This window comes from Antechinus flavipes, chromosome 2 (genome assembly GCF_016432865.1).
Source record: "Antechinus flavipes isolate AdamAnt ecotype Samford, QLD, Australia chromosome 2, AdamAnt_v2, whole genome shotgun sequence".
Taxonomy (NCBI): Eukaryota; Metazoa; Chordata; class Mammalia; order Dasyuromorphia; family Dasyuridae; genus Antechinus; species Antechinus flavipes.
The window spans coordinates 627,043,842-627,153,700 of record NC_067399.1 but is presented as its reverse complement, the minus strand read 5'-3'; the positions used below and the strand labels follow the sequence as shown (position 1 = coordinate 627,153,700).

Here is a 109,859-nt window from a genome sequence, read left to right as displayed (position 1 = left end):
AAATTTGGAGCCATGGCCAATAAAATTTGCCACTCTGGGATGGTCTCACACAATACATTAATTTGTACATTAGTATAAAAGATGCATATCTTGTCAGGTCTTATCCCAGGTAATTGTACTGCTCACTTAATGGCCTTTAATAAAATTCTAGCCACAAGCACTGGGTAAGGAGTAAGGGTTTGTTCTGGTTGTTCTGGGAGGTTCACCCACTCTATCACACTGTCTCCTTGATGAAGGACTAGTGTGGGTGCCTCTTGTGTAGCAAAAACTGATATTTCCGAGGGTTTTTGAATGACTCTTACTACCACATTGGATAAAGCCAGTTCAATTTTTCTCAAAGCCTCTGGAACTTCTTTTGTAAGCTGGTGTGGTGAGTTTAAAGCACTGTCTCCCCTTAAAATGTCATATAATGGTTGCAATTGATAGGTAGTCAAGCCTAACACTGGACGCATCCATTGGATATTTCCTATCAATTTCTGAAAGGTGTTTAGCTTCTCAGTTCTTAAGGAAAGTTTTTGTACTGTAAGCACCTTAGGGTAAACTTCATATCCTAAATACTGAAAAGGAGTATGTCTTTGAATTTTTTCTGGAGCTATGTGTTTCTATGGTCTTTTGTAGACATGCTTCTAACATTTATTCCTCAGGTGCACATCCCAATATATCATCCATGTAATGTAATAACATAACTTTTGGAAATGCTTTTCTTCCTGGAGTAAGAGCAGCAGCAGCATACATTCGACACATAGTAGGGCTGTTTTTCATTCCCTGTGGCAAAACTGTCCATTCATATCTTTTATAGGGCTCAGCTAAGTTAACGCTGGGCACTGAAAAGGCAAATCTTTTCATATCCTCCTTATCTAGAGGGATAGACTAGAAACAGTCCTTAATGTCTATAACCCAAAGAGGCCATTCTCTAGGCAATTGAGTAGGAGATGGAAGCCCAGGATGAAGAGGTCCCATAGTTTCCATCTGTTCATTTACCTTTCTTAAATCAGTCAACATCCTCCATTTTCCAGATTTCTTTTTTACAACAAATACTGGGGAATTCCAAAGGCAGAGCCTTTCAAAAGCTTAGGAATACCTGACCATTTATGTGGGTAGTTAAGAAGAACCTAATAGAATGGGAGAGATTCAAGATAAGATTTATAGATGAAAAACTCTAGGAGATGGAAAAGAAAATAAGAGCAAGGAGGAACCATTCATCATTCATCTTTCACTAAGATTTGCTACATCTTAGCCACAAGTTGTGGTTTTGCTCTTCAGAAATTTATAGGAAAGAACACAATCTAATTTCTGTGTTTCCAATACTTGTTACAACTGCCAATGATGCATCATTCAATCTAACAGTTATTAAGTGTTTGGTATGAGCAATCCATTGTTAAAGGCTGGAAAGATAAACAAAACAAAACAAAACAGTAAAATAGAAGCAGCTCTCACAGAATTTACAAGTCTCATTCTAGACTCTAGAGTTAGAGAAAACCCTGAGAAGGCTAAAAATCTTAATCAGAGATGAACAATCTGTCCTTTGCTTGTAATGACAAGTCACATCATTACTGAAGTATGCAGAATTTACCTGAGACACCAAACTCTGGCTCTAATGATTAACTGATAAGGAAGTAACAAGAGAATTTCTGACTCAGCTTTTTTACCTCTGTTTATTTAAGCTGAATGTATCAACTAACTAGGTATAACTATAATTGATGTTAATTGTGAATCTACAAATTCCAGGTATATCCCTAGTGTTTACTGGCCAATTTATTATTTTACCTACCATGGACCTTCTCCATCTACTATCTGTTCTTTGATATATAAATTTTTATCTTCCCCTCCATTCTCTGCAATTCTATTGTATTCATCCTCCCTATGAAACTAAGACCTATGGAACATGGCAGAAACTGATGCTCAAGGACTCACTGTTTCGGGGATTTGTTCTTGTTTTGTTTTGGGGTTTGGGGATTGTTTTTTGTTTTGATTTTTATCTTGTGGTATACTATGGGTCTCTGCTCTGAGCACTAGTTTTTAAAAATGTGTCCATGCATTGATAGTTTTGATTGGCAGCAATAGCTATCAACTAATCCTTGGACAATTTGTATGTCAAGCCTTAAAGTGAAAAGGGAGCTTGATAGCTGTCTTCATCTATGCAGAGGATTATTAGCTGGAAACTGGATCAAGCTTATTCTGCTTGACTTTGGAGGGCAGAGCAAGGGGAAGAAGATACAAAACCATAAATTTGGGCCTGAGAATCTTTTTAACAATCAGAGGTATGCTGAAGTCAATTTGGAGTCCCAGGAGACAATGGCTTTCCCATCACTGAAAGTCTCCTAGAATGTCATATAAAAGAATTCCTGTTCAAGCAAAGATTGCACTGGATGACCTCTGAGGAGTCTTCTAACTTTGAAGTTCACAAAATAATATAATTGACAAATACAGGCAAGAATTCTGATAATTAAAATACAAATTAGAATGTGATAAATGCATAGAAAAATTATAGTCAATGTATTGTGAAACCATTGAGAGGCAGTCATTAAATGATTGATTGAATGAAAAATTCTCAAGAAATTTTGCAACCTAAACATGATTTGATTGTAGACACTATTGATTTTAGATAGTTAATTTAAGCTAGTTTCCAAAGGAGAAAATAGAATAGAGAGATTTGGATCACCTATTTGCTGACTTTTGAGCCATTAAACTAGTTTTTAAGGAATCTTTATGTATTTCAAAAAAATGTATTATGCTGAAAGCTTCTCTACACCCTTTGTACTTTGAGAGTCAATAGTTTGGTTCATTCCATTTGTATTATAGGAAAGTATACTAGGATCTCCTGTAATATAATAGTGTAGCAGCACATTAGAGACTGGTGTCCAATGACAAACATCAACTCCCCAGTGATTATCTACTTGTACTTCTGTAGATCTACGACACTGTAATTCAAAGCCTAGTTCTTCCCATTTCTAAGAGGGGGAGGAAGACAACAAAAGCTTCACAAGGAATGGCTTCATTACATAGCATAGGAAGAGTATATTCAGAAGAGTAAGTAGGCTGCTCTACCAGTAGATCTATTGCCACCAAATAAAAAGGAAGTGATCACCACAGAAGAAAACTGTCATGTTACCACGGCCACAATGAGCTGGAGCTGCTGCCAGACGGGCAGTCAGGACAGGATGCTCGGACTGCCGCAGCCTGAGAGAGGCACTTGTCTTCGGAGAAAGGAGAAGAAGGTAAGAAACAACACAAAAATGGTATGAGATATAACTGGGAACTAAGATGGAACTGGTGAGCCTAGCCACCCATTTCCCTTGTACCCTTTTGGTTCTCTCAAAAAAAAAGATGACTCTTTCCCCAATTTTATTCTCGAGTTGCTTTATGTTTAGTTAGTGCTTTGAAAGAAACTGATTTCTCTAAAGCTATGAGGTCATCCATCAGAGTATTCCTTAGTGTGGATACTAGGGGGAAATACACTGCGACAAGAACACAGTTGCTGGCTGGCAGGGAGAAAGATTAATAGATTCTATGGTGGCTGGGAGTCATTCTTTGACATAGAACTGGAAAAACAAAAGAGATTTTTATTGATATATATCCTTATAGTTTCTAAAAAGCAGAAAGAACATATAAATCCCAACTAATTCATAGTCCAGTTAGATTGAGAAAGTAGGGAAGGGATTTATAAATACGTTGGAGTAGTCTTTTGAGGTAATTGTCTCCAACATATTCTATTCCTTTCTTTTTAGAGTATGTTTGAAAAGTAAACCACCCTAGGAATGAAGCTAAAAACATTGGCCAGGGGACAAGTCATTCCTGACCAGAGAAACTAAGGAAGAGGGAATGAGGGAGGTGAGGCGTACAGAAAAGAGGAGTAACTAACTCTTCCATAAATCTTATCCACAACTGGAAGTATGTTGCTGACATTGCTAGAATTTTATTTTCTATAGAACCAAGTACAGTATGAGACAGATGCATCTTGGACTCCATCCAAAGAGATTTCATTAAGGAAATACCGAAAGGACCTTGTTATAAGGTTGTCTCACCAATATTTGTTTCCATGGCCTATACCCTAAGGACATTATTATAGCAAAGTCCCAGTGGATTTTCATGTGTTTTTTTTTCCCTAGTAAACTAAATTATTATTTTGATAGGACCAGTCACAGAGACCAAAAATGATATATCAACGTCTTTTAAAAAGTATTTAATAGTATTATTTTTGAAGTGGTATATAATAAAATTTGGGAATTTTTTTCAGTTATAGGAAAGTTAAATTTTCACTAGACAACATATCTATAAGAGCAGTTGCTCAAAGCATTTTTTATTGCATATTTTTAAACTGGGAGCCAAAATGACTATTATTTCATGCAAGTGCTAATTGTGATGGTTTTGCAAAGTATTCATTTTAGCCCTTTATAGAAATGATTACAATAAAAAAGCAAGAAAGATAATACTAGAAGCTATATGTCAGAATTAGAAAATATTTCAGAGATCATCAAGGCTAACTCATAAAAATTGTGGAAGATCTTGAAGAAAATTCTACTTTGTGTGAACATTTTACTCTCTGTTCATAGCATTTAAGTTATGTTCATATTTATTATTCCCAAAATATTTAGCAAGTACAAACATGTGACATTGTTTGGATATTGTCCAAAGGTGTAAAAGATTCACTAAGAATCTGCGGACAGATAGGTTATCATGAATACTAGTCATGTGGCCAAGTATAAATTATTTAACTCTGTTTGCCTCAGTTTCCTCATCTGTCACAGAAAGACATGGCAAACTAGTATCTTTGCCAAGAAAATCTCAACTAGGGTCACAAAGAATCAGATCCAACTGAACAACGAAAAAGAATTTACAGTTCAAATCAGAAAACCTTCTTGTGGGCTGATAGATAAATGGATATTCATATATAATTTTTAACTACACAAGTAATCCATAAATAGAATAAGGTCATAAATTATATGTTAGAATCTTTAAATTATGAATGATCACTTTTCAACAGCTAACTTTATTCAGGAGAGAATTTCTCAAGAATATTCCCTCCAGTATCAGAAAAGACTTCCTAGGAGTCACATTCTCAATATGAGACATAATAAGATGTTATCAGAGTATTTTGTTTAGGCTTTTTGATGAATTAGAAAACTGACTAGACTATTCCTTCTAATGAATTAAGTAATCCAAGATAACAATAACAGTAACTAGCACTTATATTATCTCATTTTATTCTCACAAGTACCCTGAGAAATAAGTAGTGTTATTATTATCCCCATTTTATAGATGAGAAACTGAGGAAGACAGTTTAATAATTGCACAGGGTCACACAGCTTCCTGATTTCAGGTCCAACACTCCACTGCAGTACTTGGTTATTAATTTTTCTTCCTATTTCATGTATGTAATCATATTTTACATATTTTGTTAAGCATTTCAAAATGTTTGCCAGCTATGGTCTTGCTGGTCTTCCCAGTAACTCTTTATTCAGTTATCTACAATGTGTCCAACATAATGACAAATGCTGTAGAAACACAAAATAAATATCAGATAGTCCCTAGTCCCAGTCCATTAAGAGCTAGCTTACATTCCTGATTACATGATTTATTTTTATGAAATAAGTAGAGAATAAATACAAGCTAGTAGATCACTCATTCATTACATTTATGTTGATTGGATGTCTACTACTCACAAGGCTAGGTACTATTTCTCTATCAAGATGGCACAGTGGATAAAACAGTGGACTTGGTGTTGGTAAGATCTGTTCAAATCTAACCACAGACAGCAGCTGTATAAAGAGCAAGTCTGGTAATCCCCCTTAGCTTCAGTTTCCTCATCTGAAAATGGGAATGTTAACAACATCTACTTCTCAGAGTTGTTGTAAGGATTCAAGGAGAAATTTATGTAGAGCACTTTGCAAGCTTTAAAGTGATATATAGATGCTAGATATGAAAATGATCTCTTTTTATGTCTATATTTTTATACGATATTAGTATATGAGACTAGAGCCTCTTGGGTTTGGTGCATTTTCCTGTAGCTGAAAGGATTTAGCAAGAATTTAAAGGGTGATCCCATTAGGGGTTTTCTCAGAAAATATACTGGTTTGCCATTTCTTTCTCCAGCTCATTTTACAAATGAAGAAACTCAATTGTCTAGATTTAAAACCCTCCTGAAGTCTTTGAATTCTACAAATTGAACCCACTCTCTTTTTCAATTTATCTTCTTTTACCATAGCCTTCACAGAAATCCTTGAAGCTAGAAATCCAGACCTTGTTTCCTGAAAGATTCATTCTCAGGCCTTGTGATAAATTTCTGGTTTTTATCCTGTTTCTCTCTTCCCTCCAACTTCTGTTGCTTTCCCACTCAAAGACTTCAGTCAAAAGTCTCTAATAAGCATTTAAGTGCTTGATATATACCAGGCATTGTGCTAAATATTTAAGATTAAAAAGAAAATCAAAATCTACTCCCTGCTCTTAAGGAGCTTACCATCAAATTGGGAAGACAGCATGCAGACATTTGTGCATATAAAAGTAGCTACAAGGTTATCTTTAATAACCAAAAGAGGGAAAATTTTGATATTAGAAGAATTGGGAAGACTTCCTAGCAGAAGGTAGCATTTTACCTGGGATCTGTCTGTCTGCTTCTTATTATTGACTTGGTTCACCATGTTCTTGACCTTGATCTCTACCAAAGCTACTCTACTATTCTTTTTATCTTCTAATTTAATCAATTGTTATGTAAATATTTTTTTAAGTCATGTCTGACTTTCCATGACCCCAGTTGGAGTTTTCTTGGCAAAGATACTGGAGTGGTTTTGATTTTCTTTCTCCAGCTCATTTTACAGATGAGGAAACTGAGGCAAATAGGATTAAGTGATTTGCCCAAGATCATACAGCTAGTAAAGATATGAGGCCATATTTGAACTCAGGACTTCTAGACTCCAGACTGAGCACTTTACCCACTGAACCAATTAGTCATCCTTCAATCAGGTAAGAATTCACTCAGCACCATGGACTCTCCCATAATCCTCCCATACTAGAGGCAGATAGAACTTTACAATTCGAATAAAGTATTTATAGTAGTAGAATTTGCAAGAATCTTATACTAAGGTTGTTTCAAAAATAATTAAGGGTTGCTTTATTTTTTTCTTCTTTTAAATAGAAGGCAGGAAGTAAGGAAAGAACTTCCATCTGGACCCCTGAGCATTGTCAAATCAGGAGAATAATTTGAAGTGTCCCAGTTTGGTTCCAGCCCAGTATAATAGAGTAGTGAGGCAGAGTTGGATAGTGACCAAGATTATGTAAGGTCCTAAAAGGCAGGCAGGATTTTGTATTTAATCTGATAGGCAGTAGAGAACCCAAGTTTTTAATAAGCAGCTCAACAATATAAGAAGGATATAATTGATCTAGAAAAAAATAGAACAGAGAATTATAGCCTCTCAATTCTTTTTATCATTCACACAGCTATGTGATTTTTTTCCCTTTGAATATATTCAAAAACTACCAAAATGTAGAAAATATTAAAACATTTCTATACTTAAATATTCCACAGCACCAGAAGCAGAGTAAGACCCAGAGTGATACATAATAGGGAGATAGTATTTATTTTACATACATGTTATTTCTCCCCTTTGCCCCTGAGAGTAGGATGGAAACTTCTTGAGGTCAAGGATTGTTTCTTTTTTTTTTCTTTGTGTCCCTAGCACTTAGCTCTATACTTCACTCAGAATCTGTCTCCTCCTGACTCCCAGTTCCATGATTGATGACATCATCCAGCTCTTCTTCCATTGTATATTGAAGAATCAAGAGAAATAAGGCTGAATAACAATTGCTGCATTTTATTCAGCTCCAAGTTTGGCCACAAAATGATCCTAAATGGAAAGGATTTTTCTTCTATTGTTCAGCTTCGTAAAAAAAAAAAAAAAAAATTGCTCTGTTTTCTCTTCTTAGGATTGAGCAGAGTTTACATCAATAGTATTGAAAAGGGGGTTAACTCCTTACAAAAACCTGGGAAAGTAGGTGCTATCATTATCCCCATTTTACAGAAATAAAAACTGAGGCCAAAGAAAAGATTGTTCTTTGTCAGGGGTCACACAAACATGATACACACAAAATGTGTAATGGATGGAGTGTAGACCTGAAGTCAGAAAGACTCATCCTCCTACATTCAAATCTGGCTTCAGACACCTGAATAAGTTACTTACTAAGTTACCCTGAATAAGTCACTTAGTTTCCTCAGTGTAAAATGAAGAAGGAATAGCAAACCATTCTAGTATCTTTGCCAAGAAAACCCCAAATGGGGTCATGAAGAGTGGGACAAGACTGAAAAATAACAACAATAACACACAACCAGTAAATGTCTGAAACAGGACTCAAATGTTCTTAATTCTAGGCCTTCTAGCACTTACATTAAGACCTCATCAACAAGCTAAATTTGGGGGAAGAATGCAGTATATATTTCAATTAATATGATACATGATTCCATGAAAAAAAACCTTATTCATTGTGTTAATATCAGTTTACTTTTAAAAGAAAAAAAAAGTGCTGGCTGTTCTTACAAAGCTTTTAAAATTCCAAGTCTATTTCACATTAGTAATTATTTTAACCTTCCCAAATCCCCAGCTGCTGGGATTTAATCATTCAAATCCTTTTATAAAAGTGTGAGTGAAATAATCAAGTAACAGAAATGTATGTATATAATTAACTTACATTTTAAACCCAATTTCTAAGGGGGCAAATTTCTTGCCCTTGTATTAGCAGAAGAGACTGTCTTGCATTAAGCGTTACAAAAGAGGAAATGCTCAATTTTAATTCATTTTCAGCTTGTACTTGTTTTAAGTTTCCAGCTCTCCTGAATTATGCAGTGAATAATATAGATTTTTATTTGAAAGACAACACTGGCCCAGAAGTCAGGATACTTGAATTCTGGCCCCAGTTCTGTTGGCTGTCTCCCTGGGCCTCAGTTTCCTTATCTGTAGAATCAGAAGGTTGGGCAAGATGATTTCTGAAATTTCGCGTTCTTTATGACTCCAGTCTTCTCTGTTGTTTTCTTCCTTTGTTCCACCTTCCTAAGCAAAATAAGACTTTGGTTTTAATTTTTCCTGGCCAGAAGGTGTCACCAGTGATCCATTAACTATTAGCAGATGAGGCGCTTTCCCAGCTCCCAATTTAACTGAATTGTTTTCAGAGAATCATTTCAACCTTTGTCCTTCTTTGTGCAATTCTGCTAGGTCTGAACTAGAGGTCAGTCATTTGCACGGGGTTGCCTTGTGATAGGAAACATCAGAGCCGGGTGTGTGTGTGTTTGTGTGTGTGTGTGTGTGTGTGTGTGTGTGTGTGTGTGTAGGGTCTAAGTTACCTATAAAAAGGGTAGGTTTGTCCATAATAGGATCCATATGGACAGCAGACATATTAGCAGTGCTGATCGTAGTTCACTACAAATGGCTTCACTACAAGTCAGCAGTCCCTGACTTTTCAGTCTGTGAAGTGCCTCAGTAGGGATGGGGAGGTATCAGGTGAGAGCCCTGGACCCAGGTTCAGAGGCCTGAGGGTGGAATTCTGGCTCAGCTCTCTATGGCCTGCGCAGAGTTATTCAATGAAGCTCACTGGACCTCAGTTTCCTCATCCATAAAAAATGAGCGAGTTGAGTTAGATGACTTCTGAGATCCCTTTCTACTTTCAATCAGCTGACTTTCTCTTTGGTTTTTTCTCTTTTTTGGACTGGGTAAAATGAAGGAAGTCAAAGAAATGACACCCTAGGCCATTTAGAAATAAATAAAGCACAAGAGGAGGAGGCTGGAGCAGGCTGGCGCATTGCTAGCCTTTGGAGAGATTTAATGTTGTGGTCTTCTAAACCCATTCTTCCCAAAAGAAATGCCTGCTAAAACTCAAGACACGAATTGTTTTTAAAAGAGAGATGCAATGGTTTAGCAAAAAGAATCTAGATTCAAACTGGGCTCAGGAGACTTAGATTCTAGATCTCTGACCACTGGTCAGAAGAGGGGAATTTTGGATAAATCACTCTCTGAACACAGACCCTTCTGTAAAATGCAGCTGTTTATTGCTCTACATTTCAATAGCACCTACTATGTGCCCAAACACTGTATTAAGCTCTTTGACAAATGCTATCTCATTTGATCCTCATGACAACCTTGTGAGACAGGTGATATTATAATTCCCATTTTACAGTTGTTATTCTTGAAGATCATGATATCAGGGAAGTGAAGCAAGTGAATTAGATTTAAGTGAGGGAAGGCTGTGCAAAGTCACCAGCCTCACTTTCTCCTCCAGAGTCATCTGGTACTAGGGACAAGTTATAGATCTGAAGGAGTAGAGATGGCCCTGGATGCAACTGAGAAAGACAGAAGATGGTGATTGGCTTTGGATCACACAGCTAGTCTAAGGTTTGATTTACATTTATCTTTTTTATTCCAGACCCAATGCTCCATCTACTCTGCTGCTAGCTAGCCCCAAATTTTCCCTATTAAAATAAACTTACTTAAATATTGTCTTCTTTTCAATTACCAGAATAATTTTTTTAAGTAAATCTTGAAAACCACCATAGAAAAGAATATAAAAGGAAAGTTTTTGAAATTATAGATGCCTGGTTCTGAACTTATCAACTTTCTTTTGGTAATTGCAGCCAAATATTTTGGGGAACTTCCCTCCACCCTTTCCTGACTCTCAGTCCTCCAGCTGGTGCTTCTGTAAACTCGTTAAAAGGTCATTAGTGTGATATAACCTTCCTACGCAGATGTTCCATCAGTGGGGTCAACCTCAAGTAGAAATGGAGATTACTGAACTGTTTATGATAACCAGTGGGGTCAAACTTAAGTAGAAATGGAGATTACTGAACCCTTTCTGATCACATATTGATTTAGAAACTCAAAAATTAACATTATCTAAATTGTATTTTTTTTATTTATTATGCCAAACATTTCCCAATTATATTTTAGCATGATTCCTGCTGTCCTCACAAGTTTTGCAGGCTATAAACTAGAAGGTTGATTCTTTTGCTCTGGATTTCATTCCTCCTTGGTAGTGCTGAACTTCTCTTCTCTCAAAGTCCTGGGAATTTGCTCCTACTTAGAACCAAAAAAAGCTAGCCACTAGAAAGGATTTCAGAGACCATCTATTTCAATTCTGTCCATTTTACAGAAATTGAAACCTAAGCAGTTTAAATAGCCTGTGCACAGATGTGACAAACATGATATAAGCCCAGGGCATTAAGCTCCAAATCCAATGCTCTTTCTCCCAATTTACAGACACATATACCCAATAATCGTTTGTAACTTAATTAGTGATTTGTAGGTAAAGCCCTCCTTGACCAATCTGCCCCCTCCCCTCTCCTGCTTCAGAGAACATGGAAGGCCATATCTAGGAACAGGCACAGGAAATGATGAGAGACATCTGTGTCGGGCAGATAATGTCTAGCTCAGCAAGGGGGACACTCAAAGGAGAACTAAACTGTTCATTTCTAAGCAGTTTCTGTACTTTTGAGTATGGGAAAAGTAGTTACAAGGTCAAGAGAGTAGAAGTCTCACAGCCATTTGTTACTTATTGCACATTGGTTTTTTTGGTCTATTGTGTACTATTTTATTAGAATGATTTGTGTGGAAGAGACCACCTTTTACATACTCAGAAACTGAAGCTTACAAAGGTTAAGAAATCCATCAATAGCGAATAAGTGTCAGAAATGGGCTTCTAACCTTCCTTCTCTCTGATTTCCACATCCCATACTCTATCCACTAAACTTGCTTATTGATTTTACACTAGGAGAAATGATCAATGACATCCAAGCATTTTGGTTTCCTTTTGGAGAGCACTAATTCTAAAAATGCTAAGTCTACATGACTTCCGGCTCTCAGAATGCCTTCCATCTAATATCTTGTCTGCATGTTATCTTCCCCATTAGAATAGGAGACCCTTGATGGTAGGTACAAGGAGACTGGATTTGTCTCCTTGGGGGCCTGCAATCTCTTGTTTCCATTTGACTTCATCTGTTTCCTGACAATGAGTTGGTCCCTCTCAAAAAGAAGTGGAGCTGGGACTGACTTTCTGAGAAATATCAAGAGCTCAGCATTTGCTCTGAACTTCTGCCCAAAGAGGTGCCAATTGTTGGTGAGTTTGGGATTCCCCCAGATCCAGGCCCTTTTGGTTGAATAAATCAGATGAGTAGCTATCAAAGCTAATTGGTTTTTAAATGTAGTTTATGAGGGTCATTTGCAATAGCTGTTTGTAAACTAAATAAATAATGACATTTTCCAGAGGCATATATTTGATATTCAAACTTTACTCAGTTTCTCCCTGAAGAAAATGAAAGACTACTTGTCTCTTAGTTGGAGATGGAATTGGCCAGATTTGGAACTAGATGAACCCAGAGAATAGATAGATAAGATAAGGCAGGACAAGCCACTAAGCAGGTTGAATCATAAGGAACATGAAACAACAATAGAATGTCTAAACAGGCACTTAGCCTTAGGTAGAGTCAGCAAAAGGCTATAGAGTACATTTTAACAGATAAGTAGAATACCAAGTCAAGTGAATTAGGCAGAAGGAAATAAATGAAGGTTCTGGTTTCCCTGGCTTTCTTCAAGACAGTTTAGACTGAGGGGATGCCCATCAGTTGGAGAATGGCTGAATAAGTTATGATATATGAACATTGTGGAACATTATTGCTCTAAAAGAAATAATCAGGAAGATGATTTCAGAAAGGCCTGGAGAGACTTACATGAACTGATGCTAAGTGAAGTGAGGAGAATCAAGAAAACATTGTACACAGCAACAACAAGATTATGAGATGATCAATTTTGATAGACGTGACTCTTCAACAATGAGGTGATTCAGGTCAATTCCAATAGATCTGTGATGGAGAGAGCCATCTGCACCAGAGAGAGAACATGGGGACTGAGTTTGAATCACAACATAGTATTTTCCCTTTTTTTGTTGTTGTTTGCTTGCTTTTTATTTTCTTTCTCATTTTTTTTTCCTTTCTGAAAGGATTTTTTCTTACCCAGCATGATAATTGTGGAAATATATAATAGAAGATTTGCACATGTTCAACATAAATTGGATTTACTTGCTGTCTAGGGGAGGGAGTGAAGGTAAGGGAGGGAGAAAAAATTTGGAACACAAGGTTTTGCAAAAGCTCAATGTTGAAAAGTATCTTTGCATATATTTTTAAACTAAAAAGCTATTATTAAAAAAAAAATTCAGCTCTCTCCTTCTGCAAGAGTTCTTTCCAGGTTCTTCCTTTCCTCTTCATCCTCCTGATGTGGTTCAAGAAGTCTAGAAGGTGGGAAGTAATCCAGAAAGCATTCACAGGCTCAGATCATCTTCCAGTTAAGGAGCAAAAAACTTTATTAAGATGTCATAACGCAGGCAAAGTTCCTAATGAACTCAAGTTAACAAGGGAAAAAAAAAGGGATCTTTTGTAGGAAAGAACTCCAAACAAGGTATGCTAACTAGGCTAGTTTGCTTACCTCAGAAAGATACACAAAATAACCTGTAGGACTGACATCTATAGCTTGGCCTCCTGATGTATATAGTAACAGTGGGATAAAAATAATATTGCCAATCCCCTCTCTGTGGCCCACCTGAATAAGTTATTAGCAGGGACATAATCTTTTGCTGGGGTCTTATTCATCCCATCAATCACCTTTGTTAGTGCTTTCTCCTTTCTATATATTATGCAAATATTTTGTTATGTATGTAATTGTTTGCATATTATCTTTCCCATTATAATGAGTCTTTTGTTAGCACAGACAATGTTTGCATATCTTTGTAATCCTCCAAACCATGTGTAAAAACTGCAGAAAGCAGAAATAGATTTGATAAAAAGGAAAACTTCCTAACCACTAAAACTATCCCAAAATGGCAAGGACAACTATTTGTCCCCCATAGAGGGGCTTCTTGGTTAGGAGTGGGTTGAACTTGCCTTCTACCACTGAACTTCTGACTCAGTGACTTTGGTACAATAGAAAGAACCCTGGCCTGTATTCAGAGCCTAGGGCTCAAATAGTACCTCTGATGCATACTAGCTGTGTGACTTTAGGCAAGCCATATAAGCTCCCTCAGTTTCAGTTTCCCCATCTGTAAAATGAAGGAGTTAAATTAGATGGTGTCTGAGGTGCCCTAACTCTAGTGTTAGGAGCTAGTTTGCAAAGATCAGAACCATAATACAGGTTTAGAACAATATCAAGGGCAAGGCTGTAAATTCTAAGGTTCTATATACTGGGCTTCAAAAATTCTCCTCTCCAAGCTCATCAACTGCTGAATGCTAAACAAATTGTGGTATGTGATAGTAATAGAATACAATTATGCTAATAAAAAATGACAAGCATGAAGATTTCAGAAAAAATCTGGAAAAACTTACATCAAATGTTGCAAAATGAACAGAACCAGAAGAACATCACATACTATAATAACAATATTGTATAATGATCAACTGTGAATTACTTAACTGTTCTCAATACAATGATCCAAGACAATCCCAAAGGTCTCATGATGAAAAATGCTATTCACTTACACACACACACACACAAAAAAGTGATACAATCTGAATGCAGATCAAAGCATACTATTTGTCACTTTTTTCATGTTTTTTTTTTTTTTTTGTCTGTTCCTTCTTTTACAACATGGCTGATATGGAAATATGTTTTTACATGATTGCCCATATATAAGCTATATCAAATTGCTTATCAGGGAAAAAGAGAGATGAGAAATATAGGGGAAATAATTGGAACTCAAAATTTTAAAAAGTGAATGTTTAGAATTTTTATATGTAATTGGGAGAAGATACTATTTTTTAAAAAGAAGAAGGAAGGAGGGAGGGAAGGAAAGAGGGAAAGAAAAAAGGAAGGAAGGAAGGAAGGAAGGAAGGAAGGAAGGAAGGAAGGAAGGAAGGAAGGAAGGAAGGGAGGGAGGGAGGAGGGAGGAAGGAAGGGAGAAAGGAAGGAAGGAAGGAAGAGGGGAAGGAAGGAAGGAGAAAGGAAGGAAGGAAAAGAAAGAAGGAAAGAGGGAAGGAGGGAAGGAAGGAGGGAAAGAAGGAAGGAAGGAAGGAGGGAGGAAGGGAGGGAGGAAGGGAGGGAGGAAGGGAGGGAGGGAGAAAGAGAGGAAGGAAAGGAAGGAGGAAAGGAGGGAGGAAGGAAGGGAGGAAGGAAGGGAGGAAGGAAGGAAGGGAGGAAGGAAGGGAGAAAGGAAGGAAGGAAGGAGGGAAGGAAGGAAGGAAGGAAGGAAGGGAGGAAGGAAGGGAGGGAGGAAGGGAGGAAGGAAGGAAGAGGGGAAGGAAGGGGTGAAGGAAGGAAGGAAAAGAAAGAAGGAAAGAGGGAAGGAGGGAAGGAAGGAGGGAAGGAAGGAAGGGAGGGAAGGAGGGAGAATGGATTTATTCTCCTGGAATCAAGCAACTGTACATCTATTGCCCTATAGCTAGTGCCCCAATCCCATTTAACCATTTAACATCAATTACCTTTTTACAAAGGAACATTTATTTTGAATATATGTTGCAAAAGCACACCCAGAAACATTTCACTCCCCATCCCTATCACTCTTCCAAACCACCTGCTCTCTGGAGAGAGTAGGCTCACTCACACTCACACGCATTTCCTAGAAATGCGTTGATCCCATCAGATTCACTTCCCAAATGTACAAAGGCTTCATGAGCCCTTGTCTCAACTACCTTGGCTCGGAGTCCCAAAGGTCACTCCTTGTTCCTCTAGCATCTATGCTGGGTTTAGCTGCTAAACACTTCTTATATTCTGACTCTGGGATTCCTATGACTTGCTCTTCTAAACTGTAGATTATTCTCCTTCACCTAAAAGAGAAAAGAGCAAATAAAGCACCTGAGAATTTGTAGTGGAATTACCTAGCTTTGACGCCTCAACAGCACAGTCTAAAGAGTCCAACCAAAAACAGACGAGGTGAAAGGACTGGCAGAGAGAAATGGTCTTAAAGGGTGCAGGTCAAAGCCTCCGTGCCGCCTAACATATTTCCTCTTTACTACATGATTAGCTGGCTGAAAGTACCTGTGGAATGACTGTCCACACATGTGCCCACAGCCTCTCTAAGACAATTCTATTTCAGGTCATTCCAGTTTTCCTGCAGACAACTTTCCTAGTTTCCTCCCTTTGAGGCTGCTGAAGCTGCCCATGACCCAGATACTCATTGTACAAAATCAGTCCCAGCTGCTAAAATGGGGATATATTTACATCTAACTATTAAGTAAGCTCAGCTTAAAGCTAAGAACAGGAGTTCTTAACCCTTTTTGGTGTCATGGACTCCCGTGGAAGATTGGTGAAGCTTGTGGACTCCTTAGAATAATGTTTTTAAATGCATAAAATAAATAAGATTACAAAGTAAGTCATTGGAACACAATTATCAACCTTTTTTTTTTTTTGAAAATCACAGACCCCAGATTAAGAATCCCTGGATTAGAGAAATTCATAGTGAATGGTAAAACCCTACATGCCATTAAACTTAAATTGTAAAGGAGCAGAATGTTCTAAAACCAAAGCACTTTTGTTGGGGATAAAGAGGCAGACTGACTCAGACGTATAATTCAGGCTTGATATTAGGATGAAATGAAGCTCTCATTGGTCATTGAGTAGTTTACAAAAAGAAAATTTGCTTAGTTCTAAAGTAGAAAGGATATTAGATAATAAGACTTAACTATATGTGTATCCCTCTCTCTCTCTGGTCTGTAAACCAGTGTTGTGACTCTCATGGTCTCTGGACATCCACTAATCTGAAGGGTAGGATCCCATGTGGAAAGGCCTTTTTATGTCCTTAGATGACCTACAAGTCACAGCACTATAAGGCTACCAAGAAATTTCTGTCAAAGGAAGCATAGCTTGAATTTGTCCTTTCAAATCCCAGTTTTGCCACCTTTGGGGGAAAATATAGCTTAATCCGGGTGGAAAATTGACAGGAAGTAGATATTTGTCCTGTCACAACTTTACATTTGATCCACACACATTATCCTGTAAGATAGTGCTTTTTGTTATACTTTACAGATGAGAAAGCAGAACTTAAGAGAGTTTAAGTGATTTGCCCGGGGTCACACAGCAAGTAACTGTCTGAGGTAGGATTTGAACTCAGGATGATGGCCTGACTCCAGGCCAAACACTCAATGCACTATGGCACCACTTATCGGCCCAAGGTTTATGTAGATAAGTTATTACTATTCCCTAGGGGCTTTGTGGATATGACAAGAGAATTAAGAGAGGGAGAAAATACAATAGAATAAGCATTATAGAACAAATATTAAAAATCAGTGTTCCACATCACAAGATGATGATGTTCCACATCATCAAGAAATGTCTGATTTCTTGATTTGACTAAAAACAACTTTTTAAGTTTGCATCAAGATCACATTTCTTAATAATTGTGTCAGAGTAGCAGAAGAGCTGATTTCTTTTGCTTAAGAATATTTCCTACAAGCCAATTCAACTGAAAAGTGAGTAACTGTGTACTAATAGCATGACACCGTATTATGCTTTAGAGATACTAATTCAAATCAATAAGGATTTTAATGCTTCATATGTACCCAGCCCCATGCTAGGCTGTGGAATGACAAAGACAAAAGCTTAAGAGTCCCTAGCTTCAGAGTCTACTTTGGGAGTACATTACACAGATAAATAAATAGATGATTGTAGAAGGCTCGTGATGACATGCTACTCACCCCCTGTTAGAGAGCCACGGAATTTAGGAGATGCGGATTGAGAGAGCTGTTTTTTTTCGGTATAGTCAATACAGGCATTAACTTTGCTCGGCTGCATATTTGTTAGTCAATAAAGATTTATTAAAAGTTCTTGATTTTTCTTAGGTGAGGCAGAGGAAATGAGGTTTTCTTTAATCAAATTTAAAAATTAAATGCTAACAAATAACAATTGAACAAACCAAAACAGATGAACAAATGAATGAATGTAAGGAAGAAAGCATTAACACCTAGTTTATATTGTGAAAATTTTCCAGAGTACGGGGCAATGTGAGCCAAGCTGAAGAAATGGTCTAAGAAGGAACTCATATGTTCCAAGCATGAATGATGGCTTGTGAAAATTCATGGAGATTGGAGATGGGAATTTTGCAGGAACAAATGATAGTTCATTTGAGTTAGAATGTAGAATGTCAACTGGGAAGAGGAGTAAGGTAAAATAAGCCTGAGAAAGTAGTTTGAAGCCAAGTTGTGAAAGCCTTCCAATTTCTAAATTCTCACCTAGCTGTAAAATTATGCAATTCTAAATGCAAAGCTAAACTATATCCAGGGCAAAGGACTTTTGGAAGCAGGCTATCGCCTTGAGTCAGAAAGACTCATTTTCCTGATTCAAATATGATTCCAGGCACTTATTAGCTATGTGATCTTAGGCAAGTCTCTTAATTTTATTTGTCTTAGTCTCCTCATCTGTAAAATGAGCTAGAGAAGGAAATGGCAAACTACTCTAATATCTCTGCCTGGAAAACCCCAAATGAGGCTACAAAAAGTCTGACAGGACTGAAAATCACCCAACAACAACAAAAACAAAAACCCCATAAACTTTTGCAAGTACCAGAAACAGAGGTTAATCATGGTGTAAGAATATAAGACAAGCTGAACAGCCTGAGTGAGTTGCTACTCTGTCACCTCTAGGAGAAGAAAACAGAACAAAAGAAAGGCATCCAGTGAATTGTGTAGGTTCTCTTACAAGAGCTTATGGGAAATCATAAACAAAAGTCACACAGGATGAGAAGTCATACGTGAGTAGAAATTGTTCAGTTGTCATGTCTGACTCTTCGTTACTCCGTTTTGCCAAGACACTAGAGTGGTTCGCCATTTCCTTCTCCAGCTCATTTTACAGATTAGGAAACTGAGGCAAACAGGGTTAAGTGACTTCTTGTCCATGTCACATAGCTAGTGACTGGAGCCAGAGTCAAACTCATAAAGATGAGTCTTGCTGATTCCAAGTCCATTGTGCTAACTAGCTGCCCTTGACAAGATATACTCACAACAGAAAAATTTTTCCAAATACAAATACTTTGGATATATATATATATACACAAAAAAAAAATCTTTCCAAATAGAAATACTTTGTATATATATATATATATATATATATATATATATATATATATATATATATACACACAAAAAAAAAAAAAAAACCACTTTCCAAATAGAAATACTTTGGATATATATATATATATATATATATATATATATATATATATATATATAATATATATATACACACACACACACAAAAAAAAAAACTTTCCAAATAGAAATACTTTGGATATATATATATATATACACACACACAAAAAAAAAAAAAAAAAAAAAAAAACTTTCCAAATAGAAATACTTTGGGAATATATATATATATATATATCCCCAACATCTTCCTGACCTCAGCCCTGAATTTCTTATAATCTCAGGCCACAGAAAGCAATTATGAGTTGGTTAACTCATATTGGTTATTAGTTAACTGAGTCCAGAAGCTAAGTAGAGTGTGCAACTTGAAGAACTCTCAAGAGGGTGTGGTAGGAGACAGATTAAACTTTACTGGGTACAGAGAGCAGATTGGAAACTAGAGCTGGACTCTGCAAAATGGAGATTTCATGTTTTGCTTGTATATCTTCTTTTTACTTTAGGAAGGAAATCTATCGGATCTCATAAAGAGTTTAGAATGGCCTCTTTTGTCAGGGTCAGCCTGTTTTGTGGAAGACCACTAGTACATCTAATGACATTTTTGTGTGAGTCAATAATGTCTGAGGAAAGATCTAGTCCATCGTGCCTCTGAATTATCCATAGTAAACTATTAAGAAAAGATTGGTGAAATGGAATGAGCAATGATCTAGGACTCAGAAGACTTGGACAAAATAACTAACCTTTCTAGGAATCAGGTTTGTTTGTTTTTTTTCATTTATTTCTGTAAAATGAAAGAGTAAAAAAAAAAAAAAAATGATCCCTGAAGTGGACAGATCATAATAGAAGGAAATTGAGAGGTCCTCTCTAGCTATAGATATCAATGACTTCTATGTCCTCTAGGTAGAGAGAATCAGGATTATTAAGCCCAACCCATTGCTAAAAAACAAAAAGCAAACAAACAAACAAACAAAAAAAAAAAAACATTCCTTCCATTACATAATCGAAGGCTAGGTGGTGCTACAGTAGATTGAGTGTCAGGCCTGGAGTAAGGAAGATTCAAATTTGTGAGTTCTAATCGGGCCTCAGATAATTATATGTCTGGACAAATAACTTAACCTTGTTTGCCTTTTTCATCATCTATAAAATGATCTGGAAAAGTAAATGGCAAACCACCTTTTATTTTATTTTATTTTTTTTTGCCAAGAAAACTGCAAAGTAGTGTCACAAAGAGTCAGACATAATTGCAAAAAAAGCTAACAGCTGTAAACTATACCTGAGAAGTCACCCAGTCTTTGCTTGAATACTTCTAAAGGAAGGGAACCCACTACCAGAGGCAGGCTGTTCCATTTCAGGGATAGCAATAATTGGGCAAAATTTTGATTTTATTTTCATTTATTTGTTTGTTTGTTTTTTAACAGTAAGCCTACATTAACCTCTCCAACTTCCTCATTGGGTCTAGTTCTTCCCTTTAAGGACAAGTAGAACACGTCTCATACCACTGCCCCAAACCAGCCACCGAAGGAAGACTGAGGAAACAGAATTTTGTGGTATTCTCTAACTGAAGTGTTTCCCAGAATTACCATCACCATCACTACTTAGGTCTGGCAAAGAAAGAAAGCTTCTGGAAGAATCAAACTGTCAGCCAAATTGTGGGGAGGTGGGGAGAAGGAAAGTCAGCAAGTCACAGATTTAGAAAGTATTGAACACTGATGGGTTATGGAGTATAAGAAAAGACTGCCTATTCTCACTGGGGGACCACTCAGAGTCATTTGTTGCTATTATCTCCTTGACACCAGTGTGAAGCTCCTCTAATTTCTGTGGTCTTTTTATATTTGTCTCCAATTCAAGGTCAGCAACTATCTAGAGGAAACCCAATTGTATGATTAGAGTCTGGAAAAGAATAGAAAGAAGATTTATGAGAAAATCACCCTTCAATTGATTGCCTCTAAGATCACTTTTCAAAGCATTTAGGAGTTCCATAGGACTTTTATATTTTCTACCTAGACAGTATTAATCTGCAGCAGCCTGCTATAGAAGAAAGAATTCTAGATTAGGAGTGAGAAAAACTGAGTCTTAATTGGAGATATAAGTAAGGAGCTTTTTCTCTTGGCACACAAAATTTGGGGGGAGGGTGGGCAGAGCACATGAAGTGCAGAAAATGGTCCAAATGATGTTGTTTTGGGAGGGGGGTTGTCTGACTTTCCACCCAACAAGATTGATTTCAGGGGAGGTGCCCCAGAATGTAAGGTGGAGACAAAGTGCCGGAATGAGTCACAGTGTTTGTTCATTGCAAGAGAAAGGGGGCTTTCCAAGAGGAGAAAATTAACTGTACTCCTTATTAATGCCCCAAAGCCATCCCATTTAAGATTTTGCTTGTAATTCTATCACCAATTTTTGAAAAGCCAAAGTTCCCTGTCAGGTCCTGATATTCTTATCTATGCAAAAAAAGGCTGAAATAAGGTGATTTCTAAGGATCCTTACATCTCTATATCTATGATCCCATAGAAATGTACCTTTCTGAGTTACAGTTTCTTCATCTATAAAATTAAGGAGGTAGTCTCGGTGACCTCCAAAGCCATTTTTAGCTCCAACTTTTTCTGAACAACATCACACTGTCCAGAAGTAAAAAATACCATCCCCAATTTGTGGATAGGCAAATCTGAACTCCAAACCAACAAAACATTTTGATGAGGTGATCCAGCATTCAGTTACCATTCTAACACTGTGCCTTCTAAGTTCAGAGTACTTTGTTAATTATAGCAGCTGACAAGTCTATAGCACCAAAAAGTTTGCAAAGTCCTTTGCATATATGGTTTCATTTAAACCTCACAAAAAGGTATTATCATGCCTATTTTTCAAATGAGGAAGCCAAAGTTCATATAGATCTAATGGGGCCATGATCCCACAGCTAGCAAATGTCAAAGGCAGGAAGAGTTGCTCAATACACATACTCTCCAATATTCTGCACCACCTGTTTATGTTAAGCATGGGAAGGAAAGAAAGAGGAAAGTTTTTACTTCTTGCAGCCACATTCTTTGCAGAAATAAAATAAATTGCTTCTATTTACTATACTAATAGATATACCTTGAAAGGGAGCAGCAATAGACACATTCATTAGGACAATACATAGAGAGGCCCAGGAATCCTTGAAACTAATCATAACCTTCCATCACCACATTAGCTGAGAAGCCCTCCCCAGAGAGATCATGAACATCTATTCTATTAATGAAAAGGATTTGCTGGATGGGCCATGCAGCAGCTTGTCAGAAAAGATCGGAGATTACATGCCAGGTGTTCCAAAAAACATCCTTCAAACCAAGTCAAGCATGGGATGCCTCTGGGGAGAAAAATTAAAAATCTATAGAATCGCCTTCAGAACTAAGATTTGGTTTTCCCTCTTTAATAAGGAATTTAAAAGGCCTCAAAACAGACTAAGCTTAGGTATTATAATCTTCCATATGGGGACTCTGTCCATTCAGTCCACAGCTCCACATGGAGGATGATTTATTATATTATTAATTTCTTCCTATGGGAGCATCCTCTGTCGATGTGCAGGGAAACTAAACTAAGTCATTAATCATGGAGGCATACCTCTTTAGAGTCAATTGTTTGGGAAAAAAAATCAGGTGGGTCCATTTAACTTTTTCACTCCAACGCCATTTTGTTGTTGCTCAAGCATGTCTAACTCTTTGTAATTCTATGGACCATACTATCCATGAGGTTTTCTTAGCAAAGATACTGGAGTGGTTTGCCGTTTCTTTCTCCAGGAAATTAAGGCACACAAGGTTAAGTGACTTGCTCAGGGTCACATAGCTAATAAGTATCTGAGGCCAGATTTGAACTCAGGCCTTCCTGACATCAGATACGAAGCTCTATCACCATACCTCCTGGCTGCCCCGTTGTCCATTTAATTTTTTGTGTTATAGAAAAAGAAACTGATTCAAAAGACTTGGATTCTAATTCCAGCTTTGTTTCTAAACCACTGTGTAACAATAGGCAACAGATTTCATTTCTCTGAACCTCAATTTGCTCATTTGTAAAAATGAAGAGGTTGGGTCAGTGACCCAAAATTCACAAAATCATAGATTTAGAACTGGAAGGAATCAGAGAGATTGTCCAGCCCAACCCTCTCATTTTACAGATGAAGAAACAAAGACCCCAAAAAAGTGAGGGGCTTGTTCAGGGTCACACAAGGAGTGAGCAAAACAGTGAGACCTGAACCCAGGTTCTCTTGAGTCCAAATGAATCACTTTTTGCCATTTCATATGAGGCTGAAACAATAACAATAGAGAATAACAATGAATTTCTCTAACAATAGATAAAATCATGAATTCAGTAATAGAACAGACAATAGGTAGAACAATATAGGTAGAACAAATTGGAGGTGAAATTGCAGGGTAAGTAAGAGTATGTAAATAACACACACTTCTGAGCTATTCTTCAATATAGATGAGGAGAGAATACACCTGGTTATTCAGCTGTAATAACTCCTACAATAAACCAGCCAAGTTACCATAGTCTAAACCAGAAGCAAAAGCCCTGGCACCTGGAACAAGGGCAAAGTCTGACTCCCCTGCTTATAGGAAATTCAAGTGGGTTCCTTGTCAACTTCTTCCCTTCCTCCCCCCAGAAATATTGTTTCCCCATCTCTTTAAAGAAGAAAATCTCTTCCCAAGTCTCTATCCACTGCTGACATTAATCACAAAAATAAAGGTTTAAATGGCAGTCGTATTTCCTATTGATTAATCCATTGCTAGCTATAAAAGGGCAAATGAGTACACTCAGAATGTAAAGGACTTGATCTTTGACCACTTTTGTCTAAAGGCCTGAAAGGAATGAATCCTTGTTTGTCCTTACCCAGATTGAACAAGCTTGATATCAAGGGTCTTATTGTTTCACTAAAAATGAGGGGACTTGGAACTAACTCCCTTTGGTAGGCAGAGAAAAATACAGCATCCAGCTGCCCCAGCATTTCAAACCTCACCATTATACTAGTCATCTCCCAATAGTTTCTGACAATCTCCTCCCATTCTTTGTTTTTTGGTTTGAGGCAGTTAGGGTTAAGGGGCTGGCCCAGGATCACAATCTTATCCATTCTGACCATCTTGTAACATCTGAGACCTAGAGAAAGCAGCATTTTTGGATCAGACCTATTACCCTAGAACCACCCCCTGTCCTCCTATTATGTGACACTCGGATTGGATTTTCTCCTACTTTTCATCCCTAGAAGTCTCTTTCAGGTCAGGAAAATCTATGTCAGAAAACTGAGGAATTTTGGAAGAAGTTCTGATCAGTTTTTTACTCGATTGATTGTTATCTCAATGGCAGATCTTACAGTGCAATAAAGGGTCACATGGGTGAAAAAAAAGAAAATGAGCCATAGCTATACGGATATAATGAGTTACTAACAACTGATGTTATCTCCCATAATATCTGTAAAAATCATCAGCAAGAAAACTGGGAACTGATGATCTGGTCTGGTTGATTATCCCTGATTAAGCAAGGCGGGTGATGATTGAAATAAACTGTTTTCCGATGTATATTGCACCTGCTTATAAAAAGAAAATGGAGTGTACAAATACATTTTATTACTCTGGGAACTGGACTCGAAAGTATATGAGAACATGTGAAATAACATTTAAAGTTTTGTTATTAACTAATGATTATAAAACTGAAAACTTAAATTTATTGTACTTGAATGAATGTACTTAGTCTTGTCTTAGTTTCTTTGATTTAAATGTCTAAATTATGTCCCCTTAAAATGTGTTAGACTATAATTCATACTATTGGGCTTTGGGGGCCATTATTATACTATAGAGGTTGATGATTTGTAATTTGTTTTCATTATTTTATAGAATCATTATATCAGTTTTATAATTTAAGCGATATTTAGATAATCCTAATAATTGTATATTTTGCAAACTATTAAAAAAAATCTCAGTGATACTTCAAAAAAGAGAAAGAAAGAGGAAATAAAGAAAGAAAGAGAAAGAAGGAAGGAAGGAAGGAAGGAAGGAAGGAAGGAAGGAAGGAAGGAAGGAAGGAAGGAAGGAAGGAAGGAAGGAAGGAAGGAAATTAGAAAATACTAGATATTTCCTCTGGAGCCCAGATAATTGTGGGGTTCCCCTCTTCCTGTACTTTGTACTTACTTTGTATTTTGTACAATCTTTGTACAATGCCTGAGTTCGGGAATTATAATTGTCCGGGTCCCAAGTTCAACTATGCTGACCTTAATGCAAGCTGTTTAGTCCCATTGGACTTATTGGGGTTAAGAAAATTTTCCTTGCTCTTGAATCAGAAGTGACATGTCCATTAGCTCACATCTTTTCCATCCCATTGAGGTCAATAGTATGTTTATGTAGACTAGATGGAAAATAACAGAAGTTCAGGGAGTGTTCTAGGTCACAATCTTCAAACTACTAGTTACAGAACGGAAATACTTTACTATATAGTCACATTTCCCTGTAACTCTGATTCAGGAAGGTTATCACTTGTGTAGTACATAGTATACTGAGTGAAAAACTTCACTTTTCTGAACCTGTTTCTTTATTTGTAAGAAGATATTTAAGGGATGTTAGAAAAAAATATTAAATAACATTTAAGAAGATTAATGATAGATATGAGAATGTCACAGATAAAAAGTATCACCAATTTTCAGATGAATTCCAACATGAACTTCCTCTATGTTAAATCTGATCATAGGAAAGTTCTCTGGGCAAGGTTTAAGAAGATATTTAAGGGATGTTAGAAAAAAATATTAAATAACATTTAAGAAGATTTATGATAGGTATGAGAATGTCACAGATAAAAAGTATCACCAATTTTCAGATGAATTCCAACATGAACTTCCTCTATGTTAAATCTGACCATAGGAAGGTTCTCTGGGCAAGGTTATATCTTTTATATGTTCTATAAAGAAAACAGCACATAAATAATGCTTAACAAATTTTCTTCTTTCAAGGCCCATTTCAGGTACTATCTATCCTAGCCATTAATTTTTTTTTTTTCCCTGATCTGCCCCTAGCAAAAAATTTCTCCACTCTGGAATCTCTCATGCTACATTTTTAAAGCTTTCCTATGTGCTAAATCATACTCTAACTCATATTATAGTTATTTCTATGTGATTTTACCCTATTAGCTCCTTGAAGAAAAGGACGGTATTTATCATCTATATGTCTGACACATAATAAACACGTTACATTTGTTGAATTGAATAGGGTTAATAATAACCCTAGTCAACAATACTAAAGGTAATAAACTTTATATAGTATTTTGTTGTTGTTTCATTGTTTTAGTCATGCCCAAGTTTCCATGATTCCATTTTGAGATTCTCTTGTCAAAGATACTGGAAGGATTTATCATTTCATTTTCCAGCTCATTTTGCAGATAAGAAAACCGAGGTAAATAGAGTTAAGTGATTTACCCAGTTAATAAGTGCCTGAAGCTGAATTTGAATTTGGGGAGATATGTCTTCTTGATTCCAAGCCCAGTGTTCTACCTACTTCACCACCTAGCTGCTCCTATGGGCTTACTGTATGCCAAATAAGGTGGTAAGCATCTACAATTATTATCTCATTTGATCCTCACAGCAACTCTGTTAGGTAGGTACTATTATTATTCCAATTTTACAGATAAGAGATCTGAAGCAGACTGAGAAATAACTTGCCCAAGATCACACAACTAAGAAATGTCTAAGGCTGGATTTGAACTTGGGCTCCAGGCCTGGTATTCCAACCACTGTACCACAATCACTTCCAAATTTTATACTCCATTAAGCTTTCCATGAGATCTCTCTGCTTCAGATTGAAAGCCATCAGTCCGACTATGTTTGGTGTATTGATTATTTTGAATAGCTTTATTTTACAGAAATTTATCACGACAAGGACTATGTTCTCTTTCTTAATTTCTCTTGCATTGTGTTATTGCCGAGTCATTTTATTCATATCCAACTCTCTATGACTCTTTTTGGGGTTTTCTTGCCAAAACTACTGGAGTGATGGGCCATTTGCTTTCCTAGATCATTTTATAGATGAAAAACTTAAGCAAACGGGGTTAAGTGACTTTTCCAGTCACATAGCTAGTAAGTATCTGAGGTCAAATTTGAATTTGTATTATGAGTGCTTTCTAAATAATAATTGATAACAATCTGGGATGATCCAAAGAACTAATGGGTAGCCCCATATCTCCTATCATCCTACTAAAGAGAAACAACATTGTAGTGGTAGAAATAGTCTGGAAGTCTGAAGGGCTGGGCTCAAGCTTTTTAACTGTACAAATGATTTGAATTCCCAGATTTTGTCAGTCAACAAGCATTTATTAACTATTTCTCTCAGTTTTCTTATCTGTCCAATGCGGTGATGATTGTAAGAAATGGATGGGCATTTATTTAGTTGCCCCAGTTAAGAAAATTAAATTGGAGAAATGAAATTTAAGTTAGAAAACTGAAACCCACAAGGACATCTGATAATAATCAAAGGTGGAGATTATATTCCCCCAAAAGAAGTAAACTCCTTGCGCTCCAGAACTGACTTTTGTATTCAGGAGTAGAGATTTAAAAAGAATCTTTGATTCTTTGCCCCTTGCTCCCTTCAGTTATCTTCCCCCTATCAGAATGGAAATTCCTTCAGGACGGGGACTAGCTCTGCAATGAGGGGTAGAGATTCATATCATGTCATTTCTGTAACTTCCACTTAACAGGGAATCAGGGGAGGGAGTTGTGCTTCAGAATAGGAAATAAGTGCTTCCAGGTGTTTTGACTCACCTAAGCACCCATTCTTGGAAGAAGGAAAATAAAATCTTTCCGGCATTCTTTAATGTAAGTTATTTTGCTTCTTACAACGATTTTAAAAAATTCAAATCAATAGGTATTTATTAAGGGCCTATTCTATGCCAGACACCATACTTAGTTCTGAGGCTACAAAAACCAAAAATGAAAACAGCTTTTAGCTTCAACCTCAAACTACAAAGATTTCTCTAGAAAAGGCTTCTTAAAACTTTCCATTCACAATTCCTTTTCACTTGAGAAATTTTTATATGACCCCAGATAATATGAGTATATGAAATAGTATACAAATCAAGCATTACTGATAATAAATCCTAATTTTGCAACCCTTACATTCAGTTACATGGGGAAGTGACACAATTTAAGAAGCTTTGCTCTAGATGACTTATTGTTTGTTTAGCAATATGTTCAACATGTTGTTGAAATTATTGTTGAAAAAATATATATATTCATATATATATATATATATATATATATATATTTTTTTTTTTACTAGTACTGTCCTCCATTCATCAATAGTGGGATAAAGATATAGGTTTGAAACCAAGATCACCTTGCTTCATATTCTACCTTGGACACATAAGTGACTGTGAGAACCTGGGAAAGTCTTATGCTCTCTCAGTGTTTTAAGCCAGTAGTCAAACTCAAATAGAATATAAAGATCCCTGCAGCCACACACTGACTTAGAAATCTACTTGGTCACAGCATTTTTGTTTTATTGTAGTTTTATTTATTTTAAAAAATATTCCACAATGACATTTTAACATGGTTCTGGCAGCACACTGGGGAATGTCTGTGGCTGATTTGACACTTCTGCTCTAGAAAACTCTCTTAGATACTAGGTTAGAATATGCTGGTCTGCCTTGGTAAGCAGGTTCCTCACTTGGGAGTTCTCAGTAAGTCTAACATTATAGAATCAGCCCTTATCCCGATTAGAGCTACTTAAAAAAAAAAAAAAACTGTAAAATTACTGCTTGAAAGTAAATGCCTTTATTCTTTTTTAAGGGTTAAGCAGAAGTTAATATTTAGGTTTTTCAGTTAGAAGAAGAATGCTTATAAATGATCCAAGCTCACATGTTTTCATGATTCATATAAATTTGTAAGGACCCTAGAACACCAGATTATTTCTGTCATAATAGTTACAAAAAATATTTTTAATTTATGCTTTTATTTATTTTCATTCTTTTCTTCCTCCTCCTTCTCTGTCTCTTTGTTACTCTCTGTCTCTGACTCTCTCTCTCCTTTTCTCTCTCCTCCCAAGAAAGTAACTAGACTTTTCATGTGCCTACTTGCTGATATCTCATCCCTTGGGTCTGGCTGCTGCTTTTTAATGAGCCCAACTTTTAGGTCTCTTATACTTAAAAAAAAAAAAGAAGAAGAAGCTCGGTAAGCTTGCTGTTAATGAACTGTCAAATCTATTCAAGCTTTTGAAGTTCAGAAAGCAGGAATGTTAAGGAAGTGTAATCATGGTTTGATAAGTAATTACATTACTGCCAAACCTGTTGTAGTTGCTAGGAAAAACCATAAGCAACCTTCCTGTAGGAGCAAACTAATTCTTGCTTCCCCAGACACATGAAAGACTCGCTAATTAATTAATATCCTTGGGAAATATTCAGGATGCTGGATGTTATTTCCTGCTTTGCTTCTGAAAGGTCGACTGTCCTCCAAACCCTTACTCTTCGCGGAATCTCCTTTAGGATGGACAATGGATGACTTCTGCCATCCCTTTCCTACAACTACTTAAATCCTTCTCTCCACTTGTTCAAGTAGTTCAGATGTGGGGAAAGGGTGTAAAAGTGGTGAAATCGTGTTCTGGTTCTAGCCGTATCATATCAAACACACCCATTCTCTGATACCTATAACGGGAGCCTTATTTTACCAGACTCCCAGGCCACCTCCACACCATACTGTTGGCCAATCTTTCGTTTCTCCTCATGGGGTTGTCTTCTCCATTGAAATTAAAGTCTTTAAAGGACAAGGATTGTCTTATTTGCTTGAATGTATATGGACAGTTCTTAGCACTGGGGCCTGACACATAATAAACACTTAATAAATGCATTCTCTACCTGTCTAGACGGCTAGGTGGCTCATTGCATAGAAAACTGGGCTTGGACTCAGGAATCCTGTTTCAGACACTGACCAGCTGGGTGATTCCAGGCAAGTTACATAACCGCTGCCTGCCTCAATTTCCTCATGTGGAAAATGGGGATAATAAGATCTATCTCACATGGGTATTGTGAAGATCAAATGAAATTGACAGATGCTTTACAAAACTTGAACACTTAGCACCAGCTAATATTATTATCCACTTATTTGACCATTTTTCAAGTTCTAGATTACATTCAGGAATAATGTTCCATCTATCTATCTATTGTATAATGTCCTATCATTCTATACATCTATCTTTTATTTATCATTTATCTATCTATCTATCCATATTTGAAGGTCTAGATTACATCCTGGAACAAAGCTCTATCTATCTATCTATCAATCAAGGTCTTGCTCATGTCCAGCATTGTACCAGATACATAACAGGATCTTAAAATATGCTTGTCGATTGATTGACATTGCATCTCCAACTTGAAGCCTTTCAAAACTACTCTAGTGCTAATATCCTCCAAATAAGCATAAATCAAGGACTAAAGGTCAGTCTTTTTGCTTTGGTTTTTTTTCTATCTTCAATATTTTTGGAGGATTAACCCTAACAGCCCAATTCTGGAGAATTTCGAAGAAATTCTGGAAGAAATTCGACCGCTCAATATGCATATATATTGTGGAAGTCCCGAATAGAAAATCATTCCGGACTGCTGCTATTTGATGTTGGGAACCCATCCCTAGAACTTTGGGGGGCGTAGGTAGGGGTGCTGCTCAGGACGCCCTAAAGCTGTCTGCAAGGCTATAGATGGAGATCATACCGGTCACCCAGACTCTTGCCTAGGCTGAGGTGGGGAAGTTAGACATTCCCCTAGGGGCTAGATCGTTAAAGAAACACGTTTTCTGGCTTCTGCCAGAGACCCCAGAGCAGTGGTCCTCAAAGTGTAGTCCAAAGAATTGTTGGGGGCTCCGAAACCCTTTCAGAGGGTCTACAAATTCAAAATCATTTTTTTATTTCTAATAAATAGCTATAAATATAACTCTTGTGAACACTCTTTGAACAGATCCTCGATAGTTTTTTTAACAACACGAAGATACTGAGAACAAAAGTTGAGAACCACTGCCCCAGAGCTTGAAAGGCCTTTATTTTGGCCTCCCTTTTAAACCCTCTCTGGCCTTTGAGCTAGCAAACCAAGCCGCAGTGGACGCTCCCGCGCCTGCCAGGCCAAGAAATAGCCTGGAAGGCAGAAGCCACTGTCCGGGTTTTCCTATCCGGGAGCCCAGGGAGGTGAGGGTGGGAGGGAACTGCCTCTGACTCCGCCCTCTCCCGCTCCGCTCTCTTCCCGCCCCCAGTAGCTCGGATGAGGGGAGGAGAGGGGCGGGATTAGGGGCAGGAGATCCCTGGCCCCGCCCCCAGTGGCCCAGGCTCCTCCCCCAGCTCTAGATCCAGAGCGGGGAGGGGCAGCTAGAGGATTTGGGAACCTGGAGGAGGAGGAGGAGAAGGAGGAGGAGGAGGAGGAGCAGTGTGAGTAGCAGCTGCACGAGGGTGGGGGGAAGGGGGGAAGGGAGGGGGCTTACTCCTGGTCCTTGGAACTGCCCGGGAAATGGAGGCTGGGACGCCGGTCTTAGGCTCCAGAGCCCCCTGCCGCGCTCCCTCATCCCCGGGGATCCCGCACCTTCCCGGGGCTTTGCAAAGGTGATGATGCGGTTAGCCCCGGGCCCGAGCAGGAGCTGCTGGAAGGACAGACAGGTGGCTCCCAGCCACCCCTGGGGTCGCTCCCTGGGGCCTCCGTGTGGCTCACCTTCCCCGCCGTGGGCCTCTACGTGCAGTTCTGTAAAACGGAGGGGCTGGCCAGGAGCGCCGGGGCGGCTGCGGCCAGCCCGGGATCTCGGGACTCCCCCCTCCCGCGGAGGTCAGCTGGAGCGGCCCCGGCCCAGAGCCGCGAGCCCTGCCCGGTGGGAAACTTTCCGGGCCCGGGGAAGGCACTGGCCGCGCCTGCTGGACCTGGGCCACCTCCCCCGGACAGGTGTGCGCCGAGGGCGCGTGCATCCCACGAAGCCGTTCCCAGGCTTTGTTTTTGAGCAGCCACTTATTTACCAGTAGTACCACGGCCCCGAGCGCCCGGATCCTGCACGGGTGCTGCGACTTGATAAAGCCCGCGTGGCGTGGACTTAGTTCAGTTTATCAGAAGGCCAGACGGCATGACTAAGCTGTAAGCCCGCTGCTATCAGGTGCGCACCCGCGGAGGAGCTGAATACCGAGAAGGCGGGATGGAGTTCCGGGGGTCCCCCGGCACCCGCTCCCCTCCGTGCTCTCTCTCGTTTAGTTCTGCCCTCCTCGCCTATCCCACCACTCCCTTTCTGCTGCAGTGAGAAAGCCCCAAGATCAGGAGAGAGAGGGAGGTTCTTGGAGCTAGGTGTTCCCTTTCCTGGAACTATTACCTCCCAAAGCAGCCAACTTCCAACGCTACTAGCATTATATTCTGAGCCGTTTTAGGATTTATTTCAATGCTTTCAAAGAATTATTGATATTAATAAAGGGAGTGAGGAGGAAAATAATAGTGTTGCTCTTTCTGGACTGCCCACTAGTCATGGGCAAAAAGTAATTGTTGCTCCCACCCCCTGCAAAGAATAGAGGGTAGTTTTCCTCTCTCCATAACTCTGTGTGATGGAGGTGGGTGATGGTGTCCAGTTCTGTCTCGGCCTTGACCTTGGGGCTGAGAGCCTTCAGGGAAGAACTTGTTAGGAAACTTTCCTTTTCTCCCTTCTAGAATGAACCTGCCCTTGAAATACATGTCTCCCTTGGACAAAGGCTGTTCAGAAGAGCCAGCAATAGACTTCATTCATCCCTTTGATAATTCATTCCGCACACATTGATTGAGATCCTACTGCACTGAGGCACTACCAGTATATAAAAATTAGACACTGAGAGTAGCCATCAGTAAGACGGGCCCTTGTCCTTTAAGAGTGTATTGTCTATATTTAACATATATAGGACTGCTTACCATCTGGGGGAGGGGGTGGAGGGAGGAAGGGGAAAAATCGGAACAGAAGTGAGTGCAAGGGATAATGTTGTAAAAAAAAAATTACCCAGGCATGGGTTCTGTCAATAAAAAGTTATTTTTTAAAAAAAAGAGTGTATTGTCTAGTAGGAGCAATAGGACAGATATGAGGAGCACTGACTACAGCTATAGCTGAATAACCATGCCTGTCAACTTATCTGACAATCAGTTTTAATAACCAGCCTTTATATAGCTTTAAAGTTTGCAAGGGACCCCCATGTAAATTATCCACTTTGAATCCCACGGTTTGTGAGGTAGGTATAACAGGTTTTGCCTCTGATTTTAAGATAAGGAAACTGAGCCTGAAAAAAAGATAATTGATTTGCCTATTATCATACAGCTGATGTGGGTGGGGAGGGGGTGAAGGGTGGGGAGTCTGTCTCCCTGATTCCCCAGTGGAACATGATTCACAAGGCTGGATTGTCTCTATTCCAGCTACCAGAACACTCCTGCTTTAATAAACAATTTTTGCCTCATAAATTCCTCTAAATCAATTTAAAAATAAACTTCAAATAAATTCTTTTAAATTTATTTATAAATAGGAGGTTCTCTTTGAGGAATGAGGACCGAAGACAGTAATTGCTGAGTTATCAGGATACAGATTGGAGTAGAATAGCAGAAATTTTATTTGGTGAATTGCTGCCTTAGGCTTCATCCTTTAGTTTCTCTGGCTTCACAGAAACCAAAAACTTCAAACAGGATCACTGCTTCTAGCTCCGAAGAAGATAGGCACTCCCAAGAAGTTGTGTTGTAAGGTTGGAAACCTCCTGAAATACAAAGCACCAGATATTTTATATACATATAAAATTTTTCACCAACTGTGTTGTATTTGCACTATAAGAAAACATTGTTGGGATACTGGAGATAGATATGTTTGTAGGTAGATTCCAGTACAGTTCTGGTCAATTATATTTGGTGGAGAGGGAAGACTGGAAAAAAAAAAATTGTTATTGCAGAATAATTTATTCTTCTTAACACTCAAGTGACTCAAAATGTAAATAAAAAGTAAGCCCAGAGAATAGAAGCTCAACTAAAATGGGATGAAAACATTCCCAAGAGTGTCTCTGAAAGAATCAAAGGAATAAAAGCTAAAAACTAATTAGAGGGAAAGACTAAATAACTTGGGAAGCAGAATGTTTTTAGGTATTTTCATGATTCTAATTGAATTTTCATTAATATTCATAATGGACCTCGCTTCATTAAAAAGGTGGGGGACTACAGATATAGAATATTATGTCTATTGTCAGACTAAGGTGATATGTTAGTTTGGCTGAACTGTCTCTTCATCCTCCATCTTTTATATTGTGTTACAAAGGATGGCTCAGTGAGTAGGATTGAGGTATTGAATATATTCAGAAATGGAGATGATTATAAACAAAAGATACAATGCAAATTGATTTTTTAAAGGATACATAATATTAACAGAGACTGTATATGATATTTACTGCTATAGAATACATGCCATACACTGAAAGAATGTGTTGGGTTTTAGATTTGTTGGGAGAGAAAAATAATAAAAATTCTAGGGGGGCTAGTTAGTCTGTGTGTTCAGACAGACAGAAGGGGAAATAGGTACTGAAAGTAAACCTTGGTCAACCATTAGAGAGCACCCATAAAAGGATCCTTGTACTATACAATAGGAGATTTAGGGAAGTTCTGTCCCTTCTCATTTTGGAGATTGTTGATTATTGCAATTTTAAAGCCCTGTATTTGTGTGTCAGTGACTCTTCTCTCTTGCCTATTCAAATTTAGAATTTCATCCCCTTTTCTTCTTTTAAGAAAAAAAAAAGTTTAAGTTTATATATGGTACGTTCCTCATTACAAATCTTGGAGGTGGGTGGTATAAGGCTAGCTAAAGATTGCAGTGGATAGAGTGCAGGGCCAGAAGTCAAAGGAATACATCTTCCTGAGTTCAAATCTTGCATCAGACAACTGCCAGCAGATTAAAAAAAGAAAAAGAAAAAAGAAAAGCTCTCTTGATGCTCACTTGAACACACTCTTCTACAAGCTTATACATCACCTAGGAGAGGAGGACATGCACAGAGGAAATAATATTAAGAGACACACTTCTGGAGCCCCTGGGACCTGGCCATTCATACTCTAGTGCTGAAGAGTTGTTGATGTCTTTTGGTGAGGTCATTATACTGTAGTTGTTATATAAATTACCTCAGGTTCTCGTCTCTGCTCTCTTTGGAGAGTCTCTTATGGTGTCTTAGTTGCTGAATTACTCTCTGTTTTTATTTTTGTACTCTGCTGCCATTTGCTAAGGTGCAATGATTAGAAAACCTCTCCCTGACAAGGATGGGCTGACAATTCATTTACTTGGTCCTTAAGTCTATACATCACCACATTTATCTTTATCTTGGGTAACCTACAAAAGCCTGGCACAGTACCTCCAGGCTAGGTTTCCAGGCTAGTACTTCCAGGCTAAGTTTATTTATTCTTATTTCTGCTCCTGAGTTAAAATCTGTGGTGCAGACAACTATCTGATATAAACTTAGAAAATTCTTCATAATTCCAGTTTAACCCCTGATGGGAATCATATGTCCTCAAGGCCTAGGAACTCTGCCAAGAAAAAAAAAATCTTTAAGTCTGTATGGAAGCTGAGACCACATGCCTCCTTCCCTCTCTTCCAGCATCTTCCTAAATTGACATTCAAATGAATAGAAGACAAAAAGACAAGTATAGTATATAGTCATTCCATTTCATCCTCTTAGCCCCTGCTTCTGAGTTTATCATATACACACGTGTATACATATACACATATATGTATGTTTATATATACATATATATGTGCATGCATCAAAAATAAAAATATAGAATATTTTTAAATATATGTTACATACATTTTGTAAGTTTCTTTGTTATTGTTGTTGATTTTAGCAACAAACAAAAAAACTCCCTGATTTTTGTTGTATTCTGATTTGTCACTGTATCCCTATTAGAGAAAGCAGGGTGTAATAAAAGCATCCTTAATTTGAAAGTCTGGGAACCAGGGTTCTGGTCCTGTGAGCCTCTTGGCTTGAGTTTCTTCAAGTTAAGAAGCATTTATTAAGCACCTACCACATTCTAGGCACTGGATTAAATGCTGGGGATACGAAGAAAAAGAAAAGATAGTCCCTTTTCTCAAGAAGCTCATAGTCTAGTGGGGGAAACACCAGGCAAACATCTCTGTACAAACAAGATATTTGTAGGATTATAATCTTAAAGAGAAGGCAGTGATATCTAAGAAAAGGCTTCTTCTGGAAAGCAGGTTTTTACTTAGAAACTGAAGGAAGGGAAGGAAACCAAAAGCCAAAACGAGGAGAGAGAGTTCCAGGCATGGGGGAACAGTCAGAGAAATTGGACAGAGTGTTTACAGAGTCCAGTGATACCGGCCACAATGGTCATAGAGCACATGGGAAACTTGGGAGAGGTCTAAGAAGGTTGGATAGATAGAAGAGAGCCATATTATAAAGGGTGTTAAAAGCTGGAATATTTTAATTTAATTCTGGAAATGACAGAAGGTGCTGGAGAATACTATGTATCTATCCTAGAACAATGAGTGCTTGAATTAGATAATATTTAGAGTTCTTTGCAGGCTTTAACTTTCTAAGATTCAAACAAAGAAATGACCTTAAATTCTTGCAAGGATAAGCTTGAGGGCATTGGACTTGAAATCAGAAAGACCAGAATTTGTATCTTTTTTCACTTTGTCTTTCTGGTTGTATGATCCTGGCAAAATCATTTAATTCCTTTCTGCCTCAGTTCCCTCATCTGTAAAATGACAATAATAACAATTCCTACTTTATAGAGTATTTGTGAAGATGAAATAAAATGAGGATATAGAATACTTGGCAAACCTTTGAGCACTAGATAAATGTGTGCTATTATTTATACTACTTAAAATTTTTGTCTCCTTCACCTTTTGTATTCCAGTCTTGGACTTTAAGAATTAAAAGATTAAAGCCCTGATGGCCTATAAAACCTTCAGACAGCAAAGAAAGATTCTATTTTGTTATTGTGTTCTGTTTACTTAAACCTGAAAGAAAAGTTAAATGTTTTAGGAAGATTTTTTTTTTTAAATAGGTGTTTACATAATAAGATTTAGATGTAATCCCTGTTAGCCAGAAAATTCTCTAAATGAGAACTCTTCGTTTCCAGAGCTTTCCTCTAAATTGAAGTTTTAAAGTATTTTATTGCTTCTGAGAGAAAAAGAGATCATATTAACATTTTTTTTTGATCTGTAGTTCTCAATTCTTAATAATTCATTACTTCCCTGTTATTCCTATTATATACTTGAAGGTGAAGGAAGATCTGAGTGAGTCTCTTCAGCTGAAGTTGGCTGAAAATAGAATATAAAAACCAAATCTTTTATCAGAGGAACAATGCTGGCCTTCTTAGAGTACTTCTCCTACTAGGGCAAAGGACAAGTGTGTTTCCAGCTGGGCATTTGCTACTGGGTACAAAGTCAGACAGTTTCAAGTTTTGTGTCATGACTTGGCATTAACATCTGGCTTTCATCTATAATATCCACATCTAGGGAGTCCCATGTGGAAGTCAGACTGAATTTGGAATATAGTAGATATTCCGGGGTTTTAAAGTTTATTTTTTTTTTCCATTAACAAACATTTATTTTCTCTCTCATTTCTCTCTCTCCTCCCCACCCCCCATTAAAAGATTAAAAAACAAAAAACCCTCATAACAAATAGGAATGAATAGTCAATGGAAACAATTCTCCACATTGGCTATGTCCAGAAAAATGATGTGTTTCATTCTAAATCTTGAATCCATCATTATTCTCTCAGGAGGTTGGTAGCAGGCTTTATCCCTTATCTTTTGGAATGGTAGTTGATTGTTACATTAATCAGAGTTCTAAAGTCTTACAAAGTTGTTGGTCTTAAAAGTATTATTGTTATATAGATTGTTTTCCTGGTTCTGCTCACTTTGTATCAGTTCATACAAGTCTTTCAAAATAAGATTCCCTTTATCATTTCTTATGGCTTAATAATAATATATTATTATTGAATTATTAAGTATTATTAATATTATTATTAATAATAAAATATTGATAATATTTATTATTAATAATAATATTCTATTACCACAAGGGACAAAGAAAGGTGAAAGGGAGCTATATGTACAAAGATATTTATAGCAGCTCTTTTTGTAGTAGCAAAGAATTGGAGTGCATGTTCATCAACTGAGGAATGGATGAACGAACTATAGAATAAGAACATAATGGATGGCCAGTACATTTTAAGAAGGATTGGGATTGATAAACTGTAACACATCCAGAAGAGGACAAAAAACAGGGTGATAGAGAACATTGAGTTCATGCTATTATGGCCATCCATTAAAGAAAATGAGGATGTCTATCCTAGTGAAAAGAAGCCTTAATAGAATAAATGATAATTGTCTTTCATGTAGAAGAAAGAGTTGACTTGTTCCACTTGATGGCAGAGAGCAATCCCAAAGTGATAAATGAACTGGTCGAGGAGGTCATAGATTCCCTTTATTAGCCCATTTCACATAGCAGTGGTTCTCAAAGTATGGTCTAGAGAATCCTGGGGATCTCTGAAACCCTTTTAGAGGGTTTACACAAATTCAAAAATAGTTTTTATTTCCAATATGGTAAATGTCTATAAATATAACCCAGATAAACAAAAAACGCTTTGGAGAGATCCTCAATAATTTTTAATAGGATAAAGATACTGAAAACAAAAGTTTGAGAACCACTGACATAGAGGCTGAGTGAACACTTTTTGAGAATATTGTAAAGTTAATTTTGGGGTATAGACTGGACCAGATGGCCTTTGATGTATCTTTCAAAGTAAGGAGTGAGGTGAGGCAGCTAGGTGGCAAAGTGGATGGAAACCAGCCTCAGATAATTGATCCTTAATAATTGTGTGACCCTGGGAAAGTCATTTAAATCTGATTGCCTCAAAAGAAAAGAGAGAAAAGTGACAGAAGGGAATAAGCATTTATATAACTGTCCCAATGAGATTTATACTATTTATACTTGCCAGCTGCCCCTTGTTGTCTTAGATGAATTCTTGGGGACAGAGTGATAGAGGGGAGGAGAGGAATGAATTGGGTTACTATCTGTGTGATCTTGGGCAAGGCAAATTCAAGTCAACATGTACTTATTAAGAATCTTTGTGTCAGACCTTGTGGTAAACAAAATAAAGACATTCCTGAACTCGGGAAGCTTATGTTCTCTCAAGGTCTCTGCTTTCCTTTGTGCAAAATGAGTTTCACAATAATCGGTCCAAGGGCTTCCATCTCTAGGAAGTGAGTAGTTCTAGAAATAAGTTCTAGTTTCAAATACCATCACTGAAATTTACCAGCACATCCCTCATCCTGCTCTCCTTCATTTTATTCCTTTGTATAATACAGACAATACCTACCTCACAGGGGATTATAAAAATAATGTTTTACTAAACCTTAAGGCAAGTAATGCCTTTTGTTAGAGGAACCTGAATATGAGTCTGTGTCCCTATGTAATCCAATTGTCACAGGGGATCCGGAAGCTTGTCAATTAGGTGGTATTCAGGATATGTCTCTCTCTTCTGGGGAACACAAGTTTCTTCAAACTCTAGATCTCAGAAGTCCTTTTTTTACTCCTAGTCACTCATTATAACTAGAGTTGCCTCAAGGTAAAAGTGGACCTGTCCCAGCTAATCTGGAGAGGAGTCTATCATTGCTGCTTTAACATCCTTGCAGATACCTGCTGTGGGATACCTGTTTGTAAGGTTTATTCAACTAGTTTTCTTCCATGTGCCCTCTGGAGCTAGATAGAACTGGTGTTTATTCTTTTAATTTTTACGTTTGCAAGCTTGTGTGATTCTGTTTGGTTCCTCCCAAGAGGGGACAGGTTATTTTAAGGAATGAATGAAGCTTCTTGCTTTGGGGCTGCAATTGGCTACCTTGAGGTTAGGTTAAAGCCATTCTTATACTAAGGGCACCCAGCCTTCTGCAATGAACACAAGAAGTAGATAGGCAGGGGCAGCTAGGTAGGACAATGGATAGAACACCAGCCCTGGAGTCAGGAAAACCTGAATTGAAATCCAACCTCAGACAGTTGATACTTAATAGTTATGTGATCCTGGGCAAGTCACTTAACCCCACTGCTTCTCCTCAAAATAAAAATCATTAGATGGTCATTTGCTAGGATGAGTAGGGTTTTTGACTCCAGCTTTGGAGTCAGGAAGACCTCAGCATTCAAGTCTTGCCAGTGATACAGACTTGATATGTAAAAATTCTTTAACTTCTCATTGCCCTCTGGCAAACTTTATAATATTATATCTCTTACAACAGTGGCTTGTCATTCTCTTTTGACAAAGGGACAATTACTGCCCTGATAAAATCACAGGTAAAACAAAAATCTAAATAAAATTAAATGAAGGGTATCAAAATACCCTGAAGGTTAAACTCTCTTGCCAGGAGACAGAGGTAGAATGCTTAGTCTAAAAGAGACCCTTTCTCACTACTCAGTGTTTTAATTTCTCTTACAATTTTATAACTGACAGGTATCAATAGCATATTAAAGTTTATAAATGTTTTATAACATACTGTTTCATTAGGCAGCTAGCTGGCACAGAGGATAGAGTGCTAGATTTAGAAACAGGATGCCTGAGTTCAAAACTAGATACAGATACTCATTTTGTAACCCTAAGCAAGTCAGTAAACTTCTCTCAGCTTCCATTTTTTCATCTGTATGATGGGGATAATAATTTCACTCACATTATGACTCCCAGTAAGAAATAAATGGAATAACATAGATAAAGCATTTTTGTAAACCAGAAAGTACTATATGATGGTAGCTATTATCATTATTATTATTACTTACTCAAGCTTCAGATATATAAGAGAAGTCATACAAGTATTATTATCTCCATTGTTAGAGTTGGCTACAACACTAAGATCATAGATTTAGAGCTGTGGAATAGAAATAGAGGTCGAGAAACTTTGTAGGTCAATTTTATTTTATTTTATTTTTTAATCCAGAATAATTAAATATATTGCCCAGGGTCACAGAAGTAATAAATAAGTGGCAAAGCTAGAATTGGAACTCAGATTTTCTAACTCTAAATTCTGCAGTTCTTCCTCCCAAGATTAAGTGATTTGTTCAGTAGGCAACTAGTCTCAGAATTCCTGAGTGCAAATCCAGTATTCTACCTTTTCCTTTCCTTCCATTCTTCAAAACTTCCCTGAAAACATTTGACTATAAGACCAGTAATTGTTCGCTAAATATGCATGCTTATTTTGGTGAGACCCATTTACTTCCTTCCAGTTAGGAAACTGGGAAATGACTTTAAAAAAAAATCCCCAAACTATAACTGGAAGAACAGAGAACAGTGAGGTAGAAGAAAGATTGCTTACCCAGGATAGGAAGCTGCCTAGTGCAGCTCAGGTGGCATGAATTGGCATCCCAAATGGCACCAAGCCCAAAATATATGCATATTTTCTCTTTTTAAGGAAGAGAACTTGTTCATTTTTCTTTTCGGAGAGAACTGAAGATCTTCTACCTTCCCTCAGTATACCAAAGGTTCTTATTCTTAGAGATATCCTTGATTTTCTAATCCTTTGTTCTTATAAAACAGTAACATTTTTTTAAGATGGCAATTAAAAAGCCAGTATTTCTATATGTATGTACATACATGTTTGTGTGTGTGAGTACATATAACATATACATATATGCACGTACACACACACACACACACCCCTATTTACCACTCCTTTATTTATTTTCTTTTCTTAAGACAACATCTAGACCCAGAGCCAGCAAATTCCCATGCCCAGGTATGTGGTTCATTGATTTTGTAATCACAAATTTGCTGGTTAGTGACCAAGACTAATTGTTGGATCCAATGACTGCTTCCACACAATACCTGCCCTGGTCATATGCCTTAGGCCTGTTGGAATGCTCTGGAGTCTCAGCAGGGATTAAGGAAGCAGGAGCTCTTTTTATCAAGGACCTTCTCTATAGGAATTCTTTTGGTTTCACTGAGAGATTATTGCTTTGATACTACAAAAAATTTTGGGTCTCTTTGGTGTAACTATCTTCACTGGAACACATTATAAACCAAGCCATGTGTTTTCTTCTTGTCTGTCATAAATCACTAGTTGGGGATCTACTCCATGTTTCCCTGTGCTTTAAAACAAAGTTTCTTGACCCTACTATCTCCTCTTTCTACAGGAGACATTCTCTTTCCTAGATAAATTCCTAGAAAATGCAAGAGATTCTCATTACCCTTCCACTTATCATCCCTTTATATTCAAACTTCTAAACTTAATATGCAATTGGAGTTGATCTTTCCAAAGATATCAATTATATATAAAATATTTGTGTATGTATAAAATCTTAATCATCAACATGGTGGCTCCTTATCCTTCATGACTTCTCTATAGCATTTGACACTGTTAATTCTTTTCTATGGGTTTGTACACCATTGCTATTTTCTTGGTTCTACTTACCTGATTATTCCTTCTCAATCTCCTTTGCTACTGTACCCTCCATATGTGATACAATAACTGTAGGGATACTTCAAATACACCAACTTCTCTTTTTTCTATATACTCTTTCATTTGGCATCCCCACAAAATCCCATGGGTTTTATTATCGGCCCTTATGATGATTCCAATGTCTATTAATTCAATCCTAATTACTCTACTGGGTTTCCAACTCAAATCATCAACTACCAATTGAACATTTCAAATGGGATGATCTGTAGGCTTCTCAAATTCATCATGTCCAAAGTAGAACTCACATTCTTTCCTCCTAAACTGTCCCTCTTCTGAAATTTCCTATTTCTGCCAAGGGTATCACTTTTTTTTTTTTTTTTATCAAGCATACCTCCTATTCCTTACTCTCCCTCACCTCACAAAAAGCAATCTAATGGCAAGTCTTGTCAGTTCTATCTCTTTGATATCTCTCCTATCTGTCCCCCTATAAACACTAACCACTTATAGTTCAGGCTCTCATAATTTCTTACCTGAATAATGGCAATAGCCTCCTAAATAATCTCTCTCCCTTAAATCTCTCAAATCCATTCTTCACACAAACTGCCAAAGTGATTTTTCCTCAATTAAAGATAAATCTAACTATATCATTCCTCTGCTCAATCAACAATATGTCTCTATTGCATCTAAGATCAAGTACAAATTTTTCCTTTAAAGTACTTACAACCTGGTTCTGACCCCTCTTTCCAGATTTATTATTATCTATACCAGATTTGATGGTCCAATCTGGCCTTGCTGTTTTTCTCAAATAATACTATCCCCCTTTGCTGTGCTCTCCATATGTAGAATCCACTCCCTCTTTTCCCTTTTTCCTTAGAGTACCTAGGAGAAGGGGGATTGGGGAACAGGATGGGTCACAGGACTATGAGTCATAATTTTTGTCTGATTCAACAAAGTGACTTTCATCCATATGTCAAAAGCCACTCAAGATTCTTTGAAAAGGGTGATAGCAATAATTTTGTTTGATTCCTTTAAAATGAAGCAAAGCAGGGAAGCATATTCACTGAAGTCATTTGCTACTGTCATGAAGAATGTCTCCTAGCTGTTTTTGCTTGCATTCCCTCCTACTCATTGCATAGAGTCCAGTCATATTACAGTGACTCCTAAATGAGATCTCTACCCTCTCAAAAGAATTTCAGCACCTTTGTTCAAGAGGAGTTTACAATCTAATGAGGAGGATTCAACATAGACATATCTCAGATACATACAAAATAGATACAAGGTGAGAAGGTAAAGAGAAAAGTATTTGGAAAAGGCTTAATGTATTAGAAAGTATTTAAGCCAGACTTTGAAGGAAACACTTTCCCAACCTAGACATCAGAGTAAAGCTTGGAGAATAGAGAGGATGTGGATAAGGGTTATTGAAATGTGTTTTATACTTGCTGTAATGGGAAATTTAAGGAACAGGGTCTCTGTTAATCCCTTGAGCTTCTCAGAGAAAAGATGCTATATAAATGCAAAATAATAATATAACCAACCAATTTTTTTCATGAAATTATAATCACCTAAGGATCTTATAAATAGAAACTGAGGAATTGCAGATCCAGACAATTAGCATTTAACAGAAATGGATAGTTTACAGTATGGTTTAGGTTTGAAAAGTCATTTGTGTTGTACACAGTAACAGTAATATTGTTCAATGAATTGTGAATGACTTAGTTATTCTAGGCAATACAGTGATCCAAAGCAATCCCAAAGGACTAACGATGAAGCATACTATCCACCTTCAAAGAAAAAAGTGATATTGATTGAACATATACTGAAAAATGTTATTCTTCATTTTCTTTCATTTTTTGTCTTGTTCAAAATGACTAACATGAATTACATAACAGCACATGTATAATCTATATCTGATTGCTTACTACCTCTGTGAGGGAGGAAGAGAAGGATAGAATTTGAAATTTAAAACTTTAAATAAAAATGTTTAGAAAAAATGTTTAAATACTAAAATGAAGAAAAAGGGGAAAAAAAGAAAAGTCATTTTGAGAATCTCAGATTTGAGGAAGGGGGGAGAATGGTAGTAGGGAGGAGTTCTTTCCAAGTTGAGCTATCTCTGTCTTTCCTCTAAAATCTGTACTTTTAAGAAAGTTTCTCTTAATTGAGTCTTACTAACAACTCTTTTCCAGATGGAGAGAACAGCCAACGGGAATTGAGACAAAAATCTCCCTAGATCTGCATTCATTTCCTTAGCTTAGAGCTCTGGTTATTCATAGCAAGTGGAGACCTTTCTCTAGGGATTTGGGAAGTTCTCCAAAAGGAATTTAAGTATGACTGTTCTGTATTTTTCTTTTTTGGTCAATTGGGGCTGTGGCTCAGAAACCCTGTTTACTTCTTGAGATGTCATGTTTTTCAAATGCATTCTCTTCAAAACCAACCGAGGTTACGATCTTCTTCCCTAAGCCTGTTCTGATTTCTGACCTTTTTCTGTTTGTCACATCACCAGTCTCATATTTGAAACCTTATTATCTTAAATATTTTGCTTTCATTTACCTTCCTCATTAAGTAATTACAAAGTCCTGTAAATTCTCCTTATACAAACTTTTTCAGTCTGTTTCCATTAATACCATCCCAGACATTCATCATTTTTGATGACAAATATAAAAGTTTATTAAAAGGTTTTCTTTTCCCTTATCCCTCCAGTATGTCCTTCATAACATTTCTGGACTGGTTGGTTGTTGTCCATTAGCTCAACAAAGACCAAAATGATATCATTATGTAGGATCAAGGTACAGTATGTCTAACTATGGCAGATCAGTCAAATACAAGCTCAGAAGGCTGTATCCCAGGTTGGCATAAAAATAGTTCATATGAACATTTGGAGTGGAGACGTCTAAATTTGAGTGTCTCTCTTTTCTTTTGATAAAGCTACTAAAATTCAGATTTGCTTGTAGAGCACAGCCCCTTTGATTCAGGCACATCATGCACGGTCTATTTTTGCACTCTATATTTTATGACTAGATGTGCTTATGGTACTCTTCTACTCAGAAATCTTCAGTGACTCCCTATTGTCTATCAAGTAAAAATTCAAAACCTTTCATCACTCCATAAACTTTCCAGCCTATATCAAACCAGCCCCTACTAGTTACTCAATGCTCTAGCCAAACAAGACTATTCTCTTTCCTTTAAACATTTCCTAAACTTTCCTGCTTCCAGGCCTTTGTTCAAATTGATCTACCCGATGCCCATCAAGTGCGAATAGCTTAATAAGCTGTGATATATGAAAATAATCTAATATTATTGTTATATTAAAATGATAAACAAAGAACCAGGAATACATTATATACAATAACAGCAAGCATATGCGATGATCAACTATGAGATTTGGTTCTTCTCAGTAGTTCAATGATCCAAAGCAATCCTGATAGACTTTAGACAGAAAATATCATCTTCATAAAGAAAAAGAATTAAGGAGAATGTATGTAAATCTGCATTCTATGTTCACTTCTTTTTTCTGTTTTTTTTTCCTCTTCCGTGATTTTCCTTCTTTGTTGTGATTTTTTTCTCCTGACATAATTCAAAAGCAATGTGTATTAAAAGAAATTTTTAAAAAATTGATCTACCTGCTTAAAATACCCTTTCCTCTCTCTCACTCTCTACCATTTTTAGACCCAATCTTCAGTGACTGACTAAAATGATATGCCTTTCATTCTGTCTTCCTTGATGTCCCTTTCCAGTAGTGATCTTTTCCTCCTTGGATCTCATATGGCACTTTGTTTTGCACTTCTCTAATGCACATGTCATGTTATTTTGTATTGTAGCTCAATGTATTTATAAATTTATATATATTATGTAGGTAGATATGTATATAATGCTTTGCAAAACTCAGAATTATATGTTATTCACTTCATTCTTCTTATCTTTTTCAATCAGAAAAAAAAAATAGTCCTGAAAATAATCATTATCCTGCTGTTACCCTTTTAGAGCTAATACTCTGTGGACTGTTATAGGTAGATAAAATACCTGCTTTTTGTTATGGAATAAAAGTATTAGGGTAAAAGCTTCTCTATATTCACAGAAAGCTTTTTCAGGACAAATCTAGTAGCAGATAAGACAGCAGGGGTTGAGAAATACTTGTTCCCTCATGATTTTGATATTTTTCTGCTAAGTGTCTATATATTGAAAGTTTTTCATTCTTCATAGCTTGGAGATTGAGTATTTGATGTGGCCGAATCTATTAAAAACATTATTCTTATATTTTATAGATCAATATTATAGCTGCATTAGTGTAAACAACAACTTTGTGATAATGGCTCAGGACTAGTATGCTTTATTTGTTGAATTCTCAGGAATATTTTGAATTTTTTTTTTTTTTGGAATATGGACATGTCATCTACTAGTCTTTGAAGGATGGCTTTTGATGTGTAATTCTAGCCAAAAGGTTTTTGTTTTGCTAGTTATTCAGTAAATATTACATTTTCACAATCCAGTGTGTTGTATTGCACAGTTTCTGCCATTTCTTGGAATGCATGCAAGTGCAAGTCAGTTCTTTGAGAATAACTCTTCTATAATTTCTGGCATCAGTGACCTAGTTCTGAATTGTCATCATATTAACTCTCCATCCTATATAAATCTACATGACTCAACTATTTGTTTGACATTACTTTGTTGACTTATTATTGGTTGAATTTATGTGTATGTCACCCAGAAGGTTTTTTGATTTCACACTTCATTACCCTTTCAGTTGTGTTCAACAAGTCAAAGCTGTGTTCCTATTGTCAGCCTTTATTATTGCTCAACAAATGATGTATGCTTGTTTAAAGAGTATTTCTATAAGTATTTAACTTGTTTATTACATACTCCAAGAATTATTCACGTTTCAATATTTATCTTTTGGTTAGATTAGCTAGGTAGTACAGTAGATAGAGTTCATGGCTTGAAGTTAAGAAGACTCATCTTCCTAAATTCAAATCCTGCCTCAGATACTAGTTCTGCGACCCGGGGCAAATCTCTTAATCCTGAAAGCCTCAATTTTCTCATTTGTAAAATGAACTGGAGAAGGAAATGACAAACCACTTCAGTATTTTTGGCCAAGAAAACCCCAAATCAAGCCTCAAAAAGTCAGACAAGACTGAAACAAATGAACAACAATGTATAAGGGTTACAAGCATTATATTTTCCTAATATTATGTAATTTTAAAAATGTTTGTTATTTATTTTCTAGTTCCAAATATATATCAGGATGGTATTAAATAGGTATTATTTGCTTTAAATGTGTTAATCCCCCTAGTAAGACTCTTCTCTTTAATAGCTTTATGCTACTTGTATCTTGCCTAATGGAAATCAAGGTATTGGAAACTATCACCTTCATCCACTGATTTAATTTGACTTGTAGATTCAAGCTCAAAGCCTTCGGTTTCTATCTTTTCTTCGGTTGATGAAGAATTTTATGCTTTACACGTCTAAATGATATCTTGATATCATTGGAGAGAAATTCCACAAGATGGAAAAGATATTTAATGTGTTTTTCAGAAGAGACATATGTTGATGTCAGCTATGCACATTAAGTGATTTATAAGATGTTTTAGAATGACTTCCTCTTTAATTTGAAAGCCATGCTCACTTCTGTGTAAGAGTAATGATAATGGGTCCAGGGTTAAGCAGAACCATAAAGGGCTGAAACTGTTTTCCTGAAAGATGCTACATTTTATATCAATTGTTTTTTACATTAAACGTGTGTTCATCAAATAAATCATTTTAGAATTTGGAACTCAAAATTTTTAAAAAATGCTAAAATTGTTTTTGCATGCAATTGAGAAAGAAGTAAGTTATTAGAAATTCAAATAAATAATTTTAGCATTTTCATTACACTGGAGTCAAAAAAAAAAAAAAAGAACTCTTTAAATTTAGGTCTTCTCTTCCAAACCATGTCAGTTAATGATATTATTTTTGTTATCCATGTGGTTATTATGTAGAATATCTGAAATTTGCATTAAAATGTATATTGGCCTTAGGTTTTTCAAGTTTTCTTTTTTTAGATTTTGGTAACTCATTATTTCAACTTTGATTTCATCTACTTTGGGATTAGGGATGAAGTCATTTTTCATGATTATCCTAATTGATCTACAATATGTTGTGTGTAACTTGGGCCTAAATCATTGTCAAAAACCAGGAAGCATGAAGCTTGTGCTTAGAGTTGTGATAAGATACATTTCCAGTTTAGTGCTTTGTAGTACTGATGCATAACAACGCGTATTTTCAGTCCATTTCCCTCCCATGATCAGTACCAACTACTTGTATGAATCATCACCAGGTGAGGTATTGGTCTTTCTGATTTCTTGACCAGGGTGCTAATCCAATTAGCAATACCCGATATCCGAAGCACCCAGTTTGCTATTATTTCAGAGTTCCCTCCAAGTTCCCACAACTTCAGTCTCCTGGAATACAAAGTCCCCAGTGAATGTCACCAGACCTGGTATTTTCTTAATTAATCATTGCTTCCTCCCTCACTTTACAATGTGTATTTGGAAGGGTTTTGCTTTGTGAAAGTTAATATCATCTTCATCTGTAAAAACCCTTAACTTCTTCAGGATTCAACTCATGGGCCACCTCTCACAGGAAACTCTTCAAGATTCACCTAAATGTTAATGTCTTGTCCCTCTTCAAATTAACATGTATATACTAACTTTTTTTTTTTTTTTTGGTATAGTGTGTCTCCCTTCCCTATCATAGACTATAAGACACTTGAGGGTAGAAGCTGTTTTTCTATTTCATCTTTATATTCACAGAACCTAGCAAGCCTATTATTTGTCTTGCACATAATAAGCATTTAATAAAAGCTCATTGGGGTAGATAGCTCAAGTACCATTACACACACTGTGTGTTAGTTATGTCCTTTTCTGTAATCCCATTTGGGGTTTTCTCTGCAAAGATATTGCAATAGTTTGCCATTTCCTTCTTCAGCTCATTTTGCAGATGGGGACACTGAGGCAAATGGGGGTTAAGTGTTTTACTCAGGATCACACAGCTTATAAGTGTCTGAAGACAGATTTGAACTCAGGTAGTCCTGACATCAGATCTGGCACTTTATCCATTATACTGTCTAGCTGTTCTGCTTAGAAAGAGAGAATATCAGTTCCCCTCAGTAATATTGGACATGAAGAAGTCAATTTCAAAACCATTGCTTTGTCTAAGCCGAATTACATAAAAGGGATTTTATTCCTTTACACAGGGAATTTAAATTTCCTGTTGGCTTTTTTCCTCTGGATGGAGCTGTCTTTCACTCAAGTTTTTGGAAGACTTTAGGGAAGGACTTTTAACAAGTCTTTTGATAAGGGGCAGCTAGGTGATATAATGGAGCACTGGGCCTTAAGTTCAAATCCAACCACAGGCATTTACTGTGTGACACTGTGCAAATGACTTAACTGCTGTCTGCCTCAATTTCCTCATCTGTAAAATGAGGATAATAATAACCTCATAGGGTTGTTGTGAGGAACAAGAGAGCAAATTATAGACCACTTAGCATCATGCCTGACACATAAGCTCTATATAAATGTTAACTATCATATTATTATTATTGATAAATGGTCTTTTCCCTAGGTTAACTGTATGTGGAGGTAGGAATAAGATTAGTTTTAATTGTCTGACTTCTGGAAAATAGTCTTGATACTAGATTATAAATTGCTTGAGGAGTGGAGGCTATGTTTTATTTAACAATTGAATTTCCCCAGGACCAAGTATAATATAGTGAATATGGTAGGTACTGAATTAATGGATGAAATAAATAGCCTTGGAAACAGGTTTATGGAAACATCATAGCATTTGTGAGGCGAGGGAAAAGTAGAAAGTAGTCCTCTACCATCTGAAAACAGGAAGATATCAATATAAGAAGACCGACTTTGGCCCAGGCCATTTCAGAGGAGGAGGAAGGGTACCTGAAGTCATTTTGTTTGGCTTCCTTCCTATTGGATTTCATTAAAAGCATCATTTTCTTTTTCTTTCCATTGTCACTCCTACCTTCTCCCACCTCCTTTCTTCCTCTCCCATTATTTTTTTCCTGCTTCCCTACCTATGCCTTAGGCCAATATCTTCTTGGAGGTACAGTTCTACAGGTGGCACCCAGATTGGTCTTGTGCACAGGTAAGCTTTCTAATATGACAGTGTTTATACTTGTTTCTGGAAGAAGTTAATCATTTACTTATGATACTTTCCATTATTGTATATATCTTCCTTTATCCCCCACTCCACCCTGTGATGTCTCATCATGATGTGGGGTAGCCTGGATTCTCAGCAGAATACAAGTTCTAGCAGCTCCTACCAAGAGGGAAGGCCTCCAGATTCAGGCCCAGTGTTGGACTGTCTCCTTGTCCTCAGAGGTCAGTCCACCAGCGTTGGACATATTGGCTGAGGATTTATTATAAGATAATGAGTTGTTTGGACTGAAGAAGTTCATTGATGTTGTTTTCAGACTCACAGAAGGTTCATTTCAAAATGGCAAGCATTTATAAAATGTCTATTTAAGTGTGAAGAATTGAGGCTGCAAAAACAAAAGCAATACACACTGACTGCCCTCAAGATCTTACAAGGGAGTACCAATACTGGTGAAATCATAGATCCTTGAATTCCTGAAGTAATTTTTTTAGTGAATTGACAAAAATAGCATTGATCTCCCTTTTTTCTTTAAATAAAATACAAATATGAGAGAAGTTAGCACAGATAAGTGTTTTGGTCCAGCTAGTAGTATTCGTGGCTATCACTTAGTCTAAAGTCTTGGATTTTTTCTTTTTTAAAAAATTTATTTTTTTTATTATTATAGTTTTTTATTTACAAAACATATGCATGGGTAACTTTTCAACAGTGATCCTTGCAAAACCTTCTGTTCCAAATTTTCTCCTCCTTCCCCCCACCCTCTCCCCTAGATGCCATGTAGTCCAATACATGTTAAATATGTTAAAATATATGTATACATTTTTATATGGTTATCTTGCTGCACAAGAAAAATCGGATCTAGAAAGAAAAAAAAAACCTGAAAAGAGAAAAAAAATTGCAAGCAAACAATAACAGAAAGAGTGAAAATGCTATATTGTGGTCCATATTCAGTTCCCATAGTCCTCTCTCTGGGTGTAAATAGCTCTCTTCATCACTGAACAAGTAATTTCATTAGATTCATTAGATGAAATTTGCAAAGTTTTTTTTAAATGATCTCCCCTCTCCTTAAAGTTCCCCCTGGAACAAAAGCCTATCTTTTCAACACTAATATTCTTCTGGTGATATTACAGGTCTGTGAGTCATGGAACATTATAGCTTTTGAATAAGTGAGACTTATAGGATCACCCAAAGGACAATGAAGGTATGCCTAGGAAACGTGAGCAGGCTACAGGTTGGAAAGAGCCATGTCCATCAGAATTAATCATTGTATAATCTTGCTGTTGCCATGTATATTGATCTCCTGGTTCTGCTCACTTCATTCACCATCAGTTCATGTAAGTCTCTCTAAAGTCATCGTGCTCATCGTTTCTTACAAAACAATGATATTCCATAACATTCATATACCATAACTTACTCAGCCATTCTCCAATTGATGGGCACCCACTCAGTTTCCAGTTTCTAGCCACTACAAAGGGCTGCCACAAACATTTTTGCACATGTGGGACCTTTTGGACCATAAATATTGTTATTTATCCTTGTACTCCCTCTGTACCTAGCACTTAATAATAGAATCACATCATTGGAAGAGTCATCAGAGACCAACTAGTCCATCAAATAACTGATGAAGAATGCCCTCTCTAATAAATGGTTATCCCTTTGCTCGAACACCCATCCTCATGGAACAAGATCTCAAAGCTTTCATCATCTCGGTTGTCCTCTTTTTGAAAGCTTGCCAGTTTATCAGTGTATTCCTTAAAGCACAATACTCAGAAATATGACCATTTCTGAGTCATATTCTACATATGGATTGACCAGGGCTCCTTCATTATAGACATTGTAGGCAGCCATCAATACGAAGGTGTGACCTGGAACTGATTTTTTTTTACCCACTGGTTTAAAAAAAAAAAAACTAGTTGCAAACATAGTTGTCTTTTGACCTAGTAAGAAAGGTATTTTAAGAAAGCCCTAATACTCTAACAGATGTATGATGTGTTTAGTTTGGGTTTACCTCGAATAATGTGAATTTCACTCCATCCTTACCTGTCCATTATATGTAGTTCTTATTTTTGTCCTCTCATGAGCTCACCCTATATAGGGAAGAAAGGTAATCCATCCAGCATGTGGCCTTCTTGACATTCTTTAGACATTCTAATAGTATCAGGGAAGCATGTGACTTATTTTTCAGTTTTTACCTCACCTTTGCCCTGTGTGACTGGCCCATCTTTTTTGATTATGTGTTTTTTGATAACATTATTTATATCATGACTCCAATATAATTTCTCATTTAGTGTAGCCTGCTCACGTTTCCTAGGCATACCTTCATTGTCCTTTGGGTGATCCTATAAGTCTCACTTATTCAAAAGCTATAATGTTCCATGACTCACAGACCTGTAATATCACCAGAAGAATATTAGTGTCGAAAAGATAGGCTTTTGTTCCAGGGGGAACTTTAAGGAGAGGGGAGATCATTTAAAAAAACTTTGCAATTTCCCTAAAGTATTCCATCTCACTCTCTTCCCATTCAATTGGCTCCTTGTCCATTTGTAATATCCTCCATGATATAAAAAAGTATATGTGTCTATACACACATCATGTGCACACAAACACTGATAAATGAGCTTTATGAGTTAGTTGTTCGGCCTGCTTAATAACATAACTGGAACAATAAGGATTTTTCATCCACTTAGTTTTTTCTGTGTGGATGATTAAGCCCATATTGTTTGAGGGATTATGGATTTTATTTAGGAGCTTTGTAGTGTTCATAGAACTATAGACCTAGAACTGGAAGAAACATCTGTCCAATTTTTTTTTATTTTACTGATGAGGAAGATGAGGAAACTCAAACTGAAGGAGGTTACACAGTTAATAAACACTGAAGGTGGAATCTGAATCCATGTACTCTGACCCCAAAGTTAATCCTCTTTTCCTTGGGCCTTGCTCCCTCCTACATTTGACTCAATATGCAGAATATCATTCACAGATAGGAGCATCAGGATGGAGAGAGAATACTTCTTCACTTAGAGCCAGGAGTTCTCAAACTTACGGCCGTGGCCCAGATGCGGCAGCTGAGGATGATTATCCCCCTCACCCAGGGTTATGAATTTCTTTATTTACAGGCCCACAAAACAAAGTTTTTGTTTTTACTACAGTCCGGCCCTCGCACAGTCTGAGGGACAGTGAACTGGCCCCCTATTGAAAAAGTTTGAGGACCCCTGAATTAGACTGTTAGGTCTTCATAATGATAGTGAAAACTTTCCCCTCTCTAACAATCTTTGAACAAGGTTACCTGAGTTATTATTGTATCTTTCCAGAAATCATGTATAATTTTGATATATACATGAAGAATACCTTGTTAGAAGTGAGTCTTTAAAGTTCTATCAAATCAAGTGCTTTCATTTTTCCTAAATAATTAACCAACTAATCACTGTGGGATCTTGCATTCTCCTAAGTGATAAATTTAGAACTGGAAGGAATGTTAGAGATTGTGGAGTCCAAATCTCTCATTTTACAGATGAGATTATTGAGGCCCAGAGAAGTTAAATACAGTTATACACCCACTAGGTGTCTTAGGAAGGATTTAAAGCCAGTTTTTTTTTTTTTTTAACAATATAACTGTATGTGTATAATCTATATTAGATTGCTTGCTATCTTGGGGAAAGGAGAGCAAAGGGTGGGAGGGGAAAAAGAATTAGAACTCAAAGTCTTATAAAAGTAAATGTTGAAAACTATCTTTACATGTATTTGGGGAAAAAAAGTACTATTACATTGGGAGGGTGGGTAATTAAATTCACGTCTTCCTGGCTCCATTTATGTTGCTTTTAGTTAATTTTGTTAGAGAACATATGTGGATTATTCTAGTAAATAGCAGATGATTAATAAATGTTTTCTGATTGAATGAATGATAGCTGAATAGTTTGCAGCCTGGTGTTGAGAATTTTGCAAGTTAATGAGTTTTTATTCTACATTGTAAAGCCAAGTGTTCCACAGATTTCTTAACATTAGGACAAGGGCCACAATGCCAGTCATACTTCCTGGGTGTGCAGTGAGGAATTTGGGTGGGGAAAAGAATATTCCTAAAGCACTTTACACAACAAGGTTCTATGAAAAGGCAGAGAAAACAAAAATGTATGATAGAAAGTGGTCTTCCTTTAAGTGGTGGAGGCAGCTTGGATTCGGAGGCCTTACTGTGGAAACACCATGTGGGTAGTTAGGCCCAGGGGCAGTGGGGAAGGAGTAGGAACAGTTGGCACTTGCCAAATGTCATAACCTGCAGGATGGCTAATGACTCAAAATGTTTCTCTCAACCCTTGGACGGGCCCCTGGGGAATCTGGCATCTGGCCTCCCAGGATGGATGCTCCAGTGTGATTGGACGTCTGCTCTAGGTTTTTTGCTGGTCTTGTGCCCAGTCCCGCCCAGAGAGTGCAGCTTCGGGGATAAATCAGAAGGGTTCATAAGGACCAGCTCCATTGGAAAATGCACCTTCAGTACTCAACCCTTGTCTCTCCCCGGGGTTCAGGCTGAAAGCAAGAGCAAGAGACCTGGGATAGAGGAAGTGGGCTGGGGACCTGAATCTTGGAGGTGAGTCCCTTTACTCAGAATTCTCTCAGAGTCCAGCCAGGATAATTACAGTCAGGTGCTTGAAATTTTCCTAACTGGCCCAGAAAGAGAGCAAGATGCTACCCAGGAGCATGTGGCTGGTACAAAGCAAAATAGCAAGGGAATCAGTCTTTCAGTGCGAGTGGGCAGACAAAGCAGATTGTTCTTTCATCACACAGTTTTTATATTTAGCATATTCCCATGTTGGACTTCATTTTTCTTGATGAACCCACTTGTCTCATGGCTTTGATGTTAAATCTAGTCTTTCCATCAGCATTAGGTTGTGTCTCATAAATTGCCAGCACTAGGAACAGTGTCTTCCCTGCTTCTAAAGACATGAAAGATCTATCGATTGACTTTTTTTTAATCTAACTTGTAATCTGCCTAGGCCTCTGAGAAATTATTCTTTGTTTAGATTTGGATGTTTGCCTCTTGCTGTTTTTGTTTTAGTTAGTTTAGTAACCAATAATTATCTTGGCAGTTGTCTTACTGTAAAAACAGATAAGGTCTATCATACTTCTCTATGGTTTGGTTTGGTTTTGTGGTATTTCCCACTGGTTAAAGAGTCACTGCTATGGTTCAGGTTGCATGTGAAGTGCATTGGATTGTTTGGATCATGAGATGGATTTGAAATAGCAAGTGTTGGTATCCACAGCTAAAGAGCATCTCCATACCTGACCAACCAAAACCAGAAACTAGGAACTAGGGGCTTTGCTACTTGATCCATTCAGGGACGTGGTATTCTTCTGGGAAAACGCACACTGGTTATACATGCTAGTTTGATTTCTGGACCCAGGACCCTGCTAATCAAATCAATAAAGTGAGTCAAGAAGTATTTATTAAGCATCTACTACTTGCCAGGCACTGTGCTAAATGATCAAGATTATAAGAAAAGTAAAAGATGGTTCCTGATCTCAAGAAGCTTTTAATTTAATAGAGAACTGTGCAGTCTAATGATTGCATAGAAGTGATGAACACATGTATTCTTGTATCCTTAAATGTAGACAGGAAACATGGCAGAATGGATAGAATGCTACAATTAGAGGCAGGAAGAACTGGACTCAGATATATTACCTCTAATACTTATGTGACCTTGGACAAATAACTTAATCTCTCTGAAGCTGTTTCCTCATTTAAAAATGCTTCTAGACTAACCTCACAAGACTTTTGTGTGAGCGTCAAATAAAAGAATATATGTGAATATCAACTATCATTGCAAATGAGTATGTCTGTGTAGTTTGTGTATTATTCATTATAAGTAGATATGTGTGTAGAATACCATAAATATTAATATATAAAAACCCAAAATGCATAATTCTATTTAGTCTAATTATATTTCTCAAACCCTACTTCAGATTCATCCCAGGATTGGACTCAACTTCATAATTATTCTTATTCCTTATAAACTTGTGGCTATCACAGATGTTTCAAGATGAGAATTGTTAAGACTTGGTGGGCTAAGAGAATAGATTATTCTGTTTTCTAATTCTTGATCAATGAAATGGAACAAAAACAATCATCATCACTTAAAAAGCTGGCTGGTAAGGAATAGGGTGAGGAGAGTCAGGGGACAGAGGAGTTCTGATAAGTCATAAAAACAATTTTAAGGTATTTACAAAATATAAATGACTATCTTTAGAAATATTTTCTTCTAGAACCTAGCACATTTTTGGAAATGTGGTGAAGGATGAAGAAATGTTTGTTGACAATCACGTAGTGGGCTTGGAATAAGGAAGATCTGGGGTCAAATCCAGGCTCAAATCCACGTCCTAAGTGATCCTGGAAACATCATATAATCTCTGTTGAATTCAGTTTCTGCAACTGTCAAAGGGGGGTAATAATAGCACTTCAAATTGTTGTGGAGATCAAATGAGGTACTATTTTTAAAGCACTTAGTACAATGCCTGGTACATAGTAGGCACTATATAAATTCTTATTGTTGTTATTGTTATCAGAATCATGAAAATATCTTTGTCCCCTTCCCCTAGACAAGCAATCAATCAATATAAGAAGTATTTATCAAATATTTACAATGTACCAGACACTATGCTAGGTCTGGAAATACAAAGAAAAAAACACAGTCCTTGCCTACAAAAATTTGCATTCTTTTTTTAAAATAGTTTTTTATTTTTCCAAATACATGCAGATAGTTTTCAATTCACCATTACAAAACTCTGTTCCAAATTTTTCCCTTCTCCCACTCACCTCAGATAGCAATCAATTTGATAGTGGTTAAACGTGTGCAATTCTTCTAAAGATATTTCCATATTCATCATGCTGTGCAAGAAAAATCAGATTAAAAGGGGAAAAAAAGCAAGTAAACAAACAAACAGTAACAACAAAAGTGAAAATACTAACACTTTGATCCACATTCAGTCCCCATAATTCTCTCTTTGGATGTGGATGGTACTTTCCATCCCAAGAATTGCCTTGAATCACCTAATTGTTGGAAAGAGCCAGGTCCATCACATAATCTTATTTTGCACAAGGTTCTCTTGTTCTGCTCATTTCACTTAGCATCAGTTCATGTAAGTCTTTTCAGACTTTTCTGAAATCAGCTTGCTTATCATTTCCTATAGAACAGTAATACTTCATTATCTTCATACCATAATTATTCAGCCATTCTCCAACTGATGAAAGCTTACATTCTAATTGGAGAGATAATAAAAACACAAATAGGTAAGTATGGATTACATAAAAATTAAGCAGAAGCTGACTTGAGGGTGAAAGACTAGCAGCAGGTAGAACCATTGAAAGTTGTCTGCAGAAAATGTCTTGAACTGAATTTTCAAGGAAGCCACTGAAAGGTAGAACTGAGAAGAGAATGTAGGAATTAGCCAGTTCAATGGAGATGAAGGGCTATATGGGAGGCTGGCACATAGACCAGTATGACTGAACTCTAGACCACATGGATGTAAATCTATGTTAAATGGGCAGAAAAATAAGCCAGGATCACAGTGTAATGAGCTTTAAATGCCAAGCAAAGGAGTTTATGTGGCTTATTAAGTAGGGGAGTGGTATGGACAGACCCATGTTTTAGGAAATTACCTTTGCGACAGTTTTTTGGAAGAAAGATTGGAGTGAGGAACAAGTTGAGGCAGAGAAACCAATTAGAAGGCCATTGCAATAATTCAGATGAGAAGTGATCAAGGCCTGAACGAAAGCAGTGGCTGTTTGAATGGAGAGGAGACATATTTGAGGAACATTTGAAGACAAAGAAATTAAGAAATTTGGTAACTAATTGGATCTGTGCTGTCAGTGAGAGTGAGAAATGGTGGATGACACTGGACTTGATAAACTGAGTAATTTATTGTGTCCTTGACAGCAAGATGGTAAAGTAAAGGAATTTTTTTAAGAGTAGCGGTGGGCTGAGAGTGAAGGAAAATAATGAGTGTCACTTGGGATAAACTGAGGTTGAAATGTCTACAAAATAGGCAGTGCAGAATGTCCAATAGGCAGTAATGTGGGACTAGTAGAAGAATGAGGGGTGACTCTTTCTCTCTCTTTCTCTGTGAATGTATATATACATATACATGTATATGTATACACACACACACACACACACACACACACACATATATATAAAGTGAGAATCATATCACAGAAATGCTAATTGAACTTTTTGAGTTGAGTTCTCTGAGTTACTGAGTATAGAAGAAAAGAAAAAGATCCAGAACAGAGATCTAGGGTCCTTCCATAGTTAATAGCCATAAGGTCCAATGAAGAAAGACTAGACTGGAAAGGAGTGAGTGAGAGGTGAAAGGTGAATCAAAAAAGAATCATAGGAACACTAAGTTTGGAGACTTTTTCTAAGGTAAAACAAAGTATCATGAGCCACTTGTGGCCTACAACACCCACAAGTGTGGCCCAAACTAGATTAAAATGTAATTGAAAGACATGTGACCAAATAAATAAACATACAAGAAAACATAAATAATATATTTTAAAATTTTCAGCCCACTGGGACCCTTATTTGCATTTTAATGGCCTCTGTTTCTGATTAAGTTGGATGCCACTTAGCTAATCTAATCTCTATGTTCTTTGTTCTATAGATGAGGAAACTAAGGTCTATTAGAAGTTAATTTTTCTTTTATTTTTATAAGAATCTCTTGCAGGGTCAGACTAAACTGACCTTTGCAGACAGACTTGGAAACTATCATGCCTCAAATATCTCTGGGGAGGATTTGAGGAAAACATTAAGGTTGGAATTTGACCCAACAATTAAGCAGTATTTTCATCTGAGCCATACATTCATATCAGGAAATTAGAGGAATCATTTAAGTGTGAGGAAGAAGACTCGGGGCCTTGTGGTCTGGGCAATCAAGGATGGCATGGCCAATTTAGCCAGAACAACCATTGTGATTTTGGCTGGAGTTTGGTTTTTAAGGTAGTAGTGCAAGCCCTTGGACCATTGTTGTAGTGTTGCTGACTGGAACAGCCTCGGTTGAATATTATCCAGTATTGACTCAGAAACTATAGTTTGGCAATCTTCAGCTCCTTCACAACATCACATCCAGCCAATCATTAAATCCTTTTGGTTCTGCCCTTTAAGTAACTCTTGAGTTTTTCCCCCTTTTGCTACCCTGGGTCAATTTAGTATACAATAAAAAGAGTGCTAAACTTGAAGAACCGTGGGCCTGAGTCCTACCTGTGATATTTATTAGCTGTGTGAACCTGGAGGGAAGGAAAGTAGGAAATAAACATATATTAAGCTCTAACTATTTGCAGAGCACTATGCTAACCACTTTACATTTATTTTTTCATTTCATCCTCATAACAAACGTGGGTGGTATTTTAAAAAATTTTTTACAGTTGAAAAAACCGAGGCAGACAGAAGTTAAATGACCTGTCCATGGTTGTACAACTATTAAATGTTCAAGGACAGAATTGAAATGAGGGCTTCCTGACTCCCCACCCACTTAGATGCCTGAAGAAGGAGTGTTAGATGCTAAATTTGGAGGGAAAGGTTGAAACAGAGAGTTTTCCATATCAATGATATCACAAGTCGATAAACATTTATTGAGCACCTACTGTGTGCCAAGTCTGAAGCCCACCCTTCTAAGTTGTTGTGAGGCTCCATCATCTAATGGAGATAGATCATTTACCCTGCCTATCTCAAAGGATTATTATTATTATTTTTGCTGAGGCAATTGGGATTAAGTGATTTGCCCAGGGTCATACAGCCAGGACGTGGTAAGTATCTGAGGTCAGATTTGAACATAAGTCCTCCTGACTTCAGGGCTGGTGCACTATCCACTCCAACTAACTGCCCAAAGAATTATTTTAGGAACAGTCTTTTGCAGACTTGAAAGTGCTCTATAAACAAAGATTGCTATTATTTGAAAAGAAAGCTGGTGTATTTTTGGTTTTTTTCCTCATTTTTTTCCTTTTTGATCTGATTTTTTTTGTGCAGCATGATGATTGTGGAAATATGAATAGAAGAATTGCATATGTTTAACAATATATTGGATCATTGCCATCTAAGGGAAGGGGTGGGGGGAAAGGAGGAAAAAAAACCTAAAACAAAGTTTTTTAAAGGTGAATGTTGGAAATTATTCATGTATTTTTTTTGGTTTTTTTATTTTTTATGTATATTTTTTTGAAAATAAAAAGTTTTAATTAAAAAAAGAGAGAGAGAGAGCTGCAAGCTCTAGAGGACAGTAAGAACTAACCCCCAATACTGAAATGGACTTCCTTGGTGATTCAGGCCTATTTTGTGAGCTGGCCTGAGACCTAGGATCTGCTGAGCTGCCTTGGATTGGCTTTTATCACTGTTGCTTCCTTCAGAGTTTTTCCCAAGATAAGCATTTAGTAAACACCTGAGGACTCTTGACATTAGCTTCCTTTTGGATATTTGCCAAAGCCTCTGGCTCCAGTTAGAGTGGGAGAGTAACAAACTTGCTTTTGATTTTCAGAAATGTCTTTCTTGGATCTGAATTTCTTCTCCTTGGGGATGTGGTCTCTCGGAGCTGGAGCCCTGGGCGCAGCTGCTTTAAGCTTGATCCTGGCCAACACTGACCTGTTTCTCACCAAATCAATAGCAGCTACCCTAGAATTTTTGGAAGAGATAGAGCTGAAAACTCTGGATAATGGTGAGTACTGGGCTTGGAGCTCAACACTATTCCTGATAATTCAGAATATTCTGGCCAGGGACCTACTGTTCTTGGTTTTGTGAGCTTTGGGGCCTTTTTTTTTTTTTGGTGGGGGGGGTGCCTTTTGAAGCCTCAAAACTGAGGGGTGAAATATCAGTTGAAAAACACTGAAAACCTTTATTTCCCTTCCAGAATCCCCAAAAACTTTCAAAGCCCGAGAACTGTGGGCAGACAATGGGGCAGTGATCATGGCAGTACGAAGACCAGGCTGTTTTTTGTGTCGAGAGGTATGTAGTTTTGCATTTGGGGCTTTCATTTAGGGGGAAAAGCTATAATATGTGAGAGACCTTTGTACCCCAACTGTTGTTTGTAGCACTGTGGTGGTTTGTTTTGTTTTATTTTTCCCCTCCATTATTTATTTATTTATTTGTTTGTTTGCTTATTTATTTTTGGCATTCTTTTATATTTTGAATTCCAGATTTTCTCCCTCTCCTCACTCTTCCTCCACCCAGTGATTAGTACCAATTATATATATGAAATTATGCAAAAATATTTTCATGTTCCCCATATTCTTTAAAAAACAAAAAAGTTAAAGAAATAGAAAATTATATTTCAGTTTGCACTCAAAGTTCATCAGTTCTGTCTGGAAATGGATAGCATTTTTTCATCACTAGTCCTTTGGAATTATCTCAGATTATTGTATTGATCAGAATAGCCAAGTCTTTCACTTGATCATCATTACAGTTGTATTGTGGTTATTAAATCATTTCAGTCATGTCTGACTCTTCATGGTCTCATTTGGGATTTTTTGGCAAAGGTATAGGAGAGGAAACTGAGACAAACAGGAATAAGTGGCTGCCCAAGATCACACATCTAGTAAATGTCTGAATTCAGATTTGAACTCAGGTCTTCATGGCTCCAGACCTAGCTCTCTATGTCCTGAGCCACCTAGCTATAACATTATAGCATTGGATTTTTGCATTTTATCCTACTTTCATACTTTCATTAGTTATTCAGAGCAAATGTCTTATCTTTCCAAACTAGACTCATTTATATATTTGAATACCTGTGATAATAATCACAGGTATAGAATATTACATGATTTGTAAAACACTTTGTATGCCTTAGGATATTTGATCTTCACAATAACCCTGTGACATGGACATGCTATTATGTCTATTTTATTAATGAGGAAACTGAGGCAGACAGGAATTAAGTGATTTGCCCAGAGTTACACAATTAGTAAGTGTGGTCTTGGCCCTCAGGATTCTCATAATCTTCTTGGACAGTTAATCTGCTTTATTTCTTTCTACAGACTATCAGTGCAGTGATGGGCAATGATCAATACTTGTTGATTGGTATGAATGTGGTGACTCTGAATTCTTTCCTCAAGGCATCATCATCAATGATGTTCCATAGTATTTTCCCCACATTTGTTGAGAACTGGAATTTAGTAAGTGGTCAGTGCAGTTTCTTAGGAACAAGGAGGAGTTGATGTTCAGAACCCCATGTCTTAAAAGAGCATAATCCTTAACAAGACAGTCAGGGTCAATAGATTACTGTTCCTTTTATTTTTGCAAATAGGAATCTATCTCTGCAGTGCTTTGTAAGGGACATGAAAGGAACAGCCCTTTGGAGTTCCCTGACTTAACAGGGCTATGACTGGCAGGATATGGAGACAGGACATGTGTAATCTATATCAGATTGCTTCCATCTTGGGGAGGAAGGAGGAAGAAAATTTTGGAACTGAATTTTATAAAAAGTGAATGTTGAAAACTAGACATAATTGTTTAAAAAAATACTATTTATTTTTAAAAAATGAAAACTAATCCCTCTTTAATTCCCTCTTTAATTGCCATTCTATTAATCAATTCAACTCTAACCTTTATAAGAAAAGTTCAATATAGTGAATAAGGATAGAGAATTTGGATCCTCAAAGACCTAATGCAAATTCTATCTCAGAAATTTTACTAGCATTATGACCTTGGGCATGTCATTTAAATTTTATGTGACTTAGTTTCTTTCTGTATAAAAGGGGTTAGACTCAATAGTCTCTAAATTCCCTTCCAGATCTAAATTTATGATACTATGAGCTTCTAAACTATTGAAAGGATAGACTATGTTAAAAGTACAAAGACCAAAAAAAAAGAAAACCATCCCCTTGCTGCTGCTATAGAGTAGACAACTTATGTCGTTTTAGTTATTATGTCTGACTTTCTGTGACCCTGTTTGGGATTTTCATGGCAGATGTTACAGCTCATTTTACAAATGAGGAAACTAAGTCATACAGGATTAAGTGACTTGCCCAGTCACACAGCTTGGAAGTGTCTGTGGCCGGATTTGAACCCAGGAGGATGAGTCTTTCAGACTTCAGGGCTGACATTGAATGCACTGTGCCACTTAGCTAACAGAATCAACCTGTATGCATATGAATAAATGCAAAATATATGCTTTCACAATGTGTACAACTTACCCCAACCATGATTCTTCTACTTAGCTGACCTCTGGATTGGGGCGGGCTGCACAGCCACCCACCTGGCTACATATGTGAGCATTTCTTACTGTGCTGATATCCCTCGAGCCACGGTCATCTCCTCCCCCTCCAGCCATCTCTCTGATGTGAACTATGAGGGAAATCTTCCCGTGCAAAAAGATACCCGTCTTCTCCAGGGTTCTCACAGGTCCACTCTCCTAACACTGCCAGCCTGGCCAGATTCAGCAAACACTGGTTAAATATCCATGAGGTACAAGGTGCTGTCTGAAATGAGCACCCATTCATTAGGGGAAGAGCAGGAAGCTCCTTGGAGATTTAAGTCACTGAGACTCTCTGAGACTTTCCTCAACTCTAAAATGGGAGGATGGGGCTTGATGATCTCGGGGGTCCTTAGATCTGTGACCTGTGAGGTGGAGACTGATTTGGGGAGGGAGGAGGAAGGGAGAAGTGCTGCTATTCTTATAGCTTCTACCACGGAAATCTCACACCTGAGTCATCCTGAATCAAAAGCACAAAATTCAGAGTATGATGGATAGAAGCACTGGTCCTGAATTTGGGAGAACCCAGGCTCAAATATATCCTCAGAAACATAATAGCTGTGTGATCCTGGATAAATGCCTTAAACCCAATTGTTTCCCAATCCCTGTCAAAAATCCAGTTAAATTCTCCTCAAGTCTCTCTCTAATTCAGTCTATCCTCCACAATGTTACCAAAGTAATTTTCCTTAAGCACACATCCTCTACTTAATAAACTCCACTTGTCTCTACAATCAATACAAAAAGCTCTGTTTAGCTTTTAAAATCATTTCCTAATCTAGCTCCAACCTATCTTTTTATGAGATATTTCACATTTCTTTCTATTTTTCCATCTGTTGAATTTGTTTTTGTTATTTCTTGATATATTGTGGGTTCATTTGCTTCTGTTTTGGCCAATTCTTACTTTCAAGGAGATTTTGTGCCTTTTTTTTTTTTTAAACCAAGCTGTTAAATCTTTTTTCATCGGTTTCTTGTATAGCTCTCATTTCTTTTCTCATTTTTCCAGTATCACTCTTATTTGGATTGTAAACCCTTTTTTTAACTGTAGAAATTCTTATTGGGCTTGTTTCCATTCTTCATTTTAACTTGAGACTTTACTTGTAAATATTTTTAAAACTTTATTTTCTTCTGTGTTTGCATCGTGAGCTTCCCTGTCACCACAGTAACTGCCTATCAACAGGTTCTTCATTCTTCATTTGTCCAGCATACTTCTTGCTTTAGATTTTATGTTAGTGCTGTGCTCCACACACTTCTGAGAGTGATATATGTCCTGAGTTTCTACACTCATGTCCTCCTGCTGCTTTTCCATATCAATCTGAGGGCCTGGAAGTTTTCAGTACTCCCCAAGTAGTGTATACAGGGAGAGGTATTTCACTGCCTTCCTGGCCTGAGTTCTGCAAGTTTCTGGGCCTGGTGTGGACTTGTGAATTTGTGTGTGGTTAAGTTTCAGTAAAACTATTGCTGGACTCAGTCACAGTTCTCTGGGAAATTTTGTAGATTCGGGACTACTGAACTACTGGCTCCCCTTTGATTTTGTTCTGCTCTGGTTATTCCATGCTTGGATACTAAAATGTTCCCTTCTCTGGCATTGAACCCATCCCTGGTCAGTCCCTGCTCTGTTATAAACCTTTCTAGGTCTGTCTTCCTGAGCTGTCTCAGACTGAAAAAATGATTCATTGTGGCTTCTTGGCTTCCTTAAAATTTAGTCTATCAAAATTCTAGGTAATTGTGGAGGTAAGCAAAAATAGTTCTCATTCTGCCATCTTGATTCTGCCCCCATCTTCCCACCTATCTGTCTAGCCTCAATGTGTATCACTGCCTGTCCAGCACTTTATGATCCAGTCACACTAGTATTCTTTCTTTTCCCTCAGATACTGTCTTTGGTCTTTGTGCTTTATACTGGCTGCTCTTGAGCCTGAAATGCATTTTTTCTCCCCATCTCTACCTTACAGAATCCTTTTGTTCCTTCAGGACGAAGTTCAGTTCACATTACACATGAATTCTCTTTTTCATCCCCTCAGCTGCTAATGTCCTTCCTCCCAAACTATCTTATATTTAACTACTTTGTATTTATTTTATGTATAATTCTACATGGTTTTAACATTTTCCCATTAGAACTCAAATTTCTTATGATCAAGGATTGTTTCACTTATTGTGTTTGGATCCATAGCTCTTAATACAGAGCCTGACCCATAGTAAAGATATATATATATATATATGATGTGTGTGTGTGTGTGTGTGTGTGTGTATGTGTGTGTGTGTGTATGTGTGTGTGTATGCTTATTGATTGATTATAAGAGTTGGAAAGGAGCTCAGAGGCCAGATGCTCCAAACATCTTCTCTAAAGCATACTCAAACAAGTCTTTATTTGAGTATCTAAATGATTGGGAACTCACTATCATACAAGGCAGCCCATACCCCTTTGAGTAGCTCTAATTATTAGCAATCTTGAGTCATTTCCAGTTTGGCACATTTTGTGTCCTAATTAGTAATAGTAAAAAAAGACATTCATATTTTTGTTTGCCCACTCCCTAACCTAAAGGGATTGCCTTCATGGCTTTTTCAGTCTTGCTTGAGTCCCCTCCCTACCCATCCTAGGTAGGCTGGGCTGGGCTCTCTTGGCAAGACACAGGGAACCTCTGATTATACCAGGGGAGGAACTTTCATTTACATTTGTTGGGTGTTGCCTTTCAATAGCAATGGCATTTTAGAAGCTTTTGCTGACTTAATTTCTTCCATTGTCAAAGTACAGTGACCTAAAAAGTAGGAAAAGAGCTTCCAACAGTAATTAAATGGTGATATATTATAGAAACTTTTGTTTTCTAGAAGTTTGAGTGAAGAGGATATGTGTTTGTATATATAAAAGTTTTATTTAGTTAAATTAATTAATAAAGGAACCCAGAGTAATAAACAAGTCAACAAACATTTGTTAAGCATTTACTATGTGTCAGGAATGGCGCTAAGCAGTAGGAATATATAATTATCCTTTCCATATCACAACTTTCTTCATTATCATTTTGATGTATTATGGGTCAGCAGAAAAAATTAAATGGAAATTTGGGGGGAGCTTTGCGAAAGCCATAGATGTCCTGCAAAGGGCAGCAAACAACACAAAGCTTATGACCAATACTTAACCCACATTTTGCAATAAGATACTGTAAGCTCCCTATAAAAGAAAAAAGAAATTCAGACTTCTTCTCTGGTTTGAAGGGATGGCCAAAAATTTGTATGTGAATTTTCAAGATCATGAAGGAGGTGGGGGTATTAACCCTAATCTCTTCCTATCCCACATGTGAAAAGGATAACTATAAATATACTCAAAAAGAAAAGCAGTTCCTGCTCTTGAGGTGCTTACAGTTTAATAGGAAGACTACATAAAAGTAAGTTGAAAAAAAAGGAGAATGATGGAATTCTGTGAAAAATGAAGAGATGGTTGCCCAGGAAACCTTCCGTAAATGGAGATTCTGGGGGAGCTCTTCACCCTCGAATCATAGGAAAAATTTATGTAATATTAGTTTATGTAGTTTATAATAAAAGAGAGATTTCTTTAAATGAGAGAAACCTTTTAGCTTGTTAGGCAAGACTTCAATAAGAAAAAGAGGAAGGGAGGAAATAATGAATTGATAAAGTCCATTATGTACCAAGCACCATGAGACCTTTGTGGGTATGTGTGTGTCCTTTTTATCTGGTGTTTAATCAAGTTATTGATAAATGTGTTCAAGGAAATGGTATTCCCATTTAAGTTTTCTTTTTGCATTTGACTTAGAAAGTAAGTTTAAAAAAATGAACAAACATAACTCCTACTGAAGTAGAGTTGATACATTTCAAACACTCCTGTCAAACTCACTCTGTCTTCATTACAGTAACTTTATCCATATTGTTATCATTTCCCTAATCCTGCCCCCACAGCAACAGAATTCTCCCTGTAAACAAGGAAATACAGTTAAGCACAACAAATGGGCATATTGATAGCATATGCCTTGTTTCACACCTCATTCCTTGCTTCTCTGTCAAGAGAAAAGGATGTTCCTGCTGAGCTGTCCAATCTTTGTGGCATGAGTCCTGATCATGAACTGGCCTGTGGACCAATACTTGGCAATTTTTCTTTCTAGAGGAAAAGCTTTAGCATTGTACTTGCTTGCCTAACAGATTTGCATTTGCATGACATGTATTTGCATATGTCATGACTTATAATAGATGAGCCCCCTCTCTCCAAATATGAAACTTTTCTCCTATTTTAATAGAAATTCATTTATTCAGCAAATAATTACTGAATTCTTACTGTGTATATAGTTCTGCAATATACTAGAAGGTTGTAAAAAAGATATCTAGAGATTCACCAAGCCTGAATTAGAAAGGATCTTAGAGGCACTCTAATCTTCCCTGATTGATTAGTCCCCTCTATTAAGTGATCATCCAGCCTTTCCTTGAAGACTTCTAATGATGGGGAGCTCATTACCTACAAAGGCAGTCCATCTATTTGATTCATTCCAAAGCTCTAGGCTATCTAGATGTTTTTGGATCCTGACTATCATCTAGTATATTTACTATCCTCTCTTGCCTTTGTGTAGACTGATTGATTGATAAGCAGCTGACACAGGTCCCTGAAGTTTTCTTTGCAAAGATACTAGAGTGGTTTGCTATTTAGTTCCTTCTCCAGCTCCTTTTAAAGGTAAGGAGACGGAGGCAAGCAGAGTGAGCTAGCTTGGGTCACACAACTAGTGTCTGCGATTAGATTTGAATTCAGGAAAATGAGCCCAGTGCTGCCTAACTGCTCTTACATTGCTCAACAGCTAGCTAAGAAGATAAGACATACTTGTACAAGATTTTAAAGTAGCATAATAATAAATAACATTATAAAACTGGAGATATCGCAAAGCATAAATTGTCAAATGAGTGTTTTGCACAATGATCTCAAAGGTCAGAGAGATCTGGTAAATGTTTGTTGTATTGAATTCAACCCCTGTGGACAAATTATCAAAGAAGACTAAGTGTAGAAGTGAGAATTTTTGCTGGGTGCTGAAAAATAGCTAGGGTTGAGGTTGAGAAGAAAGGAAGAGGGGAAAGGCATTCCATGTGAAGAGAAGCAGCATGGTGGGACTTTTTGCAAGGGACATTTAAAGGACAATTAGGGACTAATCTGGCTGGAGTGTGTTTTAACTAGAGACGATGATGAGGAAGAAAAAAGGATGAGGATGCTAATGACAATGGAAGTATGGATGTGTCATTTCATTGATTTGGGAAACTCATAAGATGAAAAGGCCTCTTCTACCAATGCAGCTCAGGCTTCTCATTAGAACTTAAAATCTAAAGAGTTGCCTAGGATACTCAAGAGTTAGTTAAGTGACTTGGTCAGGACCCCACAGCCAGTATATATCAAAGGTAGTGTGACCTGGTGGTGATAGAATTACCTTTCGAGTGAAAGACATTGGCTCTGTATAAAATAATATAGAAGTTATAAAAAGCAATTATTACTTCCATCTATCCAATCACCTACCGAATTTTAAAAGACAAAAGAATGGCAGTAGTATGTGAACCCGGACTGTTTCTATTGAAATTTCATTGAATATAACATGGGAATGAAAATTATAGCAATTCACTTTTATATGGGACTTTAAAGTTTGCTCTATCTTATTTGAACTTCACAATTCTCTTCAGAGAATATTTTTGAGACGAGACAACAGAAGCTTCTCCTAATAGACTATCTTTCATTTTTGTGTTTGTTTCCCAAGAACTTAGCATAGTGTCTAGTACTTCCTGAGTGCTTGATGCTTGATAAATGAAAGAATCATTCTCTCAAAGTTTAAATGACTTATCCAATAACACATAGTTAATAGGCATCGTGGATTGGATTTAAACTTAGGTTTTCCTTACTCCAAAATCAAGACTTCAGAACACAATGTTGACTTCCCAGTTAGGTGAAGATATAATTGGAGCCCAATTATTAGGGAAGGCTTTTGGTTATAGGGTCTTTGTTTATGGTGAAATACCTTTGTCCATGGTGAAGTCTCCTGCAATACTGTAAGTATCCCTTTCCCCTTTGTACCACAAAGGCCTTTGCCTGTTAGTATAACACAATATTCTATGTGCTGTCTCGAAGCATCTAAATCAGACAGGGTCACTGAGCAAAAACAAGTTTTTTGTTTGTTGGTCATTGTTAACTGAATAATGTTATAAAATATAAATGAGTTGTTGTTTGGCAATTAAAAACAAAAAGCAAACTGTTTTTGTCCTTCTCTCAGTCCCAGTGACATTTGGCACTTCGAGCCCTGATCTCCCTCAGGAGATGACAGATGTTGGGATGGAGCAGGGTGTTTTTTATGCTTTCTTTGAAAAATTAAGATGATATAGCAAACCCTTTTCTCCATGAGGAAGAAGATTGTGTGTATATGTGTGTAACTACTAATCTGTCTCTTTCTTTTAGGAGGCAGCCGAACTCTCTGCTCTCAAGCCACAGCTAGATCAGTTGGGCATCCCACTCTATGCTGTAGTGAAAGAGAAGGTCGGGTCAGAAGTGGAGGATTTCCAGCCATATTTCAAAGGAAAGATCTTTCTGGATGAAAGGGTACATCTGTTGCAAAACTTATTCCAATGCTGTGTGTTTTTTCACAGTGCCAAATTAGAGTTGGCTTTTTGCTTGGTTGAATTTCTGGGGGTAATTTGAACACTGAACTGCCAAGGTTTGATGGACTTGGCCTGAAGTCGGCCTTATGGCAATAAATTACTTGAACAACAGTATACTTCAGTTAGTTAAAATCAGCCTTGGATTTCTCTCTATTTTGTATTGAGTTCCTTTGAAAGCCCTATTGGCTTCCTGCTTGCCTTATTCTCACACAATTATCTTTTTCATGCACCTTGGATAACATAATTAAGGGATTATAGGAGCTTTCTTTTTGCTTATTGTTTAAATGCTTCTTGAAATGGAGTTCTGTGAGTTTGATGTATTGCTAAAGCCAAGTAGGGCTAATTCATGCTATGCTGGAATTCAACAAATGTTCACAAGGAAGTGGACTTAGAGATAATGTGGAAGTGGCCCATTCTTCTTATTTTTTTTACCACCTGTGATGACCTGCTCATGGCCACGTTAATGATAAATGATAAGGAGAATGATGATGATGATGATGATGGTCCCTAACATTCATATAGCATTTACTAGGTACCAAACATTGTGCTCAGTGCTTTATAAATATTATCTCATTGATTCTCTCAACAACCCTGGGATATAGGTGCTGCTATTATCCCCAATTTACAGATGAAGCAATTTTTCCCCACCTCTTATTATACCTAATTGATTACAGCAAAAACTAGAAGGTTGCTACTACCCAGCTAGTAACAAGAATATTTTAGGCTATTGGTGTTTTTCCCTTCACTAAATTCCTGTAGTTATTCATTGTATAGATATAATAATATTCATAATCATAAAAATTAACATTTATATAGTGGTTACCAGATGCCAGGCACTGTGCTAAGTGCATTATAATTATTATCCCATTTGATCATCCTAGTAACTCTTGAGGGTAGGTAGCATTATTATTCCCATTTTGAGGAAACTAAGGCAGACAGAGGGTGAGTGATTTTTCCAGAGCCACACAGCTAGTAAGTATAAGTGTGGATTTAAACTTAGGTCCTCACTCTGCAAACCAGTGATCTTTCTATTGTATCACGTGGGAGATTAATTTTTTAACCACAGAATCTCTCAAAAATAGTTTATGAAGTCATAGAGAGGTTGTGAGTCCAGTCTATGGAGGGGTTCCAACTCTCTCTCTCTCAAACACACACACAGTATCACACAAATTTAAAAGGTTCAAGTATAAAAATTTAGCTAGCATGTGGGTTCAGAGATATGTGTACATTCTCATTAGGCCTTTATTTGTAGACCCAATTATTTTAATGAGAGAACTCAGCTTAATTCTTGGGATTTTATATTGTATAATTGTATTGTATTGGGACGTTATTACACACACAGAACTTTCCTATGTGCCAGCAAATAAATATGATGTTTTCCCCTGTAGGAACTAAATACTTCTTCCGACAGCTTTCATCCTCTAAGGAGGTGAGGGCAGACTAGGGAGAGAGTAAAAGGAACAAAAATATAAACATCAATAATTTGGCATCTGTCTCTTTTCTGCAGAAAAAATTTTATGGTCCCCAGAAGCGGAAGATGATGTTTATGGGATTCATTCGTCTGGGTGTTTGGCAAAACTTTTTTCGGGCCAGGAATAAGGGCTTCTCTGGTAATCTGGAAGGAGAAGGGTTCATCCTTGGAGGTGTTTATGTGATTGGGCCAGGAAAGCAGGTAGAATATTATGTTTGTGTGTATCTGTATTTACATGTTGTTGTGTTCATTTTCCTTGAGAATGCCCCTGACTGCTCCCTTTTGTCCTATATCCCATTTTCCCTGAGTTTAAAAGTCACATCTACCATCCCACTATTTGGGAGAAACAAGGCAGGAATGCTCCCCTTTTATCCAGCCTCCTCATTATCCACAGGACACTCAGTGGTTCACAAAGAACTTGACATATCTACCTTAAAGAATAAAGGTACTATTTTGATGGAGGCCACAGGATAGAGACCCTGTCCTTCACCTGCCATCTCTGTTTATCTAGTTGGTTCTAATGGAAAGCCAGACTTCTCAGAAGGAGAGTGGGCTCCCCAGTCTCATGTTAATTACCTCATCATCCCCTCCCCAGTTACTGCAAGAGCAATTCTATTTTGGGTTCTAGTCTAATCTAGGATTTTCTTCAAAAGATGAATCATTTTAAAAGGTATGCATTGAACAAATATGAATCAAGTAGAGGACAGGTTAGCTCCTTCCTCCACAGAGCAATGAATTTTAAGCTTAAGAGGATCACAGCATGAATACATCAATTCAGCAATAACACAGGATTTTCAAGTTCATCTTACAGCCAGGTTGGAGGCTGATAATAAGTCTCAATAAGATTTAATACAGTTTGGCAGTTCTGCTAATTTGCCATTTCACATTTCATTTCTGCCCCGGGCATTGTCCGCTCAGATAGCCAGCCTTGATCTTTCTATTGGCTTCTCTCTAATGCCATCTCTTCTCCTGGCACCTGCCTGCTTCTGTCACTCCTAGCAGCGGTCAGTCTGCCCAGTGCAACCATCTTCCCTTGCCATCAGTCACAGCAGTTCCAGGGGATGCCAGTGCTATCACCTAGTTGGGAGGAGGTACTTTCCTTGCCATTGCAAGCCTTTTTTGGATTCTTACAAGGCCCTGAACCAAAATTAAGAAGACACAAAAAGGGAAATATTCCCCATTTGAGGCACCAGCTCACTTATGGCTTGTGTCTAGGTTGGGAGATGGAGGAAGGGATTCTGCAGACAGCCTAGATATTATGTTCTGAAGTCAGAAGGAAGAGAGAAAGTGAGAGGTCAGAGACTCATTTAGTGTAACCATATAGTTCTAACTCAATAGCCAATCAGGGGACTCAACCCAGCAATAAATGATATATGGATGAGTTGGTCCTCTAACCAGAATGGCAACTGCTTATGTTGTAGGGAGAGAGGAAAACCCCACAGGGGCACTTGCTCTAAATGCATCCCTTTTTGAGCTTCCCAACAATGCTGAGAGATTGGTAGGATAAATATTAACATGTATATGTTCAGTCATTTCAGTTGTGTCCAATTCTTTGTGACCTCATTTGGGATTTTCTTGTCCAAGATACTGGAATAGTTTACCATTTCCTTCTCCAGCTCATTTTACAGACAAGGAAACTGAGGCAAATGGGGTTAAGTGACTTGCCTCGGGTCACACAACTAGACAATGTCTAAGGCTGAATTTGAATTCAGGAAAAGAATCTTCTTGATTTCAAGCCTAGTGTTCCATTCACTGTGCCACCTAGCTATCACCTCCCCCCCCTTACAGGTGAGGAAATGTGACTAATATGATCACAGAGAACAGAAGCAGCAAAGATGAAACTTGAACCCAGGACTTTACATCCTATTTCACCCATTCCATATCCCCTGCAAAAGAAGCTTTTTCAGCCACTGAAAGTCTTAAACTTTAGAAACAAAACAATAAATTTCCCTTGGGCTAGATGATGCCTTTATCTTCCTTAAAGAGTGATCTTAGGAAAGATCAAGTTTGTTCCTAACTTTCTTTTATTTCTTCTGAGGTAGTTTTAAGTTTGACTATCTCTACGTTAATTATAGTGATAGTACTAGCAGTGACAGTAATTAGTAGTAGTAGCGACATAATTAGTAGTAGCAGCAGTAGTTACTAGTAGCAGTGACAGTAATTAATAGTAGTATCAGCAGTGGTTAGTAGTAGTAGTGACAATAATTAGTAGTAGCAGCAGTAGTTAGTAGTAGTAGTGACAATAATTAGTAGTATCAGCAGTGGTTAGTAGTAGTAGTGACAATAATTAGTAGTAGCAGCAGTAGTTAGTAGTAGTAGTGACAATAATTAGTAGTAGCAGCAATAGTTAGTAGTAGTAGTGACAATAATTAGTAGTAGTAGCAGTAGAAAGTAGTAGCAGTGACATAATTAGTAATAGTAGCAGCAGTAGTTAGTAGTAGCAGCAGCAGTAGTTAATAGTAGTGACAAAAATTAGCAGCAGTAGTTAGTAGTAGTAGTGACAGTAGTAAGTAGTAGTAGTAGCAGCAGTAGTTAGTAGTAGCAACAGCAGTAGTTAGTAGTAGTGACAATAATTAGTAGCAGCAGCAGTAGTTAGTAGTAGCAGCAGTAATTACTAGTAGTAATAGAGACAATAATTAGTAGTAGCAGCAGTAATTAGTAGTAGTAGTGACAGTAGTTAGTAGTAGCAGTGACAGTAATTAGTAATAGTAGCTGTAGTAGTTAGTAGTGGTGGTGACAGTGATTAGTAGTATTAGCAACAGTAGTTAGCAGTAATGACAGTAATTAGTAGTAGCAGCAGTAGATTAGTAGAGACAATAATTAATAGTGGCAGCAGTAGTTAGTAATAGCAGTGACAGTAATAGTAATAGTAGCAGCAGTAGTTAGTAGTAGTAGTAGTAGTAGTGACAGTAGTTAGTGGTAACTACACAGTACAGTATAGTACAGTAGTACTGTAAACTATTTACAGTACTAATAACAACAGTAGTATTAGTTAGTAGTTGCAGCACTACCAGCAGTAATTAGTAGTAGCAGTGGCAGTCACTAGTAGTAGTACCAGTAGTTAATAGCAGCAGTAGTTAGTTGTAGCAGTGACAAAATTAATAGTAGTAGTAGTAGCAGCAGTAGTTAGTAGCAGTGACATAATTAGTAGTAGTAGTAGTTAATAGCAGCAGCAATAGTTTATAGTAGTAATAGCAGCAATAGTTAGTAGGAGTAGTAGTAGTAGCAGTGGTAGTAGTAGTAGTGACAGTAGTTAGTAGTAGCTACACAGTACAGTATAGTACAGTAGTACTGTAAACTATTTACAGTACTAATAACAATAGTAGTATTAGTAGTTGCAGCACTACCAGCAGTAATTAGTAGTAGCAGTGGCAATCACTAGTAGTAGTACCAGTAGTTAATAGCAGCAGTAGTTAGTTGTAGCAGTGACAAAATTAGTAATAGTAGTAGCAGTAGTTAGTAGGAGTAGTTAATAGCAGCAGCAATAGTTTATAGTAGTAATAGCAGTAGTATTAGTATTGCAGCACTAGCAGCAGTAATTAGTAGTGTAATAGCAATGGCAGTCACTAGTAGTAGTACCAGTAGTTAATAGCAGCAGCAATAGTTTATAGTAGTAATAGGAGCAGTAGTATTAGTTAGTATTGCAGCACTAGCAGCAGTAATTAGTAGTAGCAGTGGCAGTCACTAGTAGTAGTACCAGTAGTTAATAGCAGCAGTAGTTAGTAGTAGTAATAGAAGCAGTAGTAGTAGTAGTAGTTAATAGCAGCAGCAATAGTTTATAGTAGTAATAGGAGCAGTAGTATTAGTTAGTATTACAGCACTAGCAGCAGTAATTAGTAGTAGCAGTGGCAGTCACTAGTAGTAGTACCAGTAGTTAATAGTAGCAGTAGTCAGTAGTAGTAGCAGTAGTAGTAGTTAGTAGTTGTAGCACCAGCAGCAGCAATTACTTGAATGTATATGTTTTCAAGACTTGTATGCTTGTAGGCTTGGTGGTTGGAGTACTGGCCCTGGAGGGAGGGAGGCTCATCTTCCTGAACTTCAGATGCTTAGTAGTTGTATGACCCTGGGCAAGTCATTTTACCCTGTTTGTCCCAGTTTTCTTTGTAAAATGAGCTGATTGCAAACCACTGCAGTGTCTTTGCCAAGAAAATCCCATATGGGGCCACAAAGAAAAGAACAGGACTGAAAAACAAGAGCAAAATTAGTAGTGGTGGTGGTAGTAGTAGTAGCTGCAACAGCAGGAGTCATTGTAAATAGTAGTAGGAGAAAGGATAAGGAAAAGAAGAAGGAGGAGGAGGAGGAAGAGGAGGAAGCATTAGTAGTAATAAAGTACATGTTTTATAATTTACAAAGTGATTTTCTCATAATTGTCTTTTCTGATAAGTATTAAAAATATCATCTCCATTGTACAAACAGGAAACAGAGATATGTATGGATTTTACAGTCTGAAAAAACAGTCTAATCCAACCTGTTTATTCGGTTGGTTAGTTGGAGGCTGTTTCCCTATCTCACCTAGGCTGAAAGTACCAATAGACTGGTAGGAAAGCTTTGAACTTCATTTCCAATCTGTGCAAATTCATCTCTCCTTAGAGAGCTTGGCATTTTCCATCCCCCTGAATTCCCCCACTTCTGGGGGCTCAGATCCATTGGCTTTAACCTTATTGCAATTCAGAACCATTAACTCAAGTGATTCTCCCAACATCTGCCTCCCTAGGAGCAGAGATCATGGGTATGCAAACCTGGTTTCTCTGCCCCCTCCCTTATTTTTTAGAAGAAAAGCCTGTAGACCAATCACAATGGTAGCAAACAAATTGATGAATGAATGATAAAGCATTTATAAATTTATTAGCATTACACTATGCTGCTTGTCAATTATTTTGTGACTTATTTTAAAGCTATATTAAACATCTCAGAGCCCCAAAGTCCACACTTGATGGACCTTCTAGTGTCCATTTATATTCTGCCCCCCACACTCCAGTTTCTGGCATTATCTTTCCTTAAAATCCCCTGTGGAAATCAAGACTTAAGATTCCATGAATTAAACCTTAAGAGAATTAAACCTTCTCTTCCTGACTATCTTGCTTTTCTCAGATCTTTCAAATTCAGTTTTGGCTTTTATTTCCATGGCTAGTGCAGTTTTGCCCAAGGAGTAGCTATCCTTCCTCTAAATTAGTATCACTCTCAATCAGAAATTCCAGGATCGATAATTAACTAGGAACCCAAAGCCTGCCCGCTGAAAATGCTAACTTAATTTTAACCTTTACTGTTGTTTTTCTTACTTGACTTCCTCAGAGCCTCCTTAGTCTTCAATCCAGCATGGCAAAGCTTCATTAAACACTTATTATGTGGAAGGAGCTTTGCTAGGAGATGAAAATGCAAAGAGCTAGAATGAAATTACCCCTACCTTTGAAGGGACTTAATTCCACCAGGGGACATAAAGTGTACTCTGACAAGTAAATAGAAAATTTAGACAAAGTGATCTTAAGGAGAGAGCACTAATCACAGGGGAACAGAAAAGGCTTTGTGTAGGCCATAGTACTTGAACATGGTTTTTAAAGGAAGCTAGAGATTCTAAGGCACAGGTGAAGAGGGAGGCCTTTCCAGGCACAGGAGAATCACTTTTTCAAAAGCTCTGAGAGGAAGCAGTGCTATTGTGTCTGGAATGACGAGTGTGTAACGAGGAATATATCCTGAAATAAGACTAGAAAGGTGGATGGGGGACCAAGAGTAGGGACATTTGAAAGCCAGACTGGTAACTTTTTTTCCCAATGCATCATCCTGGAGGCAATAGGGAACTATTGGAAGCTTCTGAATGGGAGTGCTGACCATATCTGTATTCTAGAAATATCAATTTGGCAGCTTCATTCTCCAGTTAATTGATCTCACTGAGCACTAGTAAGCCTTTGGCCATATACCCTATTAGAGCATTGGAGACTTTGATTTCAATCCTAGTCTTCCCAACTAATTAATTATAAACTTTTGGACAAATCACTGAGCCTCTATAAAGGTAATTTCTTTAATTTGTCTAGTGGGATAATACTATCTTCATTACTTTACTTGGTTGTTATGAAAATAATCTAAAATAATTGCTCTGAACACAACGTCTTGTACAATTCTTACTTTTAATTGTTCTCTCCAATGTTTTAAATCGATGAGACTGAAGAGAAAATCAGTTGCTAATTTTTTTCATTGATAATAAAAAATAAATGAGGCATTCCTCTTGAGAAGAGTTATTGATAATAATAATAGCCAAGATTCATATAGCATTTTAATCGCATTTTATATTCAGAATAACTGTGAGAGAAACGAACTATTATTCCCCTTTTACAGATGAGGAAATTGCAACTGGGAGAAGTTCAGAGATTTGTCTAAATATCAAAGTTTTCCCCACTACAGGTCTAATACTCTCCATTGTACCCCCTACCTGCTTCAAAATCTAGCAAGGAGGCTGATCTGTGTACTCATTCTGTTTACTAACTTGCTCTCTTAATTAACTCTCCCTGTGAATGATGGCCTAAGGAGATTTCTAAGGTTCCTTACTGTTCAAACGTTCTAAGATGCAATTTTCCTCACTCCTTAGTGGCAGCCCCTTGGGCCAAGGTTTGGCCAACATGCCAGATTTTGTCTCCTGATGACTCCCTGGATACTCATTCCTATACAGAAGGTTTGGCTCCCAAAAAGCCTGGCTGGCACACCCGCCTTCATCCCTGGAGGATGTGTTATTCACAGCAGAAGCTGCTGTTTTCTCTCCCTCTCCCACAAGTCATATTGCTAAGAATTTGTTTGATTCTGTAGTTATAGAGATCCCCGCCCTGTATCCTTAGAGATGGAGGTTTGATGTGGAGTGGCTCTGCTGGCAGAAAACCAAAAGCTGCCTTCAAATTCCTTAGCAATAATTATGGTCTTTTTAAAGCCCTTTAAATTTACAAAGTACTTTCTTTCCAATAACCATGATATTGTCATTATTGTCCCCATCCTAAAGATGAAGAACAGGCTTGGGGAAATGGTCGAACTTCCACCATCACACAAATAGTAATTACTTTCACTACTATTTTTTCCATCATCACTATCACTACTTCTACCACTTTCACCTATTATTATATTATTACTTTTACTGCTAACACTATCACTACTGCTACTTCTAGCATTTATATAGAATTTAAGGTTTACAATATACTCTACAAAAATGTCATTTTATCCTTATGATATCCTAGGGAGTAATTTTTTTACTTTTTTTTTTAATTCATTTTTACAGATAGGGAAACTGAGGCAAGCTAAGTAAATATCTGAAACTGGATTTGAACTCAGGTTTTCCTTACTCTAAATCCAGCACTCCACATACTATGAAACACCTAATAGTTTCAGTTTTGCTGCTAATGATATTTAGAAAGTCTTACACCCATTCAATAAGTGTTTATTGACAATCCTTTTTCTCTCCTTTCCCTTCTTGACTTTGATATATGAACGTATTTCTTCACTCTTTTCTAATGTCCTTTGGGCAACTCACATCTTTCTTGAAGGACAAAGAAACTGAGTGTGCTTTTTGCTCTGGCTTTTGTTTTCTTTTTTCAAAAGGTCCTCTCAGGAGAGGAGGTGGCTTTCATTGAGAAAGTTAGTTTCTTAATCATCAAAGTCATGATCAGACAGGCAGTTGTCTCTTAAGAAAATTAAGGTAAAGGTAGCCCCATCTTGTTTTGTTTTTGTGTCTCTTCCTTTAAAGTATTTTAATTTGAGAAAATGGAAAGTTTTTCAGTTGCTGCCAAGGTAAAAAAATTTTCAAAATTCGGTTTCTAGGATGATTTTAGAATCTAAATATATCTTCTCAATCTTCTTCTTATACAGCAAACATTTCGTGGTTTTTTATAGCCTGCTTTTCGTGTCTTATTTGCTTATTAATTTTCCTTTCTTTCAGTACTCTGGACAACTTAATAACACATTTTAATCAAATGCCTTTCAATAAATAAAAGGAGTTTTTTTAATTTTAAAAAATCATTTTGCCTTGGGGCCCAACAACAGGCCCAAAGTCTATATGATTTCCCCTATTTCCCACTTTTTTTTTTTTCCTGAAGCAATTGAGATTAAATAACTTGCCCAGAATCACACAGTTAGGAAGTGTTAAATGTCTGAGACCAGATCTGAACTCAGGTGCTCCTGACTTCAGGGCTGGTACTCTATCCATACTCAGCCACCTAGCTTCCCCCTTTTTTTTTAAGTTTTAGTGACATTTTGGGGTTTTACATTAATTTTCTGATATCCTCCATTGTAACAAAGAAAAATTAACAAAATCAATATGTACAATTGTGACTTAATTTTTGATATTAAGTTTTATTGCTATTTAGATAGTCATTCAACAAGAATGTATTACTTGTCTACTAGATGGTCAGTGCTGTAAAGAAGGGAAGAATGTGTCATTGTCCAGCGACCAAATTTGGTGGCTTTTTCTCATTCTTCCTCCTCCTTGACCTGTCTGCTGCTTTTGACAGTTGATCACACTTTCCTAGAAACTCTTTTTCTCTGGATTTTCAGGATACCTCATTCTCAGTGCTCTTCCTACCCTCCCCCCCGCCTATTTTTTCCCTCTTTTTTCTTTTGTTGTATAATCTTATCATGACTCCTAAACATTGGTATTCCCCAAAACTCTGTCCCTATATTTATATATATATATGTGTGTGTATGTGTATAGATATATAGATATATAGATATAGATATAGATATATTCTATAGTCAATTCATAGACCACCTTAAGTTTAATTATCAATTCTGAAAAGATGATTCCTATGTGTCCAGGCCCAGTTTCTTTCCTGATTTTCCAGTTCTGTGTCACCTACTCCTGTTGGACATTTCAGGCTAGATGGCCCAAAACACCTGAAACTTAGCCTGTTTAAAACAGAATTAGTTGATTTCCCCCCAAAGTCCCCTCTCTTTTAAAGGTCCCTATTTTTGTCAAAAGTAACACCTTTCTTGAAATTTCTTAGGGTTTTACCTCAATCCTTCATTCTCTTTCATTCCTCATATTTGGATAGTTGCCAATCTTGCTGTTTCGAAAGCCCCGTGATTGCTTATGTCTGACCCCATCTCTCTTCTCATATTTTTCCTAGCCTTTCATCACCTTTCATCTAGACTATTAAAATATATAATACTTAGTCTTCCTGCTTCAAATCTCTTCCATTCCTATCCATCCACCCCCTCAGGTTGCTTGAGTGACTTTTTTAAAAGGCAGCTATGACCTTGTATATACTCCTCTACTCAATAAACTCTCTTTCATTTCTAGGATCAACTATAAACTCTTCTGTTTGACTTTTATAGCCTTTCACAACTGGCTTTAATCTGTGTCTTCAGCATTATTACATGTTAGTCTGGTCCCCATATTCTACAGTCCAGAGGAATTTTTTTTTCTTTCTATTCTCCTTTCTCTCTCCCTTTTTTCTTCCTTCCTTCCTTTCTCTTTCTCTCTCTTTTTCTTCCTTACTTCCTTCTTTCTTTCCTTCCTTCCTTCCTTCCTTCTTTTCTTCCTTTCTTTATCTGTTTCTTTCTCTCTCCCTTTCTTTCTTTCCTTCATGGTAAATGTTTATTTTTCCTCAGTTACATTCAAATTGGTTTTCTATCTCTTCTTCACACAGAGAAAGACTCCCTGACTTCATGCTCTTGCATTGGTCTTTCCTCTTATTAAATGCACATTTCGTTCTCACCTCCATCTGGTAAAATACCTCTCTTCCTTTTAGATAAAACTCAAGTACTACTTTCTTCACAAAGGCCTTCATGATGCCCTTAATCGCTGGTGCCTCCCTCCCTTTAACTGCCTTGTATTTATTGTGCATTTATTCTATGTGAACATATATATACATATATGTACACATGTATCTCCTCTTATAGACTATAAACTCCTTTAGAGTTCCACAATTCCAAAGGACTCATGATAAAATATGCTTTCTACTCATAGAAAAAAAGCTGATGGACTCAATTCAAATTGAAGCATATTTTCTCCTATTTGCTACTTTTTTTCCCCCTTAGAACATACTCTGAGTGGAAATTTACTTTGCATCTCGATACTTATTTGTAGTAAGTTTTTTTTTCCTTTTTGATGGGTAGAAAAAGGAAAGGAGAAAGGAATTTGGAATGGAAATTAAAATTAAATTGAATTTTTAAAAATAAAAAAGGGATTGTTTCTTTTCTTTTTTGTTTTGTTGTAATCATATCCTCAACACTTTGCATAGTACCTGAGATTAAGCTTTGACATCATAATTAGTTTGATTGTTTTCCTCTATTACAGTGATTGTGTATATTATATTTATTCTGTTTGACTTTAAATCTGATCATACAAGGTTTCCCATATTTCTCTGAATGATCCATAGCCATTATTTCTTAGAACAGAAATTCTATTGAGAGCTTCCTTCTATGTGTCTATATTACATATTTTTCATAAGGATTAAATCCCTGCTGACCTCTTTCTTGGATTCTGGATTTTTATTTTGACTTAACAGTTACAACTCAAAACAAAATCAAGATTTTTTTTCCCTCCCCATTCCATTCATATTTCAAAATTTGTTCAATAGACTCACACTTTGTTGTCAGTTTTTACTACCATGAAAAGTGCTGCTCTGAATATTTTTGTTGTGTCTGAGGCCTTTTTTTCTGCCTTTGACCTCCTTCGGGGTATAAGCTTAGTAGTGCCATATCTGGGTCAAAGAGTCTAGCCCCTTCTTGCCTCTGCTCTTCCACTTCCCTTTCCCCATCTATAAGAAACATGAATTCACATTTTCCTATTCTCTTTCAGGGCATTCTCCTAGAGCACCGAGAGAAAGAGTTTGGAGATAAAGTCGACCCTGCCTCTGTTCTGGAAGCTGCCAAAAAGATAAAGCCACATGCTTCAACCTCAGAGGGAAAATGATCAAATTTAACAACTGACCGCGGGAAAAACTTGGAAGATGAGACTGTGATTGACATTGGCTTTACAAGTCCCACTGAAGGCTTCCCTATCTACACACGCATTACATATTTCTCCTAGAAGTTAAACCCCATCTGGTTTCATTTTTTGGATTCTGGGATTTTTCTTCTAGTTAAACAATTAGAATTCAAAGCAAGATCATTATTTTTCTTTTTCATTTCTTTTCTCTTTCTTTCCTTCTTTCTTTCCTTTCTTTCTTTCTTCCCACCCCAAGCAGGTTATTCAGTGCTTTTTCACTACAGAGTGAGAGAAAAGTGTTCTCTCCTTCACAGCTCACCTCATTTACCTTGGAGATTTGCAAAGTGCTTCCTTTTCAGTTCCCTATGAAGCAAGCATTATAAGTATAAGTCATAGGAGGAGACAGATGTGGAGATTAAATGATTTGCCCTGACCCAATAGCCCCCCCAAATCAGGATAGCATTAAAAGAGCCCTGAATTCAGCCTCAGGAGTCTTTGGCAAGTTCCTTCATCTCTATGAAACTTAGTTTCCTCGTTTGTTTATGATGTTTAGTGAGCATAATAATCGATATGGCATAATAAATAGAGAGTAAAGTATTGCTAACAAAGAGCAGTGTTCAAATCTTGTCTCTTAGATTATCTGTGTGACAATATGTAGGTTACAACTCCTCTGAGTCTCAGTTTCTACATCTATTAAGAGGAGATAATAATACCTCTAGTGACAGGCAGCATGACATCATGGATAGAGAGATGACCTCAATGTCAGGAATGGATAAATGTATAGTTGAATAAATGAATTTATTTAGAGCTTACTATGTAGCCCTATTCTAAGTAGAGGAAATACAAAGAGCAAAAGTGAGACAGTCCTAGCTCTCCAGGAAATAAACACACCTAAGAAAGTGGGATTAGAGGCCTAAGATTGAAGTTGAGGATTGGATGGCAAGATGGGGGAGTTCCCTGGTTACAACAATCAGTCGGATGACCATTTTGGGGGTCTGTGGGGAGTAGCATCAGGAAAATATGGGTTCCAGAACTGCTTCTAGTATGCTACATGGCCCTAAGCAAGTCACAACTTTTTGGTGCCCTAAAGCAACTATTTATTCATTTGGGGAGAAGGGCTCCTTATCTGGAGCCCCCTATTCTGATAAAATCAGCAATCTGGCTTAAAAAAAAAACCAAACTCTCTAATACCAGCTTCAAAGGAGAAAATACATGTGAGGTGCTCTGGAAACTATAAAGCACTGTATGAATATCAGCTGTTCTCATTATTTATTCCACAGATTTGTTGCCTTGTAAACCTTCAAGCTCTATATAAATGTGAATTACTATTCATTGGAACTGGGGCTTGAACCGAGGGCCTTTGATACCAAATCCAGGGCTCTTTCCACTATGCCATGTTGCCTCTGTGACACATATAAGTTTTGGGATGATATTCTTTAATATAATTCACGTAGAAGACTTTTTCTGGTTTTTTGTTTTTGTTTTAACTGTTTCCTATGAGCTGAGAGTTGGGTGCATTTCACCATAAGGTTGGAGAGCCTGGGTTTTTACTTGTGTGTGGAGTATTATGGGCTCTCCCAGGGATGAATTATGTATCATTTATCCATACAAGGACCAGCCTAACCAGGTTTGGAGGGGCTTACCACCTGAGTGTTGGCCATTTTCTTTTCCTAGCTAAGGCAGCTCATGAAACAGCCTGCTGAGTTGTAGAGAAGTTGTAGAGAAGGTGCAGTTGCACTGATGAAATAATGAATCTTTGTGTATGAGTGCGTTGTTATGACTGTAGAAATAGATATCCCTTGTTTTATGGAACAGATGTGTACTAGCAAAGCTGTATTTTCCAACTAAATTTTCCAACCTCATTGATTTTTAATATGTCATTAGAAGCTTGTCCTACTGGAAATTGTTTTATCATCTGACTATAATAAAATCATGCTTAGGAAAACAGTAGATTTTTGTGTATAAAATTGGAAAAGTAAGAAACTTTCTCATAAAAGATTAACAATAGGAAAAAATAGTGTGTTATCTCTCTAAGAAGTAACTATCAAAAAGATTAAAAATGAAAATAATAATGTGTTGATCAGATTCTCCAGTACTCCACTGGAGAAATTGGAAGTCTTCACTTGGGTCTTCTTATGTGTGGTAATTTGTTAAACATCTTGCACTTATACCTTATCTGTCAAATAGGGTGGTAAATAAGAGCACTGCTTGACACAATGCCTAGCATATAGGTGGTATTTAATAAATGCTTCTTGATTTGACCTTCCCTTTATTCTCAATTCCATATAACTGAACAAATACTTGTTAAGCACCAGTTCTGTGTTGCGCAGTAGGTTTGTGTCAAGGTGATTAAAAACAGCCTTTATCCTCAAGGTGGTTATCATTTGGAAAGAGATTAAGAGAAGTATTCAGCTAACTATGAAATAAGGATGTGTGATAAGAATTACAAAATCTCCCAGTGGTTAAGAGGAAAGAAATTTTAGGATTATAGATTGAGAGCTGCAAGGGACCTCAGAGGCAATCAAGTACATCCCTGTCATTTGTCCGATAAAGAAATTGAGAGTCAGAGGACCACAGGTAATTAATGAAAAAGACAAGAATTAATGTAGGTCCTCTTAAGTGCAATTCTCTTTCTACTGTCCCAGGCTGCTGGGTTCTGAAAAGGCTTAATGGAGAAGAAGGCATGTTTAGAATTAAGAAGCCTCAGAATGGGAAGGGACTTTGTGTGACCTAATCAATGCCTAATGCATGGATCATTTCTATACCTTCTCCAACAAGTCATTGTCCAGCTTTTACTTCAAGATTCCTAATCAGGGAATTCCTTACTTCTTAAACATCCCATTCCATTTTTGGACCATTCTAATGATTAGAAAGACCTTTCTTACAAAACTTAAAAACTAAAAAAAAGTGATAATAGCTTCACTCAGTTTTTTTCTTCCTCAGGATAATCATCTCAATTCCTCATAGGGAATGATTGTAAGTCCCTTCTCCATTCTCACTACCCTTCTTTAAGCCATGATCCAGTCTGACAGTTCCCCATCTACAATGTGGTTACTTTTTGTAATCCCATTTGGGGTTTTCTTGGCAAAGATGCTAGAATGGTTTGCCATTTCCTTCTCCAGCTCATTTTACATATAAGGAAACTGAGATAAGCAGTATTGAATGACTTGTCCAATATCACACAGCCTGTAAATATTTTAGGGCAAATTTAAGTTTTCCTGACTCCAGGAACTGTGCTGCCTAACTGCCCAACTAATATATAGTATTCAAGACTGAATGCAGTTAGTAATGCAAAAATGTAATGCCAGAGAAACTGAGGCAAGATAGAGATTAGAGAGTTTTTAATATTTTATTTGAAAGGGAGAGATTTATCGGGACCAAATGGATCCATGGTTTGATCCCAGAGCTGAATGAGACTATTGTGTCCAAGAATCCAGCATCCAGCCAGCATCCAGCAGCCATGCGAGTTCTCCATGACATATTTATATACAGTAGCTAAACAAAGGCAGAGGGATGGAGTCCAAACTCTGGTAATTGGGAATCTCCAGGCAGGAACCATCAACTCTGCTCTGACAGGTGGGGGGGGGGTAGGACCATAAATTCTTACGAACTGGGAGGTAAGAAAGTGGCTGGCTAGAGACAAAGTCTGGACTTCCCCTTTCTGAGTTTGCACATTGACAATTTATAACCTCTGAGTTATACCAGTCTTAATGAACCAGAGGGGGGAGGGGTTTGCAATTAAGGGGGTTGAGGCAGAACAATTAAGGAAACTGAGGCAGGACCAATTAGGGAAACTGAGGCAGAACAATTAGGGAAACTGAGGCAAAACAAATTAGGGAAACTGAGGCAGAACCAATTTAGGGAAACTGAGAACAATTAGGGAAACAAGCAGAGTCAATTTAGGGAAACTGAGTCAGGACAATTAAAAGAGAATGTGGCACAACATTCCATACTCTCTCTTCTGAATATTCAAATCATCAAATTATCTTCCTCTAGATATCTGCAAAGTTTTAGCACCATAATTTTGGCCAACCCTATGTAAAGCAAATAAACCAAAATAAAACTAGAAAAATGCAAGGACTCATATGGCAAGAGCAAGTCTTTCCCTGATAACCCCAGAGTTAACAGCAATACAAAGGCTCCCTGTTGCAAACATGTCAAGTCCTCTACAGCTGAAGCATCATCTCAGCCAGGGAATCCAGTTTGAGATGGACAGTTCCCTGTGAGTTAGGTCTGTAATCATTTGTGCATTTAACTTGGCCTCTGCTTATAGAGCAGCAGGGCTCAATGGCTCAAGGCCCATTCAGAGGGGCAAAGCCCTCCAGGGGAGAAGGGTGAGGTTTGGAGTAGCGCCAACTGTCCTCACCCAGAGGAACAGACAGAAAGGATCAGATTTCTGAGCAGTGTATGCACAGTTAGACCATCAAGGCAGGCAAACCCCAAACTTCTAGAGGCCTCATATCAAACTACAAGGTCCTTTGAGATTGCTGAAGTACTAAGTAAGGCACTAGGGTTACAGGAATGGAGACACAGATCAGAGAGACTGCCAGTCCCAAGACAGGTGTCTGACTTCTGGTTGTTTCTAAAAAATAATCCCCAAAACTGAGTCTGCCAGGGCAATTCCAACAGAATAAGGAATTTCAAAGTTAAAGCATAAACCAGCAAATCATAGTCCAGTAAATTTAAGGACTTCCAATTCAATCTGAACTATTGAGACAGGGTAGGGCCGAAGTGCCTAAGGCAAAGTGAACAGGAGCTAGGGGTTCCCATTCTTTCAGGTATCTTGAGAAAAATACACCAGTTTCCTCAATTTCCTATCTCTTCCTCCCTTTTTTTCTCATGGAAAGGAATTATCAAAGAACCATTCCACATATATAAAACCCGAGTGAATCAAAATTCCTATACATACCAGACTAGTACAGTACTTTTCCTAAAAATCCCTCAAACATACAGCAATAGTTATACTGTTTTAACAAATCCCATCCTAAATCTTAAACACACAGTAATAGATGACCCAATTAAGGTTTAATAGTCATTCATCAACCATTCCCAAACCTCCCATATTAGTTCATCAGGAGCAGGGGCAAAGCTTCTCATTCAAAAACTGCTTCATGCTGATAATGGGCGGAGGCTCTCAGCCCATGCAGGGAATGGATGTGGTGTGCTGACAATTACCAAAGCTTCAGATGGGCCAATCCATGTCCCAGAAGAGATTCAACAATCTGCAATTTGACCAAAATCTAGAACAACAAAAAAACCCACAAATCTAACAAATAAAGGTTAGAACAGTCTGATTCTATTCAGACTCTCTGTCTTCAGAAGAGAAGAGTATGAAATGTTGTGCCACAATTCTCTTTTAATTGTCCTGACTCAATTCACAAAATTGCTGCAAAATGTAAAAGGCCAGTATGGCCAGAAGCTTCCTATGTGAAGAAATGAGTTTGCTTTACAAGCCAAGCAAATGCCTATCAGCTATATTCCCAATAAATAAAACAGCATTTAGGTTTCACAGACCACTGTTGATTGCCCTCTTTTATCATTTAGAAACCTTTAAAAACAAAACACAAATATCCAGTAACAGACAGATGACCAGGCTAAATACTTATTTGCCCAAATATTTAGGATACAATGATTACACACAATCAGATTGAAAATAGCAAAGTATGATATAATTGGAGTACATTAACAATTCTATTGACCATTGATCTGATCATAGGAGGAAAAGAAATGCAAGAACATAACTATAATATAACATAAGCAGTTAAAACTCAACCTTCAGCACATCAGAGGGTGGAGCTTTAAAACTCCAAATAGCATTAACTATAAGCCCAAGAAATTTTATCTCCAATAACAAATCCATCAACCAAAGTTTCAGGTAAATCCTAAAGAGATATTCATCATAACCTTATATTTATAACAGTGAGAAATTTGTCTCAGTAAGTTCACAACTTAGAACAATTATCATATCTAAGTAGATGTTTCATAAGTGAACATTATACACACAAACTATTTTGCTTTTAAAATACCCAATATGTAGGGAAAAAATCCCAAATTGTATGTTGTCCATAACAGAAATATTTTCAAAAGGGCAAAGAAAAAAATTATTATGTTCAGAGGCCCTTTAAATAACTTCAGGATGACCCAATACAATCAATTAAAACTTATACAGAATATTCAAGTCCACATAAAAGAATCTGAAAGATTCTTAAAAACATTAATTAAACTTTTAGAAATAACCCTACCAAATTATCGATCACATTTATGTGATCTATTTCACATATTCCTTCACCAAGGAGACAATTATATATCTAAAAAAACAAATAATCAGTCAATTAACTTAAAAGTAGGCCTGCCTCTTTCAATCACAGTTTGCTGCACTGGCAGCAACTTGATAAAAAAAAAAATGGCTTAGAACACACTTAGTGGGAGGTGACGGAAAGGGAATTCCACATGGCTGCCCTTCTCCCACTCCACCTCCAAAGAGGCAGAGGGGAGGGAAGGCGAGCTAAACTACAGCCCTGAAAACAAGATTCCCTCTGGTTCCCCACTCATTTTTTTTTTTTTACACAGAAATCCTTTCATTAAAAACTTTGCTCTTTCTTTTCCTACTTAATTCTATTCTATTCTTTTCCTTAGCTACATACCTTAAACAATCTCCAACAACTTTCCTAATTAGATGCTCCATTGGTACAAATGAGATCCAACCTCATTTAGTGCATTTCTCTGCCTTAACAGAGAATGCCTAGAAATAACCAGAACCAATATTTTGCCCAGAGGCAACCAGAATCAGAACCAGACCCAGATGGTGTCAGAACACAGCCAGATTTACCTAGAGAATACAGATCAGATGTCCTAAAACAGACATTTAGACTTATTCTCCCAAGGCCTAAATGAAGGTGTCTACCATTGGGCGTAGCTGCAACTGAAAACTGCTCTCTTCCCTGTCTGGAAACAAATCCAGAGGGCCAACCTCTCCAGGCCAAGAGCTCCAGGTGCCCAGGGCGGAGACCTGAATGCCTCTAATCTCTACTCCCATTCTTGGTTTCTGATATCTTGGTGGAACCTCCAAATGTAATGCCGGAGAAACTGAGGCAAGATAGAGATTAGAGTTTTAATATTTTATTTGAAAGGGAGAGATTTACTGGGACCAGATGGATCCGTGGTTTGGTCCCAGGGCTGAATGAGACTCGTCTCCATGAATCCAGCATCCAACATCCAGCATCCAATATGAGTTTTCCATGACATATTTATACACAGTAGCTAAACAAAGGCAGAGGGGTGGAATCCAAACTCTGGTGATTGAGAATCTTCATGCAGGAACCATCAACTCGGTTCTGACAGGTGGGGGGGTAGGACCATAAATTCTAACAAGCTGGGAATTAAGAAAGTGTCTGGCTAGAGATACAAAGTCTGGCCTCCCCCTTTCTGAGTTTACACATTGACAACTTACCTCTGAGTTATACCAGTCTTAATGAACCAGGTGGGGTTGCAACTAAGGGGATTGAGGCAGAACAATTAAGGAAACTAAGGCAGGACCAGTTAGGAAAACTGAGGCAGAACAATTTAGGGAAACTGAGGCAGAATCAATTTAGGGAAACTCAGTCAGAACAATTAGAGAAACTGAGACAGAGCCAATTTAGGGAAACTGAGTCAGGACAATTAAAAGAGAACTGTGGCACAACAAAAGAAAGTGAACCAATTTTCTCATTTTTTAGCCACTGTTTTCAAATAAAAAAGACGATTCATTGAGCTAACAATTAACTAAAACTTTTTAATCTTTTCAGTCATAATATATATTTTCATTAAAATATGGGCAATAGGGGCAGGTAGATGGCTCAGTGGGTAGAGCACCAAACCTGAAGTCAGGAGGACCTGAGTTCAAATCCTGCCTCGGACACTTAACATTTCCTAGCTGTGTGACCCTGGGCAAGTCACTTAACCCCATTTGGCTCAGAAAAAAAAATGAAGAACAAAAGATGGGTGATATTTCAACACTTTCTGGCTGAGGGGACCCAGGTTGTTTGGCATAAAAAAAATCTATTCTTCAATGAATAAAATTAAAACAGCATTCAAAAGCACAAACTCTTAACAAAGTCAGGGAATTATGGACCACTGAATACTGTAAGGCCAATCATAATAATAATTGAAAGGACAAGGCATTTGCAGAAAGAGCCTTGAATGGCAGGTTGAGGAATTTGGTAGTAGGTTTGAGCAGAAGGGGATGCAATGATACAAGCAGTCTTTAGGATGATTCAGGTGGAAATGGTATATAAGATAGACTGAAAAAAAAGATTAGCAGTGGGAAAGACCAGTTAGATTACTGAAATAGCATAGATCTAACCTCTACTCTTTTGCTTCCTTTTAATATCTTCAGCATTTATATCATATTATTTACATATATTATAGGATTACATTATAATCCACAGCAAATATGATTGCTTGCAAAGAGAAAGTTTTTAATAAATGAGTGTTTCTCTGTGTGTGTCTGTCTTTTTCTCTTTCTGTCTCTGTCTCTCAATAAGAGTTTGAACTTCAGCAGTGACAAAAGGAATAGAAAAGAGACTTCCAAACTAGATTATAAAATTTACAATATGGTCAAAATATAGAGCGTAAAAAAGAGAAATTATAAATCAGGGCATAGAAGAGAAAGGGATAGGCTTGGAATTAGAAGAACAAGGTTCAAATATGCAGCCATTTATCATATGTATAAACAACAGCAATTCATTTCAATAATTCAATTATGTACCTATTATGTGCAAGGTATGACAGTTTATGTTCTCAGTGAGTTTATTTTCTATTGAAGATGCATATTTAAAAAATATAATACAAGGTTAGGCAAATGGGGACAAAAAAAGATGGGAAACTAAGGCTCAAATAAATTGTTTGGCTATGACCACATATCTATTTTAAGTATACAGAGAGGATTTAGAATCCAGATCAAACTTAAGTCAAACACTCTATTCAATACATCATCCTACTCTCCTTGAAGTACATTGAATTTGGACCTTTTTTTCAAATGCCAGCTCACTACTTGGGTGACCCTGGGTGATTCATTCAAACCCCTCAGGTTTTTATTTCTTCATCTCTAAGGAGGGGACTAAACCAGATAATCTATAAATTTCCTTCAAGACCTCTAAATCTCATGATTCCATGGCTAAGCTTTCCAGCCTGAACAAAGAGAACATTAAAGGAAAAGAGGAAGACTGAAGAAGCTCTTTGGAGTGATGGAGAGAGAAACAGAAGATGAATAGCAGCTGTAAGAATCAAATTAATTCTGAGAAGAATTGGAGAAATGTACTAACTCCTTTCTCTATACTGATAGGAAATTATGGGTGTGGAGCATTGTATATAGTGTCAGACTTGGTGGATGATTTGATGAGTTTCACTAAATTTCTTTTCATCATTACCACTCCCTTCCTTTCTTTTCTATTTTATGGAATGGCATGATGGAGGTTAGGAGTAAAAGATATGGTAGTAATTGCTGTGATGCTTCCCATAATGTTTGGGTTCCAGTTTCTATGATCCTTATTCTATGCATAAGAATGTAGTTTTGCTCCTTAGAAATTTGGAATTGGAAATACTGTTTCCTCACTTGCAGGGGACCTCAAACTTTTTAAATAGGGGGCCAGTTCACTGTCCCTCAGACTGATGGAGGGCCAGACTACAGTTAAAACAAAAACTTTGTTTTGTGGGCCTTTAAATAAAGAAACTTCATAGCCCTGAGTGAGGGGGATAAACGTCCTCAGCTGCCGCATCTGGCCCACGGGCCGTAGTTTGAGGACCCCTGCAAGAAATAAGACTGACTTCATATTGCTTCTTTAAAAATAAGTACATGTATATGCATGTATATAGTGCTATAAGTAAAGTCTTGTTAGGATAATTTGTTTTGGGGTGATGATTATTGCCTTCTTTCCTACTGGATCTGAGTTAGTATTTCATATTAAGTATTCAAAAGAGAAGGGAAGAAGGAAACTCAGCATGTCTATAAGGCTTTATTCTATAATCACTTGAGAGAATAATGCAAGGCCATTCTTCCATTATTCTTTCTAAAGTCCCTGGAAAGATTCTTCTCTTATTCTGCAAATGTTACTTGTCCCTTGAATTTTGCTTTCATCCCTAAAACCCAAGAAGTTTTCCTTTCTTTTTCCCAATAATCAAATTATAGATTCTTTCTGGGCTTAGATGGTCTCATGGCATTGTGTTACTTCTCTTAGCTAACTTTAAGTAAATTTAAGGAATGTTCAAATGTCATATTCTCGTTCTCCTCAATTATTCCATTCAAAGATCCCAAATTGTAGGTCAGGAAGTAGAGATATTTGATAATATCCTGTTTCTCACCAATTACAATCCTGAAACCCACAGAAAGGAGGGAACGTTTCTCACATCAGAGATGTGGACTCTTCTTACACTAAAAGGGAAAACAGAAGCTGGGAAGCCATCTTGGGAGGAGCTGATACACCACTCCAAACTGAATAACTCTAATGACATCTCCTTACTGTGAATACAGATTTAAAGGCCTCTCACATCCCACTCCTATCTCCAGACAGCTGCAAAGATTTAATACTTTTTCTTTTTGGATACAAAAATCTCATGTGTAGGCTCCCTTTTCCCCTCCTTATTTGTCGAGACAATCCTTAGGTCTACATAACCCCTCACAAGGAGTTGGAGAAATTAATCAAATCTCCTCCTTACTTAAAACTCTCATCCATGGCTATCATTCTAATTTCTGCAGTGAGTGTCTCCAATTGAGAGGAATATACTTGGAAATAAGGGTAATATAAAAGCAAAAGACATCAATAAAAATAAAAAAAAATTTCCTTTAAAAACCGAATGAACTATTACAAGTAGAAATATTTCATAAACTAAAAGTGCTATAGAAAATGTAGGCATTATTGCTATTGTGAATGCCCTGGAGAGAAGTAATGTGACATGATAAACAGTAAGTCTTGTCTTGTAGCTCTTACAACTCTCTAAAACTGTCAACTGTGTTGATGGAGAAAATTCCCTCTTCCAGGAGTTTCTCATGCCAATGTAGTCATAGGTCCGGTCCCTGTCCTGTCACATGCATTTTTTTTTCCAGTTTAGAGGCAGCGTTCCCAGTAACTTTAACAATTCATCTGTTTTCCATGACCACCTAGCTATTATCTCACTTCAGTGTTTACACATAAGCTTTTTTCCATTTTTTTTTCCCTTTGCCTCTTTTCCTATCACTTGAATTTCCTGTTTTCTTCTGGCAAGATTGATAGATGTCCCCTGGAGGACTATGCAGAACAAATTTAACCCTTGTTCCATATGACAGATTTTTAGTAATTGAAGATATTGACTATATTCAGATCTTTTGATCCTATACTTATATATATACACACATACACATACATAGTGCTTACTATAAGTATATAGTGCTTATTACATGCTGTTAAGGAGCGTGCTTAAGTATGAAACCCAGAAAACCTGTAAAGGGTTAAAAGGGACCATACCATTGAGGGGTAGATCGGTTCTCCAAAAGCCCGATAACTGTGAATTCTAACACACTTGAAGGAATTGCAAATCTGCCTTTACTGAGGCAGGTGTAACTTGTGAATTGGGAATGAAATAAATGGGAGGCAAGAGGGAAGAGGAGAGAGGTCAGAGAACACAGCTGCCTCTCAGTCTCCTTGTATCATTATCATCCTCTCACATGAAGGGATCCATTCTGCTGGTCAGAATTAGATCCCCAGCAGCCACTGGCAGGTGGCTCCTGAAACAACACACCATGAACTGTGCTAAGTGATTTGTAATTGTTATCTCACTTCACAAGCCTAGGGGACAGGTACTATTATTATCCCCTCTTACATATGAGAAAACTGAAGCAAACAGGGTTAAATGACTTGCCCAGGGTCACAGAGTTAATACATGTCTGAGGCTACATTTGAACTTAGGTCTTCCTGATTCCAGGTCCAGTGCTCTATCTACCACCTAGCTGCCAGTAAAAAAAAGGGGGGGGGGGGATAAAGAAATTTTCTTAATTCTAACAAGGATCCAAAAACCATTGCCACAGACTGATAATCAAAAGAATACTCTCTTTCTCAGTGTCTCCCTTTCCCTATTATGTTCTTGCCCTTTCTTGCTTATTTCAAAGGATCATTATTCCAGAGCTAGAAAGGAAAGTTCTAAGAGGTCATTTATCCAAGTGCATTCATTTTATAAAGAAACTGAATTTCAGAAAAGTAAAACAGTTTGCCTATAATTGGAACTGGAACTCAGGAGAGATGACGAAGATAGATAGATAGATAGATAGATAGATAGATAGATAGATAGATGTTAGATGGATGGACAGATAGACAGGTGGATGGATAGATAGATGATGGATGGATGGACAAATATATAGATAGACAGACAAATAGATATGAAGGCCAGATACACATACACAATCATACACACATATCCCTTATTTCTCCTGAGCTCTAGTTCCAATCGTAGGTAATATAGGCTGCACAAATAGGCTATCCATAGAATATATATGTATATGCACATATATAATGTGCTTATGTATGTGTGCAAGTATATATATATATATATAAACATATATATATATACATACACACACACATATATATATAGTTAGCACTCATTTAGATATAAAGTATCATTGAATCCTTGGAAATTAAGGAAATAATATGTTGAGAGAGAAAAATAGAGGGCCAAAAATGTTTGTGGCAGCCCTGTTTGTAGTGGCTAGAAGCTGGAAAATGAATGGATGCCCATCAATTGGAGAATGGTTGAGTAAACTGTGGTATATGAATGTTATGGAATATTATTGTTCTGTAAGGAATGACCAGCAGGATGATTACAGAGAGGACTGGCGAGACTTACATGAACTGATGCTGAGTGAAATGAGCAGAACCAGGAGATCATTATATACCTCAACAACGATACTGTTTGAGGATGTATTCTGATGGAAGTGGATCTCTTCGATAAAGAGAGCCTTAATTGATCAAAGATGGGCAGAAGCAGCTACACCCAAAGAAAGAACACTGGGAAATGAATATTAACTGCTTGCATTTTTGTTTTTCTTCCCGGGTTATTTATGCCCTCTGAATTCAATTCTCCCTGTGCAACAAGAAAACTGTTCGGTTCTGCACACATATATTGTATCTAGTATATACTGTAACCCATTCAACATGTAAAGGACTCTTGCCATCTGGGGGAAAGGGTGGAGGGAGGGAGGGGAAAAATCGTAACAGAAGTGAATGCAAGGGATAATGCTGTAAAAATTACCCTGGCATGCGTTCTATCAATAAAAAGTTATTTAAAAATAAATAAATAAATAAAATAAAGGATTTGAAAACTTGGAAAAAAAAAATAGAGGGCCAGACAGAACTGACTGATTTCTGGTTCTTTGTGTGTTCCAGTTTCCCTTTTCCTCTCATATTAAAGAAACCATGGGATTTTGTTGCCAAAATACTGCTGCTCATGTCTCCCACTCAAAAAGGAGAGAAAATGGTAGCAGGGAATAAAATCATAGACTTCTTAAGGAACCATTCTGTCCTACTTTTTATTTATATATGACTCAGTCAGATTATTCATAGAGAGCTTCTCAAAATCACCAACAATATTAAGCTTTGGCTAAGAGGCTTGGCACTTGGTAAATGAAGAAGGGCCTTAGAAGCCATATATCCTAATTACTTCATTTTTTAGTTGACACAACCAAGGCAGGGATAGGGAAGGAGGGGGAAGTACTTTGCCCACATCATTTAGTTGGTCAGTTGCAAAGCCAAAACTAGAACAACTGTTCTTGGTTACCTCAGTATTTGCTGGTGGATTTCCATTACATAAGATTCAGATGATACTTACTTAGGAATTTTGCAAGGTTCTAACAAGCAGATATAATCTGTCTGTCTATCTACCTATCCATCCATCCATGCATCCATCTATCTATCTGTCTGTCTGTCTGTCTGTCTATCTAGTTAGCTAGCTTCTTGGTCTCATAAAGGAGAAAATGAGAAAGGCCTCCCAGAAAACTGGCAGTTACTCAGGATCTGACACATAAAGGGGGAAAGGAACTGTCATCAGAGTGGTCCTGGTCTATGAGTTTGAGGTATGATTGAGCAGAATTTTCTCAACCAGGAATTATGATAACTGAGAATCTTAAGCTTCTTATTCTGACTTAAAGCTTTCTTGGAACCTATGGGCTCCAAACTAACACAGAAAGAAGAAGATTACTGCTCAGCAGAATTCTGGAGTTGCCTAAGCCAGAATGACTTGACCTTTCCTCCTGTCCGCCCTAAAAAGACAGTATCATTTAATGAAAAGAACGATGGTCTGGGAGCAAAGTGACCTGGATTCTAGTCCCTGCTGTGCTTCTAAGTACTGGTGTGATCTTGGGCAAGTTATGGATGTCTCTGGATTTCATTTGCTTCAGCTGTCAAATGAGGAGGTGAAACAAGATAACACCTAAGGTTTCTTACTATTCTTTTTATCTGTAATACTGTGACTAGAAGCCTTTAAGATTCCTTCTAGTTCTCAAAATTCTGTGTTTTTGTTTTACTATGGTATATGTGAGTCCTTTCCACATATTCTGTCTCTCCTGAGCGGAAAAGAAATCAATGTCTAGAAACCCAGGCTCTTTCGTCTACAATTCAGACCTCTTTCACTAAACCCTGCCAACTCCATCATTTTTTTTGTTTGTTTGTTTCTAGGCCCATGGGTTTTTTCTTTGTTTTTGAAAGAGTATGGTTGGCATCCTACCTTGGGCTTAGTTGTGATGACCATGTTAGCACCCTGGATACCTTAGAATCAGCCAGAGTCAGGATAAGCAAAAGTCCTTGTTCTTCATTGTTGGTCTTTAGAGGTAGGATTGAATTGGATGGAAACAGAATTTCTATAACCTCCTTCTTCCTCATCTACCATCAAAGTGACTCTGGCTAATCTTACTCCACCCCCTAGTCCATCCTACAATTCTCTGCATAAACCAATTATCGAGCCAGCACAGGATAGTGGGAAGGGCCATTCCCTAAGCACATGCCTATAGAGTATTGTCCAATTGGTAATTAGCCTTAAGTGCTCAAACTGACCTCAGTGCATCGATTCAAGAGTTTCAGCCCTCTACATCTCCTACTTTCTTTTGTTTTAAAACACAGATGGTCATGCCATTCCTGACTTCTCAGGGAGGTGAGAGCCCCCAAAAGGAGGCTTCTCCTGACATCTCAGGAAGAGAGATGAAAAGCACCAAAGGGAAGTAGGGGTTGCTAGCAGGTTTCTGGGCTGAAGGGTCTTATTATGCACAAAAACATCAGCATGGGAGGTATTACACAAGCACATAGCAATAACACACAGGCTATTAGTAATAACACTCCCCACAGCCGGAGCAGGCTCAATGTGGTGCAACAAACACGGATTGTACATGCAAGTAGTGATATAACAAACAATATGAATCAACATAGTCTTAGAAGGAAAGTATATAAATAACAGTCACACATACGCCTTCTTCAGCAGCCAAGAGATAGTTCAAAACCAATCTATTGTCCATTGCTTCACGTGCCAGGGAATCCAATGATCCCCACAAGTTTTTGAAGTCCTGCAAAAGTCTTTTTATGTGTTAGGGAATCTAATGATTCCAGGAGATTTTGAAGTCCTGCAACAATCTTATCATTTCCCAGAAAATCCAATGATTCCTGAGGGCTTTCAAGTCCTACAACAGTCTTATCATGTCTCAGAGAATCCAATCATTCTTGAGAGTTTTCAAATCCTACAACAATCTTATCATGTCTCAGAGAATCCAATCATTCTTGAGAGTTTTCAAATCCTACAACAATCTTATCATTTCTCAGAGAATCCAATGATTACTGAGTGTTTTGAAGTCCTATAACAATCTTATCATGTCTCAGGGATTCCAATGATTCCTGAGAGTTTTGAAGTCCAACAATTTTTGATGTCCATGAGTCAAATACCATAACTGCCATGCTCTTTCAGTGGTGAGCACAGTCAGCAATGGAACCACCCGATGTTTCTTGGGTCTTCTCCTTCGTTTCAAGGGTCTGCTCTGTCTCTTTCCGATGGACAAGGCGAATATGACTCATTGGTCCCCATCTGATTCTTTCTCCATCTGTGAAGATACAAGCAAACCCTCTCTCCAAAGCAGTTAGCCTATCTGGTCCCTTTCATTCACCACTTTCTGGGTCTCTCCACATCACCTGGCGATTATCTAAAGATAGTGGAACTACTCAAACTGGACACTGACCTTCCGGTGGGTTATAAAACCTGTCTACTGGAGCCAATGCATCTTTGTCAAAAATCAAGAAGTTAATAGTATAAAGGGCTAGATTTAAAAGTTCTCTAGGGTTACCTGTGGCTTTCCCTCTCTTTTGTTTTTGGAGGAGCATCTTAATGTTTCTCTTTCTCCTCTCTACTATTGCCTGTTGTTGAGGACTAAAGGGTATGCCAGTGGTGTGTAAAATCTTATACTATGCACAAAAGTGTGCAAAATGTTTAGAAATATATGCAGGACCATTGTCTGTTTTTATTGCTTGTGGCACACTCATAATTGTAAATGCTTGTATAAGGAATTCAGTGACCACTCGGGCTGTCTCTTTTGCTGCTGGTACTGCAAAAGTAATCCTGAAAAGGTGTCTACCATAACATGGATAAAAGACAGGCGACCAAAAGATTATAAACTTTATATTATAAAGTGACCATTATAAAATGGGTCACATCCATTTGCCAAATTTCATGTTGTCAAACCACGAGGGTTTTTGCCTGGAGGCAGTGTAGGAGCATGGAAATGAAGGCAAGCTATACAGGCTTTTACTATGCTCCTACTTCCTCTCTTGTTATTCCAAATTGTAAACATAAAGCTCAAGCAGCCTGATGATATTTAAAATGAGATTCTTGGGCTTCTTGAAATAAAGGAGTATTGGCCAGCATAGTTAGAAGACTATCTGCCTTTGAATTACCATCAAAAATAGGACCTGAAAGTCCACTATGAGAGTGCACATGCAAAATATAAATCTTACCTGGATGCTTTCTCACTCTTGAGAGTTCCTTGAACTCTCTTGAAGTTTCTTAAAGAGCTGATATATATTAGAGGCTACAAATTTTATTTGGTCTGTGGCAATTTTTTGTACCACACCTACTGTATAGGCCAAATAAGATATTATATTTATAACTCCTGGATAATAAGTATGAGCTCGAATGATTGCATACAATTCATCCTGCTGAGTGGACTGAAAAGGAGTTCTGACTACTCTCTATAGTTAAGTCACGAGAGTATACTCTCTCAAACATTATGTTCGGATGCATTTGTAAAGATAGTTGGTCTGTGAAGAGGAACTTTAGAAACCTTTTTTTCAAGAATCCATTACCAATTATGTAACAGTTGAGTTATCTTTAATGGAGACCCATGTGTAAAATTTGGAGCCGTGACTAATAAAATTTGCCACTCTGGGATGGTTTCACAGCACACATTAATTTGTGCATTAGTAGAAAAGGTGTATATCTTGTCAGATCTTATCCCAGATAATTGTACTGTTCACTTAATGGCCTTTAATAAAATTCTAGCCACAAGCACTGGGTAAGGAGTAGACTTAGTTCTGGTTGTTCTGGGAGGTTCACCCACTCTATCACATTGTCTTCTTGATGAAGGACTTCTGTGGTGCTTTTGTGTAGCAAAAACTGATATTTCTGAGGGGTTTTGAGTGACTCTTTCAACCATATTGGAGAAAGCCAGTTCAACTTCTCTCAAAGCCTCTTGAACTTCTTTTGTAAGCTGACATGGTGAATTTAAAGCCCTGTCTCCCCTTTTAAATGTCATATAATGGTTGCAATTGATAGATAGTCAAACCTAACACTGGACGCATCCATTAGATATCTCCTATCAGTTTCTGAAAGTCATTTAAGGTGTTTAGCTTCTCTGTTCTTAAGGAAAGTTTTTGTACTGTGAGCACCTTAGGATATACTTCATATCCTAAATATTGAAAAGAAGCATGTCTTTGAATTTTTTCTGGAGCTATGTACAATTTGTAATTCCTTAGTGTTTCTATGGTCTTTCGTAGACATGCTTCTAACATTTGTTCCTCCCAATATATCATCCATATAATGTAATAGCATAACTTTTGGAAATGCTTTTTTTACTGGAATAAGAGCAGCAACAACATATATTTGACACATAGTAGGGCTGTTTTTCATTCCCTGTGGCAAAACTGTCCATTCATATCTTTTATAAGGTTCAGCTAAGTTAATGCTGAGCACTGAAAAGGCAAATTTCTTCATATCTGCCTTATCTAGAGGGAGAGAATAGAAACAATCCTTAATGTCTATAACCCAAAGAGGCCATTTTCTAGGCAACTGAGTAGGAGATGGAAGTCCAGGGTGAGTTCCCATAGTTTCCATCTGTTCATTTACCTTTCTTAAATCAGTTAGCTTCCTCTATTTTCCAGATTTCTTTCTTAAAACAAATATTGGGGAATTCCAAGGAATTAGAGAAGGTTGTAAGTGTCTTTGGTCAAGTTGCTCCTGTACTACATCTAATAAGGCCTGAATTTCATCGCTACCTAAGGGCCACTGTTCTATCCACATTAATGTATCAGTTTTCCACTGGATAGGAACAGGTGAAAGTGTTGGCAGGCTTTCAACAGCAGTCCTGCCTAAAAAACCAAAGTACTCATTTTTAATCCTAATTGTTGTAAAATGTTTCTTCCCCACAGATTGATAGGGATTTTTTCAACTATAAAATGAGTAAAAACTCCTGTTTCACCTTCAAAAGTCCATCTCAAAGGGGTAGCACAAGCTTCAGCTGCTATTGATTTTCCTATGCAAGACATGTAGGTGTCTGCCTTAATCTTTGGCTAGTGACTGGGCCAGTTGGCACCTCTAATGACTGTACAATCTGCACCAGTGTCTACCAGTCCTTCTAATGGTAGGCCATTTATATAGATCGTGAGCATAGGTCGGTCAGCTGTTATAGCTGCTGTCCAGCATATTTCTGGATTTTGTTGCTTGGAATCAAAATCTGGGCAAATATCGCCACATTGCTTCTTAGGAGTTTGTATCAGTAAACCTGATGCTACTACTTCTCCTGGGTGATAGGTCAAACATTGTCTATCTGTATTAGTGACTGGGATATTATCTACACATTCCCCAGTTTCCCACATTAGTGTGTGGATGCACACTGTTTTGTAAGTGCTCTCAGGAGGTGAAGTGGTCAAGCCTACTGTGCCTGGAGGTAGGGGATCCACAGGCTGGAGAGGAACAGATTTCACCTCTCCAGGGGGTATCTCAATTGTCCCAGCTGCATACAGCTCTATTCTCCCCAATTGTAATTCCTTTCTCCCATCAGGTTGCTTCCTGGCTGGTTGATTGTGTAATCCCCTTCTCCCATCATATGGCTTCCTGGCTGATTGGTCATGTCTGGGTACTGGACTTCTAGGCACTCTCTGGGTGTAGCATCGGCTGCCATCATGCCCCAAGTATTTTTTGTCTTGGGCCCTTAGGCTGAACCCCTCATCCCGTTTCCCTGAATCAGTCTACATTCTGAGGCCCAATGGAAGCCTCTGTTGCATTTTGGACATGAGGTATTGGGTCTTGTTCTCCCACCCTGTGTTCTCACTCTGTCTCTATGCCAACATTGAGCTTTCAGATGTCCTATTTTACCACACTGAAAGCATTGACAAGTATCTCTGGATACTTGCGAAAAGGGGCCCTCTCTTCCCATGTTCAGATCTTGGGAAGTCTGCATCATAGCCTGGCTATAAAAGGCATTTATGTCCACTGTGGTATAGCGTCTTATGAGCTCCTCTAAAGGAACATCTTTGCGTAGTCCTAGTATAATTCTTCTGCAAACCTCATTAGCATTTTCTTTAGCAAGTTGCCTTATCACAATGTCTGTTACTGCATTTTCACCATTAGTTCGTACAACAGCAATCTGCAGACATCCCACAAAATCAGCAAAGAGTTAATTTGGCCCTTGTGTTATTTTTGTGAAGGCTTCACCCTTGTCATTTTTACTGGGGAGAGAAGCCCATGCTTTGATAGCAGCAGCAGCAATTTGCTCATATGCTTCTAAGGGGTAATTAATCTGTACTGAAATTTTTGCATAAGAACCTATACCTGTTAGTTGGTCACAGGTGATTGGAGGATTAACTCCACTTTGACTATTTTGTTGGGCTTGTATCCTACAGAGCTCACTATATTCAGAAAGTCACAACAAGTTTTGTCCAGGTTCTAAATGTCCTTGCTATAGATTTCCAGTCCCTAGGGGTTAAGACTTCATAAGCCAAATTGTGTAATAACATCTTAACATAAAATGATGTAACCCCATAAAGAATGCAAGCCTTTTTCAGATCTTTGAGGATTTCTATATCAAAAGGAGAGTATTTTCTACTTTCTTGACCTGAAGAGTTAAACTGTTGAATCACTGGATACATTTCCAGTTTCAAATCACCGAAATTCTGCCCTTCTTCTGTGGTTTTAAGTACTGCCTTTTGCAATCTAGTCATGGGGGGAGATGCTGGTGGTATCACCGCCCCTCCCACTGCTCCTCCCCCCTCCATCCCAGAAGGTGAAGTTGATGGGGGCATGTCAAGAATCAGTTCTGGTTTAGGCAGTGTTGAAGCTGCTTTGTGAGAGGGAGAATCACCACATTCTTCACCATGCCCTTCATCCTCATTAACTCTCCATGCCCTCCTGTGATATTGCTTTTAATCCCTCCTTTGTCTTCCTCACTTTCCTCACACTTTCTCATCTGGCCGCTTAGAATTTTTCTTTTTTCTATAATTTGCAGGATTCTTTAAGGCCAATTGTATTATGTTGTATGTATAGAATGTTTCCTTGAAAATTGAATGAGAATCTTTATCATTATCATATTTGCATAATTGTTGTCCTACTAGCTTCCAATTATCTAGCCCTATCTCTTCTTCCTTTAAGAACCAAGAAGACATGTGTTCTAATGTACCCAAGAGTCCAGCAATCTGCAACGAAGTTACAATTAAGCCTTGTCCCTTGATCAGCTTAAGTATGCTTTCTATAGCATCCACTTGGGGTGGACGTGGGGCTGAGGTTGGCGTTGAATCTTTTCCTAACATCTGTCCCATTTCAGCTAGAAAAGGTTATTAGTTTAGCCCTTAACACAATAACTTCCCTGTTTGTCTATTAAAATACTCCCCCTATTTCCTGGTCACCGGAGACTTTTTCAGTGAAATTAGGGCCCCACGCTCAGGCGCCAAATGTGATGACCATGCTAGCACCCAGGACATCAGCCGGAGTCAGGATAAGCAAAAGTACTCAGTCTTTATTCTTGGTCTTTAGAGGTAGGATTGAATTGGATGGAAGCAGAATCTTCGCGACCTCCTTCTCCCTTGTCTACCGCCAAAATGACCCTAGCTAGTATTACTCCACCTCCTAGTCCCTCCTACAATTCTCTGTACACACCAATCATCAACCCAGCACAGGATAGTGGGAAGGGCCATTCCCCAAGCACATGCCCATAGAGTATTGTCCAATTGGTAATTAGCCTTAAGTGCTCAAACTGACCTCAGTGCATCAACTCAAGAGTTTTAGCCTTCTACACTTAGTGACCAAGCTAGAAGGGAGAAGCAATATGTATGTGTGAATACACATATGATTATGTACCTACATATGTATGCTTGTCCATACAGACACACATATGTGTATATGGGCAGCTAGCTGGTTCTGTGGACAAAGTGCTAGGCCCCTTGTTAGAAAGACTCATTTTCCTGAGTTCAAATCTGGCTTTAAATATTTATTAGCTATGTTACCCTAAGCAAGAATACCCTGTTTGCCTGTTTCCTTATCAGTGAAATAAGTTAAAGAAGAAAATGACAGACCATTCCAGTATTTTTGCCAAGGAAGCCTCAAATGGGGTCATAAAGAATAGGACACAACTGAAAAATGACTGAACAAATCATATATATGTGTGTGTGCGTGTGTGTGTGTGTGTGTGTGTGTATAAATACACTTATACACATATATATGGAGAGAAATAGAGAAATAGAAAGAGAAGAAGATACACAGAGAGAGAAGCAGAGAGAGAGACAGAGGCAGAGAGAAACAGAGAAAAAGAGAGAAAAACAGAGAGACAGAGAGAGAGAGAAGGGTAGAAACACACAGACAGAGAAAGGAAGGGAGGGAAAGAGAAAGAAACAGAGAGAGACAGACAGAGAGAGACAGAGACTGAGACAGAGAAACAGAGAGGGAATCATCTTAGATTATCAGATTGTACCCTGAGTAAAGTTTGCATAAATCAGTGCAGTGTGGTGGAAAGAACATTGTTCTCCCTAGGCCTCTGTTTCCTCCTCTTTGGGAGGTGGGAGGCAGGAGGAAGTAGAGGAGGTAAAAAAGGCTTGGACAAATAAGCACTAAGGTTCTTTCCAGCTCTAAAATCTGATATCTACTGGAGTCTGCATGAAATGCTAGGATGAAGGCTAGCCAGCAAATGACAAAAGCAGCTAATCAGCTGCCCCTTCCATCACCCGTGATTTCTCAGGGCTGAGAGGTAATCACACCTAATTTGACCAGAGATTGGATTGTTTCTGGATGACAAACCAAAACTAAGAGAACCAAGATTATAAATGCCCAAGATCTGAACTCTTAATGGGTAATTAGAAAACCTAATGTGTAGACAGAGTAATTATAAACACAAAGAGCTCTGATGCATAAATAATAGCAGGGAATAAAAGTAAAGAATTCAAATGTTAGAACTAGAAAGAACCTCATCATTTATTTGATCCAGATGAAGTAGAATCCTAGAGATAGAACAGAACTCATTTAAGATCATAATGGCAAACCTAACACTAGCACCCGAGTCACTTCCCTCCCAGCACTAGATTCTTTCCAGTGAACCATTCTGCTATTTCTGAGGGAGAAAGAAACAACACTAACCAGAAACAGAGCCTAAAAACTTATCTCTTCTATAACCATATCTTTTTTTACTAAACTTTACTAATTTCACCATTTTTTTTTTTTGATCTGTTAAGTCCTTGTTCTCTTTCTTTGCTTTAAACAAAGAATGGTGAATATTCAAATTGAATTGAGTGGCCCCCTACCCAGAGGGGAGAGGTGATAAAAGTGATTTTTGAAATATAGAAATGTCAGAGAAATCTCAGGCCTTAAAAATTGCATCAGTAAATTGTTTTCAAGACCTATGATTCATTTTCAGGCCCCTTCTAAAAATACTTGAAAAATAAACACCACCCCACATACCAGGATACTACTGATCTTAGTAGCACAGGGAAAGAGTAGGGTGTAAATAAAAAGCACACAGGGGTCAAGTCCCAGCTTTGTGACCTCAGGCAAGGCACTGAAAATTCTCTGAGTTCTCTGTTTTCTTATATGCAATGGAAAAAAATAATCTCTACTCTGCCTACCTCCCAGAGCTGTTGTTAGGATCAAATGAGATTACATAGATAGATATACATATACATGTGCATATAAATAGACGAGAGAGAGAGAGAGAGAGAGAGAGAGAGAAGAGAGAGAGAGAGAGAGAGAGAGAGAGAAGAGAGAGAGAGAAGAGAGAGAGAGAGAGAGAAGAGAGAGAGAGAGAAGAGAGAGAGAGAGAGAGAGAAGAGAGAGAGAAAGAAAGAGAGAGAGAGAGAGAGAGAGAGAGAGAGAGAGAGAGAGAGAGAGAGAGAGAGAGAGAGAGAGAGAGAAGAGAGAGAGAGAGAGAGAGAGAGAGAGAGAGAGAAATTATTCATTATCTTCTCATTTTACAGGCAAGAAATAGAGGCACAGCAATGAGGTAAAGTACTGACCTGAAGGTACTTAAACCAAGTCAGATCCTAAATGAACTAGTTGGTCAACTAAAGCATTTCATTTCGAGTGACTAGAAATTAAAAAATATTATTGTCAGGAGGGTTCTCTAAAACTAGAGTTCACTTGGTAATTAACATGAATAAGATAACTGACATTAAAATATAGATTTTAACAATACTTAATAAACATTTTCCTATAGAAATTATTCTCCTCATGCCACAAGTGAACAAAGCAAGGCTCAAAGGTAGCTTCCCCATCCTTACAGTTACTGTATCAGAAACAAGACTTCAATTTACATCTTCTCGACTCCCAGTCTAACAAGGCTACTATAATACCCTAAACTGTTTGATTGGTGTTTTCTAATATAATCAAATGTTTCTGAATTTTTCCCATTTTTCTTCAGACTGTGGGAGGGTGACTATTTTTGGCCTTCATAGGAAAGATAAGAACTTTTCATTTGCTAGGGGAATTGGGGATTCAGATTCAGCCCTGCTGTAGGACAGTCTCAGATCTGGCTTTAAATATAGTTATGAACTACCAAGGGGGCAGCTGGATTGCATAGTGGATAAAGCACCAGGCCTGAAGTCTGGAAGACAGAATTCAAATCTGGACAAGTCACATAACACAATTTGCCTTAGTTTCTTATCAGTCAAATGACTAGAAAGAAAATGACAAACCAGTTAGTATCTTTGCCAAGAAAAGGGTCATGAAAACTCAGGTATGACTGAAAACAACTGAAGGAATGATTTGCTAATGGTTTAAAGCTCATTTGACTACACAGGAAGCTGCCACATATGGTACATAGTCAATTTTGTGGTTATATTGCTAATCAGTCAGATGTCAGACTGTAAATTCACATTTATAAGACTGTCTTATATTTCTTTTTTTTTTTTTTTTTTTTGGTCTTTTTGTCTATTTTATTTTTTTGAATGTTACTCGAGCAGTGACATTTTATTTGCCCAATGATAGAGAAAATTATTCTTCCTGGAAATGACATTACAGATTACTCAGCAAAAATGGATGTGAATCTGATTGTGTAATAGCAAGTGCTTGACTTAAACTTTCAGCCTAGGAATCCAGGGAGACCTTCTAGATAGTTTTCAGTGATATAAAAAGTTACACAAGAGGAGAATAACATGAATATTTCAATGGATCTGTGATCTGAGCCTTGAGAGTATCCATTCTAGAGCAAACCACATTTAGTCCATCCTTTCTCATCCTGTATGTGTGTCTTATATTTCAGTATCTCTCACAGCAGGGTCCTAATATTTAACAGGTATCTTTGCCAAGAAAAGGGTAAACAACCCTTTTTGTTAAAACAAAAACAAACAAAACAAAACAAAACAAAACAACAACAACAACAATAAAAAAAAAAAAAAAACAGACTTGAAATAGTTCCAAGATAAATCTGGGAAGATTTATATGAACTAATGCAAAGTGAAGTGAACAGAGACATATCACCTTGTCTGTCACCTCCCAACTCAAAGGTGCAGAATGATGTGTGTTTGTGTACGCAAAAATCTGTTTTGTTTTATTGTGCATATTTGTTACAAGGGTTTCATTTTTTTTCCCCTTTATTCAGTGGTAGGAGAATTGAGAGGCAAAGAAAATGAATTAACTGAAAATGTTTAATTAAATTAAACTGAGTTAAAACAATTTTCTTAGTGACAATATTTATTCATTCACAGAGCCCCAGTGTCAGTCAATAAACATTTATTAACTAATTACTATGTGCCACGTACTGTGCTAAGTGCTACAAATAAAAAGAAAGGAAAAAGACAATCCTGTACTCAAGGAAGTCATAGTTTAGTAGGGGAGACAACATGTAGACAACTCTATACAAACAAAATATATAAGGAATACATTGGAAATAATCACAGAGGAAAGTCATTAGAATGAAGAAATATAATATAGGAATGCAGATATGTAGCACAGTGGAGAGAGCACTGACTTTGGGGTCAGAAGAACCTGAGTTCAAATATTGCCTTAGACACTTATTAGCTATGTGACCCTGGGCACTCCCATTGTATCCCCCTCATAAAATAGTTATAGGGAAAATTTTCTATAGAAGGTAGGATTTTAATTGAGACTTGAAGGAACCAAGGAAGTTAGGAGGTAGAGATGAAGAGGGAGAATATTTTAGGCTTGGGGAAAAGGGGAGATGGAATATGTTATTATTTGAGGAAAAATATGGGAGCTTGCAAGGAAGTGCAAGGAATCAAAAAGTATATTGGGGGGGTGAAGGTGAAAAAAACCTGGAACAGTGAATATGGCCAAATTATGAAGAATTTTTAATGCTATCCAGAAGATTTTATGTTTCATCTTGGAGGGGATAGGGAGCCACTGGAGTTTATTGAGTAAGGCAGTGACATGGTCAGACCTGTGCTAATTTAGAAAGCAATTTTGACAGCTGAGTGAAGGATGGAATGGAGTGGAGAGAGTATGGTTGGTGGCAAAGAGACAAGGAGAGGGCATTGCACTAGTGATGAGGGTCTGTACCAAAATGATGGCCTATCAGAGGAGATTAGGAAGTATACACAAGAGATGGTATGGGTGCATGTGGCTGATACAATCCATGGTGCAATGGATGGAACACAGGCTCTAAAGTCAGGAGGACCCAAGTTCAAACCAACCTCAGATACTTAACCCTTTCTACCTGTACGATCCAATTTCCTAGCAATGAAAAAAAAAAAAAAAAAAAAAAAAAGAATGGGGATGTTATAAAGCTAGAATTAGCAGGCCTTGGTAAGTGCAGATTGGACTTGGAACTGAGAAAAAGTAAGGAGTTAAGAATGTTACTTAGTTTGCAAGTTTGGTGACTGGGAAGATGGTGGTAACTGGGCTAGTAATGGAGTAATGGATAATTCATAAGAGGAGAAGGTTAGGAGGGAAAGATAAAGAGTTCAGTTTTGGACATGTTGATTGTAAGATGTCTATAAAGACATCCAGTTTGAAATTTTCAAGAGGCAATTAGAGATGGGAGAGTGGAGATGAGAAGAGAAGTTAGGGTTGGATAAGTGGATTTGAGTATCATCAGCATAATGGGATGATAATTGAATCCATGGGAGTTGACTAAGTGAAATAATATAATGGGAAAAGAGAAGAGGGACCTATGGGACACAAATGGTTAGCAGATGTGAACTGAATAAAGATCCAGAACAAATGGATGGTTAGAGAGAGAGGAGGAGACCTGGAGATAATGGTGTCCCCCAAACCTAGAGAGAACAGAGTATGGAGGAGAAGGTGATGACAATGTCAAAGGCAGCAAAGAAAAGAAAAGG

General features: G+C 37.5%; 1 protein-coding gene across 4 annotated transcripts; it reads left to right on the top strand.

Annotated features, from left to right (window-relative positions):
• Positions 1 to 31,454: 31,454 nt before the first annotated feature.
• Positions 31,455 to 85,094, top strand: PRXL2A (peroxiredoxin like 2A). Of its 4 annotated transcripts, none has more exons than XM_051981979.1 (6): positions 31,455 to 31,491; positions 61,130 to 61,306; positions 61,499 to 61,593; positions 70,260 to 70,400; positions 71,967 to 72,131; positions 82,705 to 85,094. In XM_051981979.1, exons 2-6 carry the CDS (start codon positions 61,132 to 61,134, stop codon positions 82,816 to 82,818), a joined length of 690 nt encoding a protein of 229 aa, XP_051837939.1. In that variant the 5' UTR covers positions 31,455 to 31,491; positions 61,130 to 61,131; the 3' UTR covers positions 82,819 to 85,094. The 4 variants fall into 4 exon arrangements, with proteins under 4 accessions (XP_051837939.1, XP_051837937.1, XP_051837940.1 ...); XM_051981977.1 differs by lacking the exon at positions 31,455 to 31,491 and adding an exon at positions 50,549 to 50,608; XM_051981980.1 differs by lacking the exon at positions 31,455 to 31,491 and adding an exon at positions 50,829 to 50,844.
• The last annotated feature ends 24,765 nt before the right edge of the window (positions 85,095 to 109,859 follow it).

What these genes read in the sequence shown, in the direction of transcription:
- PRXL2A (XM_051981979.1), top strand. Translation starts at nt 61,132, where the DNA reads ATGTCTTTCTTGGATCTGAATTTCTTCTCCTTGGGGATGTGGTCTCTC. An exon ending in GCTGTTTTTTGTGTCGAGAG is followed by an intron (nt 61,594 to 70,259) that starts GTATGTAGTTTT and finishes TCTTTCTTTTAG; the next exon opens with GAGGCAGCCGAACTCTCTGC. An exon ending in AGATCTTTCTGGATGAAAGG is followed by an intron (nt 70,401 to 71,966) that starts GTACATCTGTTG and finishes TCTTTTCTGCAG; the next exon opens with AAAAAATTTTATGGTCCCCA.